At 40.8% G+C, this 103,708-nt stretch overlaps 5 protein-coding genes across 7 annotated transcripts; 2 read left to right on the top strand and 3 right to left on the bottom strand.

The window, feature by feature from the left end:
• The first annotated feature begins 18,211 nt into the window (after positions 1 to 18,211).
• Positions 18,212 to 24,847, top strand: LOC136679043 (pre-mRNA-splicing factor CWC25 homolog). Of its 2 annotated transcripts, none has more exons than XM_066657313.1 (9): positions 18,212 to 18,364; positions 19,079 to 19,251; positions 19,591 to 19,827; positions 20,051 to 20,120; positions 20,209 to 20,342; positions 20,450 to 20,519; positions 20,696 to 20,901; positions 21,191 to 21,355; positions 22,109 to 24,847. In XM_066657313.1, exons 1-9 carry the CDS (start codon positions 18,347 to 18,349, stop codon positions 22,221 to 22,223), a joined length of 1,188 nt encoding a protein of 395 aa, XP_066513410.1. In that variant the 5' UTR covers positions 18,212 to 18,346; the 3' UTR covers positions 22,224 to 24,847. The 2 variants fall into 2 exon arrangements, with proteins under 2 accessions (XP_066513410.1, XP_066513409.1); XM_066657312.1 differs by having other exon boundaries at positions 20,209 to 20,348.
• Positions 23,690 to 24,330, bottom strand: sst2 (somatostatin 2). The gene is made up of 2 exons (XM_066657324.1): positions 24,193 to 24,330; positions 23,690 to 23,866 (listed from the first exon to the last, which is right to left on the bottom strand). Exons 1-2 carry the CDS (start codon positions 24,328 to 24,330, stop codon positions 23,690 to 23,692), a joined length of 315 nt encoding a protein of 104 aa, XP_066513421.1.
• A 444-nt stretch (positions 24,848 to 25,291) lies between the features above and the next one.
• Positions 25,292 to 51,269, bottom strand: LOC136679040 (collagen alpha-5(IV) chain-like). Its single transcript, XM_066657307.1, has 52 exons — positions 50,926 to 51,269; positions 48,741 to 48,797; positions 45,268 to 45,357; positions 45,133 to 45,177; positions 44,379 to 44,423; positions 44,236 to 44,298; positions 44,095 to 44,145; positions 43,972 to 43,998; positions 43,819 to 43,887; positions 43,618 to 43,680; positions 43,133 to 43,168; positions 42,950 to 42,997; positions 42,624 to 42,698; positions 42,386 to 42,430; positions 42,221 to 42,283; positions 41,637 to 41,681; positions 41,363 to 41,419; positions 41,194 to 41,235; positions 40,771 to 40,849; positions 40,441 to 40,476; positions 40,164 to 40,337; positions 39,961 to 40,047; positions 39,657 to 39,743; positions 39,494 to 39,564; positions 38,699 to 38,887; positions 37,973 to 38,141; positions 37,795 to 37,878; positions 37,528 to 37,632; positions 36,666 to 36,760; positions 36,200 to 36,350; positions 35,558 to 35,668; positions 35,239 to 35,403; positions 35,071 to 35,157; positions 34,222 to 34,353; positions 33,932 to 34,030; positions 33,737 to 33,829; positions 33,495 to 33,634; positions 33,286 to 33,412; positions 33,115 to 33,195; positions 32,602 to 32,700; positions 32,417 to 32,464; positions 30,770 to 30,952; positions 30,410 to 30,540; positions 30,042 to 30,114; positions 29,366 to 29,440; positions 28,450 to 28,575; positions 28,243 to 28,338; positions 27,589 to 27,798; positions 26,982 to 27,159; positions 26,676 to 26,790; positions 25,868 to 26,040; positions 25,292 to 25,564 (listed from the first exon to the last, which is right to left on the bottom strand). Exons 1-52 carry the CDS (start codon positions 51,007 to 51,009, stop codon positions 25,477 to 25,479), a joined length of 4,962 nt encoding a protein of 1,653 aa, XP_066513404.1. The 5' UTR covers positions 51,010 to 51,269; the 3' UTR covers positions 25,292 to 25,476.
• On the top strand, positions 50,099 to 73,999 carry LOC136679039 (collagen alpha-4(IV) chain-like). 2 transcript variants are annotated; one of them, XM_066657305.1, is made up of 49 exons: positions 50,099 to 50,194; positions 51,108 to 51,321; positions 52,967 to 53,102; positions 53,379 to 53,421; positions 55,295 to 55,366; positions 56,327 to 56,461; positions 57,384 to 57,428; positions 58,199 to 58,315; positions 58,467 to 58,529; positions 58,791 to 58,826; positions 59,026 to 59,088; positions 59,213 to 59,248; positions 59,596 to 59,637; positions 60,470 to 60,550; positions 60,639 to 60,683; positions 60,786 to 60,848; positions 61,113 to 61,157; positions 61,321 to 61,374; positions 61,787 to 61,838; positions 61,939 to 62,043; positions 62,246 to 62,401; positions 63,157 to 63,171; positions 63,405 to 63,491; positions 63,569 to 63,723; positions 64,097 to 64,169; positions 64,252 to 64,358; positions 64,454 to 64,637; positions 64,783 to 64,851; positions 64,935 to 65,042; positions 65,130 to 65,348; positions 65,442 to 65,600; positions 65,681 to 65,848; positions 66,020 to 66,163; positions 66,453 to 66,554; positions 67,134 to 67,315; positions 67,584 to 67,647; positions 67,935 to 68,009; positions 68,933 to 69,040; positions 69,117 to 69,221; positions 69,312 to 69,383; positions 69,537 to 69,665; positions 70,623 to 70,730; positions 70,811 to 70,966; positions 71,043 to 71,150; positions 71,234 to 71,368; positions 71,456 to 71,572; positions 71,665 to 71,853; positions 73,109 to 73,392; positions 73,547 to 73,999. In XM_066657305.1, the coding sequence occupies exons 3-49, from the start codon at positions 53,056 to 53,058 to the stop codon at positions 73,805 to 73,807; spliced, it is 4,983 nt and encodes a 1,660-aa protein (XP_066513402.1). In that variant the 5' UTR covers positions 50,099 to 50,194; positions 51,108 to 51,321; positions 52,967 to 53,055; the 3' UTR covers positions 73,808 to 73,999. The 2 variants fall into 2 exon arrangements, with proteins under 2 accessions (XP_066513402.1, XP_066513403.1); XM_066657306.1 differs by lacking the exon at positions 50,099 to 50,194 and adding an exon at positions 50,751 to 50,819.
• A 2,770-nt stretch (positions 74,000 to 76,769) lies between these two features.
• LOC136678524 (neuronal tyrosine-phosphorylated phosphoinositide-3-kinase adapter 2-like) lies at positions 76,770 to 98,031 on the bottom strand. Its single transcript, XM_066656571.1, has 7 exons — positions 97,936 to 98,031; positions 93,769 to 93,968; positions 86,973 to 87,253; positions 81,731 to 82,837; positions 77,587 to 78,516; positions 77,350 to 77,447; positions 76,770 to 77,250 (listed from the first exon to the last, which is right to left on the bottom strand). The coding sequence occupies exons 2-7, from the start codon at positions 93,945 to 93,947 to the stop codon at positions 77,020 to 77,022; spliced, it is 2,826 nt and encodes a 941-aa protein (XP_066512668.1). The 5' UTR covers positions 93,948 to 93,968; positions 97,936 to 98,031; the 3' UTR covers positions 76,770 to 77,019.
• Between the last annotated feature and the right edge of the window lie 5,677 nt (positions 98,032 to 103,708).

Genomic DNA, 103,708 nt, shown 5'->3' with positions numbered 1-103,708 from the left:
TCAACCTGCTAAATATGAGTGAGTAAGGGCATGAGTTTCAATCCTATAAGATGCACAGAATCTAAATAATTTGCTTGCCTAAAGGCTTAAGGTCTCCATACTTCAGTATATCAAAGGAATGCCAAACAGGAATAAGAAAACCCATTCCAGAAATAACTAAATGAGTTGAATGCTGATTAATGTCTAGTAATGATTCTCAGCAAACTATTTATGAAACATTTAAACAACACTGAGCACTAAATGTAGTTCCTTTCTCTGCCTATATTTAATGAAGGTTTTCTCCATGCCTATTCATTCATTCATTCATTCATTATCTGTAAGCGCTTATCCAGTTCAGGGTCGCGGGGGTCCAGAGCCTACCTGGAATCATTGGGCGCAAGGCAGGAATACACCCTGGAGGGGACGCCAGTCCTTCACAGGGCAACACAGACACACACACACATTCACTCACACACTCACACCTACGGACACTTTTGAGTCGCCAATCTACCTACCAACGTGTGTTTTTGGACTGTTCCATGTCTATTTATTATGTTAAATAAAGTGTCTCATACTCCTGTATGAGACACTTTGAATTGAATATCCTGTCTCCTCTGTCAGGAGAGATGAGTGTGAGATGAGTTTGAGCAGAGGACAAATACGGTGTCAATGGTTTCTGTGAATTCTCCAGCTCCAGAAAGCTCTGTCCGCTCATTTTTCTCCTCAATCTGTCAAGAACGTTGTGGAAGAAGCTGATGGATGTGGATGGTGTCCTTCTCTTGAACCAAACCTGCAGCACTTTCTGCCTCATCCCCTTTCCCACATTAAGATTAGTGTTTCATATACAGTGCAGTGTGACACCTGTGTTTGTGAGGTGTAAGTTGATTTTTTTCTATTATTCATTTCTTTGATTAATGTGAGCAAAGGAGCCAAGACACCACTAGTCTTTACATTGCCAGACATTCTAGTTATTCATTCATTGTCTGTAATCGCTTATACCATCCAGGGTTGCCGTGGGCCAAGAGTCTACCCGGAATCACTGGGCGCAAGGCAGGAACACACCCTGAATAGGGCACCAGTTCTTCACAGGGCGACACACACACACCCACACCCACATTCACTTACACCCTCATACCTACGGACACTTTTGAGTCACCAATCCACCTACCAACGTGTGTTTTTGGACTGTAGGAGGAAACTGGAGCACCCGGAGGAAACCCACGCAGACACAGGGAGAACACACCAAACTCCTCACAGACAGCCACCTGGATCAGGACTTGAACCCACAATCTCCAACCCTGGAGCTGTGTGACTGCAACACTACCTGCTGCGCCACCGTGCCGCCTTATGGTATATTTATGAATATTTATTTATAATATAAATCTGGGGAGGCACATTGGCGCAACAGGTAGTGTCACTGTCTAACTGCTCCAGGGTTCTGGGGTTGTGGGTCTGTAAGGAGTTTGCTGTGTTCTCCGTGAGTGGACTGGTGCCCCCCGTCCAGGGTGTGTTTCCAGGACCTTGAACTGGATAAGAGGTTACAGACAATGAATGAATTAATATAGATCATTATCATAGATCAATTTACAGTGTTTTAAATGTTGGATGACATAAATAAAACAATATATTTATATAAAAACTCAAACCTCCAGCATCAGCTGCCAGATGTGGTGTAACTCCTGTTCTTACCATTCCAACTCTTTAACCTTGAAAACACAGACTGGTCTGAGATCAGCTCATAACCGTAAACTCCATTCAGAATCAGAAAAGGCACCTTGTGCCTGAAAGATGTGATAAACTCTTAACTCCCCACTCTCAATAATAACAGCGTTCCATGCTCTTATACACAGCTCTGATAGCTTCTCATTCCCCAAGGACAGATTAATTCATCTCCTGACTGTCCACTCAGAGATGGACACTTAGTTCCCTTCACTCTCATAAAGGACTCCAGAGGAATAGACGTTTTCATTAAGTTTCTCCCTGAAAGGGGACTGTGTGCTTCTGTGTGCATTCATTCTCTCCATATCAGAAGAACAATGCCTTTATTTAGACGTGACAGAACAACTTTAATGAGAACGCTGCAGAAAATATCTTTTTAAGTGTGATATCATTATAAGTAAATCAGAAGCTTATTTCAAGATCTATTTCTAGTGCTTTTTACAGTAACTGTTGGAGGAAACCAAAGCACCTGGAGGAAACCCACACAGACACAGGGAGAACACACCAGAGCCCTCCCAGACAGTGACCCAAGGAAGTGAACCAGTAGTTAACATCTGCACACAGCTGGACTCTGTTCATATCCCTGATGAAATGATGATTCGGATTCAATTTTTTTTGTGACAAAATCTTCAGGATGCTGAGCTGATGATGTCTAAAGTGGAAGGTGTCAGAAATCATTTTAAGGTCTGTTCACTCAGTCCAGATGAGCCATTATGAATTTACATTACATTATTTTTGCACCCGCTTTCCTCCGAAATGCAGTGGGAAACTGGGGTTTGCTGCTATTTCATATTTGGAAGAATTGTTTAGAAGCATTCATCTACAGTCCAAGCGCATATCCTAAGCTAATTATTCTTAACTACGTGCTTTGGTTTTGGAGCAGGTTTTGGTCAGATGGAGTGTCAACAAAAGTGAAAATTGTGTTTTCTATTAAGTGACCAAAGAAAGAGCCAAATAGGCTTTCGCTGTAATGAGTAGTAGATAAAAAATGAACCGAATGTGATCACTCAACAAGCTACAAAAATAATAATAAACGAGCTCAACAACATTACAAAATTACAAAGAAATAAATATCTAGGACAAGTCCCGAAATGTTACATGGTGTAGACATGATGGTGCCTGGGTCTCAGCCATAGAAGCTCCTGCATGTCGATGGAGACATATCTTTAATGTGATAACACGTCTACATGTGTAGGGTTCTGCCAGATGCTTTTTGATTGGGTAAATCTGAATTACTTGTACAAATTTCCATGGATTGTTTTGATCTAGTCTTACATTAGAGTATTTGTGGCTGTTATATCTCCCATTTATATATATCAAGCTTATGAATGTGATACAGATATATACAGTGACATCCAACATTTAAAACACTGTAAATTGATCTATATTCAATCATTCATTGTCTGTAGCTGCTTATCCATTTAAAGGACCTGGAAGCACACCCTGGAGGGGGCACCAGTCCACCCACGCATTCACACCTATAGACACACTGTAGACTGGACTGTGGGAGGAAACCAATGCGGACACGGGGAGAACACAACAAACTCCTCACAGACCCACAACCCCAGGACCCTGGAGCAGTTAGACAGTGACACTACCTGTTGCACCAATGTGCCTCCCAGATTTATCACTCATTCATTCATTATCTGGGCGGCACATTCACTCACACACTCACACCTACGGACACTTTCGAGTCGCCAATCCACCTGCAACGTGTGTTTTTGGACTGTGGGAGGAAACCGGAGCACCCGGAGGAAACCCACGCGGAGAACTGAACTAGATCCATCCATCCATTATCTGTAACCGCTTATCCAATTTAGGGTCCAGAGCCTACCTGGAATCATTGGGGGCAAGGCGGGAATACACCCTGGAGGGGGGCGCCAGTCCTTCACACATTCACTTCCCCAGATTTATATTATAAATAAATATTCATAAATATACCATAAGGCAGTAGGTATATCGCAGTCACAAGGCAGTGTTGCAGTCACACAGCTCCAGGGACTTGGAGATTGTGGGTTCAAGTCCTGATCCAGGTGGCTGTCTGTGAGGAGTGTGGTGTGTTCTCCCTCTGTCTGTGTGGGTTTCCTCTGGGTGCTCTGGTTTCCTCCCATGGTCCAAAAACACACGTTGGTAGGTGGATTGGCGACTCAAAAGTGTCCGTAGGTGTGAGTGTATGAGTGAAAGTGTGAGTGTGTGTCGCCCTGTGAAGGACTGGCGCCCCCTCCAGGGTGTATTCCCACCTTGCGCCCAATAATTCCGGTGTAGGCTCCGGACCCACCGTGACCCTGAACTGGATAAGCGGTTACAGATAATGAATGAATGAATGAAATATACCATTTTAAAATTTGTCACGTTTGTCTCTGTCATCAGTTCAGACAGATCAGTTTGTTCCTTCCTTGTTGCATCATCCAGTTCTCACTGGATTCTTTCATCAGCCACCGATCCAAGCAGCATTTGAATCTCTACAAAAAACCCCACAGCATAATTTTAAGAGCTGCTGATGTGATTCAGAGTAATACGCCCCAAGTTCCAGAACTAGTTGTCCAGCATCAGCACCAGACGTCCTGGTATATGTATATGGCAGAGAACATGGGACAGACTCACTATTGGATGAGCAGCTGTCTTTGGCCATTATATGCTTGCATATCTGTCCACATTCAAATGGTCAGTCTTCCAGATGTCTCCCTCTCTAATAGAAAACTAGGGGTTAATATAATCTTGCATGTAGAGCTGTGACCGCATGTAACTCTGTAACACCCGCGCATCCTCCTGCTCCCAGCTGATCAGAGATCAGAGCACAGGGCCACATGTCCTCAGAAGACATGTGGGTTTTTATACACATCAGCCTCATGTCACCAAGCCTCCTACAGGAATCTATTTCAGCCCATAATCCTCCAGCACGCTGTCTGAGAGCTGTGCAGGAACTAGGCTACATAAACAATGGGGGGGTGTACTGAGGGGTGCACACCTACACAAGCAATTTCACAATGGTCCTAGTCACAGAGAACATTCATCATAAACTCTGACAGTGGACACGGTTTGGACAAACAAAGCTGCATCCCTAGCATAATGAGTGCACAGCAGTGAATAAACTGCAGGGGAAAAGTTTGGCAGAGAAAAGGGGGTTGGGGCAGGGCGTAAAGAGAGAGAGAGAGAGAGAGAGAGAGAGAGAGAGAGAGAGAGAGATGCGATTAAGAACAATGGAGAGAAAGGTTTGGGGGACATCATGGGAGAATGAGAAGGAGGAAAAGGCTGGAATAATAAGAACAGGAGAAATGGAGGGGGGGGAGAGAGAGAGAGAGAGAGAGAGAGAGAGAGAGAGAGAGAGAGAGAGAGAGAGAGATTAAAAGTGTGGCCTTGCCAAAAAAGAGGTAGCAAATCCTCATCTCTTGGCCAGAAAAGTATACAAGTTCAACCATTCATTCATTATCTGTAACCCTTATCCAGTTCAGGGTCACATTGGGTCCAGAGCCTATCTGGAATCACTGGGCACAAGGCAGGAACACACCCTGGAGGGGGTGCCAGTCCTTCACAGGGCAACACACACACACACACACACACACACACACACACACACACACACACACACACACACTTATACATATAGAGACTTTTGAGTCACCAATCCACTTACCATCTTATGTTTTTTGACTGTGGGAGCTGGAGCACCTGGAGGAGACCCACACTGACATGGGGAGAACACACCAAATTCCTCACAGACAGTCACCCGGAGCGGGATTAAACCTGGAGCTGTGTGACTGTGACACTACCTGCCACCGTGCCGCCCCAAACTTAACCAACACTTAAATAAAAACTTAGGTATAATTTTCTAATTTTCTTCAGTCATAACCCTTACAAATTCTTTCAGTAAATATAATGTGACTAGACTGTATTTGACTCAACAAACAGTAGCGACTGAAAGGGAAACAGTTTTGCCCCTTCAGCCAAAAGTACTTCAGCTATAGCTACCAAGTTGGACTTTAGCGCCATGGACCATGGAACCCTTCAGATTAAACCCACTCTGAACAAATCAGCATCTTATCTGCCAAGTTTTAGAAAACAGGGGGGGGGGGGGGGCATGGGGTTTGCACCGCAGCGGACACGGTGATAAAAGTTTTATGGCAATGAAATGTTACAAGGAGCCGAAATAAAAGAGACCTGCATAATTCAGGAGCTTGTTGCAGTGTGGAAGCCTTTCAGATCGGCTCTAAATCATTCACTCATTAAATCATTCATTCATTCATTAACTGTAACCATTTCACCTTGATCAGAGTCTGGAACCTATCGATCACTGAGTGTAAGACAGGAACACACCCTAGACATGGCACCAGTCCATCACAGGACATCACACACTCACCCAGTCATTTACACTTTCACTCAGCCACTCACACACTCACTCCTGTGGACAGCTTTCATTTATGTGACAGTGCACACAGAAAAACAGACACAGGTAAAAAAAACAGACACAGGTATATACAGATACTTACTCTTATCCTATAATTCTATATAATATTTATACCCATAATGGGAAATGTAAGATAGATTGTGTAGATTTATGACATCATCACTAAATAAGACAGGTATTTCGCTGTGTGTTGTCTCCCTTGTCCTCCACTCGTCTTTCACTCCATTCGTTTAGCGCATCAGTGACAGGAACCTGAGCAGGAGATAAATTAGATCCAAAAATCATCCAATCCCTCGCTCTGACAAGGTCATGGACGGACGCGCACCAAGAACAAGAAAGTCTGCTGAATAATTGCTGCTTTTGAAATCTATTATTTATTGATTTGCTTCCTGTTCCGCGTTGATGGTTGATTGAACACGGCATGTTGGGTGAAACGATGTCTCAGTGAAGGAGCTGGAACAGAACACATTTGGCACAAAGTTTCATACGTTGCATATGTAATGACTTTATAAGCACTGATGTAAAGGATCTTGTATACACTAGGCCTAGGGGTATCCAACAAATAGGATTTCCCATTTAACCAGATAAAGTTAGCCCAAAGTAATGGGCTGAGCAATAAGAATGCCCCCAGCTCTTTTCCCATTGATAGGCTTGACATTGGGCTTATACTATTTGGCTGTGTGAAACTCACTTAAAAAAGCTCCATGATGTAGCTAAATGATTGTAGAAACCCACACACAGTTATTCTTCTGAAACAAAGACTATTAACGAGGAGTTTGTCCTTTAAATTGTCTTGGAAGACTGGGAGCACCACTCCATCTGACTCATCCCAAAAGGATGGAGTTCTATGACTCCAGATATCCCAGTTCTCTTGCTCACAACTGGCATTAAGCAATTTAGTAGCAGAATATATACATCAAAAGAGGTGTTCACAAACCTTTGGACATACAGGGCCCTTATAATATTTCTAAAGGGTTAAGACGTTGTAATACTCACCTCTCATTCCAAAAATCTATGCGTGTTAACCATTGAAACCTACACATTTACATAGATTTGCTCAATTAATTAAGGCAGGAACAGACCTTGCACAGAGCACCAGTCCATCACAGGGCATCACACTCATTGTGTCCGTTTCACTTCATTTAACCTTGTATTTGTGTTCTCACATAAACTTCTTTGCCAGTGTTGTGATTGGAGAGATTAGGAGGAGGGGCGGGACAACTCTGAACTGCCTGCCATGTACGTAAGACATAGCATAAAATCTGAATGATTCATTTTACCCAGTGATTCCAGATTTACTCAGATCACAACAAAACAAAACAAAACACTGTGTGTGTGTTGGTGGGCCTCAGATTCCTGAAGTACAGTAATAATGCACACAAATAATCCACTAGTCCTTTAAGTATGAGTTCAAATATGGTTATCCACAATTTATTTTTTTAACTTCATTATGTCACATGGTCTACAGTTGTGTCTGGGGTTGGAGGATTTTTTTTTACTTTTGCTTTTCAAAAGCAGTTCCTATCAGTAACCAAAACTCTTTCTGGATCTTTAAAACATTCACGCCTCCTGCTGGTGAGGAGGAGGTACTCTCTCTCTCTCTCTCTCTCTCTCTCTCTCTCTCTCTCTCTCTCTCTCTCTCTCTCTCTCTCTCTCTCTCTCTCTCTTCTCTCTCTCTCTCTCTCTCTCTCTCTCTCTCTCTCTCTCTCTCTCTCTCTCTCCCTCACACACACATGCTCCACACACTGAGGACACTGGTGACATGTCCACACCGCATTCTAAAATGGCGGATTGTCCCCACATTTTGAAAGTGCACACTGAATAATATTCTCTGTGTAAATACTCTAAATAATAATCCTTAAAGAATACCGAATCAGAGTGCAGATTTATTTCAGAGTCTGTCCTTCTCTTGGTGGATGTGGGCCATGGAGCTGCTCTGTGGAGGAATAGAGCTGCATTTCTGGTTCCTCTGGGTGAAATTGTTTCTTCTCCAAAATCTATGCTTCATTTATTCAGCAGTCACTCCAGTAATAATCAGCTTGTTTTAACCCAGAAAAGTTAGTGTTCTGCTCCTAACACCAGAATCTGTACCTGCTCATGCTGGTATTTTATGATAAATGGAGCACAGCCAGGATTCTCCAAACTATTGATTAAATAAAATGAAAAGAAAACAATCGCAGTACAGGGCGGCACGGTGGTGCAGCAGATTAGTGTCACAGTCACACAGCTCCAGGTTTGGAGATTGTGGGTTCAAGTCCCGCTTTGAGTGACTGTCTGTGAGGAGTTTGGTGTGTTGTCCCAGTGTCCGCATGGGTTTACTCCGGGTGCTCCAGTTTCCTCCCAAGGTCCAAAAAAAACCACGCGTTGGTAGGTTGATTTGGCGACTCAAAAAATTGTCCGAATGTGGGAGTGACTGTGTGTTGCCCTGTGAAGGACTGGCGCCCCCTCCAGGGTGTATTCCTGCCTAGCGCCCAATGATTCCAGGTAGGCTCTGGACCCACCGCGACCCTGAACTGGATAAGGGCTTACAGATAATGAATGAATGAATGAATCGCACTACAAATATAGTGTTATACTGCTTATATAGTTAAGCAGCCTCTTCCTTTCAGACCCAGTACTGATTATCTGATGTCATGCAGCACTGCCCAATGCCTTACAGTAATTTAGAACTATATCTCACTCATCAGCACCTGACCTCACTAATGGCCTTATACGTGAATGCCATCAAATCCTCACAGCTATTTTCCAGCCGCCAGTCTAATGCCTTCCCTGAATAGTAGAAGCTGTTACTACAGTACATGGGTGACAAACTCCCTAGGAATACCCTTAGGAATATACTGGATGAGCAGGTATCCGAAAACTTTAGTCCATATAGTAGAGCCACAGCTCTGGTTTCTAGTGGAATCCCTGAGTGCAGTGGAGCCAGCTGAAGTGTGATTTTATTAGCATGGCGCACATGGGGGCGTTAAAAGGTCATCCTCGTTCAAACTGGCCCTGGCACTGACTGCTGAGGGCTAATAAAAGCAGTGAGTCCCAGTGGTCACTTAAACACTCGCTCTACAGAAACAGCTCCATGTTCTAACTCTTCACACCCGCCAGGTGCCAAATAACAACTTGGCCGTGCATTGTTTTATGAAAAATGGTGTGAATCTGAACAAAAATGACTTCTACACTTCTACTAACCTGCTATAATGCGTCTAAGTTAGCTAGCTTCTCTCTGGGTGTGTGTTAATGATGTCATCAGAATTGAGGCTGCTGATTGGACGAACATGAATCCAAGGAAATCTATAAATTAAGGATGGAAATCACTGATAACCACTGAGGACAATTGAGAAGAAGGAAAATCGCAAGGGACTCTGGGCAATGGACACTAAAAACAAGGTGAGAGAGCGGGAGAGAAAACAACATAATTAAGAGAAGTGAACATTTCTTACAAACTGACAAAGTGACACAAAAATGGATGATGGAGTTGGACCCCAGTTAATTAAATTAAATTGATCATGCAGTATATATTTAAAACTAATTGATATATTTAAATCACATTTGATTGAAACAGACACATTCCATAATGATAAACATTTCTTTTCATTTCTTTGTTTATTTACTAACATTTACACATATCACTGTTAGAGCCCAGATCAGAGATTAGCTGTTAATTTAACTGCAGTTTTAACTGTAATTACTCCCTTATTAATAATAACTAATATAATAATATTAATTTTAACATTATTTTTTATTAATACAAAAATGTTTTAAGATATATTTATATGTATTAAGTTTTAAAACAGTAATTATTTTTTTATAATTTTATTATTTTACACTTTAAAAGTTTTGAAATTGTAAATATGTCTTTTAATTTATCTCTCTTGTCACATTCCTGTTCTTCTCTTGTTATTTACTGTGTTTTATTCACTCATTAATCCATTGTATATTCATTTAATTTAACTATATATTTAATGATACATTTATGTACTTTATTATACAGCACTGTAGCTGAGACACTATTTTAATTCAATACATAAATTAAGGCATTTTAAAATGTATATCTATATATGTATATAATATCATGTACATGAATATAAAATAGTCCCAAATGTAAACAACAAATTGAATTAATTTAAGCCAAAAGTTCTCACATTGAATTTTATTTAAAAAAAACTCAGCTATTTGAAGTCAATGTTGAATGTAGGTGAATGAAATGATAGATTTCTGTGCATTTCATCATGGTCAACGTCAGTGATGTTGTTAGCGAGACCCGACAGTGTCTAAGCCCTCATAATTGAATTTCCAGGGGCTCTTTTTAAAGCAGCATTTTCCTGTAAACTATTCCTGGTGGGGGTCATTGGGAGTTGAGCTGATTATCGCTGTGTCTTGTGCCAGGGGGGGTTTGATAAATCCCATGCTGTGGCTCTGATCTGCCTGATTTGGGCCGGACTCTCACTGGGGGGATACTCCTGGGGAACATGGTGCCTCCCTGATCAGAAATAGCCGAATTATTTCCATCTCTTTGACCTTTTTAATGAAGATGAGACGCCAGGGCTTGGACACATGTGACTGTCTGGGGCAGGGCAGGGGCTAATCCCATCAAAAGTGTCCTCACACAGAGTGTGGACATATGTTTTAGTGTCCGGTTATGTCCAGTGACATGCTGAAATGTTTGAGGTGCCTGGTCATATTTTTAATTGTTGGATTTGGAGGTGTACAGTGTGATTCAAATGTTGAAGACCACACTTTGTTTATTAATTTCCAGTCAAAAAAGCCTCACAAACACTGACCACAGGTGGGGTTTGAACCCAGGACCCAAAGATCCTGGAGATCTGTTGCAGCAGCACTAACTGTAGCACCACCATACTACCCTAGCTTGGATCGTGAGTAAACAAAAATGTGCAACCAACTCTTAAGACTGAGCTTTGGAAGAGGAGCTTTGGAATTTTCCAAATGTTTGCCACTGGGAATTTTTCTATACTGTCCTCGGTTGTAATTCTGTTCTAGGTTTCATTGTGATGCTGCATTGTGTATGTGTTTCAGATGCGTGTTGTTGAGTGTGTGCTTCTGTTCTTTGTCCTCGTGGTCAGTCCCCCACTCTCCAGCCCCTCCACCATCCAGCAGCAGGTAACAGAGAGGACACCAGGTCATGAAGAAACTATGATAGATTCAGATGATTGTAATAATCAGAAACCTTTCATTCACTCATTCATTATCTGTAACCACTTATCCATAGACATTCAGGGTCACGGTTGGTCCAGAGCCTACCTGGAATCATTGGGCACAAGGCAGGAATACGCCCGGGAGGGGGCATAATGAGAAACCTGCTGAGTTATAACAGAGTCACTGATAATTGGAGATCTGTGAGATCTAGTCAGGTATCTCTAATGAATTTCAGAACAGTCCAGACATGGCTGATGGCCTTCTGCTCTAAAACAGGCTCAGAGATAGTTCAGCAATCTGCTAATCTGCTGTGAAGCAACTGCACACGATGGGAATAGAGCCACCAAGCACTGGGGTGTGTAGCAAGAGTGATGGAGCTCCATCCAATACATTTGGAGTGATTTGGGACCAGTAACATTTCTTATTTTTACCCTTACACCACTCCTTGTTTTCAAGTTACAGGGTGTCTTAGTTAAAATATTTCCCAACAGAACACATCATCAGAACAATAATAAAAAAAAGAGCAGCGTTTCATTCCCAGATGACTAGCAATGCTCTGAAGGCTGCAGTGATATCAGAGGAGCTGCTGGTCTTTAATTAAGTTTAGAGCATTATTTGCATTCAGAAAAGTTCCACAATCATATATTATCACCCACTCCTCACTCTTCTGTGAAATGAAGCTGAATTTAGATTTTTATTCACATTTTTTATACTAACTTTCCAGTTCCACCTTAAATTTTGCAATAACTGTAACTGCTTCACCATTTAATGTGGAACTGGAAGTTTATTAGCTGACTACTATCAGCAGCAGAATACTCCTAGTGATGTTTTTATTTAGTTTCTTCCAGTCGAAGTGTCAGTGTCAGTAAGACATTCACAATACTCCATTTTTATCCCTAATAATCTCCTCCTCTCTATCGCTATGTTTTCTCAGAGTATACTAGCTCCTCCGGTCAGTGCAGCTCTTCTGACCAACATCAGTGCGGAGAGATATGGTGATGCACCGAGTGACACTAAAGTCCAGCAGGTCCAGAAGAAACAAAGGGTCTTTCCTGGGGCCAGGACCCCTATGGATCCCCTCTCTGTCACCCCTCTCAAACCAAAAAGGGACCGTGAAAGGTACTACATTGCAAACAAATTTGATATGGCAAATACAGTCTACTTAAATCTAGTTGATATTTCTCATTTAAATTTGCCATGAAAGTACAATAATTGCAGTGAAATGATTTTGCATCCAGTACAGTTTGGCGATTCTTGACATGTAAACCTGTCCCTGAACAATAGGGCTGCAGCTTTGACCTCTGATGGGCCCTGCATGGTCTCTATCTAAGCCAACATAGAGGAAGCACTGATTGTCACGGTTTCAAAACAGGAGATATTATAGAACCTTTTCTGTGCAGATTAAAAATTGCTACACAAGTGAGAATAAAAGTAAAAGTAGAGCTGAAAAAGCTCTTCTCTGCAAACTCCACATTTTCGCCACTGTTGCTATAGTAGCACCCTTCAGATGTGAAACTGCTGATCCAAAATAGAGGACTCTCTCTCTCTTTCTATCTATCTATCTATTGCTTGTGAGATTGTGAGTCTTGAAAGGGAATTCGTTCCTGAATTTCCCAGAAGAATTTCTATATTGACCACTGTTTAGTGGTAGTCCTTTTTGACCAAAACTTCAAGGCCATTACGTCCAAAAGAGTCATTTTCTATATGAAAAAAATAAACACTCCTCATTATAATAAAAGTCAATATTAAAAAATTATTCCCAGCAATTCTGTACAGTTTCCGTTGGTCATTCATCATCAAACTCTGACCAAGTGTAAAAAAAACATCTGTTGTATTTAGATTTTTATTAGAAATGGGAAAACTTGACCAAAAATGGAGATACGGGGCTTTGTTCCAAAACCGACAGTATGATTAACAACTAACTTAAATTCCTCCCCTCACAGGCGGATCAAACCGTCTCAGAAAAGACGACCGGCAGCAGCTTCAGTTGAGCAGGTAACAGCCATTCAGACCGGCTCCTTCACACCAGCCAGAGTTGGACAGAGCAGCTCTGAACAGGCCAAAAAGAACCACAGCCAGCAGGAGCCAACTCTCCGCTCACCCACCACACAGAAAACCCCCTCGGACCACCCCATCAGAACTAAACTTTCCAAAACATCTGAATTCCCGAGGACTGGATTCGGTCTTCCACTCGACCGCATCAGCCTTGGACGCCTGCCCAGTGGGCGGAGATAGAGAGATGCTACTCGATTTTTTGTCATTATACAGTACTGTGCAAAGGTTTTAGGCACGAGAGATTATGAGATTTAAAAAGCTATTTATCCGAGCAGTAAATGTTTATTTGCTAAAACAAATAAAGAAACAAAAATAATGCCCAACATTAGAATAAACCAAATAACATTATTCCAGTAAGTGTGATATTCCGTGTGTGAATGTGTTGGTTTAACTTTTTCTAAAGCTCTCTTTGTGGCAGTCCGTATTATATTATATTTACTGTAATTATATATAACTTTATACAATGCTTACAGAGAAGGCATTAGTTTAAATATATATAATTATCTTAGGTGCCTAAGATTTCTGCACAATACTGTACATACGTACATACATAACAGTCAATATACTGTCACCTACTTTATATTCTGTTAAAGGTATTTTTAAACAGGGCCACTCCTTTAAGGAGCCCACTCTATGGAGCATAAACTTGTTCAATCAAGGTCTAAAATATGATTTACTTGTGCATAGAAATAAATTCATTAATTAAACATTAAATTTGATAAAAGTGTTTGCTGTTTATTGATATAAAAGTTACTATCAGCTACTTTAACATTTTTTCTTCTGAATTTCCATCTGATTGAGGTCTTTCTGAATACAGATTACACAGGGTCATAACAGGTAACCACAGAGTTCCAGGGTTCTGGGGTTGTGGGATCAATCCCCAACGTGGGCCACACTTTATCAGGAGTTCGGCATTTTCTCCCTGTGTCTGCCTGGGTTTCCTCATCTCATATTTAACCCACAGTCGCAAAACACATGTTGGTGGATTGGCTGTGTGAAATTCTCCACAGGTGTGAGTGTGATGCCCAGTGATGTCCAGGGTGTGATCCTGCCTTGAGCCCAATGATTCCGGATGGGCTCTGAACTCATGTAACACCTGTTGTCATGTAAATGCCTGTATAAATACAACTGAATTTAAGATCTGATTATATTCCCAGTTGAACACATTGAATAGGCTTCATTCTGTGCATTTGCCTTTAGAAAATACATGAAGATGAACCAGATGTTGGGCTGAGCTGTAGTTGCAAACTATAGTTAGGATACTAGCAATGTTTTTATTGTATATAATCTGTGTGGGCATGTATTCAGAGATGTCTGCGTTGCAGTTATGAGCAAGTTTACGCAATGTCAGTCTACACTGGCTTTGAATCAGATGATTTACAAATATATCCTTTCGGCACCTTCTCTCTTATGGATTCCTCCAGCTGTATTCAGGCAGTGCACATCGATATATTTGGTAGGAAGATGGAATGAAGTGGAAGGCTTCTTTTGGGAGGTGGGATTCTTTTGGTGAGACATCTTTCACAACTTGCTTACCCTTGCTGCTTTCTTGGAATCTTGGAATGATCTTAGTAGTTGATAAAATGTCACTGAACACACAATGCTGGGTTTTACGTGCTTTATTCCATGCAGTCAAACAACTCACTCTCCAAAACAAGAGTCACTAAACTCATTTAATAAATATGGTCAATTATTGCTTTATAAAAAAAAAAAAAAAACAGGATTGCTAAACATCCACCACAAAACAAAGAAAAAAAAAGAGACAGTTAAGTGACAGCAGTTTCAAATAAATTAATTACATCAAATAAAAAGTTTGTCGACAGAGTTTATGCACTATATAACCTAAAGTTTATGGACACCTGCCAGTCCAGGTTTCTCTTGATAAAGGGTGTTAACAAGTATTTTGTCCCCACTCTGTCACAGAGACACTACGCTTGATATTAGATATTGTAATCTTTTATTGAGGATTTGATGGCATTCTGCTCTGAGACCATGGATGACATGGATGTTGAGAGAAGAGACACTGCTGTTCTTTCACTCCCTCCACCCCCAAATTCCAGCTGGTCAAGGGAATTGAACCAACGTCCTTCTGGTCCCAAGTCTTCCCTAAACTTCAGGCCACAGCTGCCTGGATTGTACAAACTGTGTTTACAGTATCTTAATTTCTCTAATTTTAAGGGGTGTTTATAAACTTCTAGACATATGATAGGATATGAAAGAAGAAAGGCATCATACAGAGAAACATTTTGCTGTAGCTGTGATCAGGTTCAGAAAGGGATCAGCAGGCTGTCCATGATTTCCAGTAGTAAAATTTACAGCCAGGTTTGCGCTTCTTTTCCTCTGTTTTAATTTCTGCACCATGATCCTTTTCTTCTTGTCGTTTCTCTACTCCTCTCTCATCAGAGGCAGCTTCTGTGAGGGGTGTTGCCTCTTCCAGTTCATCTGGCCTGGAGTCCAGGAGCCACATGACGAAATCTGGAACACTGTAGCTGTCAAGATCCTGGAAATCAAAAGGGATCATTGCTATTAATATAGTAATTACTTAATTTGTATGCAGAATTCACTAATTATAATGTCTACAAACTTTCAGACATAAATTTCTTATCAGATAACCCTGGATATGTCATTAGCCTTCTTAAGGAAACAATAGTCGTAATTGCAGTTATTCTTCTGGTCATTTTAGATGGTCTCTGAGCCTGAAACACTAAAGGCAACTGGAGCCATTAGCAAATAACAATAAAGCAGATTAAAAATGAAAAGTTATTCATTCTTTTAGTCTTTTTAGTTACTTCAGCATCTGTCCATATACCTTTATTATACACAGATCAACCACAACATTAAAATCAGGGAACATACCAGGAACAAATACAGTCAGTAAATCTAGTGCAAAAGTTATAGCCATGCCATTTGAGTCAAGTTTCTAAAGACCTACTTGTTTTCTGTCTGTAGCGGTGTATATTATGTCCGAGTCTTCCACTGGCAGTGGTGCTGTGTGTCCCAAAGTAAAGTGGAGCATTAGGATCAAGCCCATAATGGTGCAGTGGAACAGCATCATTCGGTCTTCAGTTATTCTACAGTTCTCAGCCAAAGAAGAAACTGTTCCTCACATTTCCAATCCTGAAGGTTTGGGTGGTCTTTTAAGCCCACCTTGACGTCACACAGAGCCCAGAGTAATGAGGATGAGTCTTATTTTCTCAGAACTGCTTTATTCGTCATTAATATGTCAAAGGAACAGTGGAGCGTGGCTTTGTTTACACGCTCAGTTACACATTGAGTCGTCAAACAAAGCAGGCCCATACAGTGTTCATTAAGTCAATTACAGTTAATTATTTAATGGAACATGCTCTTTCTTAGAGAGTAAACAGAATTTGTTACCACACATTATGTGGCCAAAAGTTTTAGACATTCATCAAACATGTTCTCTGAAATGAAGGTTATTCATAGAAAGTCTGTTCCTTTTCTTTTATTCAGGAAATGCTTTATACTAGATGTTGGAACATTGCTGTGAGGATTTGATGCCATTTAGACATAAAGAATTAGAGAGGTCAGTTCTAGAGCACTCAAGGAAAAAATACCACTCCAGCCTTATCCCATTGGATAGAGCTCCTCACTCCAGACAACAGTTTGAATGCTCTGCATCCCAATACTAGGAGGCATTATGCTCTTGTAGTGGACACTTGTCATTGAACATGTTGAGCTTCAAGGCTCGTGTGCAGCTGCCCCAGGGCATCTCATTTTATTTTCTATTTCTAAGGAGATGATAACTGCATGTGTATGGTTGGTCTATAAACTTTTGGACATATACTGTATCTTTTATAATAAGTCAAAACCCATAATTTATAAGAAAAAAATTTCACATCATACCACTCTGAAAGATTTTGTTTACAATTGTAACCATTTATTGACACAGAATTTTTAAAAATGGTGGAATTCTTTTTTAATACCACCAATGTGCGATGATGCAGAACGAAGAGAAGAGCAAGCTTTCAAATCATTTAGTAAATAAACAGAGAGAAAGAGAGTAAATCACGTCACATATCCATTTCCAGACTCGGTGGGTTGTTAGGATTCTGAGTAAATAACCCACATTTATGTGTTCCTAAGGCTTCACTGTTGACATTTCAGCCCAATAAAGTCTTCAACGTTTACAACAGCAGAGCTGGACCTGGGCCAAACAGAGGAAAGTGAACAGTGCACTGGCCATTGAGCTGCAATGACCTCATGCTAGACCATTTTATTAACTCATATCTATGCCTCTTTCTGAGGTTCACAAAGTTAATTTACAGATATGATCCATCCAAGCAAGTGTGTCACAAAGGTGAATTCTGGTGACATGCAGCAAGTGGGGGTAGTGAAGACAAAGGTGGATAAGGGCCAGACTGGACCCAGAATAATTTTACTATACTGACCAGGGGAAATATGCCACATTATTTTGACTGTAAAACCCCTCAATAACATATTTCATACTGAATGCAACTGAAAAAAATCAGTCAGCTGTCAATACTTAACTCTTTAATTCTTTATTGAGATGAATGAAGCTGGGTTTCCCAATAATGCAGCATATAGCATTTAGCATGCTATGGAAGTCTATCTAAAGCTTCAGTAATCAAAGAATAACCAAAATATATAATTTTGTGACTTCCTCCTATCCTTTCTGTTTCTGAACCTATTCTTTATTGGGCTTTATTTAAACATGAATCTCATTTGGGTTAATATTTTCCATTCGGTCAAATACACACACACCAACCAAGTAATTTTTTTCTTGTGTATGAATTAAGTAGTATTCTAAAAAATCTTCATGGTATGATTTTAAATTAGGCAAACGCTTCGGATACCAAAGGCGGGGTCCGCCGGGCGCAGATTGTGGTGCGATATCAGAGTGACGTCAGTGTGCTCTCACTTCCACAACAAAGATGGCGGCCGCGTAAAAGAGAGTCTAAAAAGATCAAATCTTTATTCTCATATTTCTTTCTTTACTTGAGCTAAATTACAGCTCTTTTGTTTGTCTGGAAGTGATAGTTGTATCCAGCCCTGGTCGCTATGGGAGGCGGGGATCTGGTGAGTGCTAAAATAACACCTTTTATGTTTGATCGCTGCTGTAAGGACATTTCTCAATTTGTTTCAGAACTGTGTAAAGAGTGGAGGTCATGTATTCGATGAAAACTTTTATACTTCTAATAAGCCACAAGAATGTGAAATAATGTTCAACTGGATAAATATTGACACATTTACATATTGTTATAACATCACCTTACGTCACTTCTCGTTACAATATACCGACACACATTTAACGTCAAATACATTAATTATTAAAACAGAATGTGTCTGTCACTGTATCTGTCTATAGCTCGCTCTCTCTTTCTCTGACACAGATACAGACTGAATAATTATATATCATCTTTTCCACTTCATCCATCATCAGCAAGCCATCATCAGTCATACAATGCAACCAAGAGAAACATATGCTTCCTCGAAAAAAATTATAAATAAATAAATACCACACTCCACGTCTTCTCAAACTGCTTTTCAGCATCATTGTACTGTCCAGCACTCTGACAGACAGTGGAAATGTCAGCTAACTCAGGCCTGTATTCTTGTTACAGATGGCTGTGACATCACTGGAAGACATCATATGATAATTACATGATAATCTTATCACTTTGACTTGACTTGATTTGTTTAGGTTATTGCTCTGTTGACTGTTTTTGCAAAATGTCTGCTCATGGCTGTAGTTTGGACGTTCATTGGTGTTGTCTTCTTTTGTTCAATCAGAACTTGAAGAAAAGCTGGCATCCACAAACTCTGAAAAACATCGAGCGAGTGTGGAAAGCAGAGCAGAAACATGAAGCTGAGAGGAAGAAGATTGAGGAGCTACAGAAGGAGCTGAAAGAAGAACGAGCTCGAGAAGAAATCACCCGATTTGCTGAGGAGACAGGGGCTTTAAAGTGTGTGGGACCTAGTTTATTTACTGTGTCATGTTTAAACATGTTTGTAGCATTATGTTTAAACATAATTTACTTATATGACATCTGCAGAAATGTGAGAGTAAACAAAGTAGTTGTTTAAGAGTCATATTACATGCTGTTGGAGCAAAAATTTCACCTCTTTAAAATGTGTTTTACAGAAGGAGGGGAAATATATTTTTAAGGGAAATAAATGGAGCAATAAGTTATTTTAATAATTAATTATCACCCTGTCATCCTAACACTTACAAGATGCTTCACACTTCTCTGTCCATGGGCTGTCTGTTTGAGATTTTCAAGCTTTCTGTTTTGCTGTTTCAGAAAGAAAGATGAGCGTTTGGACTGGATGTACCAGGGTCCTGCTGGACAAATCTCTCGCGAGGAGTACCTCATGGGGCGCCCAGTCGATAAACAGATTATGCAGCAGTATGAGGAGCCAGAGAGTGGCCCCTCTGCTGAGACTGGACTTCTGCCTGGCTCCATCTTCAACCCCAGCTCTTCTGTCTCCAGCCTGGACATGGCTGCAAAGATCAGGGAAGATCCGCTCTTTGAGATCCGGTCAGTTTCCGGGCATTTTCACTACTTTTTTGTTTATGTTTGTTCATGGACACACATTAGAGACCAGAGCAACATTTTTTTTCCCAGAAACAGTGTCAGGTTTTTAAAACTGGACTAATTTTGCTGTAATATATTTTATGTTCAGCTGCATAATAATCTGCAAACATACAAATGTTTGTGATCATTTGCAGAAAATAAGCAACTCTTTCTCTCTCTTTTTCAGTAAACGAGAAGAAGACAAAAAGAGAAGTGTGCTCACAAATCCAGTAAAGATGAAAGAAATCAAAAAGATGGTGAGACACGCAAAAGCACTGTTTACTGCAGGTGATTAAAACCCTGAGTAATGCATAATTGATATTAATGAACTGCTTTGCTTCACAGCTGCGTCAAAATCTTGAAAAGGAGAAGAAGAAGAAGAGGAAAAAGGACAAGAAGGAGAAGAGGGAGGAGAAGGAAAGGAAGAAAGACAAGAAGCACAAACGGAGGAGTTCCAGCTCGGATGAGGACGATAGGAGGCACGGGTAGAGACAGAATCACACTCTCCTTTTTTAGTCTCAAAACATGTATTTCTTACCAGGCAGACATTTAATACCTTACTGACATCAATGTTGTGTTGTTTCAGCCGACCTAAGGAAGAAAACGGAGTGGTCACAAATTCTCATTCACGTCACAAATCTGGCTATGGACTCCAGGTGTGTAGGTGTGTGTAGGTGTGTGTGTGTGTGTGTGTGTGTGTGTGTGTGTGTGTGTAGGCACTAATATTCATATGGAACTGATGTCTAACAACAGGCTTTTTTACTTAGAACTCATATTCTCTTTGCGTTTGACTGTATAATGAATAAATGTTGATTTATTTCATTTGTTGCAGTTACCAGGGAGTAAATCTCACCAGTCATCAGAGTCCAACCACACAGATCATCGCAGAGACAGGAGTCGCTCTCCTCTGCGTCACAGAGAAGACAAGAACAACTATTCCTCCCATGATTCAGACAACAGGTCCAAAAACAAAGCCTCCAGCAGCCCTCCAAGACATCGAGAGCGCTACCACAGGCCCCAGCCTGCCAACTACAGCAAGTGAGTCTCTGTATCCTCTCACTGTGCACTGTGCCTGGATGTGTCTGAAATTCTGTACTAAGACTATTTGAATCATTGCATTTCCCATGTTGGGGAGGCCTGGTCTAAGGGGCATTAACGGGTTAATTCAGGGACTGCTGAGTTGCACTGTACAGAAAATAGTGTTAACAAAGGTTTTGGTAATTGTCATTATTTTTCTATGCATTTAATGTTTAAGAAGAATGATTTATAAACAGTGTCAACATCAGCTGTCTTATGTTAACATTTGCTGTGTGCACTTCGGTCTCAGACGTCTCTCAGCTGAAGAGCTGGAGAAGAAGCGGCAAGAGATGATGGGCTTTGCTAATGAAAGGGAGAAGGAGCGAGAGAGCAATGTGCAGAGATACAAACGACAAGATGAACAGGACAAAGCTCGGGATGACGCCAAACACAACCGCCATGCCAGCTTCCTACAGTGAGTTTAATTTATTTTATTGGTTTTCTTTAATGACTAGAAGTTTTCTAACTTTTCCCCTGCTGTCCCACATTGACAGGTTCTTTGAGATTGAGACGCCCCAAAATTTAAAACAAAGTTGTTTATACGTGAACACAACCAATGTATAAAAAAATCATGTCAATCATCCAGTTTTTCCAGGACTTTATTGTGTATTATTAACTGGCTACATTATTCATTATCTGCAACCGCTTATCCAGTTCAGGGTCATGGTGGGTTCAGAGCCTACCTGGAATTATTGGGTGCAAGGCGAGAATACACCCTGGAGGGGGCCCCAGTCCTTCTAACTGGCTACAATTTAAAATAAAAGCAGCACATGATGGGGAGGGCTTCTCATCTTTTCTGCTCATATGAACAGAACACACACTCTTGCTCTGGTGGGCTCTGTTCATCTGGGGGTCCATCAGCAGCCAGAACACCACAATACTACATTTCTCACCTGATGATAATCTTCACTCACGGTTTTGAGTGTAATATTTGGCTTTGGGAGTATGATATTTGTGTATATAGTTTTGAAAAATGTAGAATACACACATTCTTATCGGTAATGTGCAAGTGGTTTAAATTAGATTTGGGCACTTTGTTTATATCTGACTTATATAAATTGGTTTATGTAAATATTTATACACTCATGAGAATATAAGTGGAAAGAGAATTGAAATGATTTATTTACTGCCTTTTTAAAACCTCCCTTTACCACCTTTCTCAATACAGCAACATGAAGCTAGAGAGTGCTGCCACTTCCTCAGTGGAGGACAGGGTGAAAAGGAACATTCACTCCATCCAGAGGACCTCTGCATCACTGGAGAAGAACTTCATGAGAAGATGAGGACAGCGGCAGATGGAAAGCTGACGTTCCAATCAAGACTGCTCTAAAAAAGGGTTATTTTTAATGTTATAAACAGCTTCAGATTTGTTTTGAAGAAGTGTCAAGCCCCCTAACTGGTTACTGATCCCTCTTCTCAGCCCATCTGCATCATCTTATATTCAGTAGATAGAACCGCTGGCTCATTGTGACCTTTTTATTTGTGTAATAACGCCTTATAAACTATTTTTAAGGTGTTTATGACTTCATTAATAGTCAGTTATACATATTGATAGTATATGAAGGTAGACTATTAATAAATCCTTTGTTCTGAGGGACCTCATTGTGTTCTCTGGCAGAAAACAATCGCATATGCACCAGCAGTGATCCTGACATTTAAATTGTAATAAATCATGTGTATAATGTGCCCATTGACTTACTGAGCAGTACCATGTGTAGTTGTATGCAAATGTTTAAAATCCCCTGGACAGATTACATGATTTCTTTTATTTTTTTGAGTGTGTAAGTGAAAATAAGTTAAAACATCTACAGGGGCAAACATGAATATGGCATTTTAGTGCACAGTTTCTGTTTTTAGGCTGATTTTTAACATGTTGGAAATAAATCATTTATTCATTCATCTTTTGTAACCAGTTGATCCGGATCTGATCCTGGAATCGCTGGGTGGAAAACAGGAACACACCCTGGACAGCGCACAACTCAGTCACTGGGGAAATGTCAAATATGCTGTTTCTTTTGATGATAGCACACAACTCCAGGGTCCACGCCTCGAGTGACTGGGTGAGTGTGTGAGCCCCTGTGTCTAGGGTGTGTTCCTGCCTTGTGCCCAATGATTCAGAATAGGCTCTGGACCAACTGCAGTTCCAGAGTATGAATGAATTAATGGATACATATTTTCTTTAAAATCCTTTGAAAATGTCCAATATGTTGAATTCATAAAATAAAATAGTTTTGTTTAATTATTCATTTATTGTTTGTAATAAATGCAACAAGACTAGGGGCGACCAACTTATGCATTGCTTGTTGTTGTTTTTTTATAAGCTGTTTCCATTTTGAATTTTAATGTGTTTTCCTCTCTATGAATTCAGTGTATAATTATTTGTATTTTGATGAGTTCAAAGTGCTATGAGTTGTGTTCATACTAAATACAAATACAGTAGAAGCTGTAACTGATAAAATGACCAGCTAATGAATGTTTTTCTCTCATGATTCACAATCATATCTTAGATCTCACAGGATTTGGAACACAAGAACACAGAGCAATTTTCTGATGCTGTAATCAGTTTATTTCAAGCAGTTTGTGCTTCAGAACAACACTGAGACCGAGGAACGTCCTACAATTGCTACAATTACGACAATTACAGAGGCTCAGCAGTGCAGCGTCTCAGGAGCTGAAGGGTAGAGAGGGGGAAAGGGAGAGTGATGGGCAGCATGTGGACAGAGAAAAGCCCTCCGAGCTCAGGCTGTGTTCAGCAAGCTGTCCTGGACTTCCAGAAGTAGTTCATGCAGTTGACCGGTTTGGCTGTGACCGGGTTGTCCCTCCGTACCAGCTCCATCCTGCTCTGAGACTCGCCCACCTGCACTGGACCCAGCTCTGAGTTACTCAGCATCCACTGCAGTTCAGGGAGACTCAGTCTCTCTGCTATCTGCACATTCAAAACAAGAAAGAGCAGTAAGTCTTCCAGAAGAACTTAAAGGCCTGGTCATCCCATGTCATTCAGCCCTAGAACAGCCTCAACATTTTATTTGAGTGTATGTTTCTTATAATATCTTTTTACTTCGATGCCCTAGATGAAAGACTATTCAAGAATGTCCATTCATAACCAGGCCCTTAGTCCATCAGCTTGCAGATTTTGCAGCTCCTGATCTAACTCAGCAGTATGTTAACAAGTTCAGTGTTGTGTTAAAGCTGGAACCCTCCAAACTTGGCACTACATCTGTGAGATGAGAATTTCTGGCTTTCGGCTCTTACCTCTTCTCCAGCTGGACCCCCACGAGACCCTTCCAGAGCAGGATTCAGAAGCATGTGAGGCCGACCGCATGAGATGACGCCCACGGCCACGAGCAGGCACATGAGAGAGAGGGAGAGGCGGAGAGCTGAGGAGGGCATTTTCTTTTCTGTCTTAAGCGAAGAGCTGCTGGAGATCTGAAACTTGGTGCTGCCCCAGGGGTGCTGTTCCTCTTCTGCATCCAGCTTCCAGGCCTCGCATTTATACTGCAGAGTAAATGAAATCACTTACGCCTGGAGAGGTTTTACAACAGCTCATCAAGTCTCCGCTGGGTTACCACTTAAAGCTTCCATCATGTTTCCATCGTCAGCCTCTTTTTCACATTTTCAGAGAGCTCCTAAAGCAGAGCTTATGGCTTTTTCTCCACAGCATGAACAAATTGTGCGGCATACCCTAATAAACCGCTAATGGCAGTCTGTTGCATTTCTGTATTGTCACAGTGACCTCTACTCTGACCTTACCAGCTCATAAAGTCAACATGAGTATAGTCTCCTGGCGGTTGATCGTGTCCGTATACGTCCTGTTGTAATTTGGATTTTATATCTTGGTTGTTATCTTTTTAATGTAACTCCTTTTACTCTTTCTACTGCCACTAACAAAATATGATGTGCAATTAGTAAGATGTCTGTATAGATTTGAAATAAAACTTACTTTATTTAATCACCCTCAAGTTCTGTACCTTTTGTTAGAGCGACAATTTCACTTTACAATTCCCTTAAATAATACAATTATTCTTTACATGGAAATGATCATTTATCACTATCATAAGAATAAGATTTATTTATTTAAGCTTTATATAATTACCTGCAGGATTAGTAGATTATAACGATGCCCAGAATCAAACGTACCTCTTAACAGACTAGATGTTTTGTTGGAGAATGGTGATACTGTAAAGACTAGGTGTGTGTTATAGTATAAGGGCATAACCATGACTTAGACGACAAGTTCTACACCTGCATGTGCTTAAAATTGTCATATGGGAGACCATCAGAATAGAACCAATAAATAAACATATGCCCATGTGAACAAAAAAACCTCAAAGACTTTATTTTGACCATTTAAAACATGTGATAAAGACATGGGAAACAGAAAGACGTTTAATCAAATTGAAAATGTGCAAACTTCTTTAACTTTTCACGACAGAATTTACAAAATCATTTAATCTCTGAATGTCATGTCCTTAAAGCTAATGCAATTCAATGTATTTAATAGATCTATAAATATCTGGGCAGCTTATTGGCTGGTTTTTAAGCGAGCAGTATTTTCTTGCAGACACGGCAGCGACTGATCACACTCGTCATCGCGGGACCTTTCACTGTCTGTGGCAAAGGCTTACTGTAAGAAAAGACAAACAGACGTACACAAATGCCATACACATTACCACCGATTTTTATGCTCATGCTGGTGCTTCCTTCATAGGTCTAATTTAGTAGGAATTGGTAGCAAGCTGCAAAAAATGTGAACAAAGCTATAGATGATTGTAAATTGTTTCAGAAAACTGTTGTAACATGAAATATTACTCACCCATGATTAGGAATCACATTACTAAAATATTCTGGTGTCTGGTTTACAGTACTGCGGTCTACACTGTGGAAGTTATTGTTGCATGACCTGCAGCAGCTGTGAATATGAACTGACCTAAACATGAGTCTTTCCTCCAGGACGGCCAGCCAGTAGCTGTAGGAATCTGGGTAATAGTTACAGGTTCCTCGTCCATGACACTCGATGAAGGGAACCTGGCGGAAGTGCTCCAGACAAGAACCAGGAGAGATCAGAGACTGACCAGAACCTTCCGCTCCAACAGCAGTTTGCTGGAAGCCAGGGGAGAGTGGAGGAGAGTGTTAAACTGAACATAATTAGTTGTCTGTGAATGCAAACTCAAACGCAGGTCCATAGTAACTTCCACTTCACTGTAGATAACAGACTACAAACACCACAAAGAGTTCTTGACATAAACTGTACATTAAACCACAGCCATGGCATATATCAGGTGAGTGTGTGTGTATTATATGGTTGTATTCAACAGTAGGATTTTATCCTATTTTTCAATCAGACCGTTTCAGCACCTGTTTCTTTAAATGATAATTAGCCACTCGCATTTCACCCTGACCCGAGTGCACAGCAGTGAGGAGCAGAAGCACTGGTATTTAGTTGTTTTTGCTCAGTTCTCTCTCTCCTCCATTTTTACCCAGTGCTCATAGTTCTCTGCGCTCATCTGTTTTGTGAGTTTCTGTTATCTGTTTAAGTGAGTTTTTCATAATATTTCGACTTTAATCAGAAATGTTGGAGTGAACCATGGAAGGAATTTTGGGAATTAGAGCCAGTCCTAATATAAGACTTACTAAAACTACTCAATGTAAGGTTCACATTCTAAATCCTAACTCTAAAGAAACAATTTATAGTAATTATATTGATAAAAAATTCATTGTCTATATTTAACTCATACCATAGCAAAAGAGTAACCCGTCCACAGAGAAATCCAGCCTTCAGGGCAGCGTGGAATCACTGTTGTCTGGCTGTGGATGGCAATGGCATTGGCTGAGCTCTCACACACTGCACACCTGCCAAACATAAACAGGTCATATTTTGTATTCAAAGGTCCCTCATTTCTCACTAGCAGCTCAACATTTCACCCAACAATGCTCTGTGTGACTAGAGTTATAGTGAATAGATTTGATTTGATTATATGAATTAAACCTATGCAGGTCAATGTTAAAAACGCATCAGTAAAATATATTTGATATTAATGCACCTGCTGATGTATTTGGCAAGGACATCCCCACTGATCACATGCATGTTCATGGGCAGGGGCTCATCAGTGCTCAGCCAGTAGGAGTAGTCATTCCGGGAGGCATATCGGCAGGTGTTCTCAGGGTCACAGAAAAGGAAGGGCATGGTGGAGAAGAGAGGAAGGCAGCTTCCCAGAGAACCTGAATGGGAAAGGTGTGTTCAGAGCTAAACATTACAATAGCACCCATCCCTCGGCATTTACGTTTGCTCAACATTTCAGACAGCTGTGTTTAAATTAACTCCAGGGAAGTGGAATCAATAAAACTAAGGACATTTTAACATGTGTGGTTTGTAAACTTGGAGGGTTTTACCCATTGTTTGCTTTGTTTTCACACAGGGAATAATCCAAGCTCATCAAAATCTATCACAGTGAAACGTGAGAACATTCTCTACGCTTACATGTAAGAGTAAATACAGCAAGAAGGTCCTGGGTTCTGGAGTAGAGCATATTTATTTACTGTATTCACACCTGCCCAAATGACTCATACCATACTAGAGTCCGATTTAAATGGTCAAAATTAGCGCAGGTATGAAAACATCAGAACATCAGTGGATGGTGTATGTTTTACCTAGGTCCTGTCCGTGTGCCCTCTCATTCCCATTAATGAAAAGCAGGGAGTAGCCAGAGTAGAGGAAGGTGCTGCCCTCTGGGCAGGGGGGCACCTCTGCTCTCTGGCTGTGTCTAGTTAGCAGGAAGCTGGTGAGAACTGTTCGACCTCCTTTTCCAGGAGGTCCAGGTGGACCCTTATTACCCTGTGGGCCGACATAACCTTCTAGCCCTAAAAAAAGAGAACATTTAAAGAGAGTTAGCATTCAGATAATGTGGAATTTCACTGAGATTACTTTAGAGGTCGTGATAGGAACCAGGGGTTTTCATGTATTATATAGTGTGAAAGGACCCAGAATTCTTGTGGCGTGAGGTGGCTAAATCCATGCCCTGCTGGAAGGGGCTAGCACTTCAGTCCTGGAGCCATATTTTAGATCTTTGGGAACAGTATATTGCATTCATAAAAAATGTATAAAATCTATAACACTATCTCATGCCTTCAGCAGTTAATTCTTAATTTTTTTATACTCATGTAATATTTTTCCTTTAGTAGCATTAATGTCTTTGAAAGTTTGTAAAAAAAAATAACCTATGGGATTCCCTTTTAACTTCTCTTTATCTTTTAATTATGTTTATGAGATTGATCAAAATGCTGAGTTTGTTGTGATGACTTTACCCAGCTGCCCAGGTGTTCCTTTATCTCCTTTCTGTCCTGGAAATCCAGGATGCCCTGGAACAGACCGCCCAGGAAAGCCCTTAAGGCCTTGGGCACCTGAAATTAAAATGTAAATACATAATTCATTACATCACAATATAAATTAAATTCATATTTTTCATATGATTTGCATTGACTGGTTCCGTGTGTCATTTTAAAAAACAACACCTGGAGGTCCTGGTGGTCCTGGTGGTCCAGGATATCCAGGTAAGCCATGGGTTCCTTGAATGCCATCTGGCCCTATGTCACCCGGCAAGTGCACATACGGCTGTGCAACACTAGGTCCTTGTGGACCTACAGCAGGCCGTAAACAAAAACACATATTATGGAAGGCAAGACAGAGGAAAAAGAAATAGGAAATATATATGTATATAGAAACAAAGCTGATATAAAGGCGAATGTAGAGACAATAAAAAAGAATAAACGACTTATTAAAATAATTTAATGTTTAAAGTTTCTTTTCTGTGTTTCTGTTAAATATACAGTATCAGTCAAATGTTTGGACACACCCACTAAGGGAGGGATTCCTTTGTTTTGGACCATTTTCCACATATTGTTAATGTGCAGTACCAGTCAAAAATTTGGACATCCTTTCATTCAATGTTTTATCTTTGTTTTTTATTATTTTTTTACATTGTAAATGAATATGGAAGATATTAAAACTATGAAGGAACACATATGGAATTATGTAGTAAACAAAAAAGGGTTAAACATGTTTTATGCTTTAGATTGTTCAAAGTAGCCTTTTGCTTTGATGACAGCTTTTCACACTCTCATCATTCTCTCAATCAGCTTCATGAGATCATTACTTTGGAATGGTTTTCAGTGAACAGCTGTTGCCTCATCAAGAATTAATTTGTAGAACTGCTCACCTTCTTAATGACCATTACTTGGGTTGGGCAGAGGAAGGGCTGGTGCACAGTTCTATACAGTGAACAGCCTCATTCCACCAGCGAGTAATGGGGTGTTTTTGACTGGTGCTGTATGATTTATGCATTTTCCTGACACTGAATAATGCTAAACTACCCATGATAGCAAGCTCTATTAAATCAAAATGTGATGGTAAATGTTTGTGAGAGTTAACCTGGTGCTCCAGGGGGTCCCTGTGGTCCAGATACACCTTTAAGGCCAGGACTATAATTGGGTTCTCCAGTTGGACCTAATATGGGACAAAATAAACAATCTTCCACATTATTCAAAATATCTTCCTATGTCTCTTAAAAATGTAAAATGAATTTGGCATTCTTTACTGTTCTAGATTGTTCTCCAAACTCAAACTGTCCTAAATTTCTCTTCCATTCATGTTCCATAGCATTCAGTGATCTTGAATGTCCTTTAATATTGAATGTCCAGCATTCTTCTAGAATATTTTCCAAGTTCAAACTCTTCTAGAATGTTCTTCTTTTCAGTGCTCTACAATGTCTGTCGTTGTGTGTAAGAATGTCTTTCATTTTCAAGTTGTTCTAGAATAATCTCTTCTATTGCTGATTTAGAATATTCTTTAAAACAGGGCTGTTCTAATGTTTTCTTCACTCATAGCTATTCTAGGATATGATTTCTATAAACATTGTTCTAGAATATTTAACACATTCATACTCTTCTACAATGCCCTTTTTTAGTCACACTGCTCTAGGATGTTTCCTTCATTCCCCTCATATGCACTGATCTAGAACACCCTCTTGATCGGTGTTCTAGAGCTTAGAAGAAGCTTTAAATATCATATTGTGTTTTACATAAATTATGGAAAAACAGCAGCTCACCTTGTGGGCCTGGAGCTCCAGGTAGTCCAGGGTCCCCTGGTACTCCAGGATTGCCCATTCCACCTACAGCTCCCTGGACACAGAATCAAAGTGACAATGAAAATTAAGTTCTATGATTTTTACAATGTAACACAGTGGCATTTTCACACTTGAAATCTGACTCAAGGCCAAAAATCTTAGTCTGTTCCCCTCCCAAACTTCTCGGTTACATCTCCCACGCCTCCACTCTGACTGACCTAAAATCTCCAGCCTAAACTCGACTCTTGGCTGGGTGTCTATGGTGTTATGCAAGATTAAAGGCCCCAAAGCTTAACCCTGGTTCAGGAAACCACAGTTTGAAATAACTAATGTTTATAAGAATCATTTACCTGATGCCCATAGACTCCATCCTCTCCCATCAGTCCAACATAGCCTGGTGGGCCTGGCGGCCCCCTGTCCCCTTTATCTCCTTTATATCCTGGTAGAGAGGGCCCTGATGGACCTCTGAAGCCCTGTGGCCCTGTAAGCCAAATGTTAATAACACTGTCCTTGGTCATTTGTACAGTGAAAACATTATAATAATCTTGTATCAATGTAACTTTTACAAATGTAGGTCTATGTCAATTGCCATTAAGCCCCTTATGTAGATGTTCATTACAAAGCCACCACATTATTCAGTTCCAGTGTACACTTTTATACAAATGGGATCACAAATGGGATTCTCCTTAACTCTGGACTTGGTCACTTACCTGGATTTCCTGGTCTTCCTGGAAGTCCAGGTTCTCCTTTCCTCCCTTTAAAACAATCTCCTACAGGTCCAGGATAACCAACAACACCAGGAGGTCCTGCAGGCCCAGGACTTCCTTTACATCCAGGAGGACCAATGGGTCCATAACCTGGCACACCAGGAGGGCCTTGATCTCCCCCAAGACCTGACAATGAAATACAAATACAATGTGAACTCTTATTCAGATCCAGCAGCAAAATCCCACAGGCTAAAATACCAGGGTAAGATGCACTTTTACATCTTTTAGTTGGCTTCTAACTGACTGACAATCACACGTCCACACACTCAAGTTTAGCAAGCTTAAAATTCTCCACAAGGGGGTGCTATTAGCAGTAAAATAGCTTTTAATGTTTATGACAAGCTACTTCCACGTTAAAGACTTCATAAAACACCAGTGTAGATACTAAAAGCTACATATTTCAACATGACAATCAGTGATAGGTTTTAATTTGATTATTTTTAATGTAAATCAGATGCATTTAGTGGGCGGCACGGTGGTGCAGCAGGTAGTGTCGCAGTCACACAGCTCCAGGGGCCTGGAGGTTGTGGGTTCGATTCCCGCTCCGGGTGACTGTCTGTGAGGAGTTGGTGTGTTCTCCCTGTGTCCGCGTGGGTTTCCTCCGGGTGCTCCGGTTTCCTCCCACAGTCCAAAAACACACGTTGCAGGTGGATTGGCGACTCGAAAGTGTCCGTAGGCCTAGGTGTAGGTGTGAGTGTGTGAGTGAATGTGTGTGTGTGTGTGTTGCCCTGTGAAGGACTGGCGTCCCCTCCAGGGTGTATTCCCGCCTTGCGCCCGATGATTCCAGGTAGGCTCTGGACCCCCCGCGACCCTAAATTGGATAAGCGGTTACAGATAATGGATGGATGGAGATGCATTTAGTACCTGTACAAAATATTGAACAAATAACAAATGTTACTTTTACATTTACAGCATTCAGCAGATGCTCTTATACAGAGGGACAGTCAGGATGTGTATCCTAGCTAGTACAAATAAACATAGCACAAAAAGTAAGGACTTTTTTTTGGGTAGATTATTTCTTTGTTGTAACAATGCTTCATGGTAATAAATCTTATACCATTGGAAAGCCTGTTAATTTCCCTTTTAAATGGTGCCACATTTGTAAGGAACATGTATTTGTGGGAGGAGACATAAAGCTGAGTATGTGGGTTGCACCCATGAAAAATGAGCCAAATCCTCTCTGCTAATACCAAACAGCTTATTCTGCCATTGATTTGTTTGGTGTTTGGTGAACTGGATGATTGAAGTTCTACTTCTCCTCCCACAAACACATGTTCGTTACAAATGTGGCAACATTTAAAAGGTAAATTAACAGGCTTTCCAGTGGTATAAGATTTATTACTGAGAAGCATTTTTACAACAAAGAAAACACAAATTTTTTTGTGCTATGTTTAAGTATGTGTCCATATTCCTTGATCTGAGACACTGCCAGAACAAGGGCAAGTGCTGATACCCAGAAGGAACAAAACACAGTAAGTGCAATACACAGACATTTTTTATATTAATACATGGGCCTCTGGTATTGCATGTGGTCTCTGTCCGTTGGTTCACCTGTACAAATTTATTAATGGTAACAATTTAATAACTCACCTGGTTGTCCCTTGTTTCCTTTTCTGCCTGGGATACCCCATGAAAACCCTAAGAAATAAAAACAACACAACCTTATAACAGAGGTATGAATGTCCTGGACATCCGTTTAATTATAATTTTTAGTTTTGTGTTTGTACACTGAGAAGGTGACTGTACAACACACCACAATATATGTAGACTCCTACCTGTGTCTCCCTTTGGCCCTGGTGGCCCAGGAACGCCATCCAACCCTTGGTCACCCTTCTCACCAACAAGTCCATGAACACCAGGAGGACCAGGGGGTCCTGAAACAGTAGCAGTAAGCTCTATGATTATAATATATAGTGAGATATATAATATTATATATTATAGATATATGATACTGAAACAGTAAGAAATTTGATTATCATAAACATAGCAGACTGTACATAATCTGTGTTTTTAATATCTGTCAATACTAATAATATGTATTTACAACCATATACATACTTTTCCCTTTAAATTCATTGTAAAGCATGTGTGGTTTCTAAAACATTCAGCACACACATATACTTCCTTACAGCCTGTAAGAGTACAAGACTGCAGTGGAGTAAACTTGATGAAGGCTGAACAGAAACTCACACAGAAATGTATTTATGTTGTGACATCAAAACCAAAGAGTATAAAGAGGACAAGCTTCATAAATGTAACTTATGGATTAATTAATTATAAAGAAATACCTAGCAGTCCTTGTGGCCCTGCATGTCCAGGAAGCCCAGGTGGACCAAAAGAGCCTGGTGGACCAGGAGGGCCTAAGGGTCCTAAGGTGGAAAACATGAGAAAACATGAGCCAAACAAGCTACACACTTTAAAAAATATATTCTGAAGATTATACAAAAATCAGTGCCTACCTTGTAAACCAGGGTCTCCAATGTCTCCTGGTGATCCTGAGAGCCCATAGTTACCTGCTCGACCAGGCGATCCCACATTTCCCTTCTCGCCTTTATATGCAAGACCTCCTTGAAGTCCAGGTTCCCCCTTTGACAACATCAACACACCCACCCATCAATATTTTAAATAAATATGAACAATAAAACAACATATTGATGACATGTTGTACCTTTTGCCCTCTTATTCCAGGTAATCCTAGAGTACCAGGGCCTCGTTCCCCTTTAGGACCTTTCAGTCCTGGTGACCCTGGTGGTCCTGGAGACCCTGGGATTCCCAGAAGACCTAGCATTCCCTTGGGACCCCGAAGACCTTATGAAACAGGATACACCACCAGTGACATGAAGGTATTCATGTATATTGAAAGGCAGCATTAATGTTTGTGCTTATGTATGTTCCTATAAGACCGTAAACCTGGGAAGCCGATGTGACCTGGATCTCCTCTGGGTCCCACAGGGCCTGGATCTCCAGGAATGTAGCTGTCAAGTCCTCTATCACCGGCTGGACCTGGGAGCAAACATCAGCAAAGTGATGACCTCACCACTACAAAGAGCTTTCAGTAGCAGCATAATGTTCCCTTATAATTAAAGCTGTTAAACACACACACACCTTGTGGTCCAGGCTGCCCAGGTATCCCATCTCTTCCATCTGTTCCTCTTCCTCCTGGGGGTCCTGGATCTCCTCTGTCACCGGAGAAACCATCAGGGCCTTCAAACAATCAACATAAAAGACACGGTATGACCAGTAACGTCCAGCATTTGTTTTCTAAAATCAACTGAATTAATTGGTAGTTCTGAATTAACAGCCTCTAATCTTTTAGGAAGGGTTTACTCAAACTGTTGGAACATTGCTGTGAGGAAAATTATTTCTGATATGTATCACAAATCATACACACTAACCCGGTGGTCCAGGGTCTCCTAGTGGCCCTAAGCTATCAAGATTTGCAGGACCTGGCAGCCCATGTTCTCCATCATCTCCAGGAACACCAGGAAGACCTCTCTGACCTTTCACTCCAGGCACACCCTGAGAGCCTGCCAGTACAAGTAGAAGCATAACTCAGTTGAGCCCTGGAAAATAATTATGTTAAATCTGACTGACATTCCTGACTGGTGTTTGATGATGTATGTATTGTACTTGGACTCGAATATTTAGGTGATACTGAGTTATAGCAGGGCACCATGGTGGTGGCTGTCACAAGTAATATCCCTGTCACACAACTCCAGGTATTTGGGGTTGGGGGATCTAGTCCCGCTCCAGGTGACTATCTGTGAGTTTGGTGTGTTTTCCCCATGTCCGCGTGGGTTTCCTCCCACGGAACAAAAACACAGGGTGGTAGATGGATTGGCGACTCAAAAGTGTCCATAGGTGTGAGTGAATGTGTGAGTGTGTGTGGCCCTGCAAAGGATTGTCACCCCTTCAGGGTATGTTCCCACCTTGCGCGACCATGACCCTGAACTGGATTAGTGGTTACAGACAATGAATGAGTTATAGCAAATGTCTTAAAATATCATTCATTTTACTTTTTATTTTTTATTTATTCATTTTAATGTATGTGTTACCACTGTTAGATTTTAAAAATATATTTTTTTCTGTAAAACTAATCCAGGCAGATTTTGTCTTAAAATCCTTATTACTGTGTCCCCATGTGGAAAAGTGGGAATTATGTCACTTTCTAAATCATTAAGAAGCCACTTTCAAGGGCTTCACTACAGCAAGTCTGTGTATGTCTGTTTATATCAGGGCCTGACCTTTCAGTCCAGGTGGTCCGGGTGATCCATCAGGTCCACTTGGGCCACTAGGTGATATCCCAGGTAATCCTGGGTCTCCAGGTGGTCCTGGTAGAATAAGAAACATTAGAATGTCAAGATGAAGGCACCATCTTTACTGATATTTCAATAATGTTCTTACTGTATTACCTGATGCTCCAGGCTGCCCAACTGACCCTTTGAAACCTTGTTCTCCAGGAAGCCCAGGTGATCCTGGTATTGAATCTCCAGGGGGTCCAGGATATCCAGGAGGACCCTGCAAGCCAAATCCTGGTACACCAGGACTTCCCCTAAGGCCCTTCTGTCCATCTGATCCTGGAAAATGTGTTTGTGAAGGCAATGTGTAGATATATTATGTTTGCCTAATACTTTAAAATGCTAGTCCAGTATGTATCTGAATTTTCTAAAAACCATGTCAGTAATCCCACTGAAGTTACTCATACTTAAATAGCAAGAAACACACATTCACCTGGCGGTCCAAGTGGACCTGGAACTCCTGGAGCACCTGTCGGACCATCTAGTGACCTACAGTCACCTGGTATGCCAGGTAAACCCGGATCACCCAGTGAACCTTTATTCCCTGTTGAAGAAATCACATGGTAAGTACAGTCTTTTCTGACTTAGTCCTTAAAGGCACTTAAAGTTGTATTCAAAAGTTTAGTGTTCTCCTTCAAGCATGCTGAGATCCACTGATGTTTAAAAAGAAAGCTGTGGCTGGCTTCATGTGTCTTGGAGGTGCCATGTGCAAGCTTTTACCCTCCATGGTTGGTGGCCATACAGAATGTTGGAGCTAATGGGTGGAATTGGTAATGATTACATAGGGGACATATAATGGGTTGTAAATAAAAATAACATAAAATATAAAATAATATAACTAAAACAATTATGTGTGTATGTTCATATGTATTCATTGTTCACATTTAGTGTTTATCAAAATAAAAGCAACATCCTCATGACAATGCATGCAGCAGCTATCCATAAACCAATACATATGGTTTGGTACATTACTGTCAAGAAAGTATGACAGCTTCTTTTGGGGCACAGTTTTTAAGACACAGCCAGTGAGAATTAAATAGCTTGAGCTGGAAAAGACAGCTTGTTTCCTGTATACCTTTTGGACCAAGCCCCCCTGGTCCTCCAGGTGGACCAGGTCTTCCTTTTTCTCCAGGCCGACCTTGGTCTCCTGGAGCACCTGGATCACCTTGAATACCTGGAGGGCCTGCAGACCCTGGCGGCCCTGGGGCCCCATATCCAGCATCACCCTAGGGACAGAAAATATGTAATCATTAAAAAGTATGTCAAAATACTCAGCAGAATTTCGGTTCTGGGGATGGGGAGTAGCCTTAAACATTGCTCTAGCCCGAGCTTGGCACTGGGCTGGGGGACATGCTCATTTCAATTTTAATTTAACGTCAATAAATAACTTCTTTCGTCCTGTACATTAAAAGGCCTTAACATCAGAGCCAATTCCTTTGAATACTTCATTATTAACTAACATTTAAGAATTACCTTTGACACTTTTCTTCAATAAACAAGTTAAATATGTACTGTGCTGTGTCAGTCTGTGTGTGTCTGACCTTTGGCCCTGGTATTCCTGGCAGTCCAATGGTTCCAGGTTCTCCATTTAGTCCTATTCCAGGAAAACCCTGAGGCCCAGGCTGTCCTTTGTCACCTACAGAAATATTCATACACATCACATATTTATAGTTAATTTGTTTTATACATATTTTATTCTGTGCAGATATCAGAGATTGTTCTTTGTGTATTTGTTTCCAATCACAGTTGTCATTAAAAAAGTTGTCATTAAATGCAATTTATTCATTTTTTGAGGGCATTAGTTATAAGATATTCCACATACATAAGGAAAGGGATGGTCTGTGGAAATGAAGTGATAAAATGTAAGATTACATAGGTGGAATGCAATACATGCAAGCGATTGCTCAAAGACAAAGAGCACTTAATGCTTTCATCTTTGCGAGAGAGAGAGAGCGAGAGAGATGATGATCAAGCTTCATTCTCCAACCAAGTTGTTTTTGTGCATCCTTCCACTGTTAGAATGCAACAGTATATGTCTGAAAGGATATGGAGTGGTCAAAAAAACCTTATTGAAAAAGGAAATAGACCCAAAAGATGAACTAAGAAGGCACTCCAGAGTCTGCACCTCAACAACCCTGTGGGGTTAGTTTGGAAGCGGGTCTCCTGGATAGAATGAAATCTGCAATAAACACAAATACTGAAACTCTTAAAATTACATTTAAGTGTTAATGCTTCTGTGTCGCTTCCTGTTACATATATGATTTTTAGCCTTTTTTCCTGTCATGAGAATAGAGTTGATTGGGAAATATATGTAGGGTGGACTACACTTGCAATTAATGTGTTATAAGCAATATTTAATATTATAATTTGTTTTGTATATGTAAAGATTGTTTATATGCACACCCTTTATTCCAGGTGGTCCAACATTTTCAGAACAACAAAGGCCAGGCTCTCCTTTTGTACCACCTAGACCAGGACCTCCAGCAATGCCAGGCAGCCCAGAAATCCCTGTGGACAAAGCAATGGACTGAACAGTTTTCACACATTACCCTTTAAGCTGAGAGCGTGATAGATAACCACATGCTACACCAAAAATGATGGAATGAGGAACTAATATGTTTTCTGGACATAGTTATGGCACATTTAGTATTTATTACCATTTTGACTCACCTGGTGGTCCTGGTGGTCCTGGAAGGCCTTTCTGACCTTTAGGGCCTGGACTTCTATCCAAACGACTAGGCTCCCCTTTCTGACCTAGTGGAGCAAATCCAAATTTTATTTACAGTGCTGGTTTAAATATAGTGAATGGTAACAATAATGGAGTAGGATTCAAGCTTGAAATTCTTGCCAGGAGTTCCAGGTTGACCACTGAGGCCAAGCACACCACGGCTGCCTTTAGGTCCAATTTCTCCAGGAAGTCCAAAGCCTGGAGACCCTGGTGGTCCATTTGGACCTGGATATCCTGGAGGCCCTGGATACCCAGGAGGTCCTGTATCTCCCCTCATACCGAAAAAATCCTATCATAAAAAATAAATAAATAAATAACACTACACTAAACATTACACAACACTAAAACCACAGTACAATTGCAAATCACTGGCTGATTAAAGCACAGTTTATAGTCTTTGGCTCAATTATCCATCTATCTATCTGTCCACCCACCCATCTATTTCTTCATTCATTCATTCATTCATTCACCTCCTGTAGCCAATTCATGATGTTCAGCATCACAGTTGGTCAGGAACCTACCCAGAATCACTGGCACAAGGCAGGAACACACCCTGCTACAGGACACCAGTTCATCTCACCTAATCACTTGCATCTTTAGATAATTTCACACACTCACCTAATATCACACAGTCAATCCACTTACCACTATATGTTTGGATAGTGGGAGGAAACCTGAGCACCCAGAGAAAATCCATACAGATACAGGAAGAACACATCACACTTCTAACAGATAGTGACCTAAGGTGAGGCTTGAACCCAAAACCCTAAAGCCCTGCAGATGTGTAGCATCTATTTACATAGTGCTACATAGTGTTACAATAAATTGAACTTGAAGAACACTTACTGAATCGCCCTTGGGGCCGGGTGATCCCTTAAGCCCAGGAAGTCCAGGTGGTCCATAAAGGCCGCTTGGTCCAGGAAGACCAGGCAACCCTGGAGAGCCTTTATCACCCTTCTCACCTTGATCATAGAAACGTCCTCCGCTGCCTTTACTTCCAGGAGGACCCTGAGGTCCAGGAAGACCTGGCACACCCTTCAAAGAAAAGGTAAAATACTTATAAACAGGCAAATGTATACTAGCTCACAATCATGTAGCTACAGTGTTTGCTAATGCTAGCTAAATATTTTCCACAACTTTTTTCACTGATGTGAATACAAATCTATAGCAGACATTATGCATTATAAATCTAATATCAAACTAGTAACATTTAATATGATTTAATGTCAGTATAATGCTAGCCTAATATAATACTACTAATATAGTTCTGAGTCATCTGAATAATTAGTAGCTGAGTAGTTGAATTTAACGCTAATATTTTATAGCATGCTAATATTGTAGTTTCTAATATAGTTATAAATCATCTGTTGTCCTAAATATTAGTAGAATGTAATGTTTGTATTGTATGTGTAATGTTAGACTAGCCTAATACTTGTAGGGTTGATTTGCCAGACAGGACTATGGATTAAGCCTAGCCCTGGGCTGCAAAGCATTGTGAATTGTGATTTTTCACTGAAAGGAGGATATAGTTGATCTTGATTTGGATGAGATTGCAAACTGGATGCAATACTGGTGCCCTGGATGCAAAAAAACACCTAAAGCTGTTGTTTTGGATAAAGCATTCATGTCACATCACTTAACTGGAAAACCTGGGAAACCCAATGGTCCTTTAAATCCCTTGTCTCCTTTTGGCCCAGGTGGTGCACTTGTGCCTAAAAGTATAAAATATTATTCCAATATTCTGCTTCCTATTTATTCAATTTATGTATCTTAATGTAACCTTAAGTAAGGTTTATATTTTTACCCGGAATACCCTGAGGTCCTGCTGGTCCAGGAGGGCCTTGTGTCCCATGGCAAGAAGAACAATCATAACAGGGCTCCCCCTTCTCACCTGTAATAAATAAAATCAATGTTAAAGAAAGCACTAAAACATCAACATTTAAAAACCTAATTCCTCGTGTGCTGAGACCTATTGTTATTGTAAGAACCAATTCAAACCCACTGTAAGCCCACTGACCCAAACAGTCCAATAAGGTAGGGTCAAATCACTGTGAAGTGCACATTTGTTTATTGTTTTAACTACAATATCCTTGTAAAAGTTGGCATACCCTTTGTCCCTACTTTGCCTTCTTCGCCAAGAAGACCCATATGACCTTTATCTCCCTTAGGACCTGGGGGACCCTCAGTAAAAAAACCTGTAAATGGAAAACATCAGAGAAAAAAAAAAACCTAAAGAATAAACTAAAAAAACAAAAACAAATAATGCATTAATATTAAAAGTGTGCTGAATATTTTATGAATGTTTAAAAACCTGGGGGCAAAATTTCGCCTGGAGGTCCTGGGTCTCCAGGGGGCCCTGGGGGTCCTGGAAGTCCATCGCTACCAGGATATCCGTACTGAACCCCACCTGGATCGCCCTTCTCTCCTTTGGGCCCCATTTGTCCTGGCGGTCCTTTTGGCCCCGGAGGTCCAATGGCATCATCACCTACTCACACATATAACACCACATGAACAGACATGTGTCCAGTTCTGTAATAAACTCTGGCAGATGTGTAGAGCAATATATATGTATTTACAGTTGAATCTACCTGGTATTCCTGGACGTCCAGGAAACCCGGGGACACCTTCAAAAACAAAATTATTTGAGATAACTTTATAAACTATGAAATGTTTCTTTATATATTTATATTTCACAAAAGAAATTGAGACATAACCCCTTGAATTGTCAGGCTTGGCACATCCTAAGGCTTATTATTCAGTAACTAATTAAAATGTTAAGTGAACTAGTCTTTGAGTTATAAATTGCACAAATTATTAGTATATATTTACAAGGAAAACCCACAGGATTTGAGGAGTATTACAATAATAGTGTAATATTTTAGTAAAAGCACTTGCAGTATGCAGATTATGCCACTCACCTGGTGGTCCTGGTGATCCAGGCACACCTGTAGGACCTGGAGCCCCTGGATACCCTTTCTGTGGATAATACCCATCAACCTGGAAATGATCAATAACATCAATAAGCGGGATCAGTTTTTTGTCAGTAACACATCTTTTAGGAGTTTAACTCTCAATATGATGGACTCATATTATACATTGCATTGTTGCTAAAATGAATTCTTTTAATTTACTGTGTTTTACTGCATTTTATAATATTAACAGTGTAATTGCTGTAATTGTGGACTGTCTCATTTGCATAGGATGCCAACCTCAGCTTAGTGATCTACATATGATGAGAAGAGGCAAATATTAAAGAAAAAAAAGTTTATATTTTAGAAACATTATTGACATTAACAATTTATTGATGATAAACCATCAAAAATATATATTGTATGCCTCACCTCTCCAGGAGGACCCGTTGGACCAGGGTCACCTTTCTCTCCCTGGAAAAGATGAAAAACAGTGTGTTACGTTTGATCAATGTACGTTAAATATCATTTTACAATCCATCCATGAATATTCTTTAACAAATTTATTTTACAGATGGATGTATGTTTATATTACACTGACCTTCACTCCTTCAGGGCCAGGAAAATATCCTGGGGGACCAAGAGGTCCTTTATCTCCCTTAAGATTAATAACAGCAAACACAACACATTTAATTCTCATCTTATCTTCTTTTCCGCTTCGAGCATGTCAGGGTCACGGTGGCAACACGCAGAGTAAAGAAACCCAGTTGTCTCCGTCCCTCACAATGTCATTATCTTTGCTTCTACACATTTATTTAAAAGTAACTGTGTGTAGATTTATAAAGAATCTTTCTGTAAATAATCAAATATATTACCGTTAATCCTGGACCTCCAGGGATTCCTTCCTTCCCTAGTTTCCCCTAAAGTAAAAACACAAAAAAAACTTTAACTGTGTAACACACATTTTGGCAGATTAAAATGTGTTTAAATAAAAGTCTAAATATCAAATGTCTTTATTCATTCATTCATTCATTGTCTGAAACCACTTCTCCAGTTCAGGGTCGTGGTGGGTCCGGAGCCTACCCGGAGTCACTGGGCACCAGGGTGACACACACTTTCACACTCACTCAGACCTATGGACACTTTTAAGTAGCCAATCCACTGACGAACGTGTGTTTTTTTGACTGTGGGAGGAAACCCTCAAGGAGAGAACACACCAAACTCCTCACAGAGCGGGACTTGAACCCACAACCTCCAGGTCCCTGGAGCCGTGTGACTGCAACACTACCTGCTGCGCCACCGTGCCGCCCCAATAACTTTAATAACCATTAAATATCTATATTTATCCAATATGCCCTAGTGCTACATTAGTGCTAATATACCATAGGGAAGCTTCAGAAAATATTGTGATTACACTTCAGCATAAGACAAAACGCTAATTTAAAAAACCTATACTTACCTCAGGGCCTTCTTCACCTTTTCTCCCCTTTTCACCTTTCTGATCGGAAAAGCCAGGACGTCCCTGAAAAACAAAAAAGAAAAAAAACTGTAATTAAACTACAGCAAAAAACCCAAATTAGAGACACTTTAAGAAATAAAAATACATGATGATGGAAATACTCACAGGTTTACCAGGACATCCCCTATCACCTTCATCTCCAATATCACCCTGCAGAGGCACATGAACAAGTATTTCTAAACTTAAATTGAGATATACCCACAAAATGCACCATTAAGTTTAATAAACATGTCATTTGAAGCCATGTTTGACAAAGTATAAAGCAGCGCAAAGTGTCCAAACCGAAGCCTGTTGATAAAAACTTTGAATATGAATAATGTATAATGAATACATTATTCATTACCTTTATGTCCTTAGTGGCAGTTGCATATAGTTTGGTTCCTTTAGGGCCAGGTCTCCCTGGTGCTCCACGGTTCCCCTAAAATAAAGACAAAATACAGTAACTAAGAATGTGTGCTGCGCAATGCTGTAGTAAACAGCAGAGTAAACAGAGTAGAAAGATGAGCAGATGTTAAATACAGAGGAATGTAAAACTCTCTTATAGGTGACTGTAAACAGTCCTGAAAGGGTAATGTAAGCTGTTCTATGAGAGATTAACACTGCCTTAAGGAGCAACTGTAAGCCATTGTATTGAGAACTGGAAGTATTTAATTTTAGATCAGTCATGACCTTGGGACCAGGAGGCCCTGGAACACCAGAACGCTGTCCCTCTGTACCCTAAACACAAACAAACAAACACACACACACACACACACACACACACACACACACACACACACACACACATACACATATTCATGTATAATTGTAAATAGGTTTCAATTTATAAATATATAAATTTTTATATAATACCTTTAAACCTGGAGATCCAGGATGCCCAGGTGGTCCCTACAGAAACGGAGAATATTACTCATGGTTATTATAAAATTAATTTTTATAAATACTGTGCACAACTGATCTATATATCTGCATGGAAATGGTCCGATTTAAAATCTGAAAAGCCATGCAGTAAACATTTTCTATGGTAATATGCAAAATTTAGATATACTCATTTGTTTGAGGTCCCAACCCGGGACATCTACAGACTAACATTAGCTTGCTCTAAGACAAGTTACAGCACTTATTTTTGTACTGCCACCAACACAAACACATTGCAGCTTGTCACGCTTGGAGGAGAACACTAACGGCCCAATTGTTAGCAAAAAGTTGAATTATGCTGAGGCAAGGGGAAGATGGACAGCCATCTTTGACACTCAGAGATAGAGAGAGAATAATTGTGCCTTCTGGGAACTCTTTGTTAAAACTGACATTAAAACATTAGTTGCCAAGAAACTCACAGTGGGTCCTGGGAAACCTGGAATTCCAGCATGTCCATCTCTTCCTGGTGAGCCTTCTTGTCCCTGTAAGAATAGAAAGGATACATTTTAGTACCGTGCTTGCCCTCTTGTTATGCACTTAATCTCTGGAGACCTACTTCTATTTACAGAATATTTATATAAGGAGCAAGTCATGGAAGAAATGTGAAGACAAATACATACTGGAGCCCCATCCTGTCCTGGAGGTCCAGGGGGTCCGATAGGACTTAGAATTGATGGTCCAGGTTCCCCCTGTCATAGTACAGAAAACTAAATAGAAGGAAAATTGCTGAAAATGAAAGAGATGAGAGGATGATCATTTGAGAAAGTGCTCACCTTTTGCCCAGGCTCACCAGGATGTCCCTAAATGATAAATAATAATAAATAAGCCTATATTTGTGTGAATATTCCATGATAAATGTCCCAATAGGATATATGTATATATATGTAATTTCTTACTCTTGATCCAAATCCAGGGAGACCAGGCAATCCAGGTTCACCTCTATCTCCCTGTGGCCAGAAACAGATGACACTCACTATATCCATTTGCATTCAATACATTATATGTCAAGGATAATATTACTAATGCTGATTTAATACCTTTGTACCATTGCATCCAGGACTACCAGGTGGACCAACAGGACCTTGAATTCCTGGAGTGCCCTAAAATGTAATAAAAACTCACAAACATAGCACAACACAAAAATACTCTCTTCTGTACAAGTAACAAAACACAGATTTACCGGCAATCCTGGAGCTCCAAGAAAGCCTGGATTTCCCAAAGGTCCCTAAATTTCACAAGACACATGGACGAATAATAATTAAGATTCATAAAAGGAATCACTCCAATAAATTTAGTTAAAGTTTATCCTTTTCCATAAAAGCCATAACAATGATTTGAACATGATTTGGGGGTCCTTCAACTTGCATTTTTACTCCAATAACATTGGTGGAAAATATTTTGATGGAAATATTATTATTATTATTATTATTATTATTATTATTATTATTATTATTATTATTATTGTTGTTGTTGTTGTTGTTATTGTATTTTATTGAAAAGAAAACAATGTCAACGTTCATCTCATAAAATATTTAAATAAACATTTTATTTCATCATAATTATTAAATATATTAAAGTATTCATAGACATCAAAAAGTAAATAAAACAGTACTCACACACTCATTCTTTCTCATAAGTCTAATAGTTCATTCATTATCTGTAACCGCTTATCCAGTTCAGGGTCGCGGTGGGTCCAGAGCCTACCTGGAATTATTGGGCGCAAGGTGGGAATACACCCTGGAGGGGGCACCAGTCCTTCACAGGGCAACACACACACACACACACATTCACTCACACCTACGGACACTTTTGAGTCGCCAATCCACCTACAAACGTGTGTTTTTGGACTGTGGGAGGAAACTGGAGCACCCGGTGGAAACCGGAGCGGGAATCAAATCTAACAAAAAATATTATAAAACATGAAGATACAGTACCCTTTCCCCTTTCAACCCAATGTCACCAACAGGACCAGGATTTCCCTTTAAAAGAAAATGAGTCAAATCAGAAAATCAGATTTTAAAGCTCTGTTACACCACTTCTACCTCTTTCTACACCTGATGACATCTTACCTTTTCACCTTGATGACCTCGATGACCCTCAACTCCAGCAAAGCCCTGTATTCCAGGACGACCAGTCTCACCAAGATATCCTTTTTCACCCTGTGGGAAATCAGAAATTAAAACAGAATATGTAATGGCGGGAGTTGTAAGTATGAGATGTGAATAATCCTGTATAAAATATTCAGGTGTCAAAAGAAACACTTCATTATAGATTTAAAAGGGACTCACCAAAAAGTCAGAACATTTGCTAAGTCTATAGGCCTAAACGACTAGATGCCTGTATGACTCCTAAAATGGTGCCTCTAGTCTTTAAGATTATGAAATGCTCTTCTGATGATGTATGCTTAGCTGTAAACACAAATGTGATGCAGATAGCTTACATTGCTAAATTAGAAGCTGAATCTTACTGCACTCACAATAAGCTAAATGCTAAAGTTAGCAACTAGCTACATATTTCTACTGATTTATTATTTTTTTTACCTTAGTTTGGTTCATTTTCTTTGGCTGTGAGGGTAAATAAAGACCTATTGGGATCTATTTTGTTCTGAGTAAGGGTGATATTGTTTAGAGTGAATTGTTCTTAGCTTGGTTGAAGCTTAGCAGTTTGGCTAGCCATGTTTAAAATCTGATTCCTGATCTGTTTTGTGCTATGTGAAATCAGCAAAGATCAAGAATTAATTGAAGGATACATTGCTCAGATTTAAGGCAACCAGCCAAAACCGTTTAGTCAGAGTACACAGTTAATATTAAATACCCCATGAAAATATAACCACTCATAGCCTATAAAACTGCTTCTGTTATAAATATCTACCATTAAAAACTTTCAGATGTAATGGTAGAGGTGGTTAGACATTGTAGGTCATTTGTCAGACCATATTACTTTTTCCACTGCTCATCAGATCATGTTTATACACACTGCTTTTAGCTACAAAAAGCTTCTGAATGTCAGTCCTGCCATAAATTCCAGTTTTGTGAAGCGAGATGCGGTCACTGAGGAGCGGTGGTCATTTTTGAGTTTGTAGCTTCGTTCTGTTTATCAAATGTCCTCTTGTGTTTATAATCCTCACACCACCTCTGCCGCATAGTTTAGCTGTATATTAACCTCAACTATAAATGGGTCATTCTCCATTTGGAGTGGGAAACCATGTCACAAAGGTTGGAGGGCTTAAACTTTGTCTAAATTTTTATATTTAAAATTAAGTCAATATATTTTTTCATTCTTAATTCATGCAAAATGTAGGGCAATTTTTATTACAATCTGACATGCTGTGTAAATGTTTCTAATGCACATAAAATATAAAATGCACATATAAATCATAAAATATAAAATGCACAGTATATAACATATGATCTTTACAGAAATTATACAATTAACATTATTAATTTTCTCATGTTTTCTCATGTTGCTCATTTTTAATGCCTTTTATCCAGTAAAATTACTTGTTCAGTCACTGGTGTTACAGATGAGTGTTTGATATTTTTAATGAAATATTGTCTTCATGAAGAATATATTGCATTAAAAGATGGAGCAATAAGTTTTGGACTGTTTATCTCAGTAATTTATTTTTTATGTTTATTGTACAACAATTTATTATTTTATTACAGTATATTAAAAGATGTTTGCCTTTAAGTGTAAAAAATACAATTGTTTCTTGTTCTTTTTAACATATGTCTATAAAAGTACATTAGTAACATGTTTATTTAAATTATTGTTTTGCATTACATTGGGTATAGCAATATTATCTCTTAATATATATACATTATTAACAAAATAAATGCTTTTTAAGAGGGTAACTCCGGTGAAAAATTGATTAATATATTAAAAAATATATGAATATATTGAAAAATATATTAAAATCAGTTTGAAATTAAGCTCTCCATTTTGCATGTTTTATAACTGGAGTTGTTAATAAACATGTTAAGGTTGTTGTGTTCTTGGACATATGAATTAGTTTTTTTTTCTATGTATCCCCCTCTATCCCCACTCCAAATGGAGAATGACTGAAATATAGCATTACTCTTCAAAACCTCCAGTGATATTCTGATATCTGATTTTTTAATGCAATGTTGATGATGGTAAAATATATATTTGTTTTAATTTTTCCTCTGTATATAATATGTATCAACCTCTGTCCATTTTTTAATTGCTTTTTTTTAATGTAACTTTTACTTAGTGTTTATACGTTTAACAACCACTAGATGTCAGTAACAGCCCTCAACAATCTCTGCTTAATAAAACGTATCACATCCTCCAGCAGAAAATGGGATGCACCCCTCTCTCCATCATTTCATGGTTTAGACACCAATGAAGTGACTGAGAGTGATTTAATGTAAAATGTTGCATTCCAGAGAAAGTTCTAGAAACTTAATTTTTCCACAGTGGTGGTGAATGGAACCAGACGCCCAGAGCTTCATACATATAATACATAATATATAATACATATACATATAACCTGCCTAATTTATGGTAGTTTTGAGAGACTACTGGTTCCTATCACTAGATGCTGCAAAGAAATCAGTCCAGCAGCACTGCTTTGTCTGATCCACTCGTACCAGCTCAACACACAATACATTTTTTTGGTTAATAGGTATATTTTCATGCATGTATTGCCCAAAAAATATACACTTATAAATATACAGATAATAACAGTTAAATGTAGTTACATGCTATAATATGTGTAATATTTTATTAATGTAGAACATCATAGGCACATTTATCATATATCATGCATTTTCAAAATGCTTCATGGAGTCAGATTTTGTCCCTTTAGCTTCCCACAAAAGTCACTGCAGTGTACAAGGATGTGCGACGTTCTCTGGTGGGAAACAACCGCAGTTAAATTCAAATAAATAAAGAATGTTTATAAAATATGAGACAAGGTAGTAATCTGAGAGTTTTACCCTTGACAGCAAAGCCACAACAGGATGTGTTTCAAGGCCCTTTTTGAACTTGCTGTTCTTACACCAGCATAAACACAACAGATATTTCACCTACTCAGTCAACTCATCGTTGTTCTCCTGTTCTCTAATGTACTTCTATGAAATATTGTAAACGACATGCTAAAATCGAGTTACTGACGTAAGAAGACGTTTTACTTTTAGTTATAGGATTAGTAGCAGTTTTAAACATGAAACTCTAAACTGACTGAACACCAAAAAACTTTGTTTACAACTTTAGTGTTACAAATTTCCAATGTCACAATTAATTCATGAGTTTTCTTAGAACTTTGGCATGCTGTTTTTCAATTGCATTTGGTATAATGTGGTCAAAATAGCTGTTTTAAGTCAGACTAATTCAAGTGTTAATTTCAATAATAAAAAAAAAAATTTCATTATCATACATTTTTAATCCTGGCTCTTGCCAATATTGACCCTGCCTCTATAACCAACGCCACTTTTTTTAGATGTAAAATGATATCAACTTATCATTGTTTTCAAAGTCTTCTGATATTAGCATTAAATAAATGAGCCCTTCTACCCACCTTTTGACCTTTCACTCCTTCACAGTGACATCTGGACTTCCCAGTACACACACAACCCTGAAATGACACACACAACCGTGAAGAGTTATAACTTAAACAATATGAAATATTATCACAGTAAAAGTATTTAAGTGTCTAATCCACTGTGCTATTTAACCATTCTGTTAATTTCCCAGTGCAAGCAATGAAATAAAAACAATGTTTTAAATGTTTTAAATTTTCACAGTGTGAGTGACTGGGTGAGTGTGTAAAACAATGTCCACAGGTGTGAGTGTTTGAGTGACTGTGTGTGTGTGTGTGTGTGTGTGTGTGTGTATGTGTGTTTGTGATGCCCAGCGATTGACAGATGTCCTGTCCTGGATGGTTTTCCTGCTTTGAGCTGACTCTTTTCTACCTAATAGCTGATGTGTGGTGAGATCAAATGTGTGGTGGGATCAGATGATGTGGTGGGTGATGTGACTCCCTCATGTCCCAAAGAATGTAAAGGGCATTGTCTAGACAAGCACTCTGTAAGTGTAGATATTAGTGGTCTATTTCTTATTGCTGAGATTAAGATATAGGGAAAAAGTAAAGAATAAAATATAAACTGTGCAAAGCCCAGTTTGTTTTTAAAACATGAAAATAAATGCAGTATAAAAACATGTTTGAATACTGTATTTTTTGTTTTGTTTTGTTTGATTGTGTAACCAACACTGCATGTTTTCAGGGTTCCCAAACTTTTACACATGACAATAGCACAAGGAAAACTACAGAGTATGATTATAGCTGCTTTCTTAGGTTTAGGTTCATATAGTGGAATGACTAAACTCTAGTCACCCTACTGCCACAAGTATCATACAGCAACATGCACACACACACACACACACGTAGACACACCACTGAACATCCGCTTTACTGAACTCTCCTGCTGTTTACTCATGTGTATAAACACACAGACGACCACCAGGACAGAAGCAGACACTCTCTCAACCAGCGAAACGTTTGAAAAACATCAGGACAGCTACATGCATTAATTACATACAAATCTATGCTGGAGGTTCACTCCTGCTTTGTTCACCATGGAGCATACTCCACTTACTATCTCTTATCCACTTCAGAAATAAAGCAGAAATACAGCCTGCTTTTTTCCTGCTCTTACCACAAACACACTCATATAACATGAAATACACTCCATTCACGTGTGTACATCCCTCACTCATTTAATATACTGCCAAAGATCCTAATTCTGGACATGGCACCTGTCTATCACAGGGCATAACACACTCACCCATGCACTCACATAATTTCACAGAGTCAGGTGACCTACCAACTTGTGTTTTTATATTGTAAGAAGAAGTAAGAGCACCTGGAGGAAACCCATACAGATAAGAGGAGAACACACCACTGTATTCACAGACATAGGGCCTAGGACATCAGGAGCTGTGTGGCAGTGACACTACCCGTACCGCTACCAGGTTTTCTCTTCATTTTCAGTGTAAAATGTATAACTGGGTATTCTGGAGCATTTCCAAAAAAATCCATTTGACAAACAGTAAGAGCAGATGATGTTTTTAAACTTTATTAAGTATATAAACCGAATTCAAAACTGTATAAATTAGTAGTGAAAATGTTTGGACTGCCTTGATTTTTCAATATAAATCTGCTTTTATGTAAGTTGCATGTGCTGTGGCATTATAGACAACTGCAGTTTTAATGACAGCTGCAATAACAATATGAAATTAAATCAGATACCTCCCATAAACAATTTAACCCTATATTATGGCAACATTTTTCATATTTCCTAATCCTAGTAATAATATTTGCTACCTACACACTCTCACTTCTGTCTGCCCCCTGTGGGGGGATTCTGAAGCTTCCTCCCACCAGTTCACACCATTTACAATCTAAGGTTTACACTCAGTGTGTCACTGGGCAGCTACTGAAATAAAGGCCTATTGGTGTCTATTGTGTTTTGAGGAAAATGTTCCTGTAACGATATATAATTAAATAACCTGGGAAAAAAATACAGCATGTTTTTATGATTTTTATTTCTTTGTTCTTATTCAAATTAAACTCTGCACTTAACGGAATTACTACCAGGTACCAATAACATACCATAAATACAGTTGTTCCATGTAGATTAAGTGTTCATATTAGCACTCAGAACAGGGGTCCCAAAAGAACAGAAACTTAAAAAAAAACCTACCTTCTTTGCATCAGTATTCCACAGCACAGAAGAGCTGAGGAGGATTATCAGCATCCAGTATGACCCCATCTTCATCATTATCATCCTCCTCCTCCTCCTTGGTTGAAACTCCTGAAATGCATAGGATATTTCCTACTTTTTTGAAAATAAGTGTCTCATTCTGTTCTACTCTCTGACTTCAGTGTGAAGATGATCTCGGATTTGGTGGAAATACAAAGAGAGGAGAGTTTCTCAGACTGGAGATGTTGAGGAAACTTACAGTAGTACAGCCCACTGTGATGCCCCCTCAGAACCACTGCAAACTAGTGTGCATCCTCTCTGAGTTTTTCAGCCTCAGAGAGCATGGGCATTTGATTTCAGCTGCTTGGGGGAAAGCCTAGTGAGAGTGAAAAGCAGGTAAGAGCTCTTCTTTGTGTTCTGGATTTTCTGTTGTTTATCTTTGGTGTTTCTGATGATGCAAAGCTCACATATTTGGTTTTACTAGGCCTAGAGAAAAAGGAGTTATTCCACCTCTGATGAACTGCACTGGTTTGCTTTCGCTTTGAAAACAGTGAGGCATTCAGTTGACTTGATTGATCTGTATCTTAATTCCACAATAATAATAATAATAATAATAATTCCACAAGAATATGATATTGAGGGCAAATGTGCACTTAAAGTACCTAGTTTGATCTTGTTCAGATAGAACATGCCATTTAAAAACACGGTATAAGGTAAAAGATGTGATAAATTGTGATAAAAATGTGAGTTTTTATGATCTAGTGAATCATCTCGTCTTTCTTTAGTATTTCATTAGCTCAATACTGTTTGAAATAAGCAGACTGTGCCAACTTTCATAACAGGGGTTTATTTTTCTAATATATATAAACAAAATGTATTGGTTTATATGTCTTCTTTTATTTTCTAGTGTAGAAACTGCAGTTACTATTAAAAGTAACACAGCAGAAATGTGCATTCTTTTATTATTAATATTAGTACGAGTACAGTGTTTTTCATGAGGAAATGACGTCAAGCTAAAGCTAACTTTTACAGCTCTCACCGAGTGCAACAGTTACGTTCCACCTTAAATGGAGCAGTTCTCTTCAGAAGGTGCTGAGAAGCTAGTGAAACTAAGCCATTTATCTACTGCAGACTTAAAGCAAATGCCATGGCAATAAATGTATCTCTGATAATAAATACGCATCTATATGTAATATTTTTGCAAATTTTTTAGGTTTTATAAGTCGGTTTAAGGATATTACACTACATGCTAAATCGGTATCATTTTCCTCAGAATTATACATATGACACAGTTTTGGCTCAGATAAATTTCGAAAATTGAAAATTGAAAACAAGGATATTATAAACAATAAAAATGCTTTTTGTCAGTTTTTACAAATTACAAATCTTTCTACTTTGAATTACATGCATTATTTAGTGGCCCCATTTTCCAAATCATATACTTTTCGTTAAAAATAAGTGCATTTTTTTTTTTAGATTTTTTTAGATGTATCAGAGTTTGTGTTGAAAACCATACCCCATTCACTATAGTGAATGCATTGTATTTGTAGTGAGAAGTGTTTAGTACACTAAACCACCCCCTCAAAGCACAATAAGCAATGTGTGAATCTATATAACAGTACTCTGGTGATCACAGAATACCCACAATGCATTGCTTTGTTTGGTTTGGTGCAATGTTAAAAAAGATGTGCCAAACCCAAAAGACTGAGACCAAAAGACTAAGTACATGGGCTGCCACTGCACACAAGTGAGGCCAATAACATTGTTTATGCAATGCAATATATTGTGACATTTTAAGCTGCAAACCTGTATACTGTCCAAATTGATTCCAGACCTTAACATATTTTCTAATGTAGGGAACAGTGAATATGGTAGAGTTTAGGACACAGCTAGGGGTTCTGTAATGTTTATAAACAAGTGGGTGTATCCGTGTTTGAAGCAGACTGATTCTAATGTGAGTTATATTTTATAGAAAATTATTGTATGTTTTGGTAGTAAAAATAACAGATATGGCTAAAAATCATATCTTTTTTGACACTAGTGGCTGTTGAGGACACACTGAAGGAGACATTCTGCTAGAAGAGGAAGATGCATTAAACGTGAGAGAGCTGTGCTCGTCCAGTTTAAAAAATGAGGTCGTTCACCTGTGGGGTCAGAAGATTAATCCTTACTGTGTGGTGAGTCCTGTGTGACTTTGTTTACATCTCATCTATTGGTAGAAGCATTTTGAAAAATAAGTGAAACATGCACTTTACTGCATTAGATACTATCTTCACTGGAGCAGAGCTGGATCACATGCCTTATTAAAGTTTTATTGTTATTTACAGTTGTTTAATGACATTTAAAATCAGTAAACAGCTGAATATGTGCTGCATTCCTGAAGACTCAAGTGTAATTTGCTTGTGTCAAACAGAGCAGATGGAGTGAGTGAATGTTTTGATTTGCTGATGCAGGTGGATGACCCTGGTTTACCTTTCAATAAGAGGGGTCAGTGCGGTAAGTTCTCTTTCCTTCTGTACATCAGAGTTGGGGAAATTTTCATGACACGATACACAATGTGCGGCAGTGTTAGACAAGTGGAAAAGTGGTCTCAGTTTTATTCAGTAAAGTATTAATATAATTGTTTCTTTTATCTTTTGATTTTCAGTAGAGCATTATGGAGAGCTCAGATGTGCCTTGTAAACCACCTTCAAAATCAATTAGCCACAGGTCCAGGCTTCCATTCCTAATTTCTCTCACTCAGCTAGTTGTGCTGTAGTCCATACAACACTGTATAATAAACTTTAGGATATAATAAGCCTTTGATTTCAATGAGTTAAAGCTGCATTGAGTTTCCCTTCAGAAAAAAAGGGAATGTTAAAGTCACCAAATATATAGGAGCTGGAAAATTGTCCATATTTAATTGTGTTCCCTGTAGAAGATGTAAAAATCTGCACCACAAGTAATCAGTCCAAATTTTGCAGAATATACAAAATCCCAGCAGTAACCCATTCTTAAAGGTTTTTTTTGGCCTATAAACAGCTGCACTGGGGAGTTTCTTTGTCTCTGAAATGAATCCAGAGCCTCCAAATATTTGCTAAACATTGTGCTAAGTGTCTTGAGAGTTTACGAGAGTGCTCTGAGGGAGGAATGTGGGAGAGGGATCAGTGATACACAGGTGCTTCATGTTCTCACTCAAATGTTTTCACACTGCAGGTGTGAGGTCACTCACATTTTCCCACAGAAACATCAGCTTAAACAAACCCTGACTGTTATGTCTAGGGCATTATACTGAAATAAATAATATTCCCGTTCATTTACGAGATTTAAATATGCATACCGTTTCTTTTCATGAGAGATGGATCAATAGAAATGCTCCAAAAGGCCCCAAAGTTTAGAGTTATTTTTAACTTTAAAGTAAATGTACCATTTTGGAGACACATGGTTTCATGTTGACCCTGATGTATTTTCAGAACCAGTGGCGGATGCTGGTCTTTCAAGGAGGGGAAGCTCAATTTCGGCCTACATCATAAAATGTGTCGGTTTATTTATACGTAAATTCTACCCTCCGTTCCTTTTCAAGAAAATGATCTGTGACCCTGTCGTACCAACAAGGCGTCTTTTCCAGGGACTTGACTAGTGTCCTCTCAAAGGCCAGCAGAGCTAGGCTGCTTAAACGGCCTTGGCCCATGTGAAGTGTGTCCGCCTGTGCTCCCACGGATCTTTACACCAAAGGGTCGCTGATTCGCTCATTTCGCTGTCAATCAAAAAGGGATTCAGCCTCAGACAGATCATCCAATCATCATGCAGAAGCTGAGCGTCCGGGCCAGCCGAGGCCAGCCCACTGCCCCATAGACCCCCAGAGACGCTGAGCGTCCGATGGGCGGGACAAAGCCCAGCATTTATCCAATCACTCGTCTCGTTCCACTGCACTTCGCTGCTTCGCTATTTAACTCTGTGGACGCTCAGCGTCATCACAGTTTAAAGCACTGTGAAGTTGTGGGACTGATTGAGAGGAAAGCCGTGTCTTTACCAGTGATAAGAAGCTGATTCTGAACAAAAGTTGAGCGTGTTGTAGTCCATATTTATTCAATGACGTACACACAACCATATATATTTGATCACTTATTTTTTACATTTTAGGGAAAGCTGAACTTCTCTTGCAGTCTTAGAGCAATCGCCTCTGTTCAGAACCTTGCATTTCAGAAATGAAGAAATAAAAATCTTACCTTGTATGAATGAGGCATTGAGATTTATTTTCATTATTTAAAAAATATCAAATATTGTATTGTAATATATTTTTTATAATCTTATTTTGTAATAGTTACAGGTAAATGTTGTAATTCTGGGGATTTCTGTTGTGTTTTTTAATCTGCTTTTTGTATTTCAGGGTGAAACTCTGGAGCCGTGTAATGGCCGAGACTGTTCTGTGTGCAGGTGCCACCCTGCCAAAGGGGCGCGGGTATAAACACAGGCAACATGATACAAAGAGACTAATTTTACACAATAATTTATCATTTACACCTGCTTTATGTTATTCTTCCCATTTTTATACTGTGTTTTCTAGGTAAATCCATTAACAAACACAGAATATCGAAGATAGACTTTCAAAGCAAAGGGGAAAAAAACACCTCTATGACAAATATATTTCTGCTAGCACCCCTTTGGGATTGCTTACATTCATTAGTGCCAAGCTAACACTGGTGAACATTAGGTTATTTTGACAATACCTGTTTTACAGTGACTCTATCAGGAAAGTCCCAGTTAATTTCACTCTTTCCATTTTTAACAACTGATCATTTCCACAGTTAGAGAGTTATCTAGAAGTTTTAAATGGACTTGTGCTCTTTTACCTCTCAAAATGTAATTTCTTTGTTGTTGTTGTTGTTTAATGTATAAGGCCTACAGTTCAGCTCCTGAAGTCCTAACCAATAAGGCAGCTATATTATTATTATTATTGTTATATTTTATTAATATGTTGAAACATTAATTCTTAGGGAGGTAGTGTCGCAGGCACACAGCTCCAGGGACCTGGAGGTTGTGGGTTCAATTCCACTCCGGGTGACTGTCTGTGAGGAGTTTAGTGTGTTCTCCCTGTCTCCGTGTGGGTTTCCTCCTGCCACAGTCCAAAAACACATGTTGGTAGGTGGATTGGCGACTCAAAAGTGTCCGTAGGTGTGAGTGAATGTGTGTGTGTGTTGCTCTGTGAAAGACTGGTGCCCCTTCTGGGGTGTATTCCTGCCTTGCACCCAATGATTCCGGGCAGGCTCCGGACCCATCGCAACCCTGAACTGGATAAACTGTTACAGAAGATGAATCAATTTTAATTCTTTAAATTACATACATTATTTGAATGCATAATTTCTTCCTGTTCTGATTCTATTAATACTACGTTTAACCTGATTTCTGCTGATTTCCTTAGGGTGCTCCAGGAGCTTTAGGTAAACTGGGCTTTCAGGGTGTGTCAGGACCTCGCGGACCCCCTGGACCGCCCGGAGAGAAGGGTGTACAAGGGGTCTTAGGAGAGCATGGGCCAGAGGGGCTTCCAGGAGACAGAGTAAGACTCAATTGCAAACATTAACCCTTAAAGGCAAATGTAATCTACTGCATCTGTAGCATTGGAACATTTACCTCAGACAAACATTTCAAAACATTGTCCCTGACCAGTAAACCCGTGTGGATCTTTTTCAATGTTAAAATTAGTTTTTTAGTGACGCGTATTATACATATAACCCCTTATGCTTGCTGTATTGAGATACAAATCTATGGTGATTTTTTTCATCTCGATTGGGGAGTTAATTGGAAAATCGATATTTATTTCTGTTTTTAATCAATGTTTTAATGGATTTTTATACCATTAATAATAATTATTATTTTTATTATAATAATATTTTTAATTAATATAGCGCTTTCTCAAGTCAAGGACAGTTAGGAAACAAAAAAACATAATATCAATGAAGACAAAGAAAGAAAGAAAAGTTAAAATGTTGACAGAAAAGATTTAAAGTTCGAATTTGAAAGAGGAAAGTGAGGCACAAAGACAGAGTGACTGCGGCAAGTTATTCCACAATTTTGGGGCCAAAACACTAAAGGATCTATCACCTACTGAACCCAATTTAAATGTAGGGAGACCTAAGTGAGTGGGTAGCAGAATACAGATGAAGGAGTTCAGTTAAATATGTGGTTGTAAAACCATGCAGAGATTTGTAGGTGAGTAATAGAAGTTTCTACGCAGTGAGACAGGCAGCCACTGCATGTGGTGTACTATAGGAGTAATGTGGGCAGATTTCTTAACATAGGGCAGAATTCTGGCTGCAGAATTTTGAACATACTGAAGCTGACAAATCGTTTTATTGGGAATACCTATAAGGAGGGAGTTACAGTAATCAAGCTGAGATGAAGTGAAGGCCTTTATCAGGATTTCTGCCTCTTGGTTGTTAAACAGTAATTAATAACTCCTACTAATGTGTTTCTTTAAGGGTATGACTGGTGTGCCAGGTTTTTCGGGAACAGATGGAATTGATGTGAGTACAGATGGCTCTATATTTGACTGTATCTATAAACCATCACTGCAACAGTTTAATACAGTTTAATACATTCATTCATTCATTATCTGTAACCGCTTATCCAGTTCAGGGTCGCGGTGGGTCCAGAACCTACCTGGAATCATTGGGCGCAAGGTGGGAACACACCAGGGAGGGGGCGCCAGTCCTTCACAGGGCAACACAAACACACACACACACACACACACACACACACACACACACACACACACACACTTTTAAGTCACCAATCCACCTACAATGTGTTTTTGGACTGTGGGAGGAAACCGGAGCACCCGGAGGAAACCCATGCGGACACAGGGAGAACGCAGCAACTCCTCACAGACAATCACCCGGAGCGGGAATCGAACCCACAACCTCCAGGTCCCTGGAGCTGTGTGACTGCGACACCTACCTGCTGCACCACCGTGCCACCATAGTTAATACAGTAACTAATTAAATTCACTTCAGATGTTCATGCTGAAGGACTGGCGCCCCCTCCAGGGTGTATTCCTGCCTTGCACTCAATGATTCCAGGTAGGCTCCGGACACACCGCACCCCTCAACTGGATAAGAGGTTACAGATAATGAATGAATGAATGAATGAATGAATGAATGAATGTTCATGCTGTAATGGGGCAAAGTGTATGAACTCCAACTCCAAACTGTGGGCTTTTTTGTTCTTGAAACAATCAGTAGCTAAAATACTGTGCTAAGTTGTAGCTAAATGTATGGGAGTGTGTGCATTTTAGGGACATGTTGGTGCTGGGGGTCTTCCTGGCCCACCTGGCCTGGACGGATGTAATGGAACCCGTGGAGATCCTGGTCCCCTTGGGCCCAAAGGACACAGGGCAACATCTGGAGCTGTAGTAAGTAAAGAACTGCAGAAAATGGCTGCTTTGAGTGGAGATTAAATAAATAAACTGTAGTGACATTTGCACAGAACTGTGGTTATGTTTTTAATGTAAATATACATAATAAAATATGTAGTTTATATCAATATTATTTGCTCTTGTTTAGGGGTTGAAGGGGATTAAAGGAATTAAGGGGGAACCAACACTTGTGTCTGGTGGAGGATCTCCGGTATGTTGGATTTAATCATGTTATTTACAAACTATTCGAGTTATGTACATATATGTGGATTATGCATGTTGTTTACAGGAATAAACAAAATCCACAGTCACTCTCTCTCTCTCTCTCTCTCTCTCTCTCTCTCTCTCTCTCTCTCTCTCTCTCTCTGTCCCATTTTGCCCATATTTGGGTGGAGTACTCCTGTAGTATAAATGTATACATATGGTTGTGTACATGCTCATTTATGTTTGTATATTTGTTGCTTTATAACAGGGAAGCCCTGGAGAACCTGGACTGCCTGGTTCACCTGTAAGGAAGCGTAAAATCTATCTTTATTTATCTATCATCTATCACATAAATGCATTTAAAAATGTTCAGATATTCCACCATTAATGCTGTGTTGTTTTTATAGGCTTGATGGATTGTTACGTAGTTTGTATTCTGTCACATTGTAATGGTGTTGCAAACTGAATTATTATACGATATTTTTTGTTCGATCTATTTTTAGGGGCTGCCTGGTATTGATGGCTTCCCCGGGGACAGAGGTTTTCCGGGCCCCCAGGGGATTTATGTGAGACAACATTCTTTCACCCTCCTTATTTTCTATATATTCTTACACCTTTGTAGCTGCAGGTTACTTGTTATTGTTACCTGTGAATTATTATTTGTATATGTCATTTTTTTTGTTACAACAGGGTCCTCCTGGTCTTCCAGGGCCACAGGGTCCACCAGTAAGTGGCCATATGAGAAACACACATGCACACACTTGCGTACATTTACACACTTACCCTCTGAACTGTTTTGTTATAGACTTGTCCATCATGGTAACTTTACAGAGGAAGATTAAACCACACCATATAATGGTGTTTGAGTGGATGTTAATGGAACATGATTTTCAAAGTGAATTTGGGCTATTTTTATATTGTTTCATTCAATTTGATATTCACAAATCATCATCAGTACATGGAATTTCACCAGATATTTACACACAACTGTACAGCATATGGCACTGTTTAAAATAAATGAATAAATAAATATAATTATCTTATGCTAACTTCTAAGATGCGTTTGATTTCAGGGTGATGGTGGCAGGTCACTCCCAGGACTGAAGGGGGACGAGGTGAGGAATCACTCCTTAGAGTTGTCTAAGAAATTAAAACATTGCATTAGTTTTATAGAAAAGATGAGGCCAAAATGGCAGTGATGGCGATCACAACAAAACCTCAGCTTCCTGTGTAAAACCAGTGCTGTCTCAAATGCATTCATCCTGTCATTAGGAGATTTCAACATTAGGAAAACGGCAGTTAGTGCTCTTCTCCAAGTGTGTGTCAGGCCCTTTTGATTGCCTGTTCTCCACCATTTGAAAATAAGTGCAAATTAACTAGAATACTGAAAATACTGGCCTTTGAACTAACCTCTTTATTCATGTCAATCCATGCCTGTTTCGACAGGCTGTGAACACTAGATGGCACTAGGAGCCAGGAGCTTGGTGATGTGTACAGCACTTTACAATAGACGTAGTAATGATTCCTCCACCAGGAGGCGCTCAGGAATCTCGTACAGTGACATTGGGACAGGGCTATGTTTAGTTCAGTGTTTCTCAGCCTCTGTTTTGATAAAGCTTTGCAACTTGGTTTATGACTGAAGGGGAATTTCACTGATTTCTCAGAATGGCAGCCTTAGTCATGATAAATCAGTGATATTTTTTAAAACTATTTTAATAAAAATGTTAATAAATAAGGACTATTTTTCTGAATGTTCTCCTATGTTTTAAGACAAATCATTCACATACATTAGTACAAATTAATGAATTCATGTGCACAACAATTTAAAAAAATGCAAAGAACCTGGATTACAATACATTAACATACAGTATTTATATTGCAAATTTATTTCTTTCTTACCTGTGTATTTAGTCATCATAATGGCCATGGCCATGTTTTCTTTTTCAGGGTGAACCAGGAATGCAGGGACCACCTGGACCATTTGAGCTAGTGCTGCCCCCTGTGGACCACTTCAGTAAAGGAGAGAAGGTAAAGAGGGTGCTGACATCATTAGTTCAATAAGGACATTTTCAGATAATGATCAAAGCTTCATTTGATGATTTTTACTCCCCTCCAGGGAAATAAAGGGGATAAAGGAGCCTGCGGCACGGATGGACCAGATGTGAGTGTGTGTGTGTGTGTGTGTGTGTGTGTTTGTGAGTGAGAGAGAGAGAGAGAGAAAGAGTGACAATATTATCAACCCCCATCTTTTTATTATCTTCAGGGATCTGCAGTAGCCCCTGGTGTAAAAGGAGAGAAAGGAATTTTGGGATTTGCTGGCCCTCGCGTGAGAAAATCATCTTTATGGTTTTGCATTGATGTTTCAGTGAAGAAGAATCTGACATTGAAGAGTTGTAATGGCATGCTTTACAGCCAACTGGCCCACATTTGGCATTGAGCATGGAAACTTTAGAGTCATGTTTAGCTGCTCCAGAGCACCCCTTTACATTCATATTGTGCTCTGGAGATTATACAGGTTTTTTGTAATGTCAGGCTTATATAATGTCATTATCCACAATGATTACACCTTATGCTCTCTTCTTCTCTCCAGGGTCTCCCAGGGATTGATGGCTTGACAGGACCTAAAGGCTCCCAGGTGAGAAATGATTGAACTTTTATTATGGTGGAGTTACTCAGTCTATTACTCAGTTATTCAGAAATCATCTATAACATCACACAGTAGCACTAGTTTTTCCAAGTATGAGAATTATTACCAGAAAAACTACTTTAAATGCTGAAACCATGTGCTGATTTCTCAGGGACCTTATGGAGACCCTGGTGTTCCTGGTCCCCGTGGTCATTCAGGTCCAAAGGTGAGTTACCCCAGTGATGGGGAGCTAATATATACTTATATATCTTGATGTCTAAGCAATTTTCATTTCTGATATTTTGCATTTATTTATGTTATTTGAAAATAGCATTACAAACGAATTAATCAAATGAGCCAAATCTACCACCCAGCTCCAGGATTTTAGGGTCCTAGGTCCAATCTTCACCTCTGGTTACCAGTGCCCTGTCTAGAATTTGAAGTGTGATGCTGTGTAGGTTGTAGACCCATAGTGACCCTGATCAGGATGAAGCTGCATGAAAAATGATATTACATTATGTTCTGTTTAATTTACAGTTTTGTGGATACTAGGATTTCAACAGTGATGCTAAATAGTACTAAAAGACTGTTTACATTATGGAAGTAGGATTAGGATATGTTTTTCCTGTATTCTTCAGGGGATTAGAGGAGAGATGGGTTTGAAAGGTCTTCCGAGTAATGGTCAATCAGGTGAGAAGCCTTAACACACAAAACCTTTACAATATCATTCTAAAACACAGTTTAGACCACTTCAAAGAACTGTGCTTGTTAACTGTCTAAGTAATTTCAGGTTACCCAGGAGAGCCAGGGCCTCGTGGACCCCAGGGACCCCGAGGAGATTTTGGAATAATGGGAGAACCAGGACAACCTGGACATCAAGGACCGGATTCCCCAGGTTAATATCACCATCCACCACCGGTCTTCCCCCATCCCTTAACACTACTCAGACCACCTTAAAAAATGATGGTTTGGCTCTAATTCCAAATGTGTTCAAAATATCTAATTATGACCAATATTGCAACCGCACATTGTTGATTATTTTTTTTATGAAATAACACCCCAGGTTCATGAACATTGTTGTGATGTTCACTGTACAGGTTTACCTGGACCTCCTGGGCTACCAGGTCCTGATGGACCTAAAGGGTTCAAAGGAGACCCAGGTTTGTTAAATGATATTGAACCAGAACCAGGACCTTCAGGCGTACCCGGACCCCCTGGAATCAAAGGAGTCAGAGGCCCACCTGGTTCATCAAGTAAGAAATAGTTAGTATTTATTTCAAATGTGACAGTGACATGAGGAGAGGATCAAACCTACGACCCTCAGACCCTTTAGCTTTGTGGCCCACAGCACCTTTGAGTCTCTCCCAGATCATTTTTAACTTTTCCATTTTACATTTTCCATGGAAACCACAGTCAGTCATCAGTACCAGGTACTTGTGTGCAGCCTATCAGAAGATAGTATGTTAAATTTGGGTGGAGCTTATGACATGCATACACCCACACTCAAGTTATAGTTTTTGTTGTTGTTTGTTTGTTTATTTTACACTATTTTTGCCCAAATCTACAGTCTGAACAAAACTGGCATACTTTTTCAATTATTACTTAATTTAAAAAGTCCAGCTGCTGTTTGACATGAGTTATGAGTATTTATGTTATGACTATTACATGTGTGATTGCTGTGTGTGCAGGTAGGCAGATGTAATTTTTTAATTGTATTATCAACACATTTCTATCATTTAATGAATCTGAAACATAAATATCCATCCACCCATTCATTATCTGTAAGCGCTTATCCAGTTCAGGGTCACGGTGGGTCCAGAGCCTACATGGAATCATTGGGCGCAAGGCGGGAATACACCAGTCCTTAGCAGGGCAACACACACACACTCATACATTCACTCACACACTCACACATTCTGAAATGTAAATATCTTTAAGATTATTTTTCACAGCTTTTGGGTTTACTCACTAACATCTTTCTCCATTTTTTTACTGTGTTCCATGAAAGCCTCAGGTGGGCATGGTGAGCATGATTTTAAACACTACATTTTCTACTATTTCAATATCTTTATATTTACTAGTGGCCAAGCTAAAACATTACTACATTAGCTTACATTAAATTAATGTAGGGAATTGACTTCAACTGATAGTGTACAACTTTTCCACATAAAAAATATATATATTTATTTCAATGTCAATATCAATATATGAATGAATTATATATATATATGTTTCCATTGCTTTGTGTTCCTGAAGGCACCTGCCTCCCTGGTCCTGAAGGACAGCCTGGAGATAAAGGTGATAGAGGGTTCCCCGGAGTTAAAGGTTATCCAGGGCAAAAAGGTGCGTATTTGTACATGATTAATTTTGAAGAAGAAAGCTCGTCTTAGAGAGTGCTTTATTTAAATCCCATTTTTTAGGATGTCCTGGAGATAATTACTGCAAATCTGATGGGATACCTCAGCCTGGACCTGCTGGCCCACCTGGACCACCTGGATATAATGGCTTTCCTGGGGCTTCGGGACAGAAAGGTGAACCAGGACCCGGAGGAGATCCAGGCCCAGTGGGCACTTCTGTAAGTGAACCTGCAAAGTTGTTCTTTTAAAGACTTATAATTAAATTGTATATTCAAGGAGTCTCCAGCCAAAAACACATTCATAAAAACGTTAGCGCATTTGTAAAGTATGTTGGCAAAGTTAAAATGTGGTTAAATGTTTCAAATATGTGTTTAATTTTAGTAGTTTTTCCACCAAAAATTTTTCAAAACATTTTTCAAAGATTCACAGTGCATTTATAAATTGCGTCTTTTTGTGGAGAATTTTTTTGCCTGCTAAATGTGAGTGAGTGATCGCATGTCACAATCTGAAATAAACATTTCCACTAATAAAATCACATTATCAGATCTGTGGTACAGTATGCCTTCTAATTATGAAACCATCTATGTCTAGGGAGAAACAGGTCCACCTGGTCCAAAGGGTTTCAAGGGTCAGAAAGGAGACCCTTATTATTCAAGTACAACAGGTAAGATTTGCTTAGATCATATTTGGTTTTAATTGTTTATATTCGGTTTTCTATTTAAATATGACTCTACCTTTAAAAAAAGGTATTAAAGGAGATCAGGGCGATCCTGGGCTTGGAGGTCCCCCAGGTTTTAATGGAGAGCCAGGCTATCCAGGAGAGCCCGGTATGGTGGGAGATCCAGGACCACCTGTAAGTCCATGATAATCCTACCTTATACCTACATTTATTACACATTTAATCAGAAACACCTACTGCATACAGTAGCCAATTCATCTGTTTGACAGGGAGATGGTTACATAGGTCTCAAAGGATACAAGGGATACCCTGGAGCTCCAGGTGTTAAAGGACCCCCAGGTTTGCCAGGTCCTCCTGGCATTGGTGTTCAAGGGCAGAAGGGATCAAAAGGGCCACCAGGAGATCAGGGTCCTGAAGGTCCACCTGGACATCCTGGGATTAATGGTCCTCCAGGTACATTTACACACACTTCAGATATAAAGATATACTCTCATTTGCACTTAATCTTAAGCAACACATGAAATACACTTAGTGGAATTCAGTGGAATGGACAGCAGGGCGGCTAACAATCTCCCTCTCTTAAAAATGTGTATTTCAGGGGAGTCACGTCCATGTATTCCAGGCAGTCCAAGCCTACCAGGCCTCCCAGGTGACATTGGTGACCCAGGTTAGCTTTTTTATGATCGGAATTTGCTGTTTTCATTCATTGGATTGGTGGTGAAAAGACTAGTCATTCTCTTGACTTACTAGGACCCCCAGGGCCACTGGGACCTCCTGGGTATAAAGGCCCTCCTGGAGTACCTGGGACAAAAGGTGAACGAGGAGATGATGGAACTACTTCAGGGCAAGGACCTCCTGGTAATTTTAAATCATATGTGTGTGTGTGTGTGTGTGTGTGTATTTAGGTTTATTTATTGGTTACTGATTTTATTTGTACCCTTATAGGTTTTCCAGGAATACTGGGTGATCAAGGGGATCCAGGTCCTCCTGGACCAAGCTATAAAGGGGCTGCAGGACCACAGGGACCAAGAGGAGCTCCAGGGTTAAAAGGGCCTCCAGGAGATTCTGGCCAAGGCCGACAAGGCCCTCATGGACAAAACGGATTCCCCGGGAACCCTGGTCCAAAGGGCCATAAGGGTCAGAAAGGCCCTGATGGAAAAAATGGTAGGTGTTGTGATGTTTCCCCATCTCTTTATTACTCAGTAATTATTTGTAGTAAGTTGCATAAATGGTAATGTCCAAGTCTATTTTCTTCAGGGGAAAATGGTAATCGTGGACCTGAAGGATGTAGTGGGCAACGAGGGGATGTTGGAGACCCAGGTCCACCTGGGCCACCAGGGTCAAGCTATGAGTTTTGTATCGGTGGACAAGGCTCCCCCGGTCTCCCAGGACATCCAGGTCTACCTGGGCAGCCAGGTAAGCCTATGAGAACTCTGAACTTACTGTTTGTACATATTCCTTTTGCACCTCTCATAGGATACTGTCCTTCCTTCAAGGACTCGATGGCATCAAAGGAGAAAAGGGGCTGGCTGGTTTTCCTGGTCATGGTCTGAAGGGACCTTCAGGTCCGCCAGGTCAGCCTGGCCTTCCTGGTCCTCCTGGACCTTATGGCTTGAAAGGGGCACCCGGAGATCCAGGGCTGACTGGGTTTTCGGGACTGCGAGGTAAGAATTCACTTAATCTGGCCATGGTTTTCAAAAATCCTACTAATTTTGGAACATGGAGAAGTCCATCAGAGACCAACAGAGAATTTCTCATACACGAATGTGACAGAATACTTAACGATCAAGCCTACTTTTGAAAATGTTGCGTGCTAAAATGGTCCTATGCTGAAGGAATCAGAGGACGACCTGGAATACCTGGAGCCAAAGGACTTCCTGGATTCCCTGGTTTACGCGGCCCTCCGGGTAGACAAGGAGTGAGAGGTGATGAGGGGCATGTAGGAGTGAAAGGGGAGGTTGGCAGCAAAGGATTTAAAGGTACTAATTTTAATACTTTTTATCTTGATCTATGTTCTAAAAAAAATGTATGCAGCAAGAAAAAATATCCCTGATGTATAATTTATATTGTGACAGAAAACAAAAAGTAGAGGGATGCTAATACTGCAAACATTTATGCATATATACGCGTACGTTTCTGATAAACTGGCCAGTAAGCATAAATACATATCTTGTTGTAGTGCATTAATTGACAGCTTATTACATGTGCCATTGACCTGGAGCAATACACCTTGAAAGTGCCTTGACATGCTGTGGTTGACTTGCGCAGGTATGAAAGGACAACCAGGATTACCAGGTCCCTTGAACCTTATAAAAGGCATGAAAGGTTTACCTGGGCCCAACGGATTGCCAGGATTCCCAGGACCTAGAGGTAATTGGGTCTTACAGAAGTACTTTTTCAAACTCAGTAATGTATATCATCAAATATCTGAGGGCAGCATGGTGGTGCAGCAGGTAGTGTCACTGTCACACAGCTCCAGGCTCCGGGTGACTGACTGTGAGGCGTTTGCTGTGTTCTCCCTGTGTCTGAGTGGGTTTACTCTGTGTACTCCGGTTTACGCAACGGTCCAAAAAACTCATTGGTAGGTGGACTGGCTACTCAAAAGTGTCCCTAGCTGTGAGTGAGTGAGTAAATGTGTGTCGCCCTGCAAAGTATAAGCCTCCAGGGTGTATTCCTGCCTTGCCCCCAGTTTCCGGGGAGCACAGGACCAACTGCATCCCTAAAATGGATAAACAGTTACAGACAATGAATAAATGAATGAATGAAAAACCTATGGGAAGAGTTGGTATTTGTGATCCGGAACATACCATTCTACTCCCTGACCTAACGAATGCACCTGTGACTGCATCCTCACTGTAATGTCTCAGTATCAAATACGAAGTTCCTCAAGACCTTTACTACAAAAAATATGGATGTAATTATCTTCCATCTCAAAATCCCTTCAATCAGGATCTAAAGGGTTACCGGGCTCACCTGGTAAACATGGCCTGGATGGACTGAATGGTGGACCCGGATTTCAGAAAGGCTTCCCTGGCATACCCGGAAGAAGTGGTCCTCCAGGACCGCCAGGACCAAGTGGACCCAAAGGATATCCCGGAGTGTTAGGATTCCCAGGACCCTTTGGAGATCAGGTTGATGCTGCTCTGGTTCAAATGATTAGAAGCTGTGTATTGTAACAGTAGTTGATATAATGATGGCCCTCTAGAGTGACTTATAAATTTAGGCATGGTAAAGTGGTAGTCAAATGTACCATTAGGAGTCTAGCCTAAGGACTCTTACTGGTATAGCCATTTGTTTCTTTATCAAGTTGGGAATCACACCCTAATCTGTCAAACAGAGGGAAGTGGTGCAATCCACTATGCTGTCCATTCATGCATATGTTTTTTTTTTCTTTTAAAGGGTGATCCAGGTCTTCCTGGACTTTATGGTGCACCAGGCAACCCAGGGATACCAGGCATGAAAGGTATAAGACTGACATCTTCATACTGTGTGGCATGAAGAAAAGTAAACAATCTTGTCCAAGAACAAATTCCAAGAAAATCACTCTATGCAGGGGTCTGAAGAAGTACAAAATGTTTGATGCTACAGTTCTCTACTTCTTAGAGCAGCAGAACTAAAAGCAGCAATGTCATATGTTACTATATAAAGCCTCTGATGTATATATTTACATTTCTACATTTCCTACATTCCTCATCTGTGCTGTAGTAGGTGATAGATTACTTCAGCAATCTTACAAAACGTCTTTTGCAGGAGACGCAGGAGACTCTGTGGGATTTCCAGGCCCACAAGGACCAAAGGGTTATAAGGGTGAAAGTGGACCATCAGGTCAGACTTATTTAACATAATTAAACAGATGAATTTATTTTGGATTTATGTGTGTGTTTATGTACATGGAGATTTTATGTTTATCCTCTTTATGTATATCTTTTTTTTTAGAATGTGAGGGTGAGTCTTAAAAAAATGCAAAGAAAGAAACCTAGGCAAACGTACTTTTGCTTGCCGGTTTATATATTTACAGATGTACGCAAAAATGTGACGTCCAGTTCTTTTCAAATTTCAATGTGAATTTGCTTTATTCTCTATTTTTTTCCAGATTTGATCATGTTCAGGGAAATATTTATTAGTTAAAGATTATGGGCATTGTGTTATATTTAAATAATAAAATTCACAAAAAAGTTTCACATTGACATTTATTACTAACAGGACATTTTAATGTTTCATAACATTTTTGCATATGACTTAAAGTATATATATAAATACCTGAGGCTCAAATTTGCCAGTGCGTATTTACAAACTGACACCAGATCTACTACTACCACTGGTAATAATAACAACTACTATTAATGTTATAACAGCTGCAAATTTTTGCCTATTGCTTACGTCTGCTTGTTACGACTAGATCTACTACTACAGCTACTAATGCTAATGCTTATGCTAGTAATAATATGAAAAATATACAGTAATTGTTCAAGTTGTAACCATTCATTTCAATGGGATTTACCACAAAAGCAGAAGCCTACAAGGCTACACAGTTGTACTCAATGCCACCTTATTTATTGATTAATTTGTTAAATTCATTTGAATTTTTTCATTATTTTAGCATAATTTATTATCACAAATTCAAACTGTTAAACAATCTAAAAAAAAGCAACCTTTAGAGTCCAAACTCAACAGGTAAAGTCAGAAGGTAAAAGGAAAACTGTGTGTATTTAAGTGATATTTTGTGTGTGATTGTCCTCCCCGCACAGCTCAGATTGGACCCCCAGGAGACCCAGGAGATGAAGGAGCTCAAGGGCCAAAAGGGTTGCCTGGTTCTCCTGGTCCTTTGGGAATACCTGGTCTGCCTGGTCCTCAAGGTGAGCTCTTCTATTTTTATGAATACATTAACCCTGAAAAATCAACCTAATGATGGGTGTTTCTGTGCACCAATAGGAAATATGGGTCCTCCAGGTTTTTCACGATTAGGCCCTCCCGGTTCTACCGGACCTCCAGGACCACCAGGACCTAAAGGTTATCCGGGGCTGCCAGGTCTGAAAGGTATGCAACAGAGAAATATTAACCACAGGGGTTTTAGCTGGGATGTGTTGGAAGTATTCTATTGTTGCTTTGGATTTTTCCTTTTTCCAGGAAATCCAGGAACTCCAGGCCTCGAGGGTCTGCATGGTCTCCCAGGTCCTAAAGGAGAAAAAGGCTATAGAGGTGAGAAGATGAACAAATGGGGAGACTGAAATCTAACCCCTGAAGCTTGATCCTGAGGTTAACATTGCACCTGGACTTTGAGAGCTGTGAAAATGATTACATTCTGACCAATGTTACCATCATCCTATTTCCTATTTCATATTTCAACCATAGGGTCAGATGTGGCAGGTCCTACTGGGATACGAGGTGATCCTGGAGACAAAGGCCCACCAGGTTTTCCAGGAAATCAGGGAATCTCTCATGCAGGAGTGAAGGGTCTGCCGGGTCAGCCCGGACACACAGGTCTCAATTATATTTTCTTATTTTTTAAGGATTTAGGACAACAATATTTCTGGAATGTTTGGAACAGTTGATCCCTCCTTGTGTCAACAAGTATCTGTTTTTAGCCTCATTAGCAAAATGAAAACCTTGAGCAAAAACACTACACTAGTTGTTGAATATCAACGTCCTTCGTCCCGTAGACAAGTGTGTATCTAAAAATGATGCTTTGAAAAAGATATTATCCCTCTTCTCCACAAGTGAATACAGTTATGGAGTCTTAATTAAACATTTCTTACATGCTTTGGTCAAAGTCCCCAAAATACCCCAAGGATCAAACACCACAGCAGTGTCAGAATGACCGGTTTCAGCACCTGCCCTTTAAAATGAGCCACTCGCTGTTCACCCCGACCTGAGCGCAAAGCAAAGAGGAGCGAGGAGCATTAGCTCTGGATTTTTCGATCGGTTCTCATTCTTCTCCATTCTCATTTTCTCACTTTTTACTCAGTGCTCTTATTTCTCCACACTCATTGTGTCTGTTTTGTTGCATTTAACCTTGTCTTTGCACTCTCACATAAATGCGAGTCCAGCGCTATGATTGAGATAAGGGGGCGGGGCAATTCTAAAGTCTCTGCATTTGACGTCAGAAGCAGAGCAGAATCAGAACAGCTCATTTTATCCCATGTTTTCAGGCTTAGGCAGCCCACAGAAAAATTACTGGGTGGTTTTGTTTCACAGTGTGTGGGTTGGTGGGCACCAGATCCCCACATTAATGTGCGCATACACTGAACAAGTACATTATTAGTAAAATGTCTCCTGTAAGATCAACTCAGGGTATGAAATTAAGATTTACTTTGAGACGTGGAAATATTTTTTTCTAAAATATAAAATATAAAAGAACTAGAATGAAAGATGACTGCACGTGTTTGTTTTGATTCTGTAAAATTTGTGTATATGATAATGCTGTCGACTTTTCTGCAGGTCCCCCGGGGGTCGACGGACCTCCTGGAGCTCCCGGCAGAAATTGTGAGACCCCTATTCCAGGACTCAGTGGGGACCCAGGCCCAGCTGGACCTAATGGACTTCCAGGTTTGTGAATGGTTGTTTATGTATTGCACAAACATAGTAGTAACTTCAATTGTTTTCTTTTTGCTCTTCACTTTTCTTAGGTCCCCCAGGAGAAATTGGATTTCCAGGATCTCTTTTTCCTCACCCAGGAGACCACGGGGATATGGGACCACCTGGGCCTACAGGACCAAAGGGCTTAAGAGGTAGACCAGGACTCCCAGGTCCACCTGGGTACAATGGACTGCCAGGTTTGAAAGGTAAAATCAAGCTTTATTCTTGGTGCATTTTAATGGGATCAAAGTGTTTGCACTTGAACCTCAACACTTCTTGCAGGGCAACGAGGATTCCCTGGTGTAATGGGACCACAGGGACCTGCAGGTCGTCAAGGCTTAGCTGGGCTACCAGGGTTCAAAGGTGATAAAGGGATAACAGGGCGTGAAGGTGAGGTTTCAGAAGAGAATTAATACTTAATAGCAATCTAGAAGTGTTGTCGCTTTACTTTCTGTTTTCGCTATGACTTCTAGGTCCCCAAGGTGACCCTGGCATAATTATCCCAGCTCCTCCTCCTCACACAAAAGGATCTCCGGGAATGCCAGGGCCACCTGGAACACCAGGATTCCCTGGACCACCTGGAACTCCAGGAAATCCAGGACCTATGGGTAAGGTCCACTGGATTTGAACTTTTTCCAGCTCAGGTTATTGTCTTTTCTGTTGAATGTGTGTGTAAAACTGCATTTTGTCTTTAGGATCAAAGGGTATGATGGGTAATCGTGGGCCACCTGGTCAGCCAGGGAAAGTGGGACCTAAAGGTCCGGATGGAGACTCGGGTGATCATGGAGCACAAGGTTTCGTTGGACCACAAGGTATAGAACAAAAATACACCATACCAGAAAAACATTTAAATAAGATGTATAACTTTTTATATAACTTTAAAAATGTGTATACTTTTTTCCAGGTTCCCCAGGCCCAAAGGGTGAGGCTGGTTTCCCAGGTTCTGGAAGGTCAGTGAATGTTGGGTTTCTCCTGGTGATCCACAGCCAGTCTGAGACTGTACCGAAGTGTCCAGCAGGAATGCATCTGCTCTGGAGCGGATACAGTCTTCTGTATTTGGAGGGCCAGGAGAGAGCATACACACAAGACCTGGGTAAATTTCAGTTTGGGGTTTAGGTCTGTTTTATTGTTATTGCATATTAAGAGTTGCATAGACCAAGCGACTAGTGTACATCCACTAGTTTTTTACAAATCATTTGTATTTTTATAAATATACATTTTTTTATTCAATATTGAAATCTTTTTAATTAAATATGTTTTCATTGGTTTTCCAGACTTTCCAGTAGAGTATCCCCTTACAGTTAACCCTAGCTGTGTTTCAAATCCGAATTTCACTTGCCCTAGCACACTTCCACTTACCTCTCAGAAGTGCATAGCACCTACTTCACACAAGTAGCCAGGGGAGGAGGGGGACAACGAGGAGCGGGTTTTTCAATCAGAACACACTCGCTCTCCGCAACACACGTTTCCCACTGAACTGATTTCTTTGGTTTGCTGTGGACTCTCTACACTGTCACATCACAGAAAAAGAATTGCAAAAAAAATTACAGGAACTGGACACTGAGTGAGTATTTTTAAACAAAAAAATATTTTTGTAATTGTGTATTCAATTTATGCATGGCACAGTGGCTTAGCAGGTAGTCTCGTAGTTGCACAGTTCCAGGGACCTGGAGGTTGTGGGTTCGAGTCCCGCTCCAGGTGACTGTCTGTGAGGAGTTTGGCGTGTTCTCCCTGTGTCCGCGTGGGTTTCCTCCGGGTGCTCCTGTTTCCTCCCGCAGTCCAAAAACGCACATTGGTAGGGGGATTGGTGACTCAAAAGTGTCCATAGGTGTGAGTGTGTGAGTGAATGTGTGTTCCCCTGTGAAGGACTCGTGCCCCCTCCAGGGTGTTCCTGCCTTGAGCCCAATGATTCCGGGTAGGCTCCAGACCCACCGCAACCCCGGAACTGGATAAGCAGTTACAGACAACGAATGAATGAATGAATGTTCAATATTGTTTCCACCATCGCAAAGGTAGTGTCATCCCATCTCATCACAATTTGGGTAACTTCTACTTCTAAACTACTACTGTCATCAGTGTTGACCTTTGCCCTCCGAGGGCTCATTTAACGTAGTTCACTTTAGTTCATACATAAATGGAACAGCCCTTAAGATGGGTGCATGGCAAGGGAAGTGGGCAAGGGCAAGTTAAAACCAGAACTGGAATGCAGGACCTGTTTATGGGTTACTTTTTATTTGATTTGTTTGTAATTGATAAGAACTAGTAAGATATACTTTCTGTTTGAATTAAAGTCTATTGTGTGCTTTCTTCTGACTCCTGACACTTTTCTCTCTCTCTCTCTCTCTCAGGCCAGGCTGGCTCATGTCTGCGTATGTTCAGCACTATGCCCTTCTCTTACTGTAACTCTGCTGCCTGTCGCTATGCCAGTCGTAATGATAAGTCCTACTGGCTGACCACTAACCGGCCAGTGCCCATGATGCCTGTGTCTGGAGCAGAGATCCTGCCGTACATCAGCCGCTGTGTTGTGTGCGAGACGTTCTCTGCTGCAGTGGCTATCCACAGCCAAGACTCCAACATCCCCAGCTGTCCACTTGGCTGGAGCAGTCTATGGATTGGATACTCATTCCTCATGGTGAGGGTTCCTGCTTCGGGGGAGTTTGTATTTATTTTGCTGTTAATGAGGCCTAAATAATCTTTTTCATGTCTTTGTTATTCTACTTAATTGTAAATAAATGTGGTTATTGAAGTGTGACTATTAATGTGGTTATTTCTGACTCTTCTCACAGCACACTGGCTCAGGTGATGAAGGAGGTGGTCAGTCTCTGACCTCTTCTGGAAGCTGTCTTAAGGACTTCAGGACACAGCCCTTTGTGGAGTGCCAGGGTCCACGAGGGACATGCCACTACTTCGCCAACATTTACAGCTTCTGGCTGAGTCGGGTAAGCCGCGAGGGGGAGTTTGCTAAAGCTCCACAGACTCAGACGCTCAAGGCTGCTGACCAGCAGCGGGACCACACCAGCCGCTGCCACGTCTGTATCAAAAGGTGACCAGCTGCAGGGCACAGGACAATTCATAAAATTCATACTCGGGCTTCTACAGTTTCTACAGTTTCCATAAATATGTCAGGCTTAATATGCATAACTTTAAATTACATTTTTTACACTGATTATTTTACCTCATTCACAGCATATAGTAGTTGAGAAGTTAAAATAGTGACTTGGTGAATATCAGAACATTTTTATGCTCTAAGAAAATAAAGTACTTTGAAATATTTATCTCTCAGAATCCAGTATTTATGCCATTCCTGGTGTAGTACACATTTAAAAGGTTGGGTGTATTTTTATAAAAAAAAATTCTAATTATTGACATTAATGGCAGCACGGTGGCGCAGCAGGTTAGTGTCGCAGTCACACAGCTCCAGGGACCTGGAGGCTGTGGGTTCGAATCCCGCTCCAGGTGACTGTCTGTGAGGAGTTTAGTGTTTTCTCCCCGTGTCCGCGTGGGTTTCCAACCACGGTCCAAAAACACACGTTGGTAGGTGGATTGGTGCCTCAAAAATGTCTAGGTGTGAATGTGTGAGTGAATTTGTCGCCCTGTGAAGGACTGCCACCCCCTCCAGGGTGTGATGCCGCCTTGCGCCCAGTGATTCTGGGTAGGCTCCGGACCCACCGCGACCCTGAACTGGATAAGGGTTACAGACAATGAATGAATGAATGAATAATGACATTAATGTCCAGGATGCCTCACATTTAAAACTTCCCTTTTATCCATTTTATTATCATTTATCACAGAACCTATTTGCAGTTTCCAAAAACCTGAAAAATGCATTGTGCAAAATATGTTTAATTGATAGTATATTCATTGACATATTATTAATATTATTATATAATACAATAATAACCATCCACAATCTAATAAGTGCTTATCTACTATATATTTACAGAGAGAGTTTAAAATATCTATTATAATGTTGTGGGAATTTAAAACACTGATTAAAAATAGTGGGAAATAGAAAGGCTCGTATGTTCATAGCAGTTTGAAGTTATATTTATTTCTCCCGAAATACACTTGTGACAATCAGCATACTGTTTTTTTCTATCTCAAACATTACTATACAGATAAGAGGACACTCAGTGCAATAAGACAAAGGACGTAGTCTTTCTACCTGTCACAGTGCACATTTTACATACAGAGAGATTGTACATCATTACATTTCTTTGACCTGCACCTCCCGGGCACAAGAGAGTGAATGTCCAACAATCATTTAATAGGTGATCTGCATACAGTGTAGCTTTGCACACATACAGATACACACAGGTATGAAAACATCTCAGGACATCCATGTGCTACTCCAGCTACAGTTATTTTCACTCTATTTGGATCTGTTTTGGAATTGAAAGCATTAAAAAAATACCCTTGTCTGGTTGTTGGGAGCACAGACACCATTGATTAATTTAGAGTTGCACAGAAATGTTCAGCTGAAAATGTTCGTGGTGCTTTCAGTTTTGGTCTCCTTCAAAGGTGGACTGGCCCCAGAATGTAAAGTGAAAGCTATTGTGCCAGAATATAAGTGCAGCCCCATTTAAAGTGGGGGAAAAACTGTTGTCAAGAAGCTTATTCAGGATTAATTTTACATACAAATTTATATTAATTAAATTTCAGTTTTGACCAAATTGCATCATAATTTTTAGTTTCAGCCTACAATTATCATTTCAATGCTAGTTTTATGTGCCAACATGTCTACAACCCATGTTGATTGTGTTAGGCCTGCTAGGCTACAGTATTCATTACCTTTCACCCCAGTGTGACCCAGTCACAGTGAGCGCCGATCTCCAAGGCAACACATTTTTGGACAGGCATTACTTTTTCCAACATTTAGCTCATGGCAGGAATAATGATGGAGAGGGAGTTACATGGGTTTCGCTCCAAGATCCAAAACACTTTGGCAAAGCAGGCGTTGCATTCATCGTGCAAATGAATGACCACTTGAAAACTAATCTGAACAGTTGAGGTAGAGGGAGGGAGGCAAGTATCCAGTCAAATAATGTAGAGGATTATGGGAGTGCATTTCTTTTTTTTTGTACTTCCCCTTTATTTTTTTAACACAACCGTGGCCCCTATTACTGGGTCATTTAGCCACGGTTGCCAATTCTTAAGCGCTCCATCTGAGAGCCATTGGTCATTGGTTTCAAGCACCCAAACAGGGCTGATTGTGTCCATCACAAATGAATCAAATGACTTACTGACAAACTATGATATAGTCATCCAGTGCTGGACAACAGCAAAATACATCAACCCCTTTCAAAAAAAAAAGCCATTCCTTTAACAAGCATTTACACAACTTTTAAATAACGTTAAAAATACCTTTTCATTTTCCAGATTTTCATTAATCTCTGGGCAACTATCCTCTTAGTGCATGGTAGAGGATTCTCACCGGCTCTTGCCGGCTATTGCCACAGACCCAAGAAAGAGGGGGACACCCTCAATACGACATCACAACCTGCCATTACCGCATACAGATTAAAAACGTCAGATAAAAGGGCTCATTCTTTCTCTCTCTTTCCTTCCATTACCTCTTCAAACCTGTTTTTTTTCCTCATTTCCCTCAAATACGGACATATCAGAAAACACATGGTTTTCAATAACCTACTTAACCCAAAGCTCAAGCAAGAAAACGTCCATGGAAACAAAAACACAAGCCAAAACCAATTCTGATTGTTGAGAATAATCAATCTGTATAAGTTCTTCGATTAATTGCACATTCTGTTAAATTAAAAGTGTGGCAAGGCAGCAGCAAAAGCTAGCCCTAGTCCAATTACACATCCAATGCTAAAATACACTTCATTCAATATGGCAACAAACCACATAACCTTAATTTCAAAAGGTCTGAAAGATAAAGGCCTGTGAATTTTACTGACACAAATGAGATTAGCTTTGTTGTATTGTGATGTAAAAAATAATAATAATAATAATAATAATATTAATAGAAAAGATCAAACTTTGTATTGTGCCTAACTACATATTCTTTGCAAAGATATTCCATATTGTTTAGAAAATATCTGTTAATGCTGGGTTCATTTACAAGGAATCACGATACAAAAATATTAGAATATAAACATTGATACGAAAACCTGACAATCTGCCCACTCTGAAGTATTGCTATGTGAAGCCCGCTGCTAGGAGCACTGTAATTGGCTGTTCTGCCATTTTTATGTTAATGAGCAGGGCAAGCCTCAGTCCTGAAGTGCTCAGCAACCAGTCAGATTGCTGTGTCCCAGAAGACTGTGGTCTGGGTTGGGTAAGGGGGAGGCCCGTACTTCTTTGACCCATTGGCCTTCTTCCAGTTGGGAATGGCTGGCAGGGTCTCCTTCTTGCAGGGGCTCCTGTCAGGGAGCCGCTGACGTGACCTGATCTCACGGCAAAGACGCTGTTTTCTTTCAATCATTTCCAGCATCATGCTGTCACCGTATGCCCACGGCATGGGGGGCATCTGCAGGAGAGGAGAAAAGGAGAAAACAGTCATTCACAATGTGATTTTTTTTCTTTACAATCTACAAATATTAGACTACAAAGATCTTGTCTTTGTTACCTCTTGTGCTTCTGGAGGTTGTCTCTGAGGTGTCCCCAGCGGAGATGGTGCAGTTGGTGTAGACGGGGAGCGCCCCACCTTTGAAACTGTCCTCATTTCTGCAAGTAGAGATTTAAATATTTTACTGCAATCAAATGTGCCTAGTTGTTAAAGTTCAGATGTTCTAAGAAATTAGTCTTTTACAAATGTCTGACCATGGATAAGATTGAACTTCTTTATAAAGTGACAGGGACTTACCCAAGGACTTGTTGGTCCCTGTGGGACTCACAGGGGATCGTCCAGGCCGGTTGGGCAAACTGGATGGAAGTTCTGACCTTGTATCCCTATCATGTGCTTTGGGCGATTCTGTGCTGTAGCTGGGTTTTTCTTTACTGTCGTGTCGAGTCAAGATATCCGTCGTGTGCACCCCTCTGTCTTTACAGTCTCTTCTGTTTACAATGTCCGTCCCATTACTGTTCCATTCCTTCCCATCTCGGCTACAGTCTGCATTGTAATTGCTACTTGGACGAGATTCCAGACCATTCCTTCCACTTTCTTTGCTGTTGCGCCTGCACTCCAGGCCGTTCCTGCTCAGATCTTTACCGTCATGCCTGGGTAAGAGTTCGTAACTGCGGTCTTTGCTGTCACACCGTTCCAGACCGTTCCTAGAGAGGTCCTTGCTGTCTTGCCTAGACAAGAACTCAAGGCCATTGCAGATTCTGTCCTTACTGTTTCGTCTGGGTAAAGGTTCCACTGTACTGCACCCCCTGTCTTTGCTTTCATGTCTTGAGCCAGGCTCAGTTGTGCTGCATCCTCTGTCTTTACTGTCTTGTCTGGGAAGCAGGTCTGGACCATTGCAGCCCCTGTCCTTGCTGTCACGTCTTGGCATAGGTTCTGCATTGTTGCAACCCCTGTCCTTACTGTCTCGTCTCAGTAACAGCTCTCCATTGCTGCTTCCCTTATCCTTACTGTCGTGTCTGGGTAATGGCTCTGCATTGCTTACTCCTCTGTCCTTGCTGTCTCGTCTCTGGAGAGCCTCAGTGCCATTAGCCTCCCTGTCCTTGTTCTCACGTCGATGTGAGGACTTGCTGCTGCGTTCCTTGTCCCTTTTAGACTCCTTGCTGTGATGGCTCCTCTCCTTGTGCTCGCGCTTGGACTCTGAGCTGTGGCACCTCCCTTTGGATTCACCTTTTGGAGAAATTAAACAGGTCAGCTTAGAAATATTCATATACTTTCTGCAATCCGGTGACTACCAATTCTTAAAAACAAATAATGCCCATTCTCCAGTGGTTCATAATTGGATGGATGTAGAACCCCTGGATTAATAATAAAGCTAACACAACCTTGAAACCAAAATACTCAACTCTGCTTGAGAAACACAGGCTTACTCGAACACAGACACCTTTTAACTGCATTAATGGCAGTCAGCCACTTGGTGTCACTTTGCTACTGCCAAAGACTTGAGCTTGTTTTTCTGCACAACTTCAAAACTGCAAAATCTCTGGGACACACATTCTTTTCTTTAGCTTCTCTTTATACTGCCTTGGCATGTAAAGGCGTTATGTCCGGATTTCTTCAGAGCTAAATCAGTTAGAAGGTAGCCCTAAGATAAAGCTTTACCCTTTCTTAAAATGGCACACTCTCTCATCTTTGCTCTTATAAAAGGTTTCTGTCAGTTCATTCCAGTTATTTGTACTTCCTTCTCTCCAACATTTGCTGGGTTTCCCTGAGAAAATGTGCATCATTAGCACTTGCCAGGACAGTTTAATCTGCCTGCAAGGCAGCATTGATTGCTGGGTTGATAACTAGGTCAAGCACGATTTGTTTTCCACCCACAATAGAGACAGATGATGTTCCTGAACAAACAGGGCCAACTGCATCTCTCAGAGAGATGGACTGCAGGTGTGGCACAGGTGCAAACTGCCAGTGATCCATATGAAAATGTGCTCAGTAAACATAGCCCTTGGCAACACAGGGAAATCACATGCCTACCAGGCAAGACCTACATGCCACATGGCAACTAGGCAGCACCAACAAAGCCAGTATAAAAAAAAACTTACAGGACGCTTGACAGCAGCATGTTCCAGATGAACCTGAGCCACTGAAAACTACTAATTAACACTGTGCTAATTGCATGAGCTGAAAGTGCTTGTTGTGAAAAAGGCTCTGTTGTTTTGCTGAAGCCGAGCACATGTCTGTGCAGGTAGTGCAGAGCTCTCTGTTGCTGCCTGTTGTTTTTTTTTTTTTTCCCACCGAGAGCTCCCAGCTTCACACATTCACTGCAACAGGGCGGCCGTGACCTGCATCCTGATTGGTCTGCTGCTCCTCTGAGGGAGAATCTGCAGGGAGTTCCCTTCCTCTGTTACCAGGATGAGCGCTCAGCTTGCCAGCAGGAGCTCGTGCATCACTTCATCCGCGCACAACACTGCAACCAAACGCTGGGCTTGCTTCCATTGAAGCACGCTCCGTCTCCTTCTGAGGGAATAAGCTGTTTCTATAAACGGGATTGTTGAGTTGACCTTTCTTCCAGGGGGTACCCGTGGAGGTCATTGCTCAAGAGATGCAGTGAATGGGAAGTGACAGTTTACATCTCATCACTCTTACACAAGTGCACAGTCATGGGCACGGTGATGCAGACAATAGGCAAAGTGCCATTTCGAGTTCAACAATCCATACAATGTGCAATGAAATAACCGTGAACAACAAAAGCCATATTCAAATCAGCTGCCACCTCATCTTCATGAGCTTGGGACTCTTTCTTCATAATAAAACCATTAATTATGTCTCCTGCAATGCTGAAACGCCACTTTTGGCAAGGGGCCTCTGTAGGAGTGTAGTAGCCAGTGTTTAAACCCTGTGTTTACATATTTAAAAGTAATGTGCTGCCGTGGCTTAACGCTTCTGTAGTGCGGCCATGGAGCTATACAGGCCGCCCTGGCCCCTAATCTCTGTGGATTAAATCATATGATCTGCACTAGCCTGTTTGCAGTGCACAGATTAAACCAGCTTGTGGAGGAACCAGGCCAAAAGTCCTGCAGCAAGAAATGATGAGAAAAATGAAGCCATCTTCACGTTTTAAATTTCAGGTTTAGAAACCTTTGAATTAAAATAGAAAGCACTTGATTCATTGTGCTGTGCATTGTTGCTATCAGAACAAAACCTCATATTTCCAGTTTCCATATGTGTTTGGTTTTGACTTAATTTGAAAACATTAGCTGCTTTTAACACTATAATTAGAACAAATTGTATACTCCAAAAAGCTCTGGAATAAAATTGTTTTATTGAGCTATATTAGGGGTGTCACAATGGTGCAGCAGGTAGCGTCGCAGTCACACAGCTCCAGGGACTGCTCTGGGTGACTGCTCTTTGAGGAGTGTGGTGTGTTCTCCCTGTGTCTGCGTAGGTTTCCTCCGGGTGCTCCGGTTTCCTCCCACAGTCCAAAAACACACGTTGGTAGGTGAATTGGCGACTCACCAAAGTGTGTGAGTGAATGTGTGAGTGTGTGCCGCCCTGTGAAGGGTGTGTCCTTCACCTAGTGATTCCGGGAAGACTCCAGACCCACCGCGACCCTGAATTGGATAAACTGTTACAGACAATGCATGCATAAAGGATCTATATTATAGAAATTCACTTGTTTGGCTGTGCACATTAAAATGGGGATCTGGAGCCCAATAACCCACACACTGTGAAACAAGACTAGTTATTCTGACTTTGTGCTTTGTCTTATTTAGAGTCCAGGTACTTCCTGCCCCATCCCCTCGCGTGAGTCTGTTTAATCACAATGCTGGACCTGTGTTTATGTGAGATTGCAAACGTGGTTAAATGCAGCAAAACAGACTCCACGGGGATGGACAAATAAGAGCACTGAGTAAAAATAGAAAATAAGAACTGAAATGAAAGGGAACTGCTGTGTTGAGTAACTCATTATCATTTAAAGGAACAGGTGCTGAAACTGGCTGTTTAGATAGGGGGAGAATGCTGCTGTGGGGGTTGATCCTTGTGGTATTTTGACCAATGCAGGCCAAAGAAATTTCTTTTAGACCCAGTACTGTGTTCACTTGTGGAGAAGGGTATAATGTTTCTTCCTTAAAGGTTTATCATTCTCCTGTAAAGTTACTGTTTGGAATGTAATAAGGTTTTGTTCTGATTGTGATGATATAGAGCACATAAAGTCATTATTAGGCTTTGTTGATTTTTAAGGGCCCTCATTATTTCATATACAGGAGTCCTCTTATTTATTAATTCACTCCCACTGAGTACACAACTTTGGTAGTCCACTGTTTATCTCATTGACAGCATGTTTAGCCCCATGTTGATTCACTCATTGATTGACACATTTCTCATTTTAGAACATATTGATAGTTAGAGAGAGAGAGAGAGAGAGAGAGAGAGAGAGACTCACTCTCGCCAGGTTCCTTGCTCTTCCTGCCACTGGAGTTTTTCTTTAGCATGTTCCTGCCGGTGGTGAAGAGGTTGGTAAGTTCATCCAGTGGGCTGGTGGGCGTCCGTGAGCGTCCGGAGGAAACATTCTGCATGGAGCCATGAAGGCGTCCCGATTGGTCCTGGGGCGGAGATCCCTTGCCGTGGGGTGTTGCTGAGGCGCTTCTAGGCAGGGCAGGTCCTGAGAAAGGTCCATCGAAAGCTGGGGTCCTCATGAGGCTGAGAGGAGTGAGGCAGCGGCCCATGCTCACAGGAGAGGGGCAGGCCGAGTGGCTCCGCTGGTAGCTGTGGGAATTACCAGAGCTCCTATAGAGCGCACATGGCAGAGGAGGCGCAGAGGAACGACCTGAGACGGTTATGGTTGGAGTTGCGGTCAGTTCCCTTTCCGCACGCCTTATGTGCGAGGTGGAGGCAGAGCTAAGGGGTTCCAGGGAGGAGGAGGAAGTCGGAGACTTGCCATAAGAGGAAGCATTGTCCAACGCTGGCAGCTTAGCCATGTCCAGAGGAGTAAGCGGGGATTCGTCTGAGTTTGGTGAACACTGTGCTGGAGCTGGGGGGAAGACGAGTAAAGGAGGCCGATGGGACAGCAAGTTAGGGAAAGGTGCAGGGATATCACAAAGTGGTGTTCCTCTAGGTGTGGAACATCGACTCAAAGGATTATGGGTGTCTACATCAGAAGGACAAGGAGTGACACACTGCGACCTGCAACTGGAAAGATCCCAACGTGAATCAAACTCATCCAGGAGTGGGTACTTCATTTCCTCGTACACTGCTTCACCTGGTTCCTCGTCATCATTACGATTGGGCAGATCCCGCCCCACGGTGCCTGACATCTCAATATAAACAGGCTCTTCTGAATCTGAGTCCTGCTGTGGGCTCTGAGGCTGTGAAGGAGGAGATGGAGGAGAAGGAGCCTTGACATCCCGGCAGTGGGGCATCGGGGGCGAACATCTGGAGGTGGCATTCCGCACGTAGGACTCGTCGAATGAGGTGCTCAGCTGAGTGTTGGGATTCCGCTTGGGCTTCGGAGGTGGCACCCTCCTGCAGTCCTCACCACAGCCTTGCATGGCTGCATGAGATGCAAAGAGAAGAAACACAGCGGGTATTAGTGTCAAGCAGAAAGGGATATTCTTATTGAGGGGTGAGGATTTCTTTGCACCTTAAATTTTGGATTTTTTGGAGCAAATCTGTCCATTGGAATATTTTTTCCAATCTTAGTTTTTTCATAAATTGTGCAAGAGGTTTAGAAATAAATCAAAGATTCCAAATCATTTTTCAACTTTGCTGAACAAGCTGCTTTTCAAAAGCCTTCCCGTGAAATCATTTGTCTGCCGCAGGCAACTGGCAACGTATTTCACTCTTCTTCATATTCATAGCCTAAAACATAGTTTCCAACACTATCTTCTTACCTAAACCTTTCCTGACCCTTCGCCTGTGAAATTTCAGGGGTATTGTTTTAAACCTTCCAGTCATTTTTTAACAATCCCTTGTCAATCACGTGGTAGCATCCGCAGTGAAGTCAACTGCACAAAGCTAAGGTCTGCAGGGATATGAGAAATGCTTTGCTTGTCTTTGATTTCAGAAGCAAAAAAGCACTGACCATCAGCAATGCACCAGAGATTTTTTTTTTCATCTTAAATTATTCAGATACCAGATGGTCCTGGCACACCCTTCATACCAGTGGCATCGCCAATAACTCACGCACACTTGGGCATACTTAAATATGTGTAAGTATGCATTAAAATACTTGTGTGGAGGTATGCAGAGTCGACACATATCTGGACCCACAGGATTTGAGGTGTTTGATGTAGGAATGCCAACAGTGCTACATCATTTGGTGTTTCCCCTTTTTTAACTAACCTCCTGCTTAAGCCCTTCTTAAGTCAATCAAGTGCTACAGGGGGGGAAAGCACTTGACATTGCGAAGCAGCATGGCACTATTTGTATTGCCTACTTGGCATCCTTGATTTGCCGCATCGATTAGGAACTTGGTAATAAAGAACCTCTATCTGGAAGGAGGAGAATATTAGCTTGAAAGATGTGATAGGTGCAGATAAAATCATAGTAAGAGAGAGGGAAGAGAGAGAGGGGGGTGAGGGGGAGAGGTGTGAAACTGCATTGCACCCAGATTAAAGTCATTTTTCATGCACCGCATGTGAGTCACAATGCGGCCTTGCGCATGCCTGGGCTTTAAAGGAGGGAAAAAAGACGGTATAAATGTGTTAATTATGTGAAAGTGGGTGGTGGAGTCTTGAGATCATTTCTGCAAGCACCCATCTCCCTTCTCTCTCTCTCTCTCTCTCTCTCTCTTTCTCCCCCCCCCCCCCCTCTCTCTCTCTCTCTCCTGCTTTCCGCTAGCGGATGTGTTTACCCTCGCTCTCTCCTCTAGGGGAACTAAATCTAGGTCAATCGCTCCTCCTGAATGAATCCTAAGCGGCCTGGGCCCTTCCCCCCTCCCTCCTCTTACTCTCATCATCCACATCAACCACCCCCCCCAATCAGACCCAACCCCCTTTCAGCCCCCCCCCCCCCACCCTTCACAACCCTCCTCTCAGTAAGGAACATCCCCCACTCTCTGCTCCCCATTGGACGAGAGTCGTGCCGAGCTAGGTGAGCTAAGCTCTTCCACATTGGTTGCCGTGGCGATCTGACTTCCTGTCAGCTCTACTCTGATTGGCCAAGGCTGAGGGCTGGCTTGGGGATTGGAGGAGTGATAGGGGGTCTCTGTTTCTGTGGGCTTGGTTGCCGTGGCATTGAGGAAGATCAGCGATCCCCATCCAATCGGAATCTCAGCAGCTACAGCAACAATATTAACATAACCACTGACTTAATGCCTTCACACAGCACTCCACAGCCTGGACTTTCTGAAAGCTCTGGACTTTCCCAGAATGCTCTGCAGTGCCACAATACATAGTTTATTCATTATTATTCCTATATTGGCCATTGCCTGAAGGCTGTACGATGATGCAGCTGACCCGTCATGACCAATCTCAAGTCAAAGTCAATGTCCTGTTTATTTTATTGTAATTTCTTCTCACCGCTCACCACTTCTCACCACCGATGTTATTCAATCTTGACCAGTCTCAGATGAGTGCATTAAATGAATAACCTGATAATATAAGGGTTTAACTTGAACTATTTCACATAGATGCTTTTCTAAGGGATTTGTAATACATTTTACACATATCAAAACCATGTATTTTCCATGGATGTTAAAGCAACACTATGTAGGATTTTTACCTTAATATTACAGCTTCAAAATCATTGTGATGTTCCTCTGACCTGTAAAAGGGAGAATAGACCCTCTGTCAATGCTGCTCTGGGCTCAGCACTGCAGAATCTTCACTATGCAACTTTTGAAGGAGGGTAGGAAAGCACACCTCACCTCCCCTTTGATTTCAGGACAGCGATGTTAACGTGAATTGCATTCAGTAACTGTGCGGAGTGCTCAGGAGCAAAAATACCAGATCTTACTTAGTGTTGCTTTAATGTAAAACATTTTAATCTTAGTCTTTTTGTAGTGGGGAATGGAGTTTTCACCTAATGTTAAAAAAACAGCCATTATGTATTTAATGGCACATACTCAAATATATAAACCATCAAAGTGATGTGTAGTGTATTGCAATACTTGCTTTTTTGGCCCTAATATGAAATCTAACAAAACTTTCATCATACACAAACCATGCTAATCTTTTTATGCTGATGGTACTTTTATTGCATTTAAAACACTGTAGACTTTAGATGTGGCAGATTATAACTAATCGTTTTGTGGGTTCTATTTTTTCAGTCCTTTTTTCACACAGATAATATCTGGAATCCAATAAGTTGCTTTGAAATCCAATAACTTGCTCCAGTAACTTGATTAGTGTGAGTCCCATGCCTTCCTCCTGCAATAATAATGCTTTAAAAAAAAAGTAGAGCAGAGTAGCGGAGCGGGACTTTATTAAAACCAGAGTGTGATGCTCTTGTTTTTAATCTGCATGGGAATGCAGGCCAGAACAATGGGGATGTAATTGAGGACACTAGCGGTTTGGGCAGAAGATGCGTGAACAAACTCAGATGACCTTAAGCCTTCATTCATAGACGCAGCGCTGCTTACAACAAACTCGCCGCCTACTACTACTACTCCACACGAGAGAGATTTCCAATCTCGCCGCCGGCAAGCCGTGCCCTCATTCATAACACAACACAACTCGCCACTTAATAACTTAACAACTCGCCTAGTTCACAGCTTGGCACAGGGCCAGGGTGGATCCAACAAAAGACTTTAGCCCATGGTTAGGTCTCACAGAGAAGAGTGATAGGGTTTTCTTTTTTCATTTTATGGCAAATGTTAAAGGTAATGTTAAAAGTGACAATTTAAAAACCTTTATTTAAAATGAACATATAAGTGAAGTATTAACACGCAGCTCCTAACATCAAGTCACCATCTCTAAATCATCTAATGTTTTAAAAGAACAGAACAAATCAATGCACATGCTTTTGTAGCGTTTTTTTCTGATGGAACTCGAATGCAGCGATTCATAAATTCTTCTCGCCCCTTCATTTTCAATCTAGTTCATGTTTTGATATTTTTTGTTGATGAATAAAATGACATTTTAGTCATTTTAATACTATGTAACAGGTACCATAAAAAAAGAATTAATTACAATTATATGTTACACAAAACAACGCTTTAAACCTATGTGTACACCTAATAATTATTTTTGGTTTTTTGTTTGTTTTTTTGGGGGTTATTTTTGGTGGTTTGTGGTTGGTGTGTTAACCAGTAACCAAACAAAAATTGACTGTTTTTAGCCAATGATGCTAACTGCAAATGTGCTACTACTGTGACCACTTCTTTACAACAGACATTGAAACATTGCTGTGAGCATTTGATGGCATTCAGTCAACATTACTGACGTCAGATACTGAGATTAGATGGTTATATTCTGATCCTCTCCAGCTCATTCCAAAATATTGCATGGGGCTTTGGGGTGATGGCGTTAATGCTGTAATGATCAGTTACATTCCACTGCAATAAGACTGACATTAACCCTTGTAAATTAATCCTTTTCTGAGTCTGGAAACTGAAGTTTCTGAGCTGAAGTACTTAACAATTCCTTCTCTTTAGATTTTATTGCTCATGGTAGTGTTGGATGGATGTGGCCCTGCAGATTGCTGTGATATGTGGGTCTTCTCTGTAAGTTCTGGCTTTAACTCACCGTCACACCTGTCGGGGTCTCCAGCTCTGCAGGTGGAGCTGCTGAAGTCCACCGCCTCCGAGGAGATGCTGAGCTTTGTGTTGGGGTCTCGGCGGGGTTTGGGTGGAGGTTGTTTGCGGTTTGTGGGGCTACCCTCCTCCTCTCCCCCACCCACGGAGTGCAGTGACTGTGAGCGGCTGCAGAGCTGCGTCTGCACTGGAGACATGCACTCGGTTGGGGCCGGCATGCCAACACAGGCCATGCGCAGGAGCTTAACCTCCGCTAAAACCTCCTCGCCCGTCCTGAACACAGAGTGAGAGAGAGAGAGAGAGAGATAGAGAGAGAGAGAGAGAGAGAGAGAGAGAGAGAGAGAGAGAAAATAGAACAACATAAAACAGTTGTCGCACTGACACCCAGTGACCTGGTTGATTAAGAGATTTGGAATGCCTGTTTTAAACATGGCTGCCAGCATGTAGGGGACCCACTCTATGAAGCATATGATTCTCTCAGCACCTGCAAGCAAATGTGAGTTGATTTCATAAATAATAAATTTTACTGTTTTTTTGGTGCTGGACATGAATGATTTCTCTTTTAAAAACAGAAAACAGGTCAACAGAGGTTCCCCACTGTCCAGCTTTAAATTCAGCCCAGTCGTCAGCTTAAAGAAATCAATTTCTGCTGAGCAGAGGCCTTCACTCAGCCTTTGTGTGTGAGAGAGTGCGGCCCACAGTTGGGTTAAACACAAATCAATACTTCTGACCAGGCCATTCTCTCAGATGAGTAAATCCAGTGTCCAGTTCATTAGTTCAGTGCTGCTGATGACAAAGGCACGCACACACACACATATATACACACACGTGAAAAACCATACACAAAGGTGAATGTAAAGTTAAACACACATAATATACTACATGAGGGCACAGGACTAAAATAAAGTACAGCAGTCTACAGAGTCAAAAAACTGACATTTGTTCTGAACATATTGAATTAATATGACAAAATAATAACTAATACAAGACACTGTTACTCTACTGAGACACCAAGTCAAAACATGGAGGAAACAAGTCATTGTTGTGACATAATAAATCATTGTTGTATGATCCATAGTCATTGCTTTGAGTAAATAAGAGATAAATTTGACTTTGTAATTCATCAACTCTGATTCAAATAGTTAATTCCCAATATGTAAATATTCACAAATAGGTGCCATAATGTTGAGATATTGGTATCTTTTTGGAAAATAAGTCAAACTTTTAAGACACAAAGTCAAATTTATTTATGCTGCAGCCAGAAACAGAAATTGATTTCCCTAAAACAATTTAGCAGGGTTGTAGTTCCTAGAGTCAGCAGTGAGAAATACTAGATTAGCACAAGACACACCTGGCAACCTCAGAGAGGCTTTTATTAACTGAGTAGAAGTGACTCTCTCTGTCTGTTTGTCTCTCTCTCTCTCTCTCTCTCTCTCTCTCTCTCTCTCTCTCCAACACACACACCGCCCCACAGCTGCTGAACAGCAGGAGTCTGGAGAGAAGGGTTCATTGGTCAGGGGTTTAACTTTGCCTAGCAACTGGGTACCCATGCAAAGCAGACACAAAATCTGCTGCTCCGTATACACCACAAACACACACACACACACACACACATGGCTGAGGAGAGGAATTAAGGCCTCAATAAGAGAAAGCATACAGTGCTGGACAGAAACCACAACCAAAACTCCATCACACACTTGACACACAGACACACACAAACTTCTGTCCAAACACAGACTCCTCATCATACAAATAGTTTTGTGATTGGCTGCAGTGAAAACCCTGCTGTGAAGGCCATCAGCGAGCAGAACAGTCTGAAACACTCCATATAACTTCAGCATCAGTGGGAGGGGCTAAATGTCTGAGATGAAATTGATGGGCATGTGAAAATATGTTTGTCCTTGTGACATCACAATAGGTATTAAACTAATAAACTAACTTTTGGAGATCAATGGGAACATAATAATTACTTATTGTATACTATACTTACAAAATGCTTTCTGTTATGATGGTTAATATATTTATTGTCACAAATTATTTTTAACTTTTCTTAAGGGAAATCAAATTGTTTGATGTACAAGCTCGCTGTAAAAATCAGAACACCTATATTTCCATAACCTCTAAAAGTCATCCCAGAGAGCAGCTGGGTAATCTTTAACAGATAAAGTTCAGCTGGACAGTAATGTCAGCAGTAAAACAGCCAATATCCGAGAGAGATAAAGATAAAAGAGTGGTCCGCAAATCGCCAGACTGCCACTTTGGCGCAGGTGTGTGTGTGACAGGCTGTGAGCCGAGTGTTTTATTTATTAGCCGTCTGTCTGTCCTCCGTTCAGTCAAACAGTGAGGGGCAGGAGAACAGGTGTCACAGGATGGTGCAGGCAGTGTTTCTACACTCCTGGCCCACATCACACACAGGCAAGTGTCCAGACTGCGAGGATATGACCCAAAAAATCCAGAGAAAACCACCAGTCAAGGGGCATTAATAATGTAATAAACTGCCCTTCTGTCTTTTAAAGTCAGTCGCTTTGACTGAGGTTTACTGATATATTTATTGATTTTTATTGATTTGTATATTATCACCATCATATCAAGAGTTTTCAGTTGTTTTTTTAACACTGTTTGTAAATCCCAGCTGTATTTTATATTGTTTTGAATGTTTTAGAAAAAATGGACAAAGAGAAAAGCTCCAAAACACCATGAAATTTAACATAAAATGCAAATCTACCAATTTTTCTACATTTCTGCCTAATTCATAAGATAAGGTCTAAACAAACATATTGAGAAGGGTTTTTGTTTTTAAGATGTATTGCGCTGTTACAAAGAAACGTACAGTGCCTGAAGTGTTGAATGTTAGTAAATGAAACCAGACATCTGAAACCTTGGGAAAGCTCCTCATTTACACCATCATCATCATTGTCTTCTTCTTTTTCCACTTCAGTCCATTTCAGAGTAAGGAGCCCTCATTTACATGTAATGGTATATTACATGAGATGTTTACAAACACGTACTGAGCATACAGTAATCCCTCGCTACTTCGCGGTTCATCTTTCGCGGATTCGCTACTTCGCGTTTTTTTTCAAGGGGGCTTATGGCCGCTATATCGCAGACTAGGTGGCTAAAAATATCATTTTCCTATGGTGTGTAAATTAAAAGTATTTTTTATTATCATTTACATGTATTAGACTAGGCCTGTAGGTGACAAAATCAATCGTTTACAAGTATCTCTTACGTACAGTACATGTATTGTTCATGTCCACATCCGAGTGAAATTTACTTACGCTAATTCACAGCCTAGGAATTAATCTATTAAAGAAACTGGTAGGATATCACATGTAGTTCCAGCTGAAAAACACTATAGAATGACTTAAAAATACTTAAAAATATATATTTCCTCTACTTCGTGGTAAACGAGGGATCACTGTAGATTCGTTTAATTGTCTTTGTTTACATTGCAACCACTGAATTATGCACTTTTTGAAATTGGCGAAATCATACTTTTTGGATGTTTTTTTTTTTCATTCTTATTTGATGTTCTGCTTATTGTTGATATGTAAATAAGAGCTTTGCTGTATATTGTTTATTATTCACAACTTTAGTCTTGACAGTGCTGATAACACTGTGATGTACTGGCAATCTGCCCACGGTGTGTTCCTGTGTCACCCGGTGGATCCAGGTAGGCTACAAACCCACTGTAACCCTGAACAGGATGAAGCAGTTTACATTTGAGTAATACAGTAGTGGACCTTTGAAAAATATTGATTACTCAGAACTCAACATGCAACGAGTGCTGCTCTGTTGTGCTTTCTGACTAAACACGTTTCTTAACATGTATAATTAGTGTTAATATGAAAAAAAATACAAATAGTTTTAGTAAAATGTAAATATGTTTGCTTACCTGTTTTGAGAGTAATTTATTTATTACTTATTACATGCAATACTGTAATAAAAGTGTGCATCCATAATATGAAGTTTGATTTGATGTAATATTAAATATTATATTGGACCGGATGTAAACATCTGAATCATCCTGATTTCTCTCACTGTGTTGTGATTGTTCAGGGCTTTGAGGCAGGTTTTTGGAGAGAAGCACGTGACTCTGTGGGTAAAATATCCACACTCTCCTGGAGACAGAGGCATCTGACCAATAGGAACACAGAGAATGAGACAAGGCCCGCCTTCTAGCAGTAAATGGAGGGATATGATTGGCTGGTGGCAGCTGCAGCTGTCACCAGGCAGAACACGTCTCTAGCCAGCAGTGTTCCTGACTCTTCACACTTAAAGCTTTTTCTAACAGGGTCTCTCTCTCTCTCTCTCTCTCTTTCTCTCTCTCTGTCCCTCACTTTCTCTCTCTCACTTCTTTGCCACCCTTTATCACTTCCTCTCTATATCTGCTTCTTTCTCTCTCCACTTTTTTTTTATATCTTGACCCCCCTCCCTCCGTCCTCCAACTCCTCTCAGTTTCTTTCACTCACTTCTTGGCCTATGTCACCCTTTATCACTCCCTGTCTCTCTGCTTCTTTCACTCTCTCTCTCTCTCTCTCTCTCTCTCTCTCTCTCTCTCTCTCTCTCTCTCTCTCTTTCTCTTCCTGTAAAAAAATGGGTCGCTTCATTGACCCAGTTATATGCTTCATGAAAAATCCAGATTTTTTTCCTCCTTCAAGCCACGACGTATGAATATTTTACAGCAGCAACAGCTGAGCTGAAGAGGAGTAGAGGATGAGATCACTATCAGATCAGGAACGTGAGCATGTTCTAGATAACAGAACGTCAAATACACAGAGAACAAAGTTTGTGTCATGGAGCTTCCAAGAGGCAATTGCTTTGTGTGCAACCAATGACATGCAAATCGTTATAAAATAGGAGCAGCTGAACATGACCCTAAAACTACCCTCAATGCAAAGTGTCAGCTAGAGGGGTATAAGGGGAATCCAGAATGATGAAACTCCCTCTGTTACCTTGGGTTGAGGTACGGAACTTAACGTCTGTCATCAGTTCCTGACTGCAGAAACGCTCTCGTGGCTGTTGTCAGACCCTCACAGCAATGTTTGTCGCTGAAGTAAAGGGGCAGGGGCTTCAGAAGATTAGCTAATGTCTAAAAACTATAGAATGTATATGTATATACATGCACTGATATGGGGGGGGACTTATGGGGCAATGAGTATAGAATTCGGGTTTTGTCCTGAATGTAGAAGCTCTACTGAAAGGAAAAATAGGCTTAATCCTGAACCATAGGGTGTAAAGGCTTAACGGACGTTGTATTATTAAACCCCGCTCCTGAAGAAGAGTGTATCTCATTGTGGAGAGTTTTCTAAACAACTGTAACAGTGAAAGCTGAGTTTTCAGACGTGTTTGCGCAGACTTGTGCCCGCGGTGCTGAGGGAGGTTTCCTAGAAAGCGAAGAGTTACGTCACCATCGTCATCATCGTTCTCACACAGCTGAGCCGAGCTCAGAGAGGAAGGTGCTTTAAGGAGAGCGCCACTGCAGACTCTACAACCACAGAAACAAATTCACCGTACGCAAAATTACAGCTCAACACGCCTCACTGGAACTGCTCGGGTCACTCGCAGTGACTCACTCTACACTTTCTTTTAAAGGGGGTGGGGTGAGGAGGTCAGGACAGGCGCTGGACATTGTCCCACTAACATTCATACATAATGCAAATGCTGAGATATAAATATAGCTATTGTTCTATAATGGTTTAACATGTGATACTCTAGATACTCTTTTATTCCACAGTTGTGGTGATTGAAACAGGACGTCTCCATGTGTTGACACTACTGGGTTCACACCATTGCTTATTATAGTTCATTTAAATGGTAAATCATTTTGGGGGCTATTTTGACTCACTCCCTGCATGTACACTACCACCATCAATGAATTTTAGTATGACATATTAAGCCATATTCAAATGTCAGGTGGTGGTATGTTAGTATATGTTGCCTGAAATGCTTAAATGAGTGGATCAGACACAGCAGTGTTGCTGGAGTTGAAATACTGTGTTAACTTGATCGTCCTCTAGTCCTCCATCGGTGGACGCAGGACGCTGCCGGCTGGATGTTTTTTGATTGGTGGACAATACTCAGTCCAGCAGTGACACAGAGTTTTAAAAACACCAGCAGCACTGCTGTGTCTGATCCACTCATTCCAGCACAACACACCACCACCACGTGAGTGTCACTGCAGTCCTGAGAACAATCCACCACCCAAATCCTACCTATACCAAATCATACCCCTAGAACATGCAGAAAGTGGTCTAACAAAAGTATGCACAGCAGCAGGTGGACTACAGTCTGTGATTGTAGCGCTACAAAGAGCTCCTGTGTGGTCAGTGGAGCAGATAAAGGGGACAATGGGTATAGAAACAAAGAGGGGCTATTAATGTTACGGCTGTGTATAAAAAGTTAATGTTGATAGACACAGTGTAAGGAAACATTTCACCTTCACCACATCGGCCAAGGACAAAAACACACCATGAACCAGAACAAGGCCTAAATATGTCCAACTCTGAATAATTAAGCAGGGACACATGGGCACACACACACACACACATGTTCACACTCCAAACCATGGCACTGTGCCAAAGCCAAAGGGAAATTTTGAAATCTTGAATTTCAGTGGACCTGCCTTTAACGATGATGTCATTGTTTGTTTATAATATTTCTTATCAGGCATCCGCCATAACAGTGGCTGCATTACTGACAGCACTGACCTCAGATGTGGGGTACCCATGTGTCTCAGCGCAGGCTGATTTAAAGACTGTGTCCATCTTCGAATGTCACACACTGACCTTTTACCAGCTTCGTCCTGCTTTCTCTTCTTGTCGTTTTTCTCCTGACCGCTGCTCCGGCTCTTCTCATTCCACACGTGGTCCAGGTTCTGAGTGACCAGGCCGTTGTACGCTCTCAGACCACTGTCTTCAACATACTGGAAAAATCGCAATGTGTCTTCGTTCTTGGTGCTCATCATGATTCACGCCGACTGGACATTCTGCAAACACAGCACACTTCAGTTAATATAAACACACACTGACCACCAATCAGCCATAACATTAGAACCACCTACTGTTTCTCCATTTACTGTCCATTTTCTCAGCTCCACTGATCAAACAGGGTCATGTTTGTATATTTACTTTACAATTACACATAATTGTAGTTCGTCTGTTGCTCTGCATACTTTTCCCCACTGCCTGTTCAGCAAGTGTTATTGTGTGTTGCGCTGGGTCAAGTGGATCAGACACAGCAGTGGCTGCTGAAGTTTTTACACCCCTGAAAATAGTCCACCAACTAAGGGCTAACAAAGAATTCAGAGCAACAGATGGAAATGAATGAATGAATGTTGGCCTCACGTTTTGTACAGCACTGCAGTACCGGCCATATCCCATTCCTAATTTATAAATAGGTCCACTACATCAAAAAATATGGTCAGTTTCTGACCACTGGACCACCGTTGTCCTGATATTATTCGGGAGGTGGATAAATCCCAGCACAGTGATGACACTAACATAGCAGCGTGAGTGCTCCTGGTGGTCCACCAGTCAAGAGGAGCTCTGTGCTTAGAAACTGACGACTGATGAAAAGCTGAATCCTCAACAGATTCAAGGTGGTGCTGCTAGGGAGAGTGATTCTGAAGTGGCCAGTCATCAGTGAGCCTAAGCAGAGTGTGCTCTCACTTGGGCACAGTGCTGTGGTAATAGTTGCGTCATTATGACCACCACAAGTTGCATCACCCTCTCCAGGGGCTGGTGCAGTCACAGTCAGAGAAAAAAAAACCAGCACACAGCTTCAGTTCATGCAGATAAAGCCTCAAGCACAGCACAGCGGTGGAACAAAGGAGCTCTCTCTCTCTCCAGCGAGAGCATGAACAGATAAGAGGCAGGAAGCGTCCTGATCCCTCCGAGACACGGCTTCCTTCTTCGTCCTAGAAGTGACTCTCTCTAACCCATTTGTGCGCAGTGGGGTGCTTTCTGAACTATTTCTGCGCAGGGGGTCCGTGGAGTATTGTCATACATGTGGATTTTGGGTCAATGAGATTCTTCTGTCAGCACAGAACGGTTCTCACGCTCTGAATTACAAGCTCAGGATGAGCGGTCATTCGTATAAGTGGAATTCTGTGCAATTTTAAAGTCCAATTAAAACCTTCATCAAGAGATTAATGTAGACAAAACCAACCCTCGTGCAGACTCTCCAAACTTAGATGAGTGTTTTTGTGATGTCACAAACATGCACACATTTGAATAGACAGCCTACTGCTGTTTAGCCCCGCCCCATTTAGGCTGAAGTTATAAAGAGTGTTTCAATGCATGATGCATAATACAGGGCAGCCAATCAGAAACGACTATGCAAAAGTGTCTTCATCAGATACTCAGGACTCCTGGACGTCTAATAAAGTTGAAGGTTTGTCCAGTTCATATGTTTTATTCCTTGTGAGGTGTGTGTGTGTGTGTGTGTGTGTGTGTTGCAGCAGTGCGGAGTGTGTGTGTGTGTGTGTGTGTGGAGGGGGGGTGGAAGCGTGATACACATCTGCAGTGTGGAGGGAGAGAGAGCCGTTATGTAGGTCAGTGTGCAGAGGCTGACAGCATGCTTGTTTATGTGTGAGAGGGATGGAGCAATGGAGGGATGTTGGAGTGGAGGGACTGAGAGATGGAGACATGGAGGGATGAGGGACAGAGGGATGGACAGATAAGTGACAGAGGGACTGAGGGATGGAGACATGGAGGGGTAAAAGAATGATGGGCAGAAAGATAAGGGATGGAGGAGGGGGCAGGGAGGGCAGACAGATGGGAATTACACGGTCACTTCTAAGACCAGCAACTGTGCAGCATCTTCCACAGCCCTTGTCTGCTATTAACCCTTTATGCCCCAGTTATTCATCTAGAAAATCAATATTCCTTAACTACTATTAATTATTAAATACCTAATATTAATTATTCAAAATTTACTAATAATTATGCACTATTTACTTCTCTAGGTTCTTCAGTACTATTAATGAATCAGTGTGTAGTAAGATCTAGAATGTATTATATATTCAGTATCTACTGGGAATAATTCACTATCTACTAGAAATATGTTGAGAATAATTTTGTTTGCACCACATATTATAAGCTTTAGCCACAGTATTATAAGCTTTTATAAGCTTCAGGATTTATTAAACCTGGGAAAATAACCCTGCATAGTCTTCCAATCAAGTGCTAACAATAAGCATAAACCCTTTAAGCATTCTTTGGAGTTTTTTATGCTTCAGGAGCCCATATGGCCTTGTTTGTATAATTACATAGCTTATTACATATTAGATATATTGTTATTACTCAGTAATAAGCCCTAAGGTTAAGCACTTAATTAAAAAAAATACACTCTCAGCAAGAAGTGTTGTGTACAGTGCTACAAATATTCAGAGGACTTGATTGCACTGAAATAAACACTGCACTGAATGTAGTGGTGCACATTAATAAAATGTAATAACAAAACAAATACTTTAAATATTTTTATTATTGTTTAATAATAGACACTTAGTGTTCACTCCAGAGTGTAAAAATAAACTGAGGTAAATTCAATGCAGCACTTCTTTCCAGGTGGAAGGCAGTGTTCCAGTGCTCTCCTGACGGCTGCCTGATTTTAAGCCCCGGAGACGTTTGCTCTCATTAATCCTCTGAGCCGCCCGCAAAAACACAGCCTGCTCATCACTCCCTGCACCAGCTCTGCACCTTTCCCCCGCTCTCTCTCCTCTCTCCCATTACTTTATTACCTCGTTTAACCCTCTCTCTGCTCTGCACTCGACTCCACCTACAGTTCTCACCTCTCCATGAGTTTCTGACAGAGAAGCTTTAAAATTCGAGAAGGTCTAGAACTAGAGAATGTTGAAAACTGGAGAAAGTATAGAACTGGAGATGTTCAAAAATTAAATAAGGTTTGGGAATGGAGAAGCTCTAAAACTATGATGGTCTAAAACTGGAGGAGACCTAAAACTATAGAAGGTCTAGATATGGACAAATTCTAAAACTAGGGAAGTTAGAAAACTTACGGGGGTCTGGGACTGGAAAGGGTCACAAATTTTGAAAGTGAGTGTCAAGGCATGTAGCACAACAACTGAGTGACAGGGTTCTTCAGGGAGTGGATGGAATGAGATAGAACCTGGACTGAACATTAAAGAGGGGGACTGAACATGTTCCTAAAGGGTTCTTGGCCTAATTGTACACTTCTATGAATTCAGTAAGTGCAGAAAATAAAGAATTCTTTGGACCAGTGTCATAGATGAACTATCTTTGTTTTCTTTGAAATAAAAAACATGTATACATTATGCACAGTTCCTGCAGCCTGTTGCTTATTCTACAAAGTTCTATATAAAAACAACCTGTAGTCCAGAATATACAGAGGAACTGATATATAGATGGAATAGTTGTGCAAGCGCAGCATATACTTACCTTTTTTAAATCAAGGTGTCATGAAGGGTCCTTGAAAAATAGGGCACTCCTAAAGGAACCCTAAACTACTTTTCCATTAAAAGCTTTTAAAAGTCATCTATTAAAAAGTTCTTAAAGGAACCAAAGATGGTTCTACAATTAGAGACGCAGAACCATTTCTAAAATGGTTATTTTTTTTACATACTATAGGTTATATAGTTGTGCAATAGGTTATATAGTTGTGCAATATGGTGCAATAGCATAACAAGTAAATAAACTCTTTTTTTCATCCTATATAATTGCATTTAGTCGTGCACAGAATCTTGCATCCAAATAGTTTACAGATTTGTCCTGATTCTATGTATTTACAACGGACCTTCCACATTGAAACCTTGTAAAGTTTAACTGCAGCATTAGCCACACTGTTTCTGGCAAAACAGCTGTAAAGCAGAGGAAAAGCCTTATTGGGAACTCAAAACAAATTAATTTTACTTAGAAGCTGATGCTCTCAGCTTCTTTGCAGTATACTGACATTATAAGAAGATCTTGATCACTTACTCTTGGCTGGGGTGCACACCTGCCAAGGTAAATCCATTCAGCTGGAAACAAGCATGGAGGACGTCCTGAGAATCCAACTCTTGTCCTACATGAGAAGTGCTGGCCATTGTAAATTCAAGTCAAACAACTGACCATGGCAACCCTGGAGCTCCAGGGAGGGATGCAGCTGAAGTTACCCAGCCTGGAGCCCCTTTTCCTGGGCAGCAGAGGACCCTGGACTTCCTTGTGTGGGTGCAAAACTTAACCCAAGTCCAGTGGATGTGTCCTTCTTCATCTGACCATGCAGTCTACACCAGGCTGGAGGTAGGAGCAACACTGGAGGGAACTGGAAGCATCTTCCTCATTATTCCAAAAGTCTTCCCACAGCTCAAACAGCTGGACAAAATCTCAGCATGCTTCTCAACAATACAGCTCTCCCCTTAGAAACACAGAGAAATCTGGGCATCGACTTCAAGGATGCTCCTCTACGTGTGGATGCCACAACAGATTAACTCGAGCCCCCCAAAAAAACACAAAGAACACGCCTCTATCCCTCCTCCTTCTCCCCCTCTCTTCTACTCCCTCCCTGCTTCGCTCCACTCTCTGACTCTGCCGCTCATTCCCGACTCTGCTGCTCTTTGCTGCCTTCAGCACCGCGGACAGCTCCCTCTCTGCTCTGTTGTTGTTGTGATCAGGCTGTGGGCTGTAGTAAAAGGGGTGGGGCCAAGCTCACGTCAATCACAGCCCAGGGGGCAGTGCCTTGGCTGATAAACACTGGCAGGGTGTGACCTCATTAGGCTGTGGCAGGCATGAAGCCAGAGCCACTCCCAGCTCTGCTCAGCTAGTAAACAAGACCCCCAGCGAGCACATGCACCCAATAACTCCCACACTGATATTCCCTTTCCTCCTTTTCCCCTCGCTCTCTAAGTGGAGGAAGACATTTGTGGTTTGTTTTTGTTTCCGTTGTAGTCTCACAGCTTTTTCATGCTCCTGGCAAATGGGGGTCTGGTCATATTTTAATGCTTTAAAGTCCAATCAAAGCCTGTCTTTGGGAAAAATTTTACACAGGACCCATAAAAGACAAAAACAGTGGTTTGTTTACATGACGGATGGCGGGCAGCACCAGCCGGGAGGAGGACAGGAGGACGGGGTGGATGGGGTGGACGGGGCGGGGCGGAGGGGGCTTGTTCTGATGGATTATCGCTGTCGACACAAAGGGATAAGGGGGGCAGTGATCTGTTGTTTTGCACAAGTCTCAGTCCCCCCCACCTCTTTTTTCCCTCCATTTTCCCCCCCTCCTCCCCAGCCTCCCTCCATCCCTCCATTTGTGAGTCTGTTCCTGAACAAGCACCCAGCAGAGTATAAGGAAAAGGAGGGGGCTGAAGTGTGTCAGCGGCCAAAAAATATCTGTTTACTCACACGGAGGCTTCAGGAAACATTACACAGCTTAACATAACCTCTGCTGTGATCAAATGAGGGTTGGGGGTGTGTAATATTATATTCAGGGTCAAGGGTGAACATACCCTCAGTTTGCCCCCATGGTCTTTGCTGAATGAGTACAAAAGGCAGCTCTGACCTCTCACCCATAGCTTTGTGTTTACCTCAAAGGAACAGCTTAGAATCAGTGATAAAGGTCAGTGCAGCAAGGTCATGAAACCCCTGGGGGTCTGCTAAGGAAGGGGAAATGTGGTCTTTTCCTAGAGAGTTACTTTAAATGTAGTCAATCAGCCAAGACATATCTGTTTGTTAGTGGAGGATGTTGGTTGAAGGATACACTGTAAAATTGCATCTGTTGACTTTTAGTTCACTACATCATTTGAACATGACAGATATCATTAATGTTGTGTGAAATTTTTTGTTTGAATGGACAAAGACAAATGCTCCAAAATTACTTAGAATAAAATCTTTTTACACTGATTTTAAGATTTTTCTACTTCTGTCAAGTTACTCTTTTGAAGATACGTTTTTATTGGGCAGCAATATGTTGAATAAGCTTTGGATCACTGTATTTCATGTAGAATGCCATTACAGTATTTAGAATAGTGCTAACATATCATTAGAAATCCCATAGGAGAGCTAGCAGAAATAGAACTGAAGACCAAGTTCTAGTCATGGTTCATCGCAGGACTTCAGACAGTGCTCACTGGGTTATTTAAGTTTTTGTTATTATTATTTGATAGCTATATTAGCTTTGTAGCTCTGTCTCAAATGATCCAGGGATAAAATACATCTGGAGTAAAGGAGGGAAATGGGTAAATCTGATTTTCGGTGGACCATTGCACCGTTAACTGGATTTGGGTGTGTTGCTCTCTGCAGAATGAGGTCATGGAGTAGTGTTCTGTTATTTTTTTTTTTCTCTCTTCCATGGCTAGGTGTGGACCAGCCTGGCCACTGGGTGAAGACAGACCATTTAAAGGATGACAGGCTCTCATTAAAGTTTCACAGCTGCTTATTTCCACATCCATGGCTCGCTAACCAAAGTGGGACACCAATACGTTACCTTTAGTCCACCCAGAGCACTAGGAACTGAACTGAAGTTCTAGGTCAACATTTTTAGCTATTTCTATGAGGAGCCACCAAAACAAGCCCTCACCACAAGGCAAATGTCATAGTAAAATCTCCATGGTTAAATGCAAAGCACCTCATGGACCATGGCTTGTAACTCACTCACTCACAGAACAGAACATTAAAAGCAGCAAGTGGTGGACCCAGATATATTTCTGTACAACTGTAACTCATTTACTCATTCACTCACATGAAGCATTCTTTGCTTACATATTCGTGTATAGTTATATTCTAAACATATCCACAAAGTGGTGCCACTCTCTCACATTTAGGAACTGTTCCACAAGGGGGTGCTATTCAGTGCTTCACATCATAAACACTACATGTACCTCTTTGAACAGGTATAAATTGCTTTAACCCTTTAGAGGAGTTTTTGGCTTCAAATTACATGGGAATTCTACTAGTGTTCTAAAATGTTTCTCTACTCCACTTTTTAAGCAGTAAACAGTGTGTCTACGAGCAGTTTGTTGTATAACTGCTGAGCCAGAATCGCTCAGTGTTGGTGAATGGAAACAGACGTCTGTCTCTGAGATGTCCTCAGAAAACCTTTTACATAGAACTGCTCACAAATACACTTCCTGATGTCTGAGATACTGCTCTACAATAGTCTGAGCTCAGCTTTTAGGCCTTGAGTATACTGAATGTTGCAATGCACATTCGCAGTGGAGGGCTACATGCAAGGTGTTATAAGGCAAAATAGTCCCCAAAAGCCAACCTTTCACTATTTTACCATCTTTAACCTTCATTATTCATTTAGGAAGGTTATAGAAGGGAGAGAGTCCAAAGATAATGATAATCCCCTGGACCAGTGGGAAAAATGTTGGCAGGGGGCTTTTGAAAGAGGAGTGCATTCTCCTCTCTCCACACCAGGTCCCCACAATGTAAATCGTTATTTTTTAAGGTGGACATGTTTTAAAGTTGGGCTAAGATTAGGGTTAGTGTTAAGGTTAGGGTTAAACTAGTAATACTTATGTAAAACACTTCTAAGTGGTAAGTCTCCACAAAAATGAATGGAAGCCTATGTATGCCCCCGCAATTACAAGATTATGAGTGTGTATGTGTGTGTGTTCACTGCTTCAGAAGGGATAAATGTGAGTCTAACCTTTTGCAGTGGCTGTAAACATGTTTCATTTTGTAAAACCTGTGAACCATGATTCCCTGTGAGAAATGACAACTGTTATAAAGCACCTCGTTATCACACTAACCTGCTATAAGCGTTCCCCACCCCCAGCCCACGAGGTGACACATCTGTACGAGAAAGTGCCCCCCTTAGTGGAGGTGAAAATGAGGCCCTAGCTTCATAATCCTCTAAAACAGTCAGTAAAGGGGCCAGGGGTTTAACCCACTGTAAGCCATTAAATCCCCAGTTTCCAGGGGCACAAATGATGCACTAATGCCATTGCAGATGAACTGCTACTGTCTAGCAATCCACAGTCTCATCCACTGCGAGCCCACACAGTCTGAAGTGTCATAAAACATTAGAATTGTGGGCAAATGCACTGCACTGGACATCTGCTCTCCAATGCTTCTTCTGATTCCTGTTAAAGCGCATTAGGGAGTTCTGTCTTTAACAGCTTGTACTCTTCTGGAGAGGCCTGGTTCTGCATCTTGCTACATTTTTGCCACATTTCTGTGAGGATCTGAAGGCATTCAGCCGTTAGTGCATCAGTGCATTAGTGCACACAGCTCCAGTTGATCCCAAATTACTGGATACCTGTCACTACAGTTCCCCTGCTCCACACACTAGTGCTAGTGGGCTTTACAGCACTCAAGATCACCAAGCTCTACCACTTTTGACGAACCACATCAAACTCAGTGAAAAAACATCCCGTTTTCCAGGATACAGGTCCTGTACCCAGCTGACTGCTCTGTTATTGCAACTGAAGGCAAGTGAAAGTGTGTTGAACAGACCCCTGAGGTTTTATCCAAGCGCTGGACAGGCTCCTAATGGACGTGATGAGGAGTGACCATGGAGACAACAATAAGTGACAACCTGAGAGGGTGAAGATGCCTTAAAGAAACACAGAAATGTCCTGGAAGGTGTGACCTTGAGGGAAGGTTGCAGCACTGGTGTGATGTTTGTTATTAATAGTTAAAGGCAGTGTGACTAGAAAGGCGTCTCGCTGACAAGCACCAGCACTTCACGTCTGATTTGACCATGTTGACCTGGATGACCTCAGTGACCTCACTGCCTCATTGGGGAAATCAGATCAATGCAAAACAGAGAACAAGTCAGAGTATCAAAGCCTGCAGTCAGTATTTTAGTTCATATCCAATAATGACCTACCAGAGGACAGTCACATGAATTCCTCGTCAACACCAAAACAGTCCACTGTCACATCTGTCCACATATAAGACTTTAGTAGTTAGTTTGCGCCACCTGCTGGCTGAAACTCACATATTGAAGACCCCCCTTCGATAAAAATAAAGTACTGAGTGATTTAGCGTGTTTGTAATGTTGTTTATGCACTAACAGTCGTATAATGAGTGAATAAAAGGTGAGAACCGTGGCTGAGAATTTCCACTTTAATGGCGAAGATGTAGAGTTACACCTGTAACAGGTAAGACACTTTTAAGGCATTAGAGGATTTAAGGCGTTTGAAAAATAATAATGATAATAACTCCGAAATATGTAATTCTGAACAGAGACAATTTAGGGTCCAGATGGGGACTGAGTGGTAATTAATAAATGGTGAAAAATAAATGGTAGATAATTAATCTTGCAAGTGGCGAAAACATCAGTTAAACACTATAAAACGCAACACTGTTAAATGCTAAGCACCACTTAATGGACCTCCATGAATATTTCACATTATTTTAGTTACTGACACATATAAGCATGAATTAAAATGAAAATAGCAGCTTAATTTGCTTTAAAACTGATAATTTTATTAAATTGACGGAAAAACCCGAGCTCGCTACGGAAATTCTTGAACGCAACCGTGACGTCACTTGTGGACAACAGCTGAACAACGCCGCGGTAAAACACCGTTATGACTGACTGTTATGACAGTATTTAGGTAGCTAAATAACCAACATTATTCACGATTCACGAAATTTATTTTTGAATTAGTAAGAAATAACACGTTTTCTGACTAGCAATAAACACAAGTTAGGAACTCAAATTCCACTGTATTTATTTGTTTGACAGTTTCATAGAGCTGGTGCTTAGCCTTTAATCTGAAGTTATTCCTAGGAATCCTTGTGTTTTACATGTAGAGATGTAACT

The sequence above is a fragment of the Hoplias malabaricus genome, chromosome Y (genome assembly GCF_029633855.1).
Source record: "Hoplias malabaricus isolate fHopMal1 chromosome Y, fHopMal1.hap1, whole genome shotgun sequence".
Lineage (NCBI taxonomy): Eukaryota > Metazoa > Chordata > Actinopteri > Characiformes > Erythrinidae > Hoplias > Hoplias malabaricus.
This window is presented reverse-complemented; position numbering and strand designations above follow the sequence as displayed.

Bases quoted from the DNA above. Each gene is read 5' to 3' on its own strand.
- LOC136679043 (XM_066657312.1), top strand. The intron at 19,828-20,050 runs GTCAGTTTCCGG...TCTCTTTTTCAG, and splicing joins GATCCGCTCTTTGAGATCCG to TAAACGAGAAGAAGACAAAA. The intron at 21,356-22,108 runs GTGAGTTTAATT...TTCTCAATACAG, and splicing joins CGCCATGCCAGCTTCCTACA to CAACATGAAGCTAGAGAGTG.
- sst2 (XM_066657324.1), bottom strand. From the start codon at position 24,330: ATGCCCTCCTCAGCTCTCCGCCTCTCCCTCTCTCTCATGTGCCTGCTC. The intron at 23,867-24,192 runs GTAAGAGCCGAA...TTGAATGTGCAG, and splicing joins GGGGTCCAGCTGGAGAAGAG to ATAGCAGAGAGACTGAGTCT.
- LOC136679040 (XM_066657307.1), bottom strand. From the start codon at position 51,009: ATGATAATGATGAAGATGGGGTCATACTGGATGCTGATAATCCTCCTC. The intron at 45,358-48,740 runs GTGGGTAGAAGG...GATTTCCCACAG, and splicing joins AAGGAGTGAAAGGTCAAAAG to GGTGAAAAAGGATATCTTGG. The intron at 41,420-41,636 runs GTAATATATTTG...ATTAATCTTAAG, and splicing joins CTGGAGGTCCAGGATTAACG to GGAGATAAAGGACCTCTTGG.
- LOC136679039 (XM_066657305.1), top strand. From the start codon at position 53,056: ATGAGGTCGTTCACCTGTGGGGTCAGAAGATTAATCCTTACTGTGTG. The intron at 64,638-64,782 runs GTACATTTACAC...TGTGTATTTCAG, and splicing joins TGGGATTAATGGTCCTCCAG to GGGAGTCACGTCCATGTATT. The intron at 65,349-65,441 runs GTAGGTGTTGTG...TATTTTCTTCAG, and splicing joins AGGCCCTGATGGAAAAAATG to GGGAAAATGGTAATCGTGGA.
- LOC136678524 (XM_066656571.1), bottom strand. From the start codon at position 93,947: ATGATGAGCACCAAGAACGAAGACACATTGCGATTTTTCCAGTATGTT. The intron at 87,254-93,768 runs GTCAGTGTGTGA...CTCTGTGTTCAG, and splicing joins CAGGACGAAGCTGGTAAAAG to GACGGGCGAGGAGGTTTTAG. The intron at 77,251-77,349 runs GTAACAAAGACA...CCTCTCCTGCAG, and splicing joins AACCTCCAGAAGCACAAGAG to ATGCCCCCCATGCCGTGGGC.